Raw genomic sequence first — 144,179 nt, 5'->3', positions numbered from 1 at the left:
CCGGACCCATGACCAAAGTTTGACGTGACGTGACGTGACGTAACGAGGTTTTTTTTGTTTTATTTAGGGAAAATAAATAACTAACCCCCAAAAAACTCATTTGTCGCCATGCCTCCATTAAGGAAAACGAGGAAGCCTGATATTAAGATGGTCATTCTGGGGGACATGAATGTGGGGAAGACGTCTCTTCTCCACAGATACACGGAGAGGGGCTTTAAAGACACGCTGAGCACAGTCGGAGGAGCTTTCTTCCTCAAGCAATGGGGACCCTATAACATCTCCATTTGGGACACGGCAGGTGGGTTTGATGGGTTTTGTCCGTTTTTAACGTTTGGGTACATTTTCAGGATGTAAGTGTAGCTGTCACGCTCCTAGTCAAGTGTTTTGTGTCTGAGTTTGGACGGAAAACATTTCAGAATTCGAGTACTAATATGTAAAATATAAATTATTTATTGATTTATTGATTGATTGATTGATTGATTGATTGATTGGTATTTTCCAGTTCTTCGAGTGCACGTGATTCTGTTAAAACTTTGGAGTAGAAAATGAAATCTCAGTTTAATTCATTTGTCAAACAAACACATATTTCCTGGAATTTTCCTAGAAGTTACCAGCATGCTTTAAAACATTTCGAAAGCAATAAACAAACAAACAAATAATATTTTACTTTATTTTATATATATATATATATATATATATATATATATATATATATATATATATATATATATATATATATATATATTTTTTTTTTTCAAATGGGTCAGTTAGTCAGTGTATATTAAGATTGAGAAAGAAAATATCTTTTGATATTTTTTTCTATTTATCTGTCTGTCTTTCTATCTATCTGTCTATCTGTCTATCTATCTATCTAATTTGTAAGATAACCAGTAAAATAGGGCCTATTTGTTCATCCAAAAACCAAGAGAAACGCAAACATTTGCTCTCAATTGTTTGTCAGTTCTTCACTACCAAGTAACATATACAAATCTCAAAATCTTTTCTTCTAGTGGTGAAATATGTCCTTAAAACAATTGTTCGTATGTACAGTTGTGGACTTTATATAATATACGTTATACAATATAGTTTGATAATGTCATTGTGGACTCAAAAACACTTTATTATGACCTCCGGTCAATTCAGGGGGAAATTTCCAAAAATATCTTAGCCTATCCGACCATGTTTGTACTACTTTAACCTAATTATTCGATTACAATATCCTTAACTATGGTGCTGTAAAGAAATCACTTCATATCAGACACCTTGTCTTTTTTTTTTTTTTATTAGTGTAACTTTTCTAACCAAAAGTAAAACAAGGGTGTTGCTGCCTGTACTTTTATTTTTCTCCCTCCTTTACAGGCTACAAAACGAGAACAGAGGAAATTTTGCCTTTCACCAAAAGTATTTCCGTATGGTCATATAGCATGACTGAGCAAAATTATGCAATGACGGAATTCTCAATGTAGCTTTCACATGTCCATATGGGGAATTCACATTTAAATAAAATGAAGCCACTGACATCAGTTGCTTTAATAGTGAGTGTTAATACTTTAGTAAATATATAGCCTGAAGGCATAAACCACAGCAGTCAAGACCAGGTATGACATATGCAGTGTTTGTGATTATGTGAACACATGATATTTAGTCATTTGAAACATGTCTCAAAACAATGTATAAATAACCAAATTCTATTCTGATTTTTTATTTTTAATGCACAGATTCAAGCAAAGACTTGATAAATAAATACAGAACCTTTACAGCTGTGCTTTGTGTGTACGTGTTTCCATGAGAGCTTCACTGCTCGTATGTTCCTTATTTGGTATCTGATCAGTGTGTCCCGCACTGTCTTGTTTGTCTAGTCATCAATACTTTAATTTAGGCTTTGAATCCCTTTATTCTGTGCTTATATTTATTTTTAGCCGCTTTATTGATTGAGTTGTTTAACTATTGACGATAAGAGGCTCAAAGCAACCACTTTATTTTCCTTTGAATATAATTGTCACCCATTACCGTAGGCAGATTACTGAACTTCTGTAACCCATTACCATGTTTGTTGTTAGAAATATTGAAGTGAAGAGGTAGAACCTAAAGGTCAAGGGAGGGGCGGAAATGTTTGTTTATCTGGGCAGAGAATTTGATGGCCTCAGCATTCAAGCAAGCTTGAAGGACCTAAATTTCTGGTCATTACATGCACAGTGAATGTCCTTCATAATACATATTTTTTATGAAATCAAGTGCATATTTGTTTTGCTTGTCTAAACTCTGTATATCAGAGCTTGTTTAGGTTATTAAGCCATGGAAATGTCATTGAAATTTGTATTAACTGACTTTTATCTCACAAAACGTTCAGGTCGTGAGCAGTTCCATGGCCTGGGCTCCATGTACTGTCGTGGTGCGGCGGCCATCATCCTGACATATGATGTGACTAGCTGGCAGAGCTTGATGCAGCTTGAGGAACGGTTCCTGACGCTTACAGACTCTGCCAACAGTGACTGTGTTTTCGCCGTCGTAGGCAACAAGGCTGATCTGACCGACCCATGTGCCCAGGTCATAACCACTGAAGACACTCCAGCAGGCCTCACCCCCCCACACACACCTACTGTGTACAAGCAGGTGGCCCAGGAGGATGCTGTGGCGCTCTACAACCGCATAATTCATTACAAGGCGCTTGACTCACACACACTCCCGCCTCCTGAGGATATGTGCTTCGAGACAAGTGCAAAGACAGGCTACAACGTAGATGCAGTGTTTGAGACGCTGTTTGAGCTGCTGCTACCATCCTTCATCAAAAACCAGGCACTAACACAGACAGAGTCACCCACTGTGTGTTTGGAGGACTGTCAGGAAGAAGAGAAGAAGAAAAGTGAATGCTGTGTGTAAAGAACAGGACTAAAATCGGTGTTTATTTTCGGTCATCAAGGTTTCTATGAATAATTAATAGTAGTCAATCAAAGTGACAACATATAAATCTTGCCAGTGAAGAGTGACAAAAAGTCTGTTAAGATTATAACCAAACCCCAGCTGCCTTGACCTCATGCTGCTCTAGCTTGGCTAAAATTACATGAAAACCATGACAACTGACCTCAGTCCTGCACCTGTCGGTTTGTGTTTTTATCATGTGGATCACTTTTTCTGAGACCTACGCTTGAGACGTTGGAAGAGTTTTTGGGGAAGTTGAAGCCCTAAAGAGTGATGTCTGTGAGGAAGAGATTTTGGCCTCTCTACATTGATCGACATTATTACAATCCAAGAACTGCTGATCTTAGATCAGCCTTAAAAGGGCCACAATGTTACTCTGGTTTGTGTCAAGACAATTCTGTGTTCACATTAATATGTACTGATAAGTTTGTTCTTTACCCACTCAGCCTCAAGTGATTATACTCTGCAGCAGGTTCTACAGTGGCACTTACAGGCTTGGATGTGTGCAAAACACACTTAAGGTGGACACAAATCTGTTTTAGCACAGACTTATTTGGACCAAGTCCAAATACTCACGTGCTAACCCTTGAATTTTTCTGTTCTTTTTTTTTTTTATAATTTTTATTTCATGAACTATACTGTGAACATGATTGAAAAGGATTTTACACATTTGCAATGAATGTAATATAAATTAAAATAAAGGCTGGTTAAATTATTTTTTTACTTAAGTTGGAATTTGCTCGTCTGTTATGTTCTAATACATATCGCTTTCATTTAAACCAATTTATTTTTTGTTTAAATTGGGTCATGAATGTTTACAGACAGTTTGTCCTTTCTTTACTAGAGGAAAAAAAAGCCCATGCCTCTATGATCATCTATCTACATGTGGTTGCAGCTCAGTCCCAGAAAACCGCTTAAAAGGATTCCTGTGTGAAAGTGTACAGTAGACATCAGTGCACTACAGTGTATAGTGTACATCAGCAACTACTGACTGGTATCACTTCTCTCTTTTTCTTTCTAAAAGTCAACTTTTTTAGCTACCTCACCGAGAATAACCTCCAAGATCCCCTTGTTGCAATTTGGCAAGCTTCACACTGCCAGACCAGCCTTCACCTTTCAGCAGCCTTTCATACAGTCAATAACATGACTCACTTGTCTTTCCTAATGAATCTTGGCAAATTGATCAAAGCCATTGCAGAAGCATTGGGCAAAGCCAGTACAACAATTTGGAGTGTTTTGAAAAAGAGAGAAACCAGTGGTGTACCAATAACTAGACACCGACAAGGTCAGCCAAGGGAAACAAACAGCAGTTGATAGAACAACAGGTTCAGACTTGAGACAAATCTAAAGCAAAAAAAAAACATCATAAAGTGTAAGGTTTTGGTCAACCATAGATTGTCAATCCAGGTGATAGATAGATAGATAGATAGATAGATAGATAGATAGATAGATAGATAGATAGATAGATAGATAGATAGATAGATAGGTAGATAGGTAGGTAGATAGATAGATAGGTAGGTAGATAGGTAGGTAGATAGGTAGGTAGATAGGTAGATAGGTAGGTAATATAGCAGAAAAATACTAAAATACCCAAATTAGGGTACAAAAATATAACAAAAAATATCTCAAATAACAAAATATAACAAAAAATATATATCAAATAACAAAATATAAAATATTACAAAATATAGCAGAGTATAACAATATAACAAAATATAGCAGAAAAATACTAAATACAGAGATTTAGGAATAAATATGGAGAATGAGATGAAAAAACAAGATAAGTAATGTGCAAAACAAGTGATTAAGGTTACAGACCTAGTCGATGTGCAAAAACTGCGTGTTTATGAGTCCTGTGCAAATCTCGGTTTACTGAGAGTTCTGTATAAACTGGAGTGTATTGTGTGTAGTGTGTGTTTTACTGTACAGTCCAATACAGAGAGAAGAGTACTTTTTAGCACAAAGCAGAAGTCAGCCTGAACTCCAGCCTAAGTTGCAAAATAGTATGAACAAGATCCTTATATTATTTCTTGCTTACACTTCTCATGACCAGATTTCCACACTCACCAACCCCTGTATCCTTCCTTATATTCACTAACACTTACCCAGTACTGTTCAGTGGTGAGGCCTGACTGTTTAGTACAAAGCATAAGCTGGTCAGCCCTTTGCTATATTTCAGTTCTACAGTCATTCTCAGTTGAAGAAGTGGTCTGTTTTTGTAAAATCACCTTAAACAGCCAATTAATCATCCATGTGGATGTGCTTCATCAACTTTACACACTCCACAGCACTAGAAAATGTCCCATGAAGATAACGTATAGTTTAATCATAGTATTTATAAGAGATGTGTGAGTTATGTTTGTTAAAAATGAGAAAATATTCTGATTTATAATACTTCTCAGTAGGTGTATGAATAAATAATTTAAATATGATACAAATATATATGTTCTTGCCATCCATCGATGTTTTTACCTAAGGGTCTTTGAATTTGAGTCATATCCTCAAAGGCTCTTTGAACAACCGATGTAAGGAGAAAATTGGGACATAATTAATAACATGAATGTTGTGCTAATTTACCTGCATACACCCTTACATTTATTTTAAAAGAGAATGACAGTCCATTAGCTATAAAACTACAGTAGTAGTGTAATTTATTCATTTAGAGAAATGAATAAAATACATTTTGTGGTTTTCATCCATTTTCTGTACCTTCAAAAGGTTAACAGAGAAGATGGAACCTTCCCATTTATCTCTCCATTCATTTCTGAAATGTATTTTATTCAGGAGAGCCCGCAAACTCTGCAAACACAGGATAGAAGCCAGAATGAATTCCCCAAAAGGTGTGAGGCTGTTCACCACAAAGCCCCAGTTTTAGTAGTTAACAAGATAAAAATGTTCTCTGGTTTTTAATTTGTGTTCGTTTGTTTGTTTATTCGTGTATTTATTTTACATTTTTAAAATATGCCACTAATGTTTTTGTAACATAATTATGCATATACAGTAGATATCGTGTAATGTAGTGTAACAGAAGAACCACTTTGGGATGATTTAGAGCGGAGACTGCGAGCCAGGCCAAAAGTTTTGGGACATCTGCCTTTACATGCACATGAATGTAATATGGAGTTGTCCCGCCCTTTGTAGCTATAACAGATTCAACTCTTCTGGGAAGGATTTCCATAAGGTTTAGGAGTGTGACCATTCCACTAGAAGCACATTTGTGAGGTCAGGCACTGATGCTGGATGAGAAGGTCTGGCTCACAGTCTTGGCTCTAATTCATCTCAAAGGTGTTCTATCATTTTGAGGTCAGGACAGTTAAATTCCTCCACACCAAACTCACTCATCCATGTCTTTATGGACCTTGCTTTGTGCACTGGTGTGCAGTCATGCTGCATAATAATATAAAGGGATCATCGCCAAACTGTTCCCACAAAGTTGGGAGCATGAAATTGTCCAAAATGTCTTGGTATGCTGAAGCATTAAGAGTTCCTTTCACTGGTACTAAGGGGCCAAACCCAACCCCTGAAAAACAACACCTGAATTCAATGATTTGTAGGGGTGTCCCAAAACTTTTTGGTGATATAGTGTATTTAAAATTTCCTTCTGATGATATAATGTCATACCCCTAATCCTTCCAGGTTTGGTCGTATCTACAAAGACACTTTATTTCATTCAATTTTTGAGACGCTTCCACAAATGACCACTGGGTTGTACTGTCGGCCTTTGTTTCTCCCTTTTGGTCAGCACATTCTGTCTTCACTTTCCTCCTGAATCATATGAATCGCACATTCTGTCTTCACTTTCCTCCTGAATCATATGAATCGCACATTCTGTCTTCACTTTCCTCCTGAATCATATGAATCAGGATTAAATAATGACAGACTAACACAATGACACAGAAATTCACATGAAATCACTGTGAGTAGGAATTTCACCATAACCCATTTCAACCCTAATCATTTCAATAACAATACAAAGAGTTATTTTGTATATGTACATTTTTTTTTTTTTTACAGCATATGGGGTTGCCAAGTAATTACTGTGATTATTATTTACAACATTCCTACTTTACATTAATGCCTCAATTGTATTTTAAATAAATATAGATGATAGGTTTTCTCAGCAAATGGCCTTCAATTGACTGTCCATAACTGTGGACACTATGTGACAGGATTGATCAAAATCAGTGTGAACGACGGCAGGAAAATAATAAGAAATCGTAAAATATAAAAATAATGAGTTAAACACAGGGAATAATTATTTAACATTCATATATTTATTAAGAATAGCAGCAGTAATAATAGTAGTTATAGCAATAGTAGGCTAATTTAGGGGGAATGAATAAGCATAACATAACAAAACAGAATTATCTTATTTGGGTGTTGTGAGTAATGTTTCGAGAGTATTTATTTATTTAATAAGAAACCCAAGCCTGACCCAAGCAGCGCCCGGTATCTGTCGTGTGACGTGAGAGAAAGCAGTGATGACGCAAAGGCGCTTTCCGTTTCTAACGGTTTTAACGACAGTTTTACTTTGAATTTAAAATGTCATAGAAAGTCACAGCATCATAGCTAGGCTAAGGCACACGATCATCCTTCTCCAGACCGCATATTATCAACATTATTGCAGAGTTTAATGAGCTTTTCAGTTTTTACCGAGTAAAATATTGTTGTTTGGACCTAACTGAGTTAAGAAAAAAAGGTATACTGGTAACTACTGGGACAAGACTGGGAAACACCGTCTAGAGTGGTGGGTTTTCTCGCATAGGCAAAATAAGCTGGCTTTAAGCTGTCTATATTTATTTTAACAAATGGGCTCGTGCAGCGAGTTCCCTGCGTCTTATATGGCCATGCGGTGGCGTCATTTCCGTGTTATTATTATTATTATTATTATTATTATTATTATTATTATTATTATTTTAATGTGGTGGAATAATATAAAAAAAAACCCAAAAGACAAAATTCCGGGTGTTTCGTTTTGGGTGGATTAGACCAGGATGCCTATAAGCCTTGATGTTAATGCCACGTTAAATGTATTAAATGGCGCACAGAAAGCAGAGCTGTATGCTTCGAATAGATTTATTTTAATGACTCTGACTGCATTGCTTCGTGAGCGCTCCAGTGCTTGACATATAAATAAACGCAGCACAGGAAGTGCGCGGTCAAGCTTCTGGACACACGGATACCCGCGCGCGCGCGCGCGCGTAAAAATAGGCGTCGTGAGCTCTTGTTTACAAGTTAGAGAGCCCAGGCTGAGGGAAAAATAATAAGGATAACGCGCGCGGCGTCCAGACTTTTCCATAAGACTTCTCATTGCAAAGCCTTAGTTTAACAGAACATGGCGTGAAACGTGTTATTTTCCAAAGCGTAAAAACTAAAATACTGTCATATGGTGTAGTCAGAATATTAGGTATTATAAACTGCGTTATGGGTAATGTGAACTTTTCAAATGTACTTTGTTAGTGATGTCAAAACATGTCAGAATTTTGGTTCGGAAATAAAGGAAGGAATCAAGCCTATTTATGGTATTTTCGGTATTTTTAACCGTGCACATGTATTCTGACGAAGAAAACGCATCACAGTCGGTACAGTAAAACGTGTGTCATGTTCCCTATGTATTCAAATCAGGGCCGGAGGAGGGTCCGGTTTGCGTGCGGGGGATTCGCCGGTGCCTCTTTGCTGTGATTGGCTGATCCAAACGTGAATCTTTTTTAGTCGACCAATGAGTCCAATGAGGAGTCGTGTTTCTGAGATTGGCAGGTACGCCCCTGGACGGTTGCGCCGCCTTATATGACTGTGTATTTTCCTCACTGACCAAAGCTAGGATGTGTGTAAACGTCACGCGTTGTTTTTCTCTCTTATAGTTCAGTCATTCTGTAAGCGGTGTTATTTTGTAGCGAACCGGCGCCGGGAGCTCATTCACGCACCGGAACTCTTGTCCTGCGGTAGTTTTGTTTGATTTTTGTAGTTTTTGTTGCTGGTGGGGGAAAAAACAAACAAGTTGCAAGTTGAAAGTGAATCGGAATATTTTTTTGAAGCGCCAGGATGGCGAGTCCGCCACTAACGGGAGGGACCTCGTTATCAAACGTCAACATGTCTTCAAACAACGTCAAGAAAAGTGGATACCTTAAAAAACAGAAGCACGGGCACCGGAGATTTTTTGTTTTGAAAGAGCAGAGCGACTGCATGCCAGCCCGCCTGGAGTATTACGAGAGCGAGAAGAAATGGAAAAACAAATCAGCTGCGAAAAGAGTCATCTTTCTTGACTCCTGTTTGAGCATAAACAAGCGCGCAGACGCCAAACACAGGTACCTGATAGCTCTCTATACCAAGGACGAATATTTTGCTGTGGCTGCTGAAAACGAAAACGAGCAGGAAAGCTGGTACAGGGACCTGACCGATTTAATGACTGAGGGAAAAGTGTATGACAGCGCAGTGACCAACTCGGCGTCCTCTTTAATGGGCTTTGACGAGGGTAATTACGGTATGATCACTCCAGTAAACGCCGCTTATAAAGAGGTATGGCAAGTGAATGTGAAGTCCAAAGGACTTGGACAGACTAGAAACATCACGGGAGTTTACAGGTTGTGTTTATCAAGTCGGTCAATTAGCTTCGTGAAACTTAACACTGAAGTTCCATCTGTCAGTCTGCAGCTCATGAACATAAGGCGATGTGGACATTCTGACAGCTTTTTCTTCATCGAGGTGGGCAGATCAGCCTCTACAGGACCCGGTGAGCTTTGGATGCAGGCAGATGACTCTGTAGTGGCACAAAACATACACGAAACAATTTTAGAGGCTATGAAAGCAATGAAAGAGTCTTCAGAGTTCAGACCACGCAGCAAAAGCCAGTCTTCAGGCTCCAACCCCATATCTGTACCCACTCGACGGAACCTGAACAATTTGCCTCCCAGTCAGACGGGGTTGGTAAGGAGGTCAAGGACGGACAGCGTGGCAGCCACATCGCCTATCAACAAGTTTACGTCTTGTCGGATACGCACAGCCAGTGAGGGTGAAGGCACCATGGTAAGGCCAGTATCCATGTCGGTATCGGAAAACGGAAGCCCCATTGTCCGGAACCACATGAGCAGGTCCAACACCGTTTCTGTGGGATGCCGTACATTCGAAGCGTCGCTTCTACAGCACAACCGATCCATGTCCATGTCTGTGCCTGTATCTCGTTCACCCCCATCTCCCATAAGTCCACTAAGCCTTTCGTCTACTAGCATGAATGGCTCTACCTCCACCTCAGCATTACACAAGCCTTCGAGTTGCAGCGGCTCTGTGTCAGGGTCACCTAGTGACACTGGCTTCCTGTCATGTGATGATTATGGGTCCAGCCCAGGCGATGCAAAATACAACACATCCAACCGGAGCAATACACCCTCATCCTTTTCTGGGACGCCCCCTTCCCGTGATAGCACAGATCTCCACGGTTACATGATGATGGACAGTCCATCATATCACTCCTTGAATAAGATCCAGGCATCCAGCAGGGAGAAGTTGGACTTGGAGAGATTATACAGGAAAAGAACATACTCCCTTACAGCACCAAAACAACCTAGGGCTCCCTCTCAGCAGTCTTCAGCCTCACTTGATGAATATATGCTGATGTGGGCAGTGCATGCTAATGGCCACTCTGGGCAGAGCACACACTCTGTCTCTCCAAAGGTTTCATACCCTGAGGATTATGGGGACCTTGAAATTGGCTCCAGTAGGAGTTCTGTCAGTAACCAAGGTGATGATGGCTACATGCCCATGACACCAGGTGTGGGACTACAAGGCGGAAAAAATGACAGTTATGTGCCCATGAGCCCCATGTGTGTCTCTGCCCCCAAGCAGATAATCAATCCCAGGTCCCACCCTCAAGCCACAGGTAGTCATGGCACCACCAGTTCTCCTGGCACTGGTTCACTAGAGGATAATGGTTACATGAGGATGTGGTCTGGCTCCAAATCCTCATTGGAGACCACTGATGTCAAAGTGGCAAACGGGGAATATATGAACATGTCGCCCGTTGATCCATATGTCTCAGCAACTCCACCAGATTATTTCCTTGGAGGGTGTATGCCAGCACAGCGACCCACTTTTTTGCTAAATTCTAACAAACATGAAGGTTCTAAAAGAGGAGAGGACCAGTATGTTTTAATGTACAACCAGGGGCGTAAACGAGGAGAGGAGACAAACTGCAATGCCACGTCTGTGCCCAGCCCCACCACCCTTCTCCCACTCAGGCATAGCCGTAACGATGGACTGTTGCACAGAGCACGTGTCAGCAGGCAGAACAGATTATCTCTGGATACTCTAAGGATGCTCCCAAGAATGAATGAACATCCCATCCCCAGTGAGCCAAAAAGCCCAGGCGAGTATATCAATATAGACTTTAGTGACTCTGCACGGTACTCCGTACCATCTGGATCAGTAGAGAGCCAGACTTCATCACCCAGCCTTGGCAGCATAAGAAGATCCCCAATTTGTGACTACATGAACCTTGACCTGAACTCACATTCCCCCAAAACAGAAACCCTCGCTAGTTCCCTACATGATATCCCAGAGCTCACCAATTGTCCATGCTCATCTGATGAGGGAACGTATGTCTCTGACGAGCAGATCTCCTCCTCTTCACCTGGCATGAGGAACGATGATTATGCTGAGATGAAGTTTGATGATGCAAGCATGTCCCCCTCCATCACCACAGAGAACGGTGAAACCGATATGGCTAGCCCAACTAACAGGGTACAGAGGCTTACTCTTAGTGACAACAACATGCCAGGAATAGGGGCATTCCTCTTACCCAACTCCACAGTCCACCCTGATGGAGAGGCAAAAGTGATTCGAGCTGACCCACGCGGTCGAAGACGGCACAGCTCGGAGACCTTCTCGTCCACCACCACCGTAATGCCCGTCTTTCCCTCTTTTGCCCACAAGTCCAAGCGGCATAGTTCTGCCTCTGTCGAGAATGTCTCGGTCCGGAGCAGCGAGGGTTCCAATGAGGAATACGGCAGCCCCATGTGCAAAGAGACTTCTGCTGGGTTCCAGCATGGGCTGAATTATATAGCCTTAAACCTCATGGAAAATCGAGAGTTTGGGAACTGTGAAAATATGATGGGATTCAAGACTGTCAGTTGCTGCAAAGGAGGAATAAATGGTCTACATGACAGCCCATATGTTTCGCTGGGATTCAAAGAGACAGTGACCACTGTAAAAGGTGAGTACTTCTGACATGATCTTTTGTTATGGGTCACACTGGCAGTTCGGACACGTAGGATAGGGGTCCAGTGGCCACAGCAGTCCTTACTACATCATACAGATTCTTTCAAAGTTGACATTTATGCATGTAATACCTATGTTTATATTCTGAATTAGTTATTTCATTGCCATTCTTTTAGCTCATCATATTGATTGTACATTTAAAGCCTTAAATTGTACACTGTTATTTATCATACTTGGCTTAAGTATATAATAAGCTTTAATTACAGGTACACAATTTAGTTCTTGTGGAGAAATCACAACAGGGTTTCAGCTGAAGTGAAATTTTTTATTTTATGTGTTTTTTTATTCGTTTTATTTCGTTTTAAGGGAGAGTAAAAAGTGCTTGTCTCGTTAAAAAAAATCGCCTGGGAAAAAGAAGGCTAAAATGAACCCAACACGCTGCACGACAGTAAGGCGAGAGCATTCATCCGTGCCGTATTTGGTGTCGTTACGCAATGCATCGCGCATTCAGCATAACGTTTGTGTTTTTGCATTTTACTCCGGCTCTTGCAAGACGAGACCTTGTTATTGACTGAGAGAATGTGTTTTTCACTCCGAGGAATTCCCTGGAATTTCAGACGTGCTGAACGTGACGAAGCGCAGTGGCTCTGTGTGCACTGGTAAACAAAGTGCGTAGCACTGCAGGTTGGGGGGAGGTTGGGGGGGGGGGTGCGCTCATGTTTTGGTCTTGCTATTGCCGAAAGATGAAAAAGAATCGCGATATAATCACACACAAGTTTTTAGTGCTTGCATGAGAAGGCTTTGCCTCGTGCTGCATTATTTAAAAGTGCGCTATACTTAGACGGTGAAGGGAACGTGAGATTGTTGTTTTTGAAGCGCGAGCTCAAGTGAGTGTTGTTTTTGAAGCGCGAGCGCAACGTTAGATCGCTGTTTTTTTGCGTCGTCGGCACTGATTTTTTTGACAAAGTTTTATCACTCAGCTCGGAATGTCCCATGTTTTTAAAAAGCATCCACGACTTGCAAGAAGGGAAACTAGCGCCGATAATTTGCCTAATTGTGTGTGTGTGTGTGTGTGTGTGTGCCATGCAGTGTTATCGCATGCTGGAGCAATATGCTGTGATGACTAATGTAAGTCCCTGGGGCCATTTCACCGAGCATGCTGTTTTTGCATGTGGCTCCACACACTGCCCCGCGTGTTGTGCACCATGGCACGTACTTCAAATTGCTTCCATCCTCTACTGTGTTCATATTATAACACGTCCAATTGCAGCTGAGCAATGATCCGTGACGGTAAGGGTTTGTTAATGTCCAATGAATTCCCCTTTTCCCCCCACTACTTGTTAGGAATGCACTTAACAGTGAGAAGGTAAAATGGGGAAAAAAAGGAGGAAAAGTTTTGTCCACTTAATGGACAAATCAAACCTGTTAGAAGGTTCATGCAATGCAATTGATGATTTAAAAAAAGTTGCTGTGAGATGTGACTATATGGTAGATTTAGGGTCATTTTTAACACTTCCCTCTTATTATTATTATTATTATTTTTACTTTATTTCCCTGGGTTAAAAAGAAGGAAAACAGGAGCCTATTGGAACAGCAGTGGGGAGGGAGGAGAAGTGGAAGGACTTGCTTTCATGCTATTGGCTGAATAAAGACACAAGCTGTTTGTCACCCTATTTTCTTTTCCCCCGACGATCAAAGTGACCACAGTTTGACTTTTAGTCAGTGCCGTTGTTAAGGCTTTCAGATAAGGTGCAGATAAAGGGACAAAGTGCTTTATAAATAGAAGGAAATTGATTATGAATGATTTTTTTTTTTTTAAATCTCACAAATGCACCAGAACAGGCTTAAGGAAAGGTCACACTAGATTTATGTTCCGCAAACTTTTTGGCCAGGGTGAATAAAACAAGATTATGGCCATTACCAGAGTGATATTTCCTTTAAAGTAAAGTAAAGCTTAAGTAACCAGCTAACTTGTTTGTGAGATAATATTTTCTTGTGGAGACATGAGAGAATGTTTTACATCCAGATCAAGTTAAATTCTGTGTGAAAAAAGCTATATATATATATATATATGTGTAATACATAGTAAATACTGTAAATACTAGGTTAAGGGATTAACCAAGTAATGTTACGGTGCTTTATTCAGGGAAGGTAAACAAACATTCAAAAGCCCTTACAGACGAATTGGACCTTAACACTGGAGTGTGATACTGAGAGATCAGTTTTCTTATCATTCTATTTCTTGCATTACTGAAACTTCAAATTCAGGCGCTGTTGTTGTTATTAACCAAATCTTTGTCTACTTCCTAACCTCTCAGTTCCTTCTTTTGTCCAAACATCACTATGGTCACTTAATACACAACGAATGACCTCTCACCCCTTATGCGGCTCCATGTAACCTGCATGTTATTGTCAGTGACAATGCACGTGATGTAAACTACATTGTGTGTCTTTTGTTGTAGATGTGAAACGGATAGAGTAAAAGAGAGAGGTCCCAAGGGTAGAAATCCTAGAGGACTGAATAGGCAGTTAGTCAAACTCTCTCCGTGGCACCCTCTATCTTTCAGGGTTCTTAGGCCTCCTTAAAAGTGTGTGTGTGTGTGTGGCATGTGGCATGTGGCCAGGCAGGGAGAAGTGTGTGTGAAGCAGAAGTGCACCTGCTACTCCACTCACTTCGGCCTGTTATCAGGCATAGCAGCAGCACAGACAATACACTAATGACAGCACACCATCTGCTTCGGCCCCAGGACAGGGACTAGAAGGACTCGTCCCTTAGAGCATCAGAAAATCTGAGAGGAGCTGAGTGGGAGGGAATAATAATAATGATGATAAGTGTGATAGAGGTGTGTGTATATATATATATATATATATATATATATATACAGTAAGGGAAACAGTATAACAAGGAAATATGAAGAGGACACTGAAGAGAAACATATAATATAGTGTGCTTTGTACTGCATACATGCAGGCACACAGACACGTAGCCACTGGATCTGTTTTGATCAAGCTGGTCGGGTTTCAGCAGGGCACTCACTCACCCCTGGCCTGTGAGGCGAGGAGCCAGCTAGAGCTGTGAGCATGCTCAGTATACCAGCACCATCCCTCCTGTTACAGTCTCATTTTTTTCTCTCTCTGAAATCCACCGTACTTTCCTCAATCCACGTCCCTAAACCCATTCTGACCTGTTGTTTTTCTCTCTCATTTTCTTTCTCTTTCCCTCCTACACACACATTCTCCTCTCTCTCACACATACACTCTTTCACTCATGCACTTCCCCCTTCTCCCTCCCTCTCCTTGTTTTCTTCTTCATGCCATTCATTTCCATTAGTGTGGTTTGGCTGTGAGACTGACTGACAGTTCAGAACAGAGGGCATGATGGAGGGCTAATTTAGTTATTTCAAGAGATTTCTGTCAGATTAGACGTGTAGACCTCTAAATGAAAATTTGGGTAAGCATTCCTGTTCTGTCCTTGTTCTCACAAACCTAACATGAGACCTAAAAACACCACCTTTAACACAGCCAGACACCTGGTTATCTAATATGCATTCACCCATTCAGTACTTCAGACTCTCCCCACCCTGCAAAGCCTCAGTGGCTAAACTAGGCCGGGATGTTCCCAGCTAAGATAACCGCAGCAACACCGTCAACATTACCCACATTTAGCCTGGGACATGAGAAGGAGATTACGCTTGAGGGAAAGAAGGGATTAGACATTGTTCAGCAGCTTGTGGTGAAGGGAATAAGAGGCGTTTACACACACGGACACGCTCAAGCTCCTGCAGGTCCAAAACAAACCTGTCCTCAAATAGACCTCACATCCAATACAGCAGGGAGGTCAAGTTACACTTGCAGCTGATTTTTTTTTAAGGCTGGTAGAATGAAATGCAGTTTTATACCATCATCCAGTCATTCATCATAAATCTAGAGCTGTCATTAAGGCATGAACAGTATGATTTCTTGAGGAATCAAATTGCCTCATCTCAGCTGGAGACCTTTTAACATCTTCATCCAACAAGGCTTAAATTAGCGGGTATGCCATTTCAAGCCATATATATGCACTTTACATGGCTGTCCTTCACCCAAAGTCTCTACTAATATCTTTGGATTGTCCTGTTGGGGAGATTTAGTGGATCTGTGCCGAATTTCAGGAAGCTAAAACAGTGCCTTATAAATGTTCTAGTTTTACTTTCACTCCTTCATTCATTCTCAGTTTGTGTACACTGTGGGTGTACTTCCTAGCAAAACAAATGGGTTAATGTTAAATACCACACACTTAAGAGTCAGTATAAGCTCCTATTTTAGCATGCCAACAGATTTTCTAAACACTAGTCCTGTTTAGGGCTTTGATGCCCACTGAATTGTTTTTTTGGCAGGGGTTAAGATATGGTTGTTGTCCTGAAGAAGTTTCCATTTTAGTGGGCTGCTCAGTATTACTCTGTCCACACACTGCGGGCAAGGTAAACATTGAACAGTGGAATGCCTGGAATGTTGAGCATATGATTAATCTTATGCAGATTGATCTCTCTAGATTTGTAGCAAGATTTCTTTCTTTCTCGGATATAGCAGGTGGGCTTGCATTGTATCATGATCAGTGTTTGAATGCTGTACATTATGTACTCAGAGTAATTATAGCTAGAGAGAGGTGAATAGTTGTTGAGGACAAACATGTAACTGTGTAGGTTTGGTGGGGGACGAGAAATGAAAGCTTGAGGACAACCTAGTCATTATAGAGACATTGCCACACAACATTTTCTTCCAAGTGTCCATAACGGTGCCTTTATTTTACATAATTGGCTTTGAACAGCTTTGGTTTGGGGAAACTGCAGGTTATCGTTAAAGGATACCAGACCTTTCTTAATTGTCTCCCATACAATTGACTGATCTCCCAATTTTCTGTGAGAATAGCCTGAGAAATCGAGTCATGAGGTAAGGTTCGACTAGAGATTTTCACATCATTCCTGGCCTGTTTTCCTCCGTTCTGAATAATCAGCAGTTTTGCAAAAGAGAATGCTTCCTAAGGGGCTTGAACCAGCTTTATGTGCCAGCTTTAGGGCCATCGAGCCGCTTCATAGTGAACAGCACTACAATAGCTTGCACTGTGGATTAATGCCCGGGCTGCTGTGCGAGGACACATAAACTAAAATGGCCTCCAAAACATGCTGCATCAGCCTGTTATGATGGGCAAAGTCTCGACTGGAAGCAGAAAAAGACCGGGTAATGAAAAATAGGTATAAACCGCCATGTTCAAAAGGGACACCAGTAAGTAAATAAGCCACAGTAAAAATAGAAACGAAAGGTCAAAGCCAAGAGAGCAAAGCTGATGATTAATTGCATAAGTAAGGATGATGGATTATATTCTGGACAGCTCTTTCACATATTTCTAATAAGACTTGGATGCATACGTTCACCTTCTAGTCCATTTTCCCCAGTAAAATATTTACTTTTTGTGCTCATGCAGTATACTAAATAGTAACTAAATAGTTCTAACTAGTACAGGCTAATAATAATTATAGCTAGTATTAGATATCTAATATCTATATGTTTATATGTTTTTTCCACTTGCTCTGTGGCTAAAAGCACCCTAACCGTTCACTTGGGTGACTGTACATTTTATTTTGATTAGATTATGTATTTACCGCCCTCGGGGACCATCACTCAAAGTGCTGAGCCAGAGCCGGAGATTTTCCTTCATTCCTTTAGTCAGTGACTGTAATTCCAGTGGGATTATAATGGAATTGTATTGGGATTAGTCCATCGATGTTACACCGTAGCTGACTAGGTTGATGTGCATGTTCTCACTGCTGTCCCACCCTCATCCCCCATTTATCTGGGTGGGATTTTAAACGTGACTGTGCATGAAGAGTTAATCCCTGTCGTACACCATCTGTCCATAAGAGTAGTTAGTTGTAGACAGTGGAATGTTTACGTAAGAGGTTTTGGGGCCTCGCCTTTTATAAGGAGGGGCAAGTGTAGTCAAACATATTGCACCGCTTACACCTTGTTGCTGACTCTGCATTTAACTGCATGGTTTGTTAGGTTTAGTCATATTTCTAATATTATTACCCATAAACCTGATGATAAGATAGAAGAAGAAGAACATGCATCTTTTAACCACAGTGCTTTTTTCTTTCTATCTTTCTTTCTCTCCCTCAGATTGATCATCGCACGGATCTCTGTGGTAGTGTAGGTCCGTGACCAGACGCGGCGCCGCCGCAGCTGAACTTTGCTGCTGTAGATGAACTTTGACCTTCAACCCTCACTCTGCGTTCCTGACAGACTAAATGCTGACCCTGTCCAGGCTGGACACTTTTAAACATGGCCCTCTCTGCAAGCATGGAAACCACAATCTACTCTGTCCTTCAGGAACTGCAAATTGCTGCTCTGTAGGTGACAACTCTAGGTCACAAACCTTGTGTTATGTACGGATGTATGTTGTATAGGTTATTTTTATTGTTGTTAACACTTTAAGTATATTCGGTTGGCCCTGGCGGAATTAATAGAATTACAGCCACACCTCATCACTCACACCCTGCAAAAACCACACCCAGAATGTCTACTATTTACATACCATACACACAAACCTCAACAAAGGTACATATTTAATGATTTATTTATTTCTAGTTTAATGACTAATATACATGACATTTACTGATTAGCAACAAAGACCCAGGAGACGGCTACATGTCCTACCTCAGGAAGAGAGTCTGTTGTGGGTGTACAAAATTCAGACATAATGCCGATTTATGTTTTTATTCTTCTTCTTCTTTACCAATCCAAAGCCTTACTGTTTCACTGATATAGAATTTGCTGGAATATACTAAATTAGGACCTATTTAATAAGACAGATCTAAAATTATATCTAACATATTTTTTTATAGATGCTTATGTAATCTCACCTTGACCGAGGAGGCCACTTATAACGTCACTTGGAAATATGTCTGAAATATGCAAGTCGAACCACTAAATCACGTGGTTGTTGCACATGACAATTGCCTACCTTCACAAAGATTAACACAGGAATAAGTATTATTTTTTATGACCAACGACACACAAACACGTACATATGTGCGTACATCATTATATGTAAAGTATAGCTTGGTAAAGCGATGCATATGTGCCCTATTATATAACGTCTCCCTTTTTTGGACACTGCACCACAACTGGCACAATGTATACCTAGTGAAGGTGAACATGGCTGTGTTAAATTTATTGACAAAGTGGTGAAGTACATGGCGTGCTTAGTAACCGGTAGAAACACAGGCATTTCACAGTGGGTTGCCAGTTGTTGACAGCTGACACTGTGATAGCAAGCAGCTCCAGATTGTAATACATGACACTTTTGAATGTAGTGCATGTAACTCGTTTAAGATTTGTAAGAGGGAGAAATAAACCAAACTAACTGTAGAATTCCTTGTTTCCTTACCCCTGTTCAAACTGTACACTATGTTATTATCAGACAAGCAGTTTGCCGAGGAAACTTACAAGATCTTTTCTGTCGGAAAAGGATCAAGAACTAATCTCTAAAATAAATAAGCGAAGCAAAATAACTCGTGTTTGCAGTATATAAAATAATATAAAATAACAGTTTGCAAAGATGAAGTGCGTATTGTCACTTACCATACTTTAGTTTGTTTATTTTAAACTATAGGACTTCATAAAAAGAGACACAAAAAGGCACTTTATTAAGTAATTCTTTTAAAAACAGCTACTTGATTCTAGGGCAAATCCTTTTCGGTACCATCTGTTCACCCTCTTTATATGCAATATTTACAAATGAAAAAGCAAAATTAGTTTACAAAGTGGAACCAAATGTGTAAAGATTCTTAATGTTATTTGTCGAAAGCTTTTACACAGAGATTGACTATATTCTGTTTGTACATTTTCTTTCTGCCACCTTTTATTGAACTTAAAAAATTGAACAGTATTCCTGGAGTATATTATAGTGAAGCATTGATTGAACTTGCTGTGTCTTCCACTGTCCAAATGTCATATTCTATTTGTTGTGATGTTCTAATGCTATTAAAAACAAAGTATATTTAAAGTATCTTAGTAGAATTATATATATATATATATATATATATTTTATTTGTGTTCATAAAGGATAGGCACATGCAATAACTAAATAAATATTATCATTTAAGTCAAATGTAGTCTTGTGCTGTTTTTTTTTATCTGTATTCACTTACATTAAAATAGCCATTTTGTCAACTGAAAACAAATGAAAGGGACATATCAGTGAAATAAACTGAGACTGCTGGGCAAAACGGCACAATGTCAAAGCTTATTAAACGGACATAAACTAAGCTGACGCGCAGCACCGGATATTACCATGACTACACGCTCCGGGGCGAATAAAGGAAGGAACGCGATGTCCATTCGTAAACAAAGCGAAATGATTACTTCCGGTCGGCTGAGCAGATGAAAAAGGATGAAGGAGGGGGCCGGAACAGAGCGATTTCCAGGCACAGCGATAAAGAGCGGGATCGGGCATCCTGCCTAAAACTACTCGGGCTGCCCTTCGGCGACACACGTCTCTTTCTCTCTCCTTAAGAAACGGACACAGGAAACTAGTCGGCTGAGAAAGACCCCCATCGTGGAATTCCGCTGGATGTGGCGCCGTGACGGAGCGAGAGCCAGATGATTCCAGCTGCATAGAGCTCTATACTACTGCACTCATTATATAACTAAGTCTACTTGTTTTACTGTAATATTTTACCACTGTATGGAGGTTTGGCTGGAGCCCAATCCAGTACAATATATGGTAACTGACTTATAACGTTCAGATGACATATTTGAACCCACCCACTGGATTTACCTCAAATCAGGAACAAAATAAATAGATATTGTATATAGAATAAATAGATTTAATTCTATTCAATTCAGTTTATTTGCATAGCGCCTTTTACAGTGGACATGGTCTCAAAGCGGCTTTAGGAATGTAGAGAAACAGAAGGGAGAAAAAAAATATATAATTATATGTTACAGTTACAGTTTTATCACCTGCTGTGGCGGTAGCAAGGAAAAACTCCCTGTGATGATATAAGGAAGAAACCTTAAAAGGAACCAGGCTCAGAAGGGAACCTCATCCTCATTTGGGTGACACTGAACAGTAAATAATGTAAATGTAACTAAATGATGTCCTTTCTACATCAGCAACCATGAGGAACTATTAGGTCAGTGTAGTTTCTGAGTTTCTGATGTAATGACAGATCCGTGATGGTGTGAAAGTCCCCAAGTGGCTCGGTCCACGGCTATCTCCTGGTCACAGGCTGACCACACAGCATCCGTGAGCACCACCAAGCGATGAGAGTCCGACCAGGGGTAGAGCCAGTGGTCACACTGGAAACTCAGAACACTGGGAGCTCTGGAGTGAGATGTATAGTATGACAGAGAGAGACAGAGAGAGAGAGAGAGAGAGAGTTATATGATATAATGTCTGATAAAATTTTAACACAATTCCATTGAGTTCCTATGATCCAGAGCCTAACCTGGGATGCCAGTCCATTGCACTGCACCATGTACACACATATTCCCACCTATGGGTAATTTAGTAAAGCCAGTCTGCCAAAACCCAGCATGCCTTTGAATCGTAGGATAAATCTCACAATTACATTAGGGAGAACATGTGAAACTCTTCAGAGATTATAACATGGGCTTAGGATCAACCTGGGGATCCTGAAGCTGTGAGGTGGCACCACTCAATGCTTGCGTCACCATGCCACCCATTAACTGATGTGTAGAATTCAAATGACACAGGACTCCCTGGAGTTACCTTGGAGAAGAAGCCAAAAATGTAGCAGGAAGGAAACAACAATATAAGCTGAATACTGTAAAAACATAAGAAGTTGAGCCATTCGGGTGTGATGTCTTGTACTTAAGTCATACATGTAAATATGTGGCCGCAAAATGGATAAATACCTATTCAAATAATATAATCAGGAGTCAGTTGAAAGAAAATTGGTACAGCTTGAATTGATTTTCCACAATATATTACATGGAAAGAATGAAATCTTATCATGCTTTACATTAAGTAATAATGGTATTAAGCCAGAAAGGACTGTTGTAGGTTTTACTCAAAGGAAGACTTGTATGTCATTATCATAAACAAGAGAATGGCCTCCCCTTACTACCCAGCCCTGATAATGTATAAGACACAAGTACATATGAGTAGATTTCCAAGTATGAGTCTTTAAAGAATATTAGATTTTGAAGACTTTTCCTTTCTGTCTCATTAAACAGTCATAAACACAAGTGCAGTAGGGCCTCCATGAACAAGGACATTCTGTGAATTTCTAGGCTGGGCACAAATGTAGTCCCTGTGGGTCTCTCTTTTGAAATTTCAATCTCCTCAGTCCAGGCTAATTGCTGGTCCACTCCACCTAGGAGTACTGTGAAGTCATTTCCCTTTATTGTGACGTTTGTGTATGAGATTGTTTGAGGAGCAATGTTACACCATAGAAAATGCACAACATGTAGTGAAGGAACACACAGTCCCAAACTCAATACTGTTTGTTCTGCCAGTCTCAAAGGGGGGAAAGGGGGCGTCTAGAACATTTAGGCCTACAGTGACAAAAGAAAATAAAACATTTGACAATACTTAGGCTGTTGAAGCATGGGGAGAACTATATAAAGAATGTCTTAGATATTTCTTAGAACATGGTATAAATGAAGTGATTTTAACTGTGAATTGCATAAAAATATTTGGCCACATGCCCTGTAAGTGGTGGTTATGAGCTAGTACTATGGGGAGCTTTTAGAAATACAACCTTGTTACACATGTAAACCTCTGTGATCGTTTACCTGCTGGCTTTAAGCATCTGTGCATTTTCTCCCTTGTGCCTTTAGTGATCGATAACACAGTACAACTTCTGCCTCAGGCATAATCTCTCAGTTGAGACCAAATTAGGAACTAATTTTCTCCTGGTTTGTTATATGGTAAAATTTAGGACCTGGGCCTAATGACGTAGTAGATGTTCTGCAGATGTTCTGAAGTCGGATACCCTAAGAAGCAGACCTCAGGCAAGCCACAAAACCCAGCATCAATGAGTACAAATATAAAGGCATTATTTCAGACTACCTTAAAGAAAAATCCGGTAAAAAATAAATAAATAAAAGAATAGTAAACGCCTCATCCCAAAGCACCCAAAATTCCTGAATCACACAGGTACAATGGTACCTTCATGTGATAGCATCCACACAAACATCCCTACCAATTTCTTATCTACCTTTTCAAGCTAGATATTATTATTTAAAACCCCAAACCAATATATTTTCAATTCAATGCAGTTTTATTTGTATAGTGACTTTTAACAATGCACATAGTCACAAAGCAGCTTTACAGAAATTCCAGACATAAAAAGATGAAGAGGAAGAAACCTTTAGAGGAACCAGATTCAAGAGTGAACTCATCCTCTTCTGAGTGACCAAAGATAGTGTGATTTTAAATCATTTCAACTCTAATAATTTATGCTATGAAGTCCAGCAGTTTTTCATCACTAATTGTGTTAAAAGGATGTATCAGCATCATGAGAGGATTAAGTTGTTAAACTTTCTAGTATCAAACTTTTCATTGATGGAGATTTGAGTGGAAACTGTTCTTAGCACTTACTGTCTTAACACTATCCAAGAAAAAACATCCACAGCCATCTTTAGGGTGTCTATGTGGTACCATCCACAGTAAACCTATTGCTATATGCAGGCTATCAGTGTGGGGTCATCTTCGGTAGCAGGGGCTCCAAGCAGAAGTGAGTCCATAGAGATGGATTTGGCAGGTTCTGAGGGCTTCTACCTTTCTGATAGAAGACAAACAATTTGGTCTTTTCCTGAGCTACTTCTTAGTCTCTGAAGGGCAATAAGGATATTGGGGTTTTTCCATCCTGCCATAAACTGGCAAGCTATCACCTTTCAGACTGGGCCTGTGAGCCTATCATGTGTGTCATAAAGCTGTACACTAGTAGCTAGTTAAGGAGATTTGTGAGTTTTCAGAACAAGTTAAGGTTTAACTATTTTCCCAAAATGGAAATAAATTCCTATATTATGGGATTTGCATTAAGTAGACGGTAAGTGGAAGACACAGAAGAGATAAAAGCTGTAATAACTCAGCACTACTATGGAAGGCTGTGTTCGAATCCCATGACTACCTCAGAGCTACTGCTGGCCCTCAATCCTGGATGTTCTTCCTTAGCTGCATTGGACATAAGGATATGCCTAATGATTTTTATAAAAAAATTCTAAAGGCATATGGGAGAGGAGAGCACATATATGTGCATCTGCAGTGATATGCTGTTTGGGCAGGAATGCCGTGTGTGTTTAAGCAAATGGAGCTAACGCTCAAAACAATATTTATTGCACATTGACACAATCTATAGGCTAGCCCACTCTAACCACAATACCCTGTACTTGGTGATCGGCGCTTATCCACAGTGTGCAGTAACTCTATTATTGATAAGCTTGTATCGATTTTGCAGTACGCATTACTAAGCAGTTACAGTAAGCTCTCACTGGAGACCACTTAGATTTTTCTGGTAGATTGTCAAATGGCAAAAGCAATGGATGACTTATGAAGTACAGCGGTCAGCATCAGCAGAAAATCATGGTGTGCATGGTTTAGATGCAAGAACCACTGCTGGTGACTAAGGGCAAATAAGTACAAGGAAAACTGTATGGAAATCATCAATAACATGTCATTACCAAGAATGCCATGGATAAGAGTTTCCTTAAAACCTGCTTATAATGGAAGCCTCAGGACACTTGATAAGGAAGTCAATAATGAGAATTTATTAGAATTCTAATTCCCTAAAAGTGTAATTTCTTTAATATGTGCAAATTAAGATCTCAACCTGTGTGTAGACCAGCAGTGACTCTAGATAGAAATCATACATTTTTACTGAGAGCTGGTGATTTAGAACAATATCAGCACACGTGCACTGATGAGGAAAAGTATGTGAGGTGAGCAACAATCAAAAGCAATGTGTAATGTTACCTGTGCCATATAGTTCTAGCTAAAACTCCTAAACCAGCCAGTAACACCATTTACACTGGACAAGTGGAAACACTGACTTTGTGACTGACTTCATTCTGACACCAGAGGATATTTATGCAAATGTCTTCCAGATTCTTGCAACAGATTTGTGGTCAAATGGGTGAGTTGTGTATGTCCTGCATGCATGTTAAATACAGTCACAGGTGTGAACAAGGTGGATTATTTACTTCAGTAATGTACAAAGTTACACAAAAGGACAAATGACTAAAAAAAACTTTCGTTTTTTGACAGAATATGGTTACGTGTTTTCTATTTAGCATGTCTGGCATGTGGAAATAACATAGCAAACATCCCATAAAGACTTGGCAGACTATCAACCAGACTGTGTGGTATAGTGATAATAATTTCATAGGCTTGATCAAGGTACTGATAAATATGTGTTAAGTTTTGTCCTTCCATCTAACATCAGAACCAACCATCACTGATCCATAGTGATCACACATACAATACTGATGTAACTGATAGGGAATCGGCTGAAAAATGCCAGCGTATACTCCTTCAAGGAGATGATACACTGTCACGTGGATGTATACATGTATGCGCACAAACACCCACACACAGGAAGGAGGAGACTTTATCCCTCTAGACAGAACATTGCACCATCTCCAAGGATTCCATTAGTAGCCATGGTAGCGTACACACATGCATTATGCAAACGTGTGTGCACACATACATCAGTACACATCCGAATATGAGTGTTGTCTCAAAATCTCTGAGGGAACTGCAGTGCTCAGCAGAAACACATGATGTAAGTTTAAGGCTTGCTGAGTGTACAAAGTGTACACTCACACACACACACACACACACACCAAAAAACAGAAATACACTAGACATTCAAATGCACAAACAATTCAAACCCAATTCAATGCTGGGAAACAATATTGAAAAGTGAGGCTGAAGAGAGAACTATGAAAACACCGAAAACTCTGAAAAGACTCAGGAAAAGGTTAGAATGAGATTCAGAACAACTTTAGAAAAAGACTTCATTCTCACTGTAGTTAAAAGTTTGTTTTTCATCACCAATTTAACAGTTTTTGTCCAGCTGTTGACATTTACTGAATAGCAGGTATCTTTAGATAGGAAAATGATTCCAAGTCTGCACCGCAAGTACTGAATAATGAGGTTATGGAAAATGGAAAATTATGCATCAAGAGAACAGAAAGACTGTGTGAAATCCCCCCTCAAAAAAAGCCTACACACTAAACAAAACGGTGTTTGTTGTTGAAAACTGATATCCAAGTTGCAGAGCACTTCTCATTCCATGCTATTCTACACCAAATAAACCACACATTTTGTAAACCTTTTTGCTATGCACATGAACATAACAAGGCATGAGGACACTGGGGTCTGGACTTCTGTAGTTTCATAACTTTTTTTTTTTTTTTTACCCCCACGTAATATCTCAAGTTACCACATTCAAAATTAAAACAGCAAAGTCCTGATATTGTATTGGTGGAATGTACACTATGATGTTTACAACCTTTCCAAGACGACCTGATAATCAGCGATGATTGGTTCTGACCTCAGTGTCTTGTCTTGCATTGTTGAGAGACATCTGAAATAGATATAAAATACATGAACTGAAGGGCAGAATGGTGGCTTAGTGGTTAGCACTGTTGCCTCACAGCAAGAAGGTCCTGGGTTTGAACAGACAGGGCCCTGTGCTTGCGTAGGGTACTCCGGTTTCTGCCTGTGGTTGTCTGCCTATATGTGGCCCTGTGATGCACTGGTGACCTGTCCAGGGTGTACCCCTGCCTTTCGCCCAATGTGTGCTGGGATAGGCTCCAGCAGATCCCCGTGACCCTAATTAGGAAATAAAGTGGGTATAGAAAATGGATGGATGGATAAATGAATTGAATTTAAGTGAGAAAACATTATATACACTCACTGGCCACTTGCATACACCTGAACATTCATAGAATTATGGCAACACATATCAGTTACACATTGTATATACTATAAATGTGCAACAGATGCATATATTCAGCATATACATATATTTAGCACTGTAAGAGCATTGCATAACAGACACAGTGAAATACCAACTGATGTACACTGCTGAATTAACACCTACAGTGTTAATGAAAGTCCATCTGGACTGCAAAAACAAAACTAACACTGCAGCTGTCAATTCAGCATTCAGGATTTTGCTGTGCACTACAGATTAGATAAATGTCGGAGGATGTTTTGATGTGAGCACAAATCATATTCTTCCACTTGCAGAAGACACCAGCCACTTTTTTACTGCTGTGTTTTAACCTGCGTGATGCATTGGCTCTGGGCCTCTCTGAGCACTTATGAAAGATTACCGCAGGAAGCCATAATCCCCAGAGGCCAGCGGAAATGGGTGCCTCAGTTTCACAGTGTGCTAATCTAATAGCTGATGATGTTGCTGAGTTGGAGAACATTAAAGCTCTTAAATAAGGCAGGAGAGATGGATACAAGCAGGTGATGGGCTTGGATCATGGACGCATCAGTTTCCAAAAGGGTTTGGAGTCCATCAGAGCAGGTGATAATTCTGGACATGCGTCATCTTTAGGGACAAAAATGATGTTTTTTTGTGTACTAATATGGACTTTAGTCCCCAGAAGGTTCATTGCATTTCATACAGATGACACAAACAGCACATATTGGTTGGACCTGTACAGATTTTCAAAATAATCTAATCTAATCTTAATGCAACAAGGCCTATTACTGGTTGAGTGGAACGGTTCATAACCCCAAGTTGTTTTCAATGATGAGTGTAACAATGATTTATAAATTGTTTTTCAATAACATACAAATAAGATATTATATCTGAGAGGATCGTGTAGCTATAAATCACATTTGGATTTTTTTGCTAATCTGTGAAATTTTTCACTTGACATGTATACAAGCCTCCAGTTCACATGCTTAAATTAGCATATTTATTGTTAAGTTAAGGTTATGTTCAAGTTCTGACAAGCTGAAAATGTAAAAAAAAAAAGTCTGTTTATGTTTATGTTTATTTATTCATTGCTCGTAAGTCATTGGTCGGGCGAACCAGCAAGCAGACCACGTGCAGCTCTGCAGCTCACGTGCGCAGAATAAACAGCAGCTCACGTGCACGAAAGCTGTCAAGGAGCTCCTGGGTTCAGATGCAGCAGCTCCCACAAACCGCCGTTTTCTCGTCTCCCTAATTCACACATAAAACACGTTATTTCAATAAAATAAATCAATATGAAATGATTACCACGTTATTACAAAATATCGCGTTTTTACGAGAAAAAACAATCGCGTCACTTCGCCGAAATAGCGCGAGACCTGGACACAGCGTTTATACTGACCAAAAAAAAAACCCAGTCAGACCTCTTAAAGGTTATTTCTAGCTGAAAGACATGGAAAACGTCATGATTACAAATTAGAGCAGATTAAATGTCTACAGGCTGGGTATTTTATGCAAAAGGCTGCCCGTTTTCTTTTTTATGTTGGCTCGAAAAGCCAACATTCTGTTTTTTATATTTGTTTTCCTCCAAGCAACGCGATGTTTTATGTCGGCTCGAAAAGCCAACATTCTGTTTTTTATATTTGTTTTCCTCCAAGCAACGCGATGTTTTATTTTCTCGTAATAACGCACTCTTTGCTCGTATTAACGTCATATAAAAATTGTTCTTTCACACAGTTTCCGTACATGCACACTGCGCAGGAAAACACCAAAAAAACTCTGCAACAGCGGACCTGTGTTGCGCAATCTCATGCTATGCGCGCGCAGGGGTGTGTGGTGGGGGCGGGGCTGGTCGGGAGACAGGGAATTGGAGCTCGCGCTGGGAAGTAAACAAGTCCACGTGCTCAGAGCCCCGCCCCCACACCCTTTTAACTTCAAATCGCCATTAGTCTCTATGAGGAAGCAAACAGAGCTGTGACAAGTCGTTGTCTTCAAAAGCTCACGACAAACACTGAAATAATCCATTATGTAGACTCAACAATTTGACAGTCGAATGCAAAAAAAACATACACACCCTTATGACAAAATCAATCCTGTGCATTAATAGTAAAAAACTGGAATGTTGAATAAATGTACTTAATTTGCATTCCATTTAGTGACCGCTGAAATATCTCAACAGTGATGTGTGCTATGTGTGCTTAGTCTTAATCCACTTTTATTTTTCTTTATCTCCAAAGAACATTTAGGAAAAATAAAGGATGATAGAGTAAACAGTCCACCCTGTTCGCACACATTACACCCATGACTATATTTCAAATATAACCTTTCATTGAATGCTCTCGATATGTTATGAACATCAGATCTAGGAGGGGTTTCAGTCTAATCACCTGACCCGAACTGTCACAGACCGGCTGCACCTGGGTTAGAAAGAATGTAGGCCTAGTCTGGCTTTTCACAGCATGCTATGTATTGTCCTTAGGACCATTTTTGGTGCTGTTGTGCACGGTTCCACAAAATAATATGCATTCCAGCATTCATTAATTGGAAATAGTCTGATGTGGTGGCCAAAAATAAAACCTTGTAGGTGTGTATTTGTCACCACCAGCTGCCATATTAACTTTTTTCCTTACGCTTCAATAATATAAGCGCTCTCATGACCTCTGTCACATAGTCTTGGGCAAAAATCCAACAAAGTTATTGCCATAAAGTTCATTCTGACCTCGAAGCTTGAGGCTTTCTAGGAACCCGGTCTTTCTAGGAACCCATTCAACATTCTGCTGACATTTTCCACTGTCTCTGCTCTATTTTACTTGTCAGTTCATCTGCTTAAACTCTTGGCTTATTTAGTCACGAGGGCCTATTATGTAGTAACTACAATGAATTATTAATTAACTACAGTAAAGGTAAGCGCAAATGTATATCGTGACAAGAGGGATGTAAGTATGGACGTCTGACTCTGCATGAGGTTAAAAGGTTGTGAAATACACACTATTTCTAAAAATAATCTCAGCACCTCAAGTATGTTGAACAACATAAAATACCTATCTTACAGGCAAATTCTTTTAGAAAAAGAAGGTAAAATTTGAACCTGTTCTTTATTAAATATTCTTTGTTTGTCTTTAACACAGCCATAAACACCCACAGTATTTGCACAGTGGCTAAACTGTTACTGCATTCCTCTAACATACTCTACATTCTCCATTTGTACAAGAGAGCTCAGGTGCATGTGACAACTTGTGCCGTTATGCGGTGACCGTCTTTAGTCTGGGCTGTGAAGTAAAATACTACTGTGATTCTTTGCTTCACATGGCAACATATCCAGATGTCTGCACTGTTTTGACATTTATTCGAGCATGTTTAATTATACCATCATTTGGCATCATCTTCTCACATTGCATTGTATAAAGTGGAATTCTCTCTTTATGAAACATTTAAACTAATGCTGGACTCCTAAATCATTATAAGAGATTATACTGGATTAAAACAAAAAAAGTGATATGTCTAGGCAGGCAGATTTTCAGTGAGATAGCTATAGGAAGTGTGAGTGCTGTATGCCCTCCAAAGGAATGCATATACTACAACTGTTAAGACTCTTTAGCGCCAAGGTTGTATACTGCGCTCTCAATTTAGTCCTAACTACTGAAGGGTACATCCTATGCAGTGTGTTTTCTACTAAAGCATGTACATTAGTCAAACAACTGGCTAAGTCAATCTATGGAAACAGGTACAGCATCGTACAACGGCCAAATAACTATCCAACAGTCTTTTATAGCTGTGCTTTAGGTTCCACTGAATTTTTCTCATGTGGCTGCTCTTATACTTCTTCTAGAAGACACAGTTTCATGTGTTTAGGTTTGTGGAACCTTGAGAAGCAAACTCATCAGCCCTGCTCTCTATGTAGACAACAGAGAATAGAGGGGAAGCAGTTTCCATGGAAACACACTCATTTCAGATCTCTGTAATGACAATAAAATATTTTTTTTATTCATAAGAGAAAATACATGGTTAGACTGAACTATATTTGTACTTTTATACAGAACGTGGGTGCATGTAGCTATTAAGCTTTCTTTTTATCACATGCATGTATATTTTTGAAATCTATTTAGGCAGGGTTATATTTATGTGTAGGGTTTTTATTGTCATGATATTTGTGTTATTGTGACAATATTAAGAACCATTCAAGAGTTTGCATTCAGGGCATGTAGCAAGCAAGGAGTCTTGTTGATAAGTATCGTGCCCTTATGCTCACATTGCTCACAGGTGTTTGTGTACTGGCAAGTCCATGTGATTGTTGCTGAGTGCATAAACAAGTTTGCTGATAAGAAGCTGGATGTGGAATTTAGCACTAGTTGCAAAACACAACTTACATACAGTCTCTCTGCTCTACAGCTGACTTTGTATTCGATGCACAAAATATTTCTTTGATATTAAGTGAGAACTAAATCATGACATGCAAGGCATGCTGTTATAGAAAAATAATCAACAATATGGTGATGTAACGCCACTGTGTAGATTATTTACTTATAACAGCACATCCTAAAGTATTAATATTTAAGTATTTATGGCAGAGCAATTTGCACAAGATTAAAATTTTATTTTTATTAATAAATGAAACAAACGTTATAACTATAGCTCGGTTTATAGAACATTCAAAAAATCTATCTTTTTGTTATTACATCTCTCTATTTCTCTCTACTTCTGCCTATTTTTCTCTGGCTTGAAGTTAATAAGACACAAAAACAAGTTACAAAGTGCTGTCAATGGAGAAATAAATATCTCCTTAGATATGGTTTATGCTGTTCTCGGTTACAGCACATTTTCAGTCACCTGTTTATTACAGAAACAACAACATTCAAGTCTTAGCAATCAGATTTGAGAATTGAACACTGCTGTGGTATGATGGTTATTATACACCGACCAGGCATAACATTGCCTGATTGGTGTATATGACTATTGAAAACAATATTATATTATATCTAATCTGTGCTATCATTTTCTCCTTTCAGGACGTTTGAAATAAAATAGAATTAGTTACTGACACATGAGCAATTGACATTTTTCTGTACCGCTGATCCTATCTATCCTCGGGTCACGGGGAGCCTGTGCCTATCGTTGGCGAGCAATTGACATCTATTATCATAATCTCATATTTTCAGATAAGCCATATTTTCCTAACTTTTTCATATAATTGTCTTGAGGAAGTTTTCCCCATTCAGTATACACTAGACTGAAATCTGCTAACATGAGGACATCTGTGATTAGCTGAGATTAAGTGCAACCACATCATTCGTCTTCTAGTCCATTTATAAATGTTATAAATTTGGATCAAGGTCCTTTCTTTAACTATATTGTTTTGTGGCCTGAAAACTGTTTGTGACAATTATCTTTGTTTTCTTACCATGACTAAACATTCTGGTACTGAAGGTCAGATCATTTCCTCCTGATTAAGTCTCTGGAGGTCACATGTTGTTTTCACTTAATCAGTATGTAGGGCATGAAGACTTCACTTGTAAACACTTCTGCTATTAACCTAATAAGCAAAGAACATGGACTGTACTTTTCCATGTGCATTGTCAAATAATGACTAGTAATCTATTCCTGTTTACAGTGTCATGAGCAGTGAAAATACGCATGATTAAATTACAATAATGCATTTCCATATGTAAGTGAAGTGTGTTATATTTTACATACTATATTTTATATGGTCTATATATTTATCCATGTAAAGCATAATCGTCTCTCATGCATATCTAGTTATATGCTCTAAAATATGTAAAATATGCAATATGAATATGCAAGCTGCATTAGAGCCTGAACATTAGAACCTATAATCTAGAAACAGAAATATGTTCTTAAATATATATCTTGTTTTCATTTTATATTTTGTTTTGTTAAGTGCTATATATTGTGATGGACCACAATATATTAGACTGGCTTATACAATATTGTTTATTTTAGATTAATTCATAGTTGGCAGGCAATGCCAATATTTCATATGCTGGGATAAGATACAATCATGTTTTTATGACCTTTGCAACAACAACATGCCAATTATCTCCCACACACCCACCGCTGCTAGAAACAACATGTCTGCGAGTGTTTATGAGTTTCGGTGCAGTAAGTCAGGTAAACAATAGTGGCATAGATTGTGTTGCCTAAGGTGAATTATGTAATGTTACATGAGAATGTCATATCATTGCTTCATCCATAATTTTCCTTCCCTGCGAGGGAGTGGCTTGTGGGTGTACGTGTGTGTGAGTGTGTGTGTTTCCTCTTGGTACAAATCTACAATCAACTCCCACTTTGCTTATCCTGGCCTTTGTCACTACATGCTGTGAAAGTAAACTGATCTGCAGCTTGAACACCGAGATGGTGAACCGCACCCATGTAGTAAACAAGTCATTAATTTTTCTCACACCTAGTCTTCGGCAACACCTGCTAAATGTTGTGTATAAAATGAAGAAACAACTCAGTACCATGCATTCCATAAATCCCATATTTGTTTGTGAAAAATGATTGTGAGCAAGCCAACTCATATGTCATAAATGGTTCAGGTTGGAGAGGGTTTGGGGCTTAAGAGTTTACTTAATTCTTGATTATTTTTTGCTTTGGAAATCCATTATAATTGCTCCCCTTTGCTACAAAACGTAAGCATTTTTCAGGTCATTATTTTACATTTACAACGCAACCATAAAGCTACGTAGTTAAATGTGAACGGCCTTGCTTAATGGCCAGACTGCAGCTTCAGATGTAATATGCTGATGTTTTGAATAAGAGAGTTTTCAAAGATATGATTTTCTGCTTTCCATAACAAATCCATACAAACTTACATACATACATACATACATACATACATGCACACAACCTCTTTAATAGGAACCTCTGCTCATTTATGCAGTTATCCACTGGTTCCAGGTGCTTGGAAGGATGTAATAGGTCATATAATCACTCTTTAACTTATTTTGCCCAAAACATTGAACCTTAAGGTGAATGCGCAACAGCAGCAGACCACACCATGTTCCACATCTGTGGCTTTAATGGGTACAGACTCACCCAAACTGGACAGAGAAAAACATTAGAAAAAAATGTCCTTTCCCAGTCTTTAACAACAACATAATAGGTTAACCTACTGTCCTCACTCTAAAGATACTTTTCTGCCACCATTATTGTAAAACATGCAGCTAAGTATTTGCACCTTGATTAAACAGTCATTAATAACTCATCTATATACTTTATAAATAGATGGAAATTAGAAAAAGCAAACACTACAAACTTTTTAATGAACCTGATTATCCTGGATTAACAGCAACAACAACAAAAAACACCTCCTCTCAAATGTTTTTCCAAAGTTCATGGGCAAAAATATTCCACTAGCGGGTTGATTACTAGTGACATTATTTTTAGTTTTCAGCCAAATCTGATTAAAATAGCAAGTTTGGTGATCAAATCCATTAAATTGTTGATCTGATCAGATTTTACCACCGCCTGTCTTTAAGTATCCCGAGGTGAATATTCTTGTTAAACATGGTTCTAATGCCTTTCTTTCAGGAACCAAAACACAAGTTCCTGTCATCTTGAATGAACTATCTTGCCTTCCACCCCAAAATAAGAATGTGGTCCTCAGTATAATTTAAAGTCTGTAGAAATGGCTGAGTAAATATATCCTCCCTGCTGGTAAATAATCATGATTAATCTCTTATCTTGAGGATGTGCTCTATCAGGTGTAGAATCTGAGTTCCTTATTTATCATGCTCAGCCAATCTGTAAATGTACTTTTGAAATTTTGACACGTTATCATGACATATGATCCTTTTTAAAATGCAGCGCACAACTGTATGGCGTAGGTTTTTAATAAATTAGGTTGTGTGAGTGTGTGGCCCAGCTTTAGTGTATTTGAAGAATTTTGCAGTGAGGGTGGAGAGATGTGCAGAGGTGCCTCAGCATCATCCCTCTGCTCTGTACTGACTGAACCATTTCATCCATAATTTACATTTCTCTCTCCCCTCTCACCCCCCCGCCTCTCTCTGTCAGTCTATTCTGAGCCTAAAGAGGACAGGAACAAGGCTGGGGAACACAGTGTACCACGGCTCTGCGCAACATAATCAGCCTCTCTCTCTTTCACACATCCCTCTCTCTCTCTCTTCCACCACACACGTTTGCATTTTAGGCTCAGACACACACACACACCATCTCATACCCCCAGTGACACGACTATTACTTAATAAGTATGCGTATATATTTATAACACACATTTATCACGTAGATCAGTGATGCATCATCTCGCTTATGTATACACATAACCTCCAGGCTCAGTGATATATATTTATTATTGGTTATAGCAGTTACATACCACTGCTGTCATCTATTCCCAGAGTCATAAAAAAGGCAGGTCTGAATGTGATATATATTAAATCACAGACTTGTTTACCTCAGAGGTTTTTAATGTTCTGACTTCGTGAAGGTGAATCATCGTTTGATACAATTGGCTCAGGGTATCAAAGATAAGTGAATCATATTATTCTTACAAGCCCATACACCACAAAATGACAAAAAGACCTCACCGTTTTCTGATCACAGCTCTGTGGAATGTCGTTCCTGATCTTCCATCCACAAGAAGGAATAAGACATAAAGCCTAGAAGCCATAAAGATCTCCTCCAGCTATAACCAGTTGCATCATGCTAAATGGTGGCCATTCAAATGGTAGCATGTCTCACTGAGCCAGTCCTTTTAGCTTGGTCATGATAAGAGAAAGCTAAAACAACATTATAGCATGTGAAGTGTGTTATAGCAGATCACCATCAAAGTTGGAGGGAAGATCTATATCTAGAGATGGAAATGAAAGGAACAACCTGATGGCTCTGTAATGCTGTATTTGTGTGAGGGGGGATTTATGTCTCATTTATGAGAAAAATGAGAACATAAATTGGAAGTCTATGATCTGTTACTTTGTTTTGTTGTAAAAATGTGAATGTTTTGTTGCATGTTCTCCCCATGCTTCAGGGGTTTCCTTCAGGTACTCCAGTTTTTCCCCCAGTCACTTGTAGGCTGATTGGTATCTCTACATTGACTGTACATGTAAGTGTGTGTGATTGTGCCCTGCATTGTGTTTGTGGACACCTGACCATCTCACCCATATGTGATTCTTCACCAAGCTCTTGCCACAAACTTGAAAGCACACAAATAGAATGTAGCATTATAATAATTTCTCTTTACTGGAGCTAATAGGCTCATTTTTACGGTATGACAATGTTCCTGTGCACAAATTGAGGTCAATGAAGACATGGTTTTCCAAAATTATTAATTCCAAAACTTTTTCCACAAGATAGAAAAAATATGCTGTTGGTTTATACCAGGGATCCTCAAAATTGGCCCACGAGAGCCACTTTCCTGCAGAGTTTAGCTCTAACCTTAATCAGCATCTAATCTAATCTGTGTCTTCAGGATCATTAGAAAATCACAGGTAGAGGAGTTTGATCAGGGTTGGAGCTAAACTCTGGAGCAGATTGACCCTCCGGGGCAAGATTTGAGGAACCCTGGTTTATACGTTTAGTTTTAGTGCAGCGAGATGTGTCTGTGTGTGTGTTTTGGTATTGACACCACTGGGGATAAAAAAAAAGCGCATTCAAAATGCCGTACATACATATACAGATCAGTCTGTTCACTCCAGTCATGAAGTTCTGTTGGAGAATTAGAGCTATGAATTCCTGAAGAAATAACTCATAATATGTCTCCAGTGTTGTTTTATCCCCATTTAGCTCATACCAACTTGACTCTGCCAAGTGGATCTAAATGCACTTGTACATTTATTTCTAGAAACACATTACAGGACCTGCATAGTGTAGATTGTATTCCCCAGTAAAACAAGTGCTGGATATGGTAATCAGGCAAGATTGCACCCTTAGGTGATGATGGAGCTCCTTCATTTCATCATTCAGCTTCACTGTGGACTCACTGTGCCATGTTTGCTTCCTTTCTTTAACACTTAGCCTTGGTTGCTCTTTTTTTGGATATTAAAGGCAGGAAGTTGTGTTCTAAAAGCAGAAGCAGTCGGTCTGCATAATTGTGCCAACTAAGCAAAGACATTTCTTGGTTTCAAAATGACTAATATGCCGCCAAAGACAACCACCCACATTTGTGGTTATTTTTGCCGAACAGGTCTTGTTTTGCATGCCGTGTATGTTTGCATGTGCGTGACTGGATAGAATGTATTGGAGGAAAAAAGCAGAGGTACCGGGAAGGTATTAGAATTAAGATCTTAACACTGCTCATTCCTGGCCCTCAGGTTATTATCTTTAAAACTAGGTATAAACCTTTGAAACTTCTACTGGCAGTAAACGCATTTAATCTACGCATTCTTCAATCTGGTTGTCTAATAAATTCATGTGAATTGACAAGAGAGTGAAATGTTGACTCAATAAATAAATAGATGTCTCCTTGCCGACCTGGAGAAAAAAAAAAACACATTCATAACCTTCCCTATTGTGCCCCAAGCCAACAGCTGAACCTGAACTGAACTGTTTAATGTAATGCATTTAGATGGGAAGATAATAGGCCTGGAAGGTCTCAGACAACTTGATAAAACTTGACACAGGCCTAAAGATCCATAAAACCCCATAATGGCTCTCATCTTTTAACATAGTAGTTAGCCACTATGCTAGTCATTCTAGTTACACATAGCAGCACTCCACTCCATGGGAATGACTTGTGAATGATTCAGTCTCAAGTTATTCTTTAAGCATCTCATCACACCATTCTCATACCATTCTTTATTAACAGTGTTTCACAATATGGCATGACATTGCTGTGTATTAACATTCCCACAGTCATTAGAACCTTACATAATTAATTGTTTTTCAAGCCACTGCTCTATATAGTGGACTCTGGTGTGGAGATACTGTACATGTATTTAAGTAAAAGGAGAACAGAGGTGCAAACAGAGCTGACACTGCTGTTGGCTTTAACAATAACACAATTCCTACTCAAAGACTGAATGTTTTGTGTTGTGCACTGTAGTGGTTTTGTGTACTGACCTGGATTCAGGAACAATGAAAGAGACTGAGACAGAGAGAGAAAGAGAGGCCATGTGATTTATGACCCTATGTACTGTAGTTGCTCTGTTTTTATCACTACTCTTTGGCCATGTGCAGTACCTGGTAGCTGCAGGGCACAGTAGCAGAGATGATTCAGGTTCTTTTAATGAAGCAAAGCACATTTTCAACCTCCTCCACAGTGCTCATGTAGTCGAAGAGTACTTCCAAGTTGTCTACTCTGTGACCGGGCCTGTGTGCTGGAAAATAAATGTTGTTGATCAAGATTTATTAATTCATTTATCTAGTGCTTGCTTCATTCTAATCAGGGTCTTTGTGGATCTAGACCAAGAAATGGGAATACATGCTGGTTTGGATGGCAGTTCATTGCAGGGGACCTTCTACCACTTACTGTAGCCAGAACCTGGAGAACCTGGAGGAAACACGGAGAGAACGTGAAACTCCAGACAGACAGCTTGGGATTGAACCAAGGACTGGGGAGTTGTAAGGCACTGGGCCACTGAGCTACCTTTTGACCCAGTTATCTTGATCAAGTATATCATGTCAGTAGATCATGTCAAGTAGATCATGTTACACTCCACCTCATCCACATCTGAGACAACTTCCCAGCTACAACCAGCTACTCTGTGATGAAACTTTGTGCAAGAGGGAAGAGTTCAGATTGTTCTGAACTGAGAAAAAAACTGAAATTAGCTTGAGCTTCAGTGAGAAGATCCTAATATTCAATAGTAAATGTTTGTATAATGTCACTAATAGGAATTACAAACTAAGCAACACCCTGACTATGGCTGGTTACAGCAATGGCAATGTTCTCAGAAGAATTCTCAGAAAAAAAACAACAGTACGTTAAATAACGAGTGATAAAGGTCCAGATTAAAGCAAAGAGGATATGATTAGGCAACAGGTGTACTATAGGACAATCCTGAGCTTGGGTCATTGTCTGTCTGGAAGTTTGCACGTTCTTTCCATATTTACATGGATTGTTTCTTGGTCTCTTAATTACCGAGTAAGTACCTGTGATGTCCTGTGATGGACTGACATCTCATCCAGAATATTCCCACTTTGCTCCCAGTGTTCCCAGGATAGGCTCCACATCCATCATGACCCTGACCAGTATAAATGAAAAGAGGTTTCTTTTGGAGATCAGGCAAACCTAGACTCTGGCCAAAATATTATATTTGGGACACATTATTTAAAAGAGGAATTGCTGTTATGACTATCCTGCATGGTAGCTGTATTTAGTGTTTGGAGCTTTCCTATCAAGATTATCTCTGATGTAATAGCAAAAGGCTCAACACCGAGATGGGTCAGAAAAGGGCCATGACCTCATTGCTCAGTTGCTCAAGTTGTTTTTATGACTAGAAATGGCTGATGACTCCATATTCATCCTAAATGGTGCCTATGATCAGCTATACCAGATGACTGAATTATCATATTAATGATATTAGTGTGTCAAGGTCAACTACATCTGTCTTTGTCTCTCTGCCTAGATTAATTTAGATGTACAGCCAACAGGAATATAGTTGCACTTTCAAATTGTGTATATAATTAAATATAAAGATTTATCTTTTTGAGGAATTAATAATAGGAGAATTTTATGTTTTCACCATTAGATAATGCATACACACACTCAAATCCTAGAGGAGTTCCAAGCCTGCAGCAGTTCTGCCGTTACTCTGTGTTGTTTATCAGGCCCAGAAGGGCAGCCAGTGAGAAGTCATATTAAATTTAGAAGGGAAGGTATACATGCATGTGTTTATAGTCAAACGAGTGTTACGTGAGCACAGATGGTGTTACAATGTTTACTTGACTAAAGTACCCCAAAGAGTACCTCAAATATGACAGCTGACTGTATTGGTCTGTAAAGTTTTTTCTTCATTCCAGGTCTGTCTACTGTCAAACGGGTGATTGAGTATGGGTTGCTTCCTGCAACTAATGCATATGAAGCCTGACACTGAAATGAAAAACCAATAACTTTACTAACAAGCTTGTCCAATAATTCTGTCATAGACCACCACTCATGGAAACCTTATCTTTATGATCAGCCATGTGTGTATATGAAGACATTATATGTTGGTTCCATAGTTATGAAGTCAAAATAATAAAAAGTCTAACCCAGTTATCAGAAATTATTATCAGACCATTCAGTAGGTATTTAACAAACTAATGCTCTAACATGTAAGGAATAAAAAGCTAATTAGCAACAATAACAGAAAGTCCCATTAACTGCAAGTGTCCTGAAGTGATTTATTCCTCTTATACCAGATCAGTTTACAGGCATGTCTTTACTTACCAGCAGTCATCAATCCCCACCACATGATCTCTGCCTTGAAGTCTCTGCTTTAGCTATAAATGTACTTCGGTGATGGCTACAAAGCACTGACACTGGTGACTCCTTTCAGAAATGAAAAATAAATGTCTCCAGATGGATGCCAATGACTGGACATTTTTCTTTGTTAAATAACAACACTTTATTTTAAAAATCTGTTTATGTCTCTAATTGTGTAAAGAGTTTGCTGTAGTCCTGAATGATCTGTTACTATAGAAACTTTTACATATTAATATGAACACATTGATAAAAATGTTGTGGCCAGAACTACGGTCAGAACTGGTGCTGTAAAAAAATGAAGCCACACCTTCCAGTCAATCACATTCAAGAATTCAGTAACACTGTTTTATGATACAGAAATAAACAATATCCATCCATCCATGGTCATGGTCATGTGTGAGGTCACAGGAATCTGCTGGAGCCTATCCCAGCACACATTGGGCAAAAGGCAGGGGTACACCCTGGACAGGTCCCCAGTCCATCACAGGGTCACATATAGACAGACAACCACACACACTCACTCCTATGGGCAATTTAGAATTACCAATCAAGCTAGTATACATGTTTTTGGACTGTGGGAGGAAACTGGAGTAAACCCACACAGCAACGGGGAGAACATGCAAAGTCCACACAGAAAGGCCACTGCCTGTTTGAACCCAGGACCTTCTAACTGTGAGGCAACAGTGCTAACCACTAAGCCACCATGCTGCCCAAAACAACACCCACTGGTGTGGAAACATAAAAATGTACTCAGAACACCCAGAAAACTTGTCAGATTTGCTGAATCGTAATGCTCAGCAAATGCTCTGCTTACAAATGTAAGCTGGAAAGGAAAACACGGTACAAGGGGGCCCCAAACTTAGGTTCAAATTTACATTCAAGAGGTTTAAGCAGAATTGGATCATAGGCACCAGATGCTCTTCTACTCTGAAACAAGACTACTTTCTTTATGACATAGGTACATAAATATAGGTTTAGGGTCAGGAAATGTAATCAGAGATTACCAGTAATTCCTGATAGCATGAATCAGCAGCAGCACATATGCGAGTAAACATATTGTATCTCGGACTTGTTTTCATCCAAACACTGAGGTCAGGTTTGTTTTTGCCCTTATTGGCAGGTTGATGACTCCATCACTCACGTCACTCCTGGACATTTCCCAGTGTGTTTGTTCAGAGTGATCTCACAGTGCACAAGCAAACAGCACACGGATGCTGGGAAGTGCTGCGGCCTTTTTGGTCAATAATAATGATATCACATGAATCATAAAACAGTAAGTAATCCTGTGAAGATTATGACAGCGATAACTCTGGGAAAGTGTAGCTCACGTGTGTGAATATGTGTGTTAGGTTATTAGGGTGAACTGCAGGCCTCACTGACCCTGTGTATCACACAAGAGAGCTGTGCCATACACAATCCCTGCTTTTAAATCCTTTCAAACATGGTTTGCTTCCGTTAGAAAGCTGACTTCACAATGCTGATGTCATTTGTTTACCATCTTCCAGGTCAGAGCTCATTCTTTTTCTCAGTTCGGAACAGCTCACACACAAACTCACAAAACATGGAGGTTATAGAAACCTTTTAGCTGTAATAATGCTGGGATGGAGGGAAGGGCTTGGGGCTGTAGAGAGAGACTGCACATCCTGAGGTTCCTCATCTGCTGCTGCAGAAGATCTGGTGTAAACAAGTCATGCTTGTGATGGATCCTGCTGTGTTGCTCTCTCTCTCTCTCTCTCTCTCTCTCTCTCACCCACATTCTCTCTGCATGGTTTCTTGTGCATTGGGGCTCACTCTAGTGGTAAAAACACAAAATTCTAAAGGAATACTTCATTCCAAAACCCCAATGTGGTTAGTAATGAACAGGAGTAGGAGTAATTGTACTTTATTACTATACTTAAGTATTATTTTTTTTGCATATTTATACTTTAATTTTGTATATTATCACAATTAAATACTTGTACACTTACTTATTTTTATTTTAAGAATTTCCCCCCCAAAAGAATAGTTGCTGTTTTTACTCCTTGTATTTTTATTTCAAATCTCAAAGTACTCCTTACAACCAAAAAAGACTCTTCTCTCCTCTGTTCTCTTCTCTCATTAAGCCTATGAAGCATTAAGCAGCAAGTAAACACTCAGTTCAGGGAAAATGAGCATCTCCAAATCAGCAGATTTTGTGGGGTGTTCCTGGTATGCAGTGCCGAACAAAAGCGGTCCAAGGAAGGACAAACAGTGAACCTGTGATATTGCTATGGGTGTTCAAGGCTGATTAATGTGTGTGGGGATCGAGGGCTAGCCTGTCTGGTCCGATCTCATAAAAGAGCTACTGGTAGCACAAGTTGCTGAAATAGTTAATGCTGGCTGTGACAGAAAGGTGTCAAATCACACAGTGCATCACAGCTTGCTGTGTAGCTGTAGAATGCCCATGTTGATTCTTGTCCACCAGTAAAAGCTCTTACAATGGGCATGTGTGCATCAGAATTGGAGCAATGGAAGAAGGTGGCCTGGTCTGATGAATCACATTTTCTTTTACATCGTGTGTGTGTGTGTATGTGTCACTTACCTGGGGAAGAGATGGCACCAGGATGCCTTATGGAAAGAAGGGAAGCCAGCTGAGCGAGTGTGATTTTCCAGGCAATGTTCTGCTGAGAAACCTTGGGTCCTGGCATTCATGTAGATGTTACTTTGACAGGTTCTACCAACATAAACATTGTTGTAACCCAAGTACGCCACTTCATGGCAACAGTATTCTCTACTGGCAGTGGTCTCTTTTAGCAGGATAATACTCCCTGCCACACTGCAAGAAATGTTCAAGGTGTTGACTTGGCTGCCAAATTTCCCAGACCTCAGTCAGATCGAATATCTGTGGGATATGCTGGACAAACAAATCCAATCCATGGAGGCCCTACCTCACAGCTAACAGGATCTGCTGCTAACATCTTGACGCCAGATACCACAAATTATGGATAATATACAGTGTGGATATTCTAACCATATTATTTAGTATTATTATTAGTATTTGAAGGCTACTGACACTTTTAATAGTTCATATCAGAAGAAGCACACCCATGAGTAAATACAGTCACATAAGCCTTAATAAAGACTGGACTAGCCGAACCCTAGATGAGTAACTAAAAAGTGTGTGTGTGTGTCTGTCTGTGCACGCACACCATTCACCCAAGTGAGAAACACAAAACTTTACTTGATTTTACAAATCCTTTTCTAATAGAAGCCTTAATGTTGACATAAAACAAGAAATATTAAAAACAACCCACCCATATCGCTCAAAATAAAGTTCTGTGAACTCCTTGTAAATCATCTCCCATTTCAGTAGGTTTAAATAAACATCACTTTGGTCTAGTTTCATGAGCACTTGCAAAATAATAATAAATTTGCCCCAGTAAAGTAAGTAAAATATGCACTTTGGGTTTAAGGCAAATATTTACATGCACTAATTTAGCACAGAATTTAAGTAATCTACAAAACATTTAATTCTAATATATTTTTATTTAATAAATTATGCAATCCCCCTGCCTTTCACCCAATGTGTGTTGGGATAGGCTCCAGCAGATCCCCGTGACCCTAAATAGAAATAAAGCGGGTAGAGAAAATGGATGGGAATTATGAAATCATTTAATAATACTAGTAATAACGATGATGCAGTGTAGATTCATGGTTATTTCCTTTCAAAATTTGTAAAGTGTCTTCCTTCGTCCAGTTCTTAATCTCTGCATATTTACATTTATCATTAAACGAATGGTTTAAATGGTTTGTCTGTGTGGGCTTCCTCTGGGTTCTCTGGTTTCCTCCCACCTTCCAGAACATTCCAGTAAGTGGATAGTAGATAGTTTATGTATTTGGTGCCCAGTGAAGGACTGTTTAAGGAGTTTGCTATTAATTGATTACTAAAAGCCTCCTGGTGGTTCTGCGGCATGGCCCGGGTTTGATTCCTGTTCAGGAAGCTCAACCATCCACTGAAGAGTTCACTCTCAGTGCCGGTCCCAAGCCCGGATAAAATGGGAGGGGTGTGTCAGGAAAGGCATCTGGCAAAAAACCTGTGCCAAAAAGACATGTGGACCAAATGATCTGCTCTGGTGACCCTGAACATGGAGCAACTGAAAGAACAACAACAACAACAACAATTAATTGATTACTATGATTCCATCCATCCATTCATTTATTCATTCTCTACACCGATTATCCTACAGAGTCGCCGAGAACCTAGAGTCTATCCCAGAGGACTTTGGGTACAAGGCGGTGTACACTCGGGACATGATGTCAGTCCATTGCAGGGCACAATCGCAAACACCAGACAATTTAGAGTTGCCCATCAGTCTATAACACATGTCTTTGGACTGGGGGAGGAAACCAGAGTACATTGAGGAAACCCCCAGGAGAACATGCAGGCTTCACAAACACAGGAATCAATCCTGCCACCCCTGGAGGTGTAAGCAAACGTACTATGATTTGATTTCACATGCAATCGTAGATTTTTTCCCCAACATCTGATTAAATATATAATGTATTCATGTAAGAAACAAACTATATGAAGGTGCATTTCACTGTGTTCACTTAGTGAAATTGCATGTGAACATACTAATGTCAGCAATGGGAACACAAATGAAAGCAAATGTGAAAATAACCATGTGAGAAATTACATGTAAAAAAAAAAAATCAAACCACAAGCCCTACATGAAAAAACTTTGCGAAAACAAACGAATTGTGTATTAATTACATGAGAAAAGAAAGTCCAGTATACGCAAAGAAAAATGTCTGAAACCTTACTTCTGAAGTGTTTAAAAGCCACAAGAGTACATTTCACCAGATGAATCATGAAAACCATGAATAATACTTATTGTACTGCCTGGCGTAGTGTATTTGGCATAATGACACGCACACCCCAAAGTCATGATGAAGAATACCTGACCCATGAGCAAGAGATCTCTGATAAATTCCTGCGCTGTCAGAAAAGCTTTGTACTGGTTCCACATTCATCCACACAGGCTCTTAAAACATGTCTGAATCTGTGACATGGAGTCAGGAATTCATACACCGCTCCAAAGAATCACACCGGTGTCGTGTCATGATTATTTTTACACACACACACACACATGCTTTGTTTTTCACTTTCACTGGCTGAACTGTAATATCCTAAAGGAAACATTTTTGGTTTTAAAATAAAAGCTGGAAAAATAATAGAAGTTTTTCCTGGCACATTTTCACCCCAAAAGGTCAAAACTGTCAGATATCATACATTTTTATCCTCGTGGGGACATTTAGTCCCGATCAAGATATAAAAACATGTCCCCACACACACACACACACACACACACACACTGAATAAATCACATATCAGGATGAAATGTGGCAGGCGCAATCCGTACATTCCTTTCTATAAAATTGCAGTACACCGCAGATTGACCTGATTAAAACTACCAAACACACCTGATTAATGAAAATACCACACAGAGAAGTGTTTATGTGCTGCTTTTGAACACAATGTTCCCAACACTATGACAGTGATTTTTTAGAAAGTATGCTGGCTCGAAACATTCAAAACATGACTGAAGTAAATAGCATTACCACCGGTTGCTTCAAAAATAAATAAATAAATAAATAAGTGTGTATGTGTGTGTGTGTGTGTGTGCATATAAAGACATCTGTCAAGGCTAAAATGGAGACAAGACCAATGCCTGTCTAGCTTTCTGGCTTTTGTGGAGGCCGTATACAGTAACTTGCATAAGTATTCACCCCCTTGAACTTTTTTCATCTAGCAGAAATTGCTCATTATATTGAAGTTTGGGAAAATAAATGTTACTTATTAAATGTACTAAGAAAATACACATTTTGTCGCACCCTGTTGCTGTAAAATCACTAAATTAGTTCATGTTTAAGAAGTAAGGGTGGGATGGTAGTGCAGAGGGGGTAGTGCTGCTGCATTACAGCTCCAGGGTCCTGGGATTAATCCTGAGCTCAGGTTACTGTCTGTGTAGAGTTTCTGTGCATGTTTTCTCCATATCCACATGGGTTTCCTGTTGCTGAAAACATGTCAATGGGTGAATGTGTGTGTGTGTGCTGCTGAGGATGGTCCACATTGACAGCCTGGAGATACATGAGATTGCTGTGGAAAACAAGAAGATGGCTTTGGACCTTAATTGATGCGAACAGTTTTGTACTCCATCAGTGAACAGTTGATAACTTGACCATACAGTACACAGTTACAAAAAGGAAAAGATTTCATGATAATCGTGTTCTCTGGTGTCACCCAGATGAGGATGGATTCCCTTTTGAGTGTTTCCTCTCAAATTAATTCCTCATATCATCTTAGAGAGTTTGCCCCTCATCCCTGTCACCTGTGTGTGTGCCCTCTGATGGAGTCTTGTGTGTACTCCTTCCTTGCACCCAGTATTCCCAGGAAAGGGTCCAGATCCATCACAGGCCTGACCAGAATAAAGGTCTTAGAACTAATCACCATTGTGTTATGTGCTGCTCCAGAGGAATAATGTCCCTAATAATAAAGTCCTATAGTGCATCTCCGCTTCCTGTTTTCATAAATGATCATGTTGACAGATTCCTGTTGTGTTCTATCATCTCTTTCTGCTATGTTTGCTGACATAGTAATACTTTCCCTTATGTCTTTGGTGCATGGCATCAACCCCCACACGTTACTGAGTACAAGTGAAACAAAGCAATCATTTTCTTCATTCATGACACCTCTCTTGATTTTCTAGAGTTCTCTTTAACCCTGTTAGACGTTTTATATTTAATTACAACACCCATATAGTCAATATTTTTTCATGGAAACTGGAAAAATATTAGATGAAAATAAATCACACCACAACAGGGAGGTTCTGTGTGAAGCTGATAGAAGTAGAAAGATCAACAGAGCCATGTTGTTGTACAGGGGAAAAGGAGCCAGCAGAATATTTCTATTTGAGTAGCTTGTCGGCTTATTAAAAAAAATATCAATTCTAAAAGACATTACAGATGTTTATATTGAAATACACTATATTGCCAAAAGTTTTGGGACACCCTTCTCCAAATCATTGAATTCAGGCGTTGTTTTTCAGGGGTTGGGCTTGGCGCCTTAGTTCCAGTGAAAGGAATTCGTAATGCTTCAGCATACCAAGACATTTTGGACAATTTCATGCTCCCAACTTTGTGGGAACAGATTGGGGATGACCCCTTCCTGTTCCAAAAAGACATGGATGAGCGAGTTTAGTGTGGAGGAACTTCAGAGAGTCCTGATCTCAAGAGATGAGATGTCTCATCTACATGCACATGAATGTAATATGGAGTTGGCCTGCCCTTTGCAGCTATAACAGCTTCAACTCTTCTGGGAAGGCTTTCCACAAGGTTTAGGAGTGTGTTTATGGGAATTTTTTTGACCATTCCTCTAGAAGTGTGTTTGTGAGGTCAGGCACTGATGCTGGATGAGAAGGGCTGGCTCACAGTCTTGGCTCTGGACCCGCAGTCAGGCCAGTCAAGTTCCTCCACACCAAACTCGCTCATCCATGTCTTTATGGACCTTGCTTTGTGCACTGGTGTGCAGTCATGTTGGAACAGGAAGGGGTCGTCCCCAAACTGTTCTCACAAAGTTGTGAGCATGAAATTGTCCAAAATGTCTTGGTATGCTGAAGCATTAAGAGTTCATTTCACTGGAACTAACCCAACCCCTGAAAAACAACACCTGAATTCAATTATTTGGAGGGGTGTCCCAAAACCTTTGGCAATATAGTGTACTTGTGATGGATTAATGATACTGGTGTTAATTTGTTGCAAGACCTTCTGAATTAATAGTGGTATTATTACCCATAGAAATATTAGGGCAGAAAATTGGCTCAGCAGGATAGAAAGCTGCAGGATGATAAACACCATGGCACTGAAAGCATTTCTAGCATCTGTTTGAGCAGAATGTGCAGGTGAGAAGGTCACAATAGGTAATGATGTATGAAGCCTTGAACTTATGAAAATAGACTAACAGGTCAATGTTTCAACTAAAAATAAAGACTCCTTTCCTTTCAAAAATACAATCTGGGCACTATCGAGGATCACTTGTAACTTGTAAAAAAATTATATGAAATAAACTCAGGGAGGATTTTTCTTTTTAGTTTATATATATTTAAATAATCATTAAGGTTTTTAAACTCTTCAACTCCGACATAAACAAAACATTGTCTTTATAAAATCATAAAAAAGGGAATTGGCGCCCTCTGCTGGACATCAGGTGTAGAAACACGAGATAAAGGAGCGGTTATTTCTAGGGCTATTGAGAAAAAGGTGTACATAAACCAAACAAAGTAACTCACTAACTAATAAATATAACTAATTAATTAATAAACGTATTGTCTTATCTTTATCCAAAAACACACTATTAAAAAACATTCAAAATATCTAGAAACATCTGCGCAGGTCAAGAAATAAATGTACTCGGCACAGGCATAAAGCCAATGTGCGCATGCGCTTGAAACCTGTAGCATTCGAACACGCCACATTTCGTCGCGTCTTTGTTAGAAACGGAAATGACGTTGTTTTAGTACCTACATAGTTTGTATTTTGTCTTTTAAAATATACATTTAATAGCTATCCAAACTTACAAAAATATATATATAAAAGAGATTTTACTTGTTTTAAATTAAACGCGCCAATTCTTTACAAACGACAGTTTCCGCGAAACCGTTTAGTGTTGACTTCCATGGTAACCCGGAAAAGACGTCCAGAAACAAGGAAGTGTTCAGACATCCAGCCGTGTAACATCTGGCCAGTTCGTTTCTTCGTGCAAACGCAGGTTCGCTGTTTACTGTTTTGTTTTGTTTCGATTTATTTGTTTATTTTAAATGCATTTAATTAAAATATTCTTTTTGCTTTGTATTATGGCGCCCTTTTGAGACAGAGAAGCTGTCTATTTAGTTTGGTGTCTATCTATCTATCTATCTATCTATCTATCTATCTATCTATCTATCTATCTCTCTGTCTGCCACTCTCTCTGTCTATCTATCTATCTGCCTCTCACTCTCTCTGTCTGTCTCTCACTCTCTCTGTCTGTCTGTCTGTCTGCCTGTCAGTCACTCTCTCTGTCTGTCTCTCACTCTCTCTGTCTGCCTGTCTGTCTCTCACTCTCTCTGTCTGTCTCTCACTCTGTCTGTCTGCCTGCCGGTCTGTCTCTCACTCTGTCTGTCTGTCTGTCTGCCTGCCTGTCTCTCACTCTCTCTGTCTGCCTGCCTGTCTGTCTCTCACTCTCTCTCTCTGTCTCTCTGCCTGCCTGCCTGCCTGTCTGCCTGTCTATCACTCTCTCTGTCTGTCTCTCTGCCTGCCTGCCTGACTGTCTCTCTGCCTGCCTGTCTCTCTGTCTGCTTGTTTGTTTGTTTGTTTGTTTGTTAATGGCTTTTTGTTTTTCTTCCAAAGACATCACCAATGGAGGGCCCGTCCAAAGACGAGAGAACAGAGGAAACATCCAGTAGTGCTGCTACACCTAAAACATCTGTGGCTGCACAAGTGCCATTTCTTGACCTGTGTACTGTTCTTGAGAATATCCAGAAAGCCAAACATCGACCAGACAAGGCCAAAAGCTTAAAGGATTTCATAGATTCATGGAGAAAGTTTCATGCAGCTCTTCACAAAGATAACCCCAGCACTACAGATTCATTTTACCCAGCCCTGCGTCTTATTGTGCCTCCTTTTGAAAGGGAGAGAATGGCCTATGGTATTAAAGAAAACATGTTAGCCAAGCTCTACATTGAAGTCTTAGGTCTTCCAAAATCTGGGCCAGAGGCAAACAAACTTCTCAATTACAGAGCCCCTACTACATCCAAAGGAGAATCTGGAGACTTTGCCCTTACTGCTTACTTTGTCCTCAAAAAGAGATGCACAAGCCAGGGTAAGCTGACTATCAAAGAGGTCAATGACTTCTTGGATTCAGTAGCTATGAATAATGCCAGCAAACAGAAAGACCTTGTGAAGAAAAGCCTTCTACATTTGATTACTCAAAGCTCAGCACTAGAACAGAAGTGGCTTATTCGGATGATCCTGAAAGACATGAAACTTGGGATTAGCAAGGAGACTGTTCTCCAGGTTTTTCACTCAGATGCTCCAGAGCTCTATAATGTCACTACAGACTTGGACAAGGTGTGCAGACAGCTACACGACCCCTCTGTTTCCTTGAACGAGGTGTCCATCGGCCTGTTTTCTGCCTTCAAACCCATGCTTGCGGGTATCGCAAACATCCGCCAAGTGGAGAAACAGATGGGGAACCAGGTTTTCTATATTGAGACCAAGCTGGATGGTGAGCGCATTCAACTTCATAAGGATGGAGATGTATACAAGTACTACAGTCGTAACTCATTCGAATACACGCAGCAGTTTGGGGCCTCACCACTAGAGGGTTCCATCACACCGTATATCCACAATATCTTCAAATCCCATGTTGTCAGTTGCATCTTGGATGGAGAGATGATGGCTTATAACCCTACCACAGAGACCTTCATGCAAAAAGGCAGCAAATTTGATGTCAAGCGCCTAATGGATGACTCTGATTTACAGCCATGCTTTTGTGTGTTTGACGTTTTGCTTGTCAATGACCAGAAGTTTGGAAACGAGCCTCTCAAGAAGCGTTACGACACTCTGCAGACAGTTTTCACACCCGTCAAAGGCCGGATCCAGCTGGTACAAAACACTGAAGCCAAAACCAGGCAGGAAGTGATAAATGCCCTCAATGAAGCTATTGACAATCGCGAAGAAGGCATCATGGTCAAAGACCCCATGTCCATTTATAAGCCAGATAAACGTGGTGAAGGCTGGCTGAAGATCAAACCTGAATATGTTGATGGCCTGATGGATGAATTGGATTTGTTAATAGTGGGGGGCTACTGGGGGAAAGGCAGACGGAGTGGAATGTTGTCCCACTTTCTCTGTGCTGTTGCAGAAACTCCATGTCCTGGAGAGAAGCCAACAGTGTTCCATACACTCTGTCGAATTGGATCAGGCTACACCATGAAGGAGCTCTATGAGCTTGGCCTGAAACTGGCCAAACACTGGAAAGTTTATCGCAAGAATAGCCCTCCGGCTGGCATTTTGTGTGGAACAGAGAAGCCAGAGGTTTACATCGAGCCAAGAAACTCTGTGATCATTCAAGTCAAAGCAGCAGAGATTGTTACCAGTGACATGTACAAAACTAACTGCACTCTGCGCTTCCCCAGAATCGAGAGGATCCGAGAGGACAAAGAATGGAATGAGTGTATGACCTTGGATGAGCTAAATCAGTTCCGTGATAAAGCCTCTGGTAAGCTGGCATCCAGGCACCTTCACCTTCAGGAAGACGACTTGGAGAAGAAGAAACGCAAACTCACATCCAAGCCCAAAAAGACCATTGGCATTGTTGACCACTTCAAATCTCAAGACCTGTCCGCAGTCACCAAAGAGACCGACATGTTCGAAGACGTGGAATTCTGTGTGATGAGTGGAAGTGGCACGCATTCCAAAGCCGATCTTGAGAAGGCTGTGGCCCGTTGCGGAGGCATCGTAGTCCAGAACCCTGGAAAGGACACATACTGTGTGATTGCAGGAGTTGAGAACGTGCGGGTGAAGAACCTCATCAGTTCAAACCAACATGACGTAGTATGGGCTTCCTGGCTCCTGGAATGTCTGGACAGGAAACAGGTGCTACCATGGCAACCACGACACATGATCCACATGTCCCCTTCAACAAAGGAACACTTTGCGAAAGAGTATGATCACTATGGAGACAGTTACTACGTCGACACAGATGAGCAGCAGCTGAGGGATGTCTTCAGCAGAATGGGGCCGGATGAAGTGGATGCAGTGTCCATAGCTTCAATCGAGCAGACGTACGGCTTGGATGACCTGTCCACTAGTATGTTCAGACCTTACCGTGCCTACTTTGATGGATGTACTGAGATCGGAAATCCAGAAACTCTTAGTGTGGATACGTGTCTGGATTTTCGGGCTCTGGAATTTCGCTTTCATGGGGGCACGGTGGTAGGAGAACTAGAAGAAGGCATCTCACATGTAGTCGTGGAGGGTGAAGAGAGATTACCGGAGATAAAGACACACAGACGCCTCTTTACTAAGAAGTTTAAAATCGTTCGAGAAACATGGGTGACCGATTCTATTAATGCAGGACACATACTTAATGACAACGATTACCTTGTATAAGGCAGAGATGACTGCACAATGTGAAACATCACTTAAAGACTTCATTATCTCGAACAATCTTCATCCCAGCTATTATTGATGCTAAAATGATGTCAGATCTGGTTGTCTTTCTGCCTGAACTGTGAACGTTTTTAATGAATAGAAAAATCATTGTTTAACTATTGTATTTTAACTATAGTTTTATTTTGTAAACGATGGCAGATTTTAAATGATGCTATTTATTTAGACAGAAATGTTCTAATCCACTCAAGTCTATTTGAACAACACTAGGATAACAAAAAGATTTTATTTTTCCCGGTAGATTCTTAAAGAATAAGGACAAATTAACGTGTTTTATCTATAAAAACTATTGTTGTGAATAAAGATCAGGAAGATGGTATAAGAAAATAATTGTGTTTTGTTGTTAATATAGCGCTTTCGTGTCATATAAATATTGTCAAATTATATTTTTTTGTTTTAAAAGCGTGAAGGTCTTCATTTATGTTCATTAATCATACACAGTTTGACCTCCTGATTGTTTAATGTGTTCTCCACGTGTCTGCTTGGTTCTCCAGGTTCTCTGGTTTAATGCCAAAAACATACCAGTATGGACCGACTACTCTACATTACATTAACCCGAGGTGTGAATGTGTGTGAATGTGCCCTGTGATCTCCCACCTAGGGTTCTCCAGCCTTATGCCGCAGTGTTCCCCAGAGAAGCTCCGGATCCACCACGACCCTGACTGGAAGATTAATGTGGTTATTGAACATCAATGAATGAATGCAAAGGAAGGAAATTGATTCATTATATTCAGTCATTACTGTGAAGTTAAAGCAAGTATATCAATCAGTATAATGTAAAAGTAGCAGTTTATCTATGTATATTTATTATTATGCTTGTAAAAGTCTGACTTTTGTCTCAATACAATCATTATGTTACATTTAAAAACACTTAATGACATTCATCTTCTAAAAGCATCATTTCAATGATGGCGCTCTCTCTCTCTCTCTCTCTCTCTCTCTCTGTCTCTCTCACTCTCTCTCTCTCTGTCTCTCTGTCTCTCTCTCTCTCTCTCACACACACACACGCACACTCTCTCTCTCACATACAGCCCTGAGGGGGATGAGAGGAGCTTAAGAGCCCTTTATAAAGGTAATCCAGGGGGAATGAGGAAATCCTGAGGCCAGAGGGTTTGAACAGGAAAGTGAGGACACTGCTGCTAGGTAGGAGGACAACAGGGGTCTGAGCTGAAATGGCTCCCTGAGTGCTTGCTGGAAGGGATCACAAAAAATTCTGAAAGGTTCCTGTATAGAAAAGGTCAGTGGAGTATCATGGGATTGCATCAGTCTTCACTGCCATTTCCACTCCACTGCTACATGCTGCCTTTGGCTGTTCTGTGACCTGTATAATGTTTTGTCTTATCAGAAATAAGATTAGGGTCTGGGAAATAAATACAGATCCTAGATCAGGACAAAAAAGATCTTTTACAGTTTCAGAAAGCAAATTAGTGATTGAGGATCTGGATTAAGATCTGTAGAGGGAATCCTTTGCTGGATGTTTCATACTGAGGATGGATTTTTTAATTAACAACAAGAAAAGAAATGCTTAACATATGGTTTTAAGGAATACAGTTACCAGAAATATCATTAAAATTGTAAATAAATACACATTTCTATGAAACGCTGGTTCCTCATAAGAGTTTAGTATGGAAAGACAATTTCAAGCTTCTGACTAATTTCTGTCAATCATGGAAGTCTTAATCAGTTAGCAGTTATAATTGGACATATCTCCTAAGCAGACAGAGATGTTCTATCGCTCCGGGCCTCACCAGGAATTAATTGCTGGGAAATGGCAGCATGCCTCTGACAGCAATGAGGCACCCCACGTGGATGCATTTACTAATAATGACTGGATTTGCCTTGCAAATGAACATTTATTTACTCGAGATGAGTCCACCTACTGCTTTTGTTCAATTAACTCCCTGTTCCTATGTTTTGAGGTTCATTCATGTGCAAAAGCTTCAAGTAAAAAGCTCACAATTTTGAAGATGTTTTTTATTTTATTTTATTGGTCATGGTTCAACCACTGGTTTAGGATTCTTTGAGAAATTTAAGTACCAACCATTTTCAAAACAGTCCATTAGGAAAAGTGAATTAAAATTGTAATATCTACATGCACACATAGTGTAGAAGATAATTGAAGCTACAGCACCTGACTGGCATCAGATAGTCATTATGTCGCATTTCAGATCCTTGTGGGATTACTGCAGAGTAAAGCAGTGTACATGTCATGCAGATCTACATCACAGCACCGGTCCAACTGGCTCCTCACAGTTCTGCCTTCTGCCAAATACAGCTTTTATTGCTATTATTGCATCAGGCCATTGGACGTCCATTCAGTGACAGATTTGTAATGGCTCTGTTATCGTTTATGGAGTTGGTGGTTCCCTGGTGGCAGACACCTGGTCTGCTTAATACAACGTATGAATGTAATAGGATGGTTTTATAAATTGAGATCAGTTCTTATTACTTCCTGCTGGAGTACTGGGATGGGATCAAAGCTAGGAAAGGCTCTTAGCAGGTACAAGTGAGTCGTATTACATTACAAGAGCTGTAAGAGAAATATTATGCCATCTACTGCTAAGATCTTCACAAATATAAGGATATAAAGGTAATTCTATTGGAGTGTTGGAAGCACATGTTATTCATATACATCAAGATATATCAAAACGCGCACAACCAGACTCTTGAATAGTTTCTTTCCAAAAGCTATTCAGTCCTTAAGATAAAGTGTTATACTGTTGTCTGTGCAATAATGTGTGTTTTACATGTGCGTATGTATTGAAGTACCGCTGGGAGAGGCACCTGAAATTCACTGTATTTGTTGCAATGGCAGCTTGTCTTGTCTTGTCTTGTCTTATCCTATCTTATCTTATCTCATCCGTTTACGTTAGACAGTGACATCACATCATTTGGAGTTTTTTCAGCATTTTCTTCTGTTTATATACAAACACACACTGTAGGGGTGTGTGTGTGTGTGTGTCTGAAGATCTTACATGCCTTCATGTTTCTTGCTTCACTCTGCCAATGAACGATGACTCTCTTTTTCCTGCCTAGAGATTTGTAGCTATGACCAATTTCAATTTCAATTTTATTTATTTGTGTAGCGCCTTTTACAATGAACATTGGTCTCAAAGCAGCTTTACAAAAGAAGATAAACAGAGAAAGGAGAGGGGGGAAAAAAATAATAAATAAATAAATAAATAACTGGAAATAAAAATAAATTATTAAATTAAATTATTAAACTATTTTATCCTTATTTTATTTTATCCCTATATTTTATTTTTATTTGACCCCATTCCAAGTCTGAATATACACTTATAGCCTGAACAATTAAGGCTCAACTCTGACCTTTTTCCAATCTTCTTCATCCACTGGAAGTAACAATGCTTAAATAATAATAATAATAATAATAATAATAATAATAATAATAATAATCATCATCATCATCATCACCATCATCATCATCATCACCATCATCATCATCATCATCATCATCATCATCATCATATCTCTGGAGTGGGGTCCAAAATAACTGGACAAGGACATACACTCACCAACTTCTTTACTAGTAAATCCTATACACCTGCATATTCATCACATGGCAGCATCACAAAGCATAAAATCATACAAATATAGGTCAAGGGCTCCTGTTAATATTCAGATCAAATAACAGCATAGGGTGAAAAGGTCATCTCAGTGACTTTTACAACAGCATGTTGTTAGCGTATCACTGGATATTTATCCACTCTTCAGCTATCAGGATTCTGTGAGCTTGTGCCAAGTGTAGCCCTTAGATTCCTGTTCTTGGCTGACAGGAGTAAAACTCAGCGCAGTCATCTGCTGTAGCTCGTCTGCCTCAAGGTTTGTAGTGTTGTTTGTTGTGTAGAATGTAGAACTTTCCTTTCAGCTTGAAACAGTCTGGCCATTCTCCTCTCACCTCTTTCATCAACGTTTCTGCCTGCAGTTTTGCAGTTTCTCAGTAGATTTTTTTTTGTTTTTCACCATCCCAACCCCACAAATTTTATGTTTGTCATGAAAACTGAGTCAAGCTCTTGATCTGCATCTAAATGACTTTGTATATTGTGCCACATGACTGGGTCCTAATTGTTCCTAATAGTGGGCAGTGAGTGAATTTTGACTATTTGGGTGACTTCACTAAAATGAACAAATATTACATTTATTTAGAAGGATTTGTGCGAAAGGCCATCAATCTAATAGCTTTATTTTTTAAATTGCACCAGCTCCTGGAGGTCTGTGTCACAGATTTCTTGATCGCCCCATTTGTTTGGCTTGACTCTCCCCGTTCAAGCGCCCATTCTAATCAATGTAAGAAAAATCTACCTCGAGATTTATGGTTAGACATTACAGTGTATTGATCTACATTAAGCTTCTACATCCGTCTATTTCTTATGGCTTTTTCAGTGTGGGTTTATTACTACATGCTGCATGTGCTGTAACCACACATACTTACCAATAACCAATAAACATACTTCATATTTATTCGGCAAAATAGGATTTGGTGAACTTTCACAGCTTTAGAATAATTGTGTTGATTGTTCAGTGTTGTTTAAAATACAGTGGAATATTTCAATAAATATTTATTACACGGACATAATATATTAATGCACACACATTAATATCCACTACATTGTTTTGGTTGCCCAGAAACCGACAAAATGTAGAGCCTGCTTGTGTCCATAATCCTTATCCTCTTCTTAAAATGAATAAATAAATAAAAAGCTTATAATGTAGCACATTGTGTTTGTGGCCTCGATAAAAAGTCATCTAGTTGTTGCCCAGAATTTCAGCTATGAGCTGCAGTGTTCTCACTTTTTATTTTCTCTCCATATGTACTAGCAGAAGAGTTATTTGACAGCTTTTTTTTTTTTTTGCGACACTGCATTTTATTTTGCTCGGTTTCATCAGTCCTTTCACATACCTGTGTGTTCCCGATTCAGAACAAAATAATCTGTCATCTACAACTACATTTCAAATACCGCACAGAAATACAGATCTGGAACTAGCCCAAAAAATCATGGGCATTGAAAAAGGAGGCTCATTTTTCTTGTTATTTTTCTTAGCCTTTTTTTGTGGAAAACAAGATCACCATGGTGCACATACATATCTAATGTACAGACATTAACTCAGGGGTGTCCAGAAAGGGCTGATGTCAGTTTTGCTTTCATTCCAACCAAACAGAATCCCCACCTGAGTCTTCTTGAAAGCCAAGAACAACTATTTAAACAGGTGGAAGCAGGTGTGGCTCCTGCTTGATTGGGATGAAAATCTATGCCCACAACGGCCCTTTGCAGGTAAGATTGGACACCCCTGCGTTAACCGCTCCATCACTGCACTTACATTTTACAAGATCTTGGAGGAGTACTTTCAAATGGACAGAGTTTGTAAGAAAAAATAGCAACCTTGGCAACCCTGTGACTAACTGTCCTGCCCTCCTCCTCTCCTGAAAATGTTCATCTAGTCAGGATGGAGCAGTGTCATTCAGGATCAAGTATTAGCACTTGTTGCGGTTGCCATTTTTTTTAAACCACTAGGTGCAAGAATATCCCCATGGAAGTAAAGTGAGTATGCTGCCCTCTGATTCCAAAGCAAGCCGCTCAAGGGAATGTCACCTTATATCTGTGAAATAACATTTTCTAAATCATTGGTCAATCAAAAAAAGGGAAATTAGTATTTCAATGGAAATTAAAATGTATGGAGTATGGAGTGAATGTGGACTTCATCCTCCACTGTAGCCCAAGCACATAATTTGATTATTCCGGGCATGCGAGCTAGTGTTTTTTCACCCCTGCTCTGTCGGCATATTTTGGATGATGGAAGTGATATGGCCTGTAATGGAAGTGCCGTGGCCTTTGGAACAAGATCATCATGAACAGATGACCCACTTTCATCTGCACATTTGCTCTCAGGCCTGTTTTTATTCTCCATCTTCCCATAGTCTGCCACTGTAGTTGTTTAAATGTGATTTCTTAAAATGGACATACAATTTAGCAGCCTGAATGGGTTTTCTATATGGTTATATGCTGGATTGTACTAGCCCTGTGGGCTGTGGCATCAGACTGCTGGCTGCTTCAGTACAAGTTAGACAAGAAAAGAAAAACATATATTTATCGAATTGAAATACTAACACAACAGCTTCTAGAGTATACATTTGCCAGGATGGATATAGTAGCTCACTCTTTACAGTTGTGGTGAGCAGAAAAGCATCTCCTAATGCGCAAAACATCAAACCTCGTGGTGGATGAGATACAACAGCGGAAGTCCACATTAAGTTCCACTCCTGTCAGTCAAAACAAGGAATCTGGGGCTATCATGAGCAAAGTTTCACCCGAAGCTAAAGATTAGAAATAAATCACCTAATCTTTTTCCATTCTTCATCTGTAGACTAAGTCTCTTACTAAAGACTAGCCCATCTGGCACCAACAGCTATGCCACAAGCTAATCACAGGGATCACCCATTCCCATGTTTGATGTGAATGTTAACTGGAGCACTTGACCTGTTACCGGCATTATTTTATGCATTGCCATGCTGCAACCTGATTGGCGGATTAGATTTGAATGATGTGTGCATACTGGAATAATTTACTAATCTAATTGTCTTGGAAATACAATCTTTCATATGAGCACATACATCTGTATTCTTTTGTAATAAAAAAAATTTCATATAAACTTATTACATTGGTATAGACAAATAATTTTACACATCCAAAACCCTTGGCCTGCATACACAATGCTAAAGCAGTATAAATAAATCATCTATTTTGTAGATTGAATTAAGTAGTGAATACGTATGAATATGTACATGATACTTTCTTTTAAAAAAAAACATGGCAACAGTCTAAATAAATGCAATAGGAGATATATTGTGACCTTAGCGTTTATAACATACAGTATAAGATTTCTATTTTCCTTTCATTCTTAACCCAGATAGGACCTTATTATAAGATATTTTACATTATAATGTAGGCAACACCATCCTAGGTATACTCTTGGCAGCACAATTATGTGTGTGAGTAGATTAGATTGGATTTGCTGTTGCATTTGAACTGTCTACCTAAAATGAACAGCTAAAATATGTATGCAGTATGCTCTCCAATAATCCTGTTTGGTATGCTTGACCAAAAAAGTTACAGGTCACCTTTATGACATGAATTTTTCAGTGACCCTCAGGTTATAATATCCTGCTCTTTATCATTTCACACCGGAATAAGGCACGTCCCCAAGATGTCCTCAGACGCAACCCCAGATTCCTGACTGAGTGATGGAATAAGGTCTACCATCTTGTGAAAAAAAGCCCGGTGAAATGTATTTCAGCTGTATAGTATAGTAATCAAATAATGTTCAGTCTGAATTGCCAAGAGTATTTTCCTGTAATAAATGTAGTAATGATATTTCCTGTAATAATAATAATAATAATAATAATAATAATAATAATAATAATAATAATAATAATAATAATAAAAAAACATTTGATCATCATTTGATTACCTGATTGGGAAGGTCAATAATTTATATATAACTAATCGGTTAAACCACAATAGTTAATGCATGAGGACTTTAAAACACATAGATCCCCTGACCTTCACAAATGTTCTCGAAGATATGTGAGATCTCATGAGGACATGATGAAAGAGTCATGCAATATCAAGAATGCAATGTCCCTGTGTCTTTCTTTTGATCAGCTCTTTTCAGTCTTTAATAAAGTTCGGGGGTTGCATACACACACACACACACACACACACACATACTGTTTTACAGATCTAGGCCAAAATCTACATGCCAATTTCAAAGGCACTGCATCATTCAACAGGAAACTCTGAGGTTTTATTTCTCTCTCTCTCTCTCTCTCTCTCTCTCTCTTTCTTTCTCTCACTCTCTCTCTCTCTCTCTCTTTCTTTCTCTCTCTCTCACTCTCTCTCTCTCCCTTCCTCAAATGTCATGCAACTCTCTAGGATCTTCTAAAACCACAGTATGCCAGGTATATTATGTAATAGTACAAACAGATATTCAGTACAACATGCAAATACAATGAACACACAGATTAATTAATTACACCACACATAGGATCAATGTGCACATATATATATATATATATATATATATATATATATATATATATATATATATATATATATATATATATATATATATATATATATATATATATTCCAAGTCCACACTGACATTTCAAGCCAGTCGTAAACAATTCTCTGACTTGTTCATGGGGGCATGATCAGTGACCTTAAAAAGGTAAGACGTAAGATGGTGTAGAGTTATAAAATTCAGGTTGTGGTTTAGATTTTGGGTAATGGCTTTGTTAGGTTTTGTTTTAGCCCAGTTGCATTAAGCTGAGTTCTCAGAAGCTTCACTGCCATGGGGGAGGAAGCTGTTACAGAGGATGAGAAACACAACTATTGATTTTGTACTGGTAATACAAAAAAAAAGTAGATGACTAGTTGTCTTTTCCATCGATTAAACAAAAAAAAAATCTGATTCAAGACACCGCTGCTATAATTAGTGTAATGACAAAAACACTAAGGAATCTGTCACTTTAATTACCAGCAATACACAGGCTACAAATTACATTTCCACCATCTGTGTTTTGGTAGGTTATAGGTTTTAGTCTTCTCTGGAAGCATCTAATAAAACAGTCTAGATTACATGTAAACTAGTAGAGAGGCTTTGGATAGTGACATTCAGCCCATGGTTCTAAATGCCTTCTCTCACTCAGCATTTTAATGATGATGATGGAATTCACAATGCCTCAGTGCAAAGATTTTATTTAGCCTTAAAAAACCATCCCTCATATGGAGTGATATCAAGTTTATTAACACTGTTAAAGATTAATATCACTGTGTACAAGCAGTTGTTCAAAGTGGACAAAATGTCTACTTGCAGTTGCTTTTCCTTGACCTTACTGCAACAAGCCAAACAGGGAAGGTAAATAAAGGGCTGACAGAAAGCTTCTTACATTATTTATGCATGTGCACAATGAATATGAGCAATTTTCAAGCGTTTGAAAACGGAAATGCAGTTTTCAGATATGTGGATGAATGAGGACGTAGCCTAAGCAACTCCTAATACAGATGTTGCAATAAATTCTTCCTCAGAGCTATTGCTTTTATACATGCATCGTTAAAAACAAGTGTACTCAGTTTGACTATCATAATAAAAAATGCCATATAGCAGAATAAGGATATAACCTGGAATGGCAAATAAGGTCTGTGTTTCAGGGGCATTCGGGTATTGAGAAGCCTGTTTGCCTCAGGAAAGAGGATTGAAAGAAACCTTGATTGTGTTTATGTTGTGTTGTTCTTCTGTTCTGAAAAAGCAAGCTTGATTATGTGATTTGACCTACGCTCAGAGGCGCCCAGAACACAAAAAGCAGTGGACCGAGCGCACGGCTTTGGCGAACACCGAAGATCAGAACGGTGGTGCTGCAAGAAGTGTTGCCAATTTGTTATGCACTGATTGCATTGTGATTGCTGAATTGAAGTCATTGAACAGCACTCTCCCTCTCTTTCATAATTATGTCCATTTAGAAGGTAATGGTATAGATTACCACCTGCACATGCTGTATCAGCATTAGTCAACCTGTCATGCAGCTAGAAAATGGTGTATGTCAAGCTTGTTTCCCCCAGCTGTCATAATAAATGGTACAAATCTGATTGACTTTGGAATGAATAAAAGTGATTTTTATCCAAATGCAGTTCAGAACCATCTTTACAATCTCAATATTAAAGTTCAGAGGGTAGATTTCAGTTTACTGTATGTGTGGAGTTTTGTGTGTTCTCCCATATTCGTGTCGGTCTCCTCTGGATTCCTGCCTCCCAAAAGCATGCCAGTAGGTAGATTTAATACTCTGTGAATGATTGCATGAACATGTGTATGCATGGTGCTTTGTGATAGACTGCCATCCTATGCCAAGTGTTCTCCCAGCGTTCCCGGGGTAGGCTCTGGATTCACCTCAAGTCTCATCAGGATAAAACAATTACTGAACATGAATACATTATTGAATATTAAGAAATGGGGTTTAATGTTTTAGCTCTAATTGCCTAAATCAATTTATGAGTGTTAGGGTTTCTACAGTGTAATTAGCTTATTTTCAATCAGCAAGAAAATAGATACAGTGTAATTTACTGTACTGTATATATAATTCAATTTAGTGTGTGATCATTTTACTAGTTCAGTTTTTTTTTTTACAGGCAAACATGCTTCAAGCTGTTAATATGCTGAGATTTGGCAAAAGACATCTGAGCAAAGGACACATATGCTGTTGATTACCCACCTCTCATGTGTCAGGCTTCAGGTCAGAATATGGTATATGTGTGTGTGTGTGTGTGTGCAGGTGTGTCTGTGTGAGTGTGTGCAGTGTGAGTGTGAGAGAAGTTTCACACTATACCATATGGCTGTCCACTGTGAGACAAAATAGAAAAACAGGAGCTCACAGCAGAGTATCTGCCCAGTGCTTTGGCTCGACCTTCCTAAGACTTCATGAGTGACAAAGTAGACTTTATTTTAACACTGAGATCTTGTATATGGTAATTATATAAAACAATTACGTATGAATACTAAATAAAAATCTGTCTTATCTTAGACCAATTAAATCAAAGATTAAGTCAATTATATGCATGATCCTCCTCAGAAATATACCCTGTATACCTGAGTGGTAATGAAACACTCAAAGCCTACACTAAACACTGAGTTTGTAAAACAAGAGTTCTTTTATACTGTAAGCTGCAGATGATTAAGGTTTCGCAATGCTGGGATGAATTGCCCAGCTTTATTTTGTTTGGAGATTTCTCAAGAAATATCTTAGCATTTGAACATTGATACTAAGACACCAACTAATTACCCTCTGACTGTGCATGCAGTATGTGTAAAAAATGTGATCTCTGAGACTTTGACTTGGCGTGGTTGGTGCCAGACGAGTAGGTTCGAGTATTTCAGAACCTCTTGATCTCCTGGGAGGAGATCCCGGTTTACAAAAGTGCAAAAAAAAAACCCCAAAACAAATCCTACCTTAAAAATGTAGAGGTAATCAGATGTAGGCAATGTTTTAGTGCACAAAATGTCAGTACTGAATGCAACACAATGTTGAACAAATGGCCCAAAGTGCTGAATGGAAATGCACAGTGTATAATAAATACCAAAGTTGCTGAATTAATGTGTACAGTGTTGAATAAACACCCAAAGTGTTGAATGAAGACCTGAAGTACTGATTGATCATGTAGAGTTGAATGAACACATACAATGTTGAATGAACACCCAAAAAGGTTGAATGTACCTCCAGTGTTGTATGAACACCTAAAGTGTTGAATGAATATGTGCTGAATGAACACCTCCAGTGTTGAATAAACATGTATGGTGTTACATGTATACCTAGTGCTGAATGAACACCTCCAGTGTTGAATAAACATGTGCTGAATGAACACCAATGCTGAATGAACACCTAGAGTCTTGAATGAACATGTACTGAATGAACACCTGAATAAACACCTAATGTGCTGAATGAACCCTCAGTGGTGAGTGAACCTGTAAAGTGTTTTTTGGGTCAGCCTGTACTAATACAAACGCTAAGGTGTTGATTCAACACTGTGGATATGTTAAATCGACGCCCGGTTTTTCAGCTGTGCTCGTACCAGCGCAGAGCTCTGCGGATGACGTAAAACGCTCGCGCTCTCTAGAAGCATTCGAAAGCGCGCGGCGACGGCGGCGCGCGACGTAAACGTCAGAGCAAGATGAGCGCGGCGGACGTCGAGGGGGAAGAGGCCACCTCGTGCAGACGCGGAAGCGCCGGATCGAGTCCCTGCGCTTCCAGCCAGAAACCCCGGAACCGGAGCCAGCGGCCCGAGCGCACCGCGGCGGCTCTGCGCCAAGCGCGAGAGCGGAGCGCGTGACGAACAACGAAGAACGAGGAGACCATGTTGCTGCGCACGCGACCGCCTCTTCTTCCTCTTCTTCTTCTACTTCTTGTTCTTTCTCGCCCTCTCGAGCGGGCCTTCGACGATGCACGCAGTAATAATAATCCCATCGTCCCCCAAATGGACTAAGTGATTATCGCAGATCATCGCGGAGGGAAGCCGCCGTTCAGTGTCACGGAGGGGAAGTGAAGGTATCGAAAGGGGAAAAAACGGACGCGCGAGGCGGACCTCAACGTCAAATGACCATAGTGGCAGAAAAGAAGCCGCCACGGTGGAGTCGGCCGGTGCTGCGCTTGTCCGAAATATGACCAGCGGCGCTCGCAAGCCTCGGCAGAGAGATGACGGCTTAACGCACCGGCTTGCACCGCGCGAAAACGAGCAGCAGTCCGCAGACTCAGAGCGGGCGCAACGATGGCGGCTCTCCTTGGCGTCGCTCGTCGTCTTTGCCGCGCTGCTGTCTGACCGGCCGCGCTTCTGCGCCGAGGCCAAGCTCACAAGAAGCCGAGACGAGGAGCCGGCCCGGGTCGCTTCGCCTCGAGACGCCATTTCCCTTGGAAACACTAGTCAACCGGCGTGGAGACTGGAAACGTGCCGCGCGAACGGCGCGTATAGGAGCTGCTTCACGTTCGCCGACGCGGACCACCTGTGTGAGGGCCTCTCGGGGCCAGACGTGAACCCGAACGACTTGTACCTCTCGTTTTGCAACGCCTATTCGCTAATGGATTTGCTGTACGGCTCGACGAACCCGGACAACTTAAACTGCAGCGTGGATGCGCTCGCGAGCGGCGACCCGTCCAGGTGTAGCCTGTGCGTACAGGCGTACCAGCGCTATGACCTGCACGCTCAGGAGAAATACGAGGAGTTCGAGAGCATGACCGAGCGCTTCGAGACGGACGCGTACTCGGTGCGAACGTGCATGGATGAGTGCAAGGTAGGGGCGCCGCGAATGGTACAATTTCTTCGTTTTTAGTCGGGTTTTCGCCTGGTCGTCATGGTAACTGACGACGGTTTCATCGGGATGCCTTTTGGCAGGCAAAAAAGTACCGGTGATAATGATTTGCTTATCTAAATCAATGCACTAATGTGGTGTCTATGCGCAATACCTTCATAGGATAGAAGAAGAGCTGCATGTTGTACAGGCCTACCCTGCATCGAGCATTTATGTATTTTAGTTCTCTTTGCCTGTTGCATGCACAGTGTACAAAGCACGGCAGAAACACAGTGTTCTAGCGCATCAGGTTGCAGCTGGCCAAGGTTACTGTGTCAGTGCACCAGCAGCTTCAAACAGATCTTTTAGTTTGTGTGTGTGTGTGTGTGCTCTTCCAGCCTGTGCGGAAAGGATAAGGGCTTTTTTACAGGCCAGGTGTTCGCTCACATCCGCACCACTCCACGTTTGAGTACATTTCAGTAACACTAAATAGGGCACCGTTGCTTCCCCGCGGCTAATCTGCTAGAAGAGCTTCCCCTCCCCATTTGGCCTTTGTTTGCACATCACTTACTCCACATGCGCGCCTCTTAACCGCACATAAAACTCAAAGTTATGGTTAAATAGCTAACATTGCCACCATAACCAGGGAGTTAAAAACCAAGGACGAAGATGGCTGCGCTGATAAGGGAATGAATCTGTGTTCTCGGTGTTGCTGCTGAGTATCATTACTAAATGGCCAAACATTTACTGCTACTGAGAGACGCAGCGCGAGGCGCCTTTTAAATTAAGTAGGTAAACTGCTGAATGAGTGGCTGACGTGCTGCGCTCTGTCATTGGACCGTTTGATGAGGAAGAAATTCTTGGGCAAGTGTGTGTGTGTGTGTGTGTGGGTGTGTGTGTTTGTGAGAGAGAGAGAAAGAGAGAGAGAGAGAGAGAGAGAGAGAGAGAGTGAGAGAGAGATTCTCTGTCCATGGTCCTGAAAACTACTAAATTACACCATCGTATGTGTGCATATAATGGAGCGTAAACATTTAATCTATGTTTACTATTAGCTCGCGACTAAAGACTTCATTAGCTTAATAGAAACAACTTAGCCTAATTGTAGGCTATCATCATGGGTCTAGAAGCAGTATTGCCTTTTAATGAACACAAGACGGCCTCCATGTACATACAGAGTGCGTGAGTGTGTTTTGGCAAGTTTTTATATTTTTGGTGGGGACCAAATGTCCCCACAAGGCCAGAAATCTTTTGACAGTTTTGACCTTGTGGAGATATTTGGCTCGTCCCCATAAGAAAAAACATTTTTTATTCATTTAAAATAAAATCAAACACTAATAGCCAAAATGCCAATTTTCTTTTAGTTACTGAGGTCAAGGTTAGGGTTAGATTTAGGTCTAGGCATAGCACTGATTAAAACTGTTACCTCAAAAGTTGGAAGCATACAGTTGTCTAGGATGTCTTTGTAAGCTGTAACATTATGATTTCACTTCACTTGAGCTAAGGGACCCAAACCTGTTCCAGCATGACAATGCCTCTGTGCACACATGAGTGCGATGCCTTGCCAAGGCTGGTGTGGAAGAACTCAAGTGATCTGCACAGAGCCCTGACCTAAACCCCACTGAACACCTTCAGGATAAATTGGAACACTGTTTGCATGTTAAGCCTTCTCATTTAACATCATTGCGTAAGCTTTCCTGTGGCTGAATGGGCAAATCCCCACAGCCATGCTCCAAAATCTATTGGAGAACCTTCCAAGAATACTGGAGACTGTTATAACAGAAAAGGGAAGACTAACTCCATGTAAATGTACATGGATTTGGAACAATGGATTTGGACAATTATGTTAGTAGGGTCATTGGAAAGATTTTTGCATTAGTCTGTGGACTCCTACAACCATTCGATTCTGCAGGACTCTAGTATGCAAAACAGAATAAGATTTGGCATGCTGGAAATATTCATGGACTAGCATCCAATCTGGGGTGTCTTCCCACCTTACATCATACCCAGTGTTCCTCATATAGGCTCTGGATCCACTGTGACACTGACCACATTGAAGCAGTTGCTGAAGATGGATTAATGCATGCATTTCAGGGGGTTTAAAAGGGTAACCTGAACTTATCCTATTAAGTGGAATATTGGGGTTACACTAAATTTCTGAACACTTATATGGATTCAGAGCTTTGTGTGCTCATGTGGGTGAGTTATGCCAGTTATGCCCACTGCCAATGCAAGCCTAGCTGCCTGCTACTGAAACATCCACACATGAATATGGCAGTTGGCCTAGGCTAATCTTTAGAATCCTAACTCTTGTATAATGCTCTGCCATGTAAAATGAGAGACAGGAAAGCCTCTTGACAAACTGTCATAAACTGGTGGTCAGGCTATAGTTTTCATAGTTTTCAAATTTCTTATAGGGCCCACACAATTGTTTCCCCAAGTCATGGCATTTTGCCAAACCATAAGCCATTTAAAAAGGACAGCTCAGTGTTCTACTGGAAAACCTTGCCATAATTTTATATTAATTCATATTCTTGGATTCAGTCTGGCATTGCTCCAGTTAGAAGTGGAGCTTTAATTGGACCAGTCAGCTACTTTTCAAAAAGTGCTAATGAAAATCTTTTAAATGTGCACATGAACCAGACAAAAGAAATGTTACTGCTCATTGATATGCAGAGAAAAATGGTTTTACCTTATTGTGCAAATGTATAGAGATATTAAACAACAATGCCTTCTACATAAGGTAATGCCTTTTTTTAAGGCCAATACATACATTAATCATATCATTCTGCTTTAATGAGCACTTTGTTGCTGTATTCCACACAATGTTACTGGTTACATTTTCAATATTGGCACGCCATTGTATTTTTTTCAGTGGGACACTGAGATGCTTAGTTGTCTCCCAAAAAACAAAACAAAACCAGCACTTATTTGTGCAATTCCTTGTCAGTTGTGTCTGTGTTGTGTGTATCCCCTAGTGTTTAGTACTATATGTATCTTATACCTAGAAGGGGGCATATAATGTACCTTAAAGACTTTATTCTAGAAGGTAATTATGGTCCAATTATATACTTAAAGTCTTTTTAAAAGGTACACCATGTCCACATTTTAAGGGAAATATACAGATTAACAATATTTAAAAGAAAAAAAAAGGTACAAGGTGACAAGGAACATTTAGTACCCCCTTTTTCCTGAAAATGTATAATACAGCGTTAAATGTCAGCAGGAATGCATGTAGCATTCAATTAATGACACTGATTAATAGGAAACAAAAACTCATCAACAGTGTTAAAGATCTTGATATTGACATTGATGGTAAATGCTACTCACAGATATGTTTGGTGGGGGAGAACACCAAGGTGAGTTGATCAAGGTGAACAGTAGGGGTGTTTCTCCTTATCAAGTTGTTTCCTCAAATAATGGCAAGAATGCCAAGTTCATTTTCCACACCCTTGTATAACATTTCTGTTTAATGAATTTCAATAGAGTCAGTGATATGGATGAAGGTGGCAGGAGTCAATCTGAGCTTCTGGCAGGAAGCTGCAAGAGATAGCCAGTCACAGCTGTGATTAAGCGGACGACAGAGAAAGAGAGTGAGAAAGAGAGATACAGAGAGAATGGGTAATCACTGTGACAGCGGATCAGCCCTCAGGTTGATTTAATCTGCCACTGTCTCAGCTCCATGACTAGCTACTGGCAGGAACTGTCGCTTTGTGTGTTGTGTGTAGTGTGTGTGTATGTCTGTGTGTGTGTGTGTGTGTTTGCTGGCTGTGACTGGGTAGGGGGTTAAAAATAGTGAACAGACACTTGAACGTGCACTCCACCAGGGACAACTGCTTACAGGGAAAAAAAACTCAGATGAGCAGAGTATACAAACAGACATGTTTTCACTTAATAGTGTGCCATTTTTGGCTAACACTTGATTTTTAGGGTTTCTCTGACTTCACTAAATGCTTTGTTGAAGAGCTCCACATAAGTCGGGATGCTTTATACCAAATTGAAATGCAAATTGTTCTTCAGCTTTTGTTCCAGATATCTGTTTTCTTCCAATTATCCAATTAATACTGGACAGCTGCCCACTCACTTTCAGTAACTGCTTTATTTACATTTATATATATGGTATTTGGCAGACACCTATTATCCAGGTCACATTTTAAGAGTACTATCAGTTAGAAGACATTATCCTGGTCAGGGTCATGGAAGCCTATCCCAGGATCACTAGGCATGAGGTGTGAATATACCCAGGATGGTATGCCAGTCCATTGCAGGGCACCACAAATACACAGTCACAAACTCATTCGCACATGTATATGGGGCAATTTATCATACTGGCAAGTTCTTGAGATCTGGGAAAAACCTGTAGAATCTGAAGGAAATCCATGTGGATATGAGAAGCACATACATAGAAACTCAAGACAGAGGGGAGCTCAGGCCCAGGATCAAGCTCTGGAGCTGTAAGTCTGCAGTGCTACCTGCTACTACTACCACAACTGTGCCTCTCTTTAAACTCATAACTTAAAATTGCCCCAAGTGGCGTCCCAGTGTTCTAGTTATACTTGTAGACTAAGGTAATTTTAGGTTGTCTAAAAGTTCAAGTTGGAAAACTCTCCTCACTACAGTATGATTGTTCTGTATAACCATTTAAACCATTAAATATTGTATTGTCTGTTTCTCTTCCTTCTTTCTTTTTGAAATGTTTGTTCTCCATCTCCCACCTTGTTATTTCAACATAAGGTATTTTAAGCCTTTCAGAAGATGACACAACGTTTTTACCCACAGGCTACACCAATGTGATTAAAAAAACAAACTTAAGGTCAGAACCTTGGCCAGAGCTGTAATTTAATAACGCCAAGTCTTTACATAACTGTGTCCTTATGATGGCATCCATACCAACTATTATATAAAGTGCAGAGTGGGTTCTGAAAAACAAAATTAAGTGGCTGAGAGTGGCAGAAATAAGAAATACATTTACATTTATTTAGACGTCAGATGATTTAATTCAAAGTGAATAACAACTTAGGCCAAATACAATCCAAAACATATAGCGATTAAAGGTAAACAGTATTGTCACAGTTTGTATAAATCATACTGTCAAATATCCTCAGTTTTGCATAGATAGTCTCTTGCTTCATTCAGAATCCCCTTACAATCCTGCACTACATGACTGAGGCTCACTTGTGCTATTTTCCATCTTCAGGACAGGTAAATGCTTTCTACGCCCAGTGTTTACTGTGCTAGCAGTCAAACATTACATCATTTCGTTGAGGTTTCATATTAAGGCTTTGCAGTAAAAGCCTCAGGCTCATCCAACATACTGGGATGAAACTATCATAAGACACCAGCACTCAATAATTCAGACCCTGCAAAGCCACATTAACCCAAACTGGCTTGAAATACAGTTTATCTTTTGTCTTCTTTGATCTAATGTTAAGAAACCAAATTTTTTCAGAGATGATTTCAGAGTTCATTATCAGATATCAAATGCTTAATCATAGCAAAAATTAAAAGCCAACCTTTGAAGCCAAATAAATCAGGTGAAAATGTTACAAGTAAAGGTGCTTTCACACCTATTTGTCTGAGTTCTGAATCATTAATGTTTAGTTTGTTTGCTGTTTTGGATGGGTTTAGTTTCACACCACCTTTAATTAAATGAACTAAAAAGATTGAGAGGTGAATATGCTTGAAAACATACTGGTAAACCTCATTCATTAGACATAAATATGTCAAATAAAAGAACAAACAAAGCATGCATAACCAGGAGCCAGCACCCATTAAATGATAATTATTTAAACAACTAAGCTATAAAATGTAGTGCATAATATCTAGAGTTTATTTTTTTACCATGCAGTTTATCCTCTACTTGAAAATGCTGCAACCCATAACACAGAATATGTTGCATTTTGTAAAACCCTACAACAGAGGGCTTTACTTTTAGCAAACATTCCAAGCAGGACTGTCCAAATTAGCCTAAAGGATACTTCCTAAACATTTTCCCTAAACATTGCGTCATTTTCATGGTTTAGTATTGTATGCGTATCGAATAATGGAATTTGTTCATCTGTTATTCTTAAAACAGAGTCTGTAAAGTCCAGCTTGGATGTACTTGGATACACAGTTCTGACACAAAATATGGAAAAAGTTAAGTAAAGAGGCATATACATGGGATGTTTGATAGATCTAGACTCTAGAGAGAATGCCTGTTTTGCCTGGTATTGAAATGAGGGAAAATTCAGCAACAGTACTGACAAACTGACAAACAACAGAGTGATGGTATAATCTGATGACTTTTTAATCATTCTAATGATGCACACTGCATCCAGCTAAGCCGGGGCAGGTTCAGGAAGGGGTTGTTATTGGATACTTGTCTTTCGATGGCTAAATCGAGAGCTCACAGAGTTCATAAAGAACTAACGTGACTTGAACAATGGTTGTTCGACCGATTGTTTCATTAATCTCTGCCTTATATTTCAAAGCATGCTTGCACACATTACCGCTTACATTACGGCAATTAAATGTAGAAGTAACAGATACAGGTGTTGCGCTATTATAGCAGCTAAATCACTACATCATGCTTGTAGTAATGGTCACTTGTGCCTTGTATACTATAATGTGAGGTTGGGTATGATGACTGGTAAAACGATTTTTTGTTACATATAGAAGTGAGATATATTCACATTGTACTGTTTAAATAAATCAAACATCCTGTGATTTAGAATTTGCACTTCTAATGTTATTAAACCCATCCAGAGTGATGTAAATGTAGTGCTGATTGTAATTACAATAGACATACCAATTGGGAAGTGTTACACAACTGTGTATGTGTGTCTGCACACTTACATGCTATCTATCTATGAATCTATGAATCTATCTATCTATCTATCTATCTATCTATCTATCTATCTATCTATCTATCTATCTATCTATCTATCTATCTATCTATCTATCTATCTATCTATCTATCTATCTATTCATTTTTACCATACACGTGCATTCCAGTTTCTAGATAAGACAAGCCAGCCATTACCACCTTTATTACAGGCTGACAACCTGATTGGCTGGGTCGTGCACTAGGGGGTGGGCCATTTCACAGTCCTTTATCTCCTTTATTAAGACAAGGGAGTAGGAGGAGCTCTGTTCTGTGGCTGAGGCTTGGGTCAGGTCTCCGTGGCAGCATTAAAATGCAGAGCGTGTTTGCTCATTCATAAAAAAAAAAAACAAAAAAAAAACAACACAAAAAAACGCCACCATGGGCTGCAGCAGCCTTCCAGTGAGGAACACACAGGCACACCAAGGTCAATATCTCAGAGCCTGCCTGCTGCTGCAGAGAGGATCTGCAACAAAACGCATACACATAGATCCACACTCAGATGTCAGTGGAGACAGGTAGACACACATACATACACACACCAGTGCAGAACTATATAAGCACTGCCACATACATTATTTACTTCGGAGACAAGGCATGAAGCACTATGCCAAGGCAACTTGACTTACTGCTATCAGACATTAGAAATGAACCTGGATGATTTGACACAACACATAAAGTGATCTGCTGCTATTGAATCCAAGTAGCATTATTTCATTAGCTGAAGATGAAGGTCGGCACACAGAGGTATGGAATAACATTTCCTTTGAGTGTGTGTCACCAAGGAGACAGTTAGAAGGAGAAGTCTGGCCTGCATTATGACATTATGACATTATTTCAAAGGTATATCCCAGTATCTGGCCATGTGACTAAAATTATAACACTTCACTTTAAATTTGCTTCATTTTATTAATCCTAGGATAAACATCAGTAAAAGTTCAGTAGCATTTGAGCAGGCACTGTTCATAAGGCTACAGGGTACCTACATAAGCACTGCATGACAAACGACCAACCTATATAGACATCTTTAAAAGACATATTCCTACAAGCATTTCAGCATTTCATTGATTTTAACACAAGTTGATGTAACATCTGAGTCTGTTGACAACATGAAGTTGACACTTTCCAGTGTTCTCTTAAAAGTGTCCTTATGCACATAATGATGATATTGTGTCTCATGCTAATATCGACATATAACCTTTTTGTGACATAGCAGTGACAATATTAACATTAAGATTCCATTCCAGATTGATATGGCGAGACATATAGCATCGGCTGAGGTATATTGAAGCTGTTCTGGCAGCCAGTAATGGCCTAACACCTTACTTCATGTTGCTTTTTCTTTCATTTGTCACCTGTCTGCAGGTGTTATGTCAACCTGACATCAAAATTGACAAATGCGGTTTTCATGACAGCCGATGCCTGTCGCTTTTAAACGTATGTTTATGAAAGTTTATGCGATTCTTCATGAAGGGCTGAGGTAGTCCTTTATGGGAAACATCAGCAAGGATAGTTCTGAAAGATCACTCTATATCATGGCTTGTTTACGAAGACTGTTGAGGCTAAGTCAAGCTCAAAATTACTCATAAACCCGAGTTGTGTCTCATCTGGTTTATTTATGCAGTGTATCTAGGATAGGCTCCAGTACCATGGTGACCTTGACCAGCATAAAGTATTTAATAAAAATAAATATTCCGTCTTCTCTTTTTTTTTTTGTAGTCCACTCTTCTGTGGTGCAGTGAACAGACTTTGCTTTTTGGATTTATCTTTTTTTGGATTTAGCTATTTTGAGCTCGATCATTAGCACTCTTGGTGCACATGATAGCAGACAGACGGCATATGTACTTCCCTGCCCTCTTTAAAACACCTTCATTCTTAGCTTAAGGCAATCAGAAAGACACCATCTAGCTGTACTTACAGACAGGCAGTGATTTTGCTGAAATTCTCTAAATCTTGAGGACCTTTTCCCCATGTGGAGCACAGCCACTTAAACCCTGGTAAGCCTGTGCATTAAAACAGGCTTGAGTACAGAAAATTAATCAGCCACAGTGAGTTTGACGTCAATCTCAAGTCACCTTCACCCGCATCCAACAAAGGAGCATGACACACCAGGGTTTAGCAGTCAAATTTGCAGTGAATTTCCCAGTCTGTGTGAATGACATAACTTATTTTGGTGTTTTGAGCCTTTAAATATGTCCAGATCATATGATCTGCTCAGAAGTCTACTAATGCAGTAATGCGTTAAATACATAAAAACTCAAATGTATTTACTTGGTTGAACAACAAGGAAATCAGCAATGTTTTAATAAATAGGTTAAACAAATGAAGTTTACCTTGTAAAGTTACTATTTAAAACAACTTTAAATTAGTTGTAACACATTTGAAGTAATTCTCTGGAATGTAGGGATGGAAAGGATGAATGAAAGGATGAAGAAAGGATGTGTGAAATTCAAGATTTGATATAGAATATAAACCAAATTAATGGACTGGTCATGCATTGTTCACAACTATGATATCCATTGACATTGAAACAGGTTGAATTACCCAAATAAGTTGGATTTGTGTGTTTTCTTTTATTGAAACAACCTAAAATTTATTCTTAACTAGAAAAGAATAATAGAAAGTGGTAAAAACTGCATCCTGACTACACACCTGAGCTTCAGGTGTACAAGCCTTTTAGGAAAATTTAAAAGAATCTCTTTAACCAAATATCATGCCTAATATTTAACATCATTTACTGTATTACAAGCTTCTAGTTCAGCTTTTAAGTCTGCAGATATTTCGCTAGCTGCCAGGCATTCAGCAGGAGACTCGCTTCTTGGGTAAAGAAAGATTTCACACCTTACATCAATTCCACACTGCTTAACAAGGTTACTCATGTTCCTAACTGCACAGTCATCCAACCACAGCATAGCTATGGGCAAATACAACACTGACGAACTGACTTGAAAATCTGTTGCATATTTATGTGTGCTATGTGTATTGGAACACTTCCTTATGTATGGTGGCTAGCGGTCAGCATGATTCCTGCCTCTGCCCTGTGTACACAGAGTTTGCATCTTCCTGTGCTTTGGGGGATTCCTCTGGGAACTCCGGTTTCCTCTTCCAGTTCAAAGACATGTATAGTAGGCTGAGTGTCATCGCTAAATTGTTTGAAGTGTGTGAATGGGTGTGTGAGTGTGGAAGATTGTGGGGTACCCCATCCAGGGGGTCTTCCACTTTGTATCCAGAATCCCCTGTGATAGACTATGTGTAAGAGGTACAGAAAATAGATGATTATATATTTATTTACTGACTGAAATGAAATTGGAAAAAATGATATGAAAAATGATATCAGATTAAATCTGCTACAATATTTCTAAGGAATTGTTACATACAGAATATGGATTTTCTGAAATTAAGTTGAAAGATTTCAGAAGAAGAAGAAGAAGAAAAAACGAATGTGACTACATTTTCTCACTGTAGCTTTTTTTGCCATTAAAATTGTATTACCAGTAATCTACTAACGACTAAGCTACTAAAAATATTAAGCTAAAATGCAATGTAGTATATCTAACTTGATCTAGGTAAGATTGGCCTATAAACAACTCTCCAATTACTGCAGGTATTTAAGTATACTTATATAAAATCCATTATTATAAAATCCCCAGCTTATGGATACCTGATTAAGCAACTATCTTGATGGAATGGTGACAATTATCATTTAATGCTTAGCCATTTTTTGATGCTTTCTATGTTTCATATATGTTTCCCTTATTTTTTATCAGACCCTTATTTTTTGTTGGCTACTTATTTTTGTAGACAGTTCACCGAGTAGAGACTATAAATACAATTGACAAAAGTCTGTGAACTATCTTCTGAAAAATGACTCTAGCCCTGTAGCAAGTCTCTGCTCCAATGATCTGTCTTCACCTGAATAATAATATAACTGTATGTGATTGGCTGAAACAAGTGCCAACAGAGGATCTGCTACAGAATCTGACTGGCTCATGTATAGTACTCTCAAATTATTCAGTTTCTTTTTATATGTTTATCTGCCCTACTACAGCATTTTAGTACCTCACATTCTTGGCTCAGTTAGTTAAATGGGTTCTGGGGTCTATGACTGAGTTCTGCCAGCTGATGACCCTTGTTTTGTAATAGTATGTCCAGTGGAATCACAACAAAGAGGGGAAAGATCTTTAGGAAAAGGTAGACACTTGAAATTGAATACAACTTCTTAGATTTTCAATTTTATTTCATATATGTTATAAATTCTGCCATAAAAACATTAGCTGTCTTGGTTCTGGTGTGCAATAAGTAACCTAAAGCACAGAGCTCAGAGTGTGTATGTGTGTGAGTATGTGTGTGTGAGAGAGAGAGAGAGAGAGAGAGAGAGAGCGAGAGTGCAGGAAGCACAGTTTGAGATGAAGCTAATTCACCTGTCTATAACATGTCTGGTAAGTGGTGTTAATGATGGTGATCACATCCCCAACGGCGATGATGGCCGGTTTGGCAAACTGCACACGATCATACCCGCTGAGAAGACTACTGCAGGGCTCTGTGTTGTAGAAAACTAAGGTGGGTAATTCCAACCCAGTTCATGTGAGTCAAATATGTCTGTATTATAATGGGTGTGAGGCTACAAAGCTAGTGTGAAGTAATGCTAGAGAAAAACTTTGTCAACTTAAACGAGCACTGAAATACTTTCGTTTTTTTTCCCCTCATGCCATAAAGTAGAAGTGTATATCACTTATATCACACCAGAGATTGTGAAGCCGTTGAGCTGATCTTTCACTCAGAGCACACTTGCCTTTGGCGGTGAGCACGATGTTAGGTAAAGTGATTTGCAACATAGCAAATGAAAGTACATTTGAACATACCAAATCATGTTACATTACTGAAATAGTTGCCTCTTTTGCCCTTTGATAAAAGCAAATTACATTAGATCATAATGCTTTCTAGCAAGGATCTAGATCTTATTTCAATTTGCCACAGTACTCTGCACTGACACATGGACATTGTGCTTCTGCTTTTCTTTTGGACAGGCATATTTTCATGGATGTAGGTTTATTTTGAAATTTGGTAGGGACACCTGAAAGAAAGGTTACCCTAAGCCTATACGGAAAACTGTGAAATGCATGTGCAATGAATATGTGCAACCAGACTTAATTTGTAGATGTTTACATTTATCAGACAGCCTTATCCAGAGTGACTTATAATTTTCTCATTTATATAACTGAGGGATGAATGCCTTGCTCAAGGGCTTGCCAGTGGCAGTTTGGCAAATTATTGAACAACACACATGCACACAATCCTTCTATCATTTTTTTTTTCCATTGTCTATACCGCTTATCCGACCTATCATCAGGGAGCATGTGCCCATCTCAGGCGACACCGGGCATCAAGGCAGGATACACCCTGGATGGAGTGCCAACCCATCGTAGGGCACACACACACTGATTCACTCACGCAATCACACACTACGGGCAATTTAGAGACTCCAATCAGCCTAGTAGCATGTCTTTGGACTGTGGGAGGAAACTGGAGCACCCGGAGGAAACCCACCAAGCACGGGGAGAATATGCAAACTCCACACACACAGTGAGCGGGAGCGAGACTCGAACCCAGGACGCTGGAGGTGTGAGCCGCCCCATCTATCATTTCATTCAGCAAATTGTTGATGTATTCCTTTTAAGATGTTTTTTTTTCCCATCTATATTCAGCGCCTGTTAGCCCTTCCCCTCTTCCGCTATGCAAGCAAAGTTGTGACCGTTGAGTGCATGAAGTGTCCAACATTCAATACTTTGCTTTTCCGGTTGAATAAGGCATCATCCGAGTACATGAAGTGCACTTGTTGGAATTTTCAGTATGAATACATGACTCACACTATTTATACAGTAAAATAGCGTATAAGTATCCCGTTTAGGATGCACCTGCTTAGTATGCCCAGCTACACATTATAGCTAATATGAAAGCTTTGTTATAATTTTGAGATTTTTACATGTATGACCCACTTCTTCAGATGCAGGAAAACACAGACTATTTATACCACTCATAGACTGATTGTTTTTGGTCCACCTACTTTGTGGCTGCACTCCAGGGAACCATAGATAAGATCAATGGGAGATCAGTTTCGCAGTGTCTTTGTTTCGTTGTTGAGAGGATCACGCATCTAGCCTTCAGTTTGCTTTGAACCTGGATGTGTGAGAGAGAGACTCCAGCTCTACTTTGTAACAGTGTAAGACAGTTATTATAGAACTTAGCTCCTTGCCAGTAAAGTACTGAATGTACTATACTGTAACATTTACAGTAATTGACTGGTAGAATTTGCCATTAATACTTGAAGATATAATTCAGTATTACAGTTTATAAATGAATTATAAATTATAATCCACTAGAACCCACCCATGGTGGCTTGGACGTGCTGAAATTTGAACTCACAACCTTGTCAACCGTAGCTCAAAGCCTTAACCAATGAGCCACCACTAGCTTAAACTGATTTAAGACGAATTTCAGCGCTTTACTTTAAACTACATAAACTTAACATGGATTTGTGTACAGCTAAAACGGTTGTGAGAACTGAATTATTACAGAGACTGAATTATTGCAAAGTGTCAGAAGTTCCACCACAATATTCTCTGCGCCAAAAATCAGCCTTAAAATATATTTCTGTGTCATTTAAGAGTTTGAATTCATCATTCACATGACTCTTGGTCCATAGCACTCTGGTCCAGTGGGACCATTTCTCATAGGATTTTGACTGCCATCCAGACGCTTGCAGCCAGGCACCCCCTATCGTGGCTCGTATGGCACAGTGGAGCAATGTTTTATGCCCCCCACTGGCACAGTGGGAGCATCTGACATGCTCTTTTCCTCCATCTATCCTCCAGAGGTTTATTTTGTGTGAAAGCCTGTGGCGCTTTTAGCAAGGGCTTTACAAAGTACACTAAAATCCCAGAGATTTACATCATCTGCAAGTATGCACTCTGTGGCTCTGTTCACTGTTATATATGAATTTTTGCGTTTAAGTTTCACCTTAGATAAGAAAGACATCATTCCACAGAATTTTAGTAGGAAGTGTTAAACAGGAAAAGATTCTAACACACTGTACATATATTTGCATTCATTTTAGAGCCCTAAGCCTTTCTTTCTGATCAGTGCACCGAAATATCGTATGAATAATCGTAGTACCTGCAGATGAAACTGTTCCATCAGTGCACAAGTGACCTCTCATCCTTTCCTGTTCAACCAGCTGGAGCACGTTCAGGGTACACAATGTTCCCTCAGGTGCTCTATATCGGCTCTAAAAAAATCTGCAGTGCACTGGATGTGCTTTTGTGTGGATTATGGAAGTGTAGGACATGTTTTGGCTCATCTGAACCCATGCAAGGACCAAGAACTTCAGTCTTGTGATTAGGAGCCTGTGTAAATCCAATGCAGCTGAGCAAGACTTATCCACTACTGCAGAAATCCTTAGTGATAAAGCAGCTATCCTAATCCAATGGGCTTGTATTGTGCTACATGTTGTATTGAAAATGAAAATGATATCTGTGAAGACGGAGATGGAAGTGCTCTCTAATCCCGAGGATTTTCCCCCAGCATGTTGAGTTGAACTAAATCAAAATGCAAGAATGGTTCACTCACATCATAATGTGATATTGATTAAAAAAATGGACGAAAGCTGTCTTTCTGCATGTCTTTTCCCAGCTGTTACTTTTAAGGATGAAGTTAATAAGGTAATGTTTACTGTATTGGTGTTAAATCATGTTTGGTGATCTGCTTGTTGTTTTTCTGTAGCGGGTTACTGGGGGTCTAGTGTTGCTCTTCGTGTGGCTCACATAGTGTGACACAATACAGTGTTACAGTATAATTTACTAGACTTACTCATCGTCATACACTCACTGAGCACTTTATTAGGAACACCTACACACCTTCTCATTCATGCAATTACCTAAGCAGCCAATTGTATGGCACAGTGTATATATACACAATCATACAGATAGAGGTCAAGTGCTTCACATCAAACATCAGATGATCTCAGCGACTTTTACCGTAGTATGGGGTGTTGACGCCAGGCATGCTGGTTTGAGTATTTCAGAAACTGCTGATCTCCAGTCTGATCTATAGTCTCTAGAATTTATATGAAATGGTGCAAGAAGACAAAAAAAAACACACACCAAGTGAGTGATAGTTCTGTTGGTGGATACGCCTTGTTGATACGAGAGGCAAGAAGATAATGGTCAGATTGGTTCAAGCCAATATATATATATATATATATATATATATATATATATATATATATATTATCTCAAATAATCAAAACTGTGGTGAGCAGAACAGCACATCTTTAGGTTATACAGAGACATTCTTCCAAGACCACAAACCCTTTTACGCACCTTTTGAGTTTAGTCCTTACAATTTGTAACTTTAAATTGCTATTATACTATATAACACATCATCAGTAAACAATATATGATTACAAGCCTCCATTTTGGATCCGCTGATCTGTAATGTTTTGTCTTAACACATACATATCTGTTTTGTTGTTGGCTTCTGGCATTAATCCATGTGTCAGAGCTAACTCTGGCTGCAGGAAATTTCACACGTGAAAGTCAATGGTATTGAATGTCTGGGATGCAAACTGCCTCACACAAAATAATATGCTTTCACTGCTAGACCTAATAATATTGTGATCTGTGATTAGGCTGGTTGATTGCAATTTGCTGTTGGCTGTGTTATGTGCCTTTATCTTCGTAAAGTTTATAAGGGCTTTGGATAAGTGAACGTGTTTTCACATACAGAAATGAATTGGGGTTGCAATGTACTATTTACTTCAAAACCCCATAATACACTCTAAAAAAGGTTCCTCAAGGTTTTTTTTTATAGTTTCGATAGTTACAGTTCTAGCTTCATAATTGATTTAGATTGGAAGCTTTTAGAAAAGAGTTTGGGGTTCTCCGTTGAAACGTTTTATTTTTCTTGCCACTGTTATTGAATAAACAAAAATTGAGCTGCATGCATCAGTACTGTAGTTATATATTGTTGCCAATCCATTTACTTCAATTCAAACCAGCATCATTTTGATACCTTCATAATTGATTCAGATTGGAAGCTTTTAGAAAAGAGTTTGGGGTTCTCCATTGAAACTTTTTTTATTTTTCTTGCCACTGTTATTGAATAGACAAAAATTGAGAATATAAGTTGACCAGTCTTTTGGTTTTAAAAAGGTAGAGAACAAACTGATTGCATATTTTATACAACAAACAAGCCACATGGACCTGATGAGTGATGACTGAAAAAAGTACAAATTTATGACCTACAATTCCAGTGTTTGTCCTAATAAACCTCGTGCTCAGCTGCATGCATCAGTACTGTAGTTATATTTTTGCCAATCCATTTACTTCAATTCAAACCAGCATCACTTTGATACCTTCATCTCCACTGTAATCAGCCATTAGTCCTCATGCAGAAGTTGTTTTTTTTTTTGTATATCCTGAAAGAGGAGACAATCAATTCTGCATCAGACAAACCAACAGGAGATTGGCTCATGTTTCTTTTTTCTTACCATCAGATACCTTCAATTTTTTTTACGCACAAAGAGAAGATTATTGTTCTGAAGTTTGGAGAGGGCTTTTGAACATTTGGATCTAAAAAAAAAAGGGATTTTGATTCAGTTTTAGTTTCCTCCTGGAAATTCAGATGTAGTTTGGCATTCATCTGTGTTCATTACTCATTTCTTTGAAATGAATGAGAATGTAAATAAATAGGTATGTAGAAGAAATAAAGAAATAGATACAGGAGGTAGTAGACTGAGGCATGGCAGAGACAGGTCTAATTGATTCATAAGGCCATCCCTGGTCACTTCAGTTCACCTCAGTGTGAGTGTGTGTGAAGTGAAGAAAAAGAGCCTTCTAGAAATTGAGTAAAATCCTGTAGACTTCAAAAGCCTTTGCTTTCGCTGTGCTTCTGGATAGGAATCATGATTTTCCTCTCTTCTAGGTTCAGCTACCCCTAATATCATTCTTGCCGTAAGCATTACAGCTTTGGAGCAGTTTATAACAGACCCTGTTCATCAGAAAAGACAAGGAACTACATTATTAAAAATATTGCAGAAAAATGGGGAAAAGTTTGGGTGCAGGTATACTGAAAAATGGCAGTCATTTATCATGTGCAAAACAAATAACTGTGCAAAATTGCTTTTATTTTATATGTTGTATTTTGTATATAAATTGCTTTTATCTATGTATATGATCATTTTTTTAAATAATATTTTAACCTATATGTTAATCTATATATAACCAGTTATAATATTTTATAATATTTCAAGCAAAGTTGTTTATATTATTTATCATTACAATTATTAATTATTACAATGAAAAAACACTTCTAATACTGTTGTAGTAAACTGTTCTATGGAAGTAATATTACTATGAGACTGTTTTGATATAAATAGTGTGTATTCTGTTATAAATATTATGTATTGTGTATTTTACTACCCTGAATCAGTTTCTTTAAACACAGTGAATATGTTAAATTGTGAAATTTTTCTCCACCTTGTGTATGTAGTTTTAACAGTTTACGATTGGCTGGAGCCAGTGTTTACGGTGCTGGGGGAAATTGAATCAGGAAGGTCTGGTTCTGCTAAAGCAGAGCAGGGTATTGCCCTGATTGATGGATTGATATGGTGATCACAGTACACAGGAGAGAGCAGGGAAGCTGCCTGCTGCATAGAGAAAATCCCATTTCTCCATTTTAGATGGAAATGGAGGAAATGTATTCTGTGCAATTGTGTGATGTATAAACTCTGTATTTTTTTTTTCTCTCTAAAGGAAGGAAGTCATTGGATGACATAACAATAAGTCTAAGTGATTCTGCATTGGTCACAAAGCCATCTCAGATGGTAAATAAGTGATGGGTCAAACTTACCACTCTCATCTGGCCTGTATACGAGCACGGAGTGAGGCGAGGAACCCGTCTGTGGAACTAAATTCAATTTGCCAGATCCTAAATTAATTATGTCTGAATAGAAAACCATGTACAGTTTGAGGTTATTGAATTTTTATGACTGTCAGTCTTCAGTATTTGGACATATTACATCTTAATTAACTTTAAGTAAGTGCCTCAGTCATGAAGTCTTAATTCATGAGTTTTAATATTCAAGTCTTACAGAACATTATGTTCACATGTTTGTATAAAAGCACGAAGCAGAAATACATATTGAAAGAAATTCAGGCTGTGGAATGTAAGCAAAACGTTCAGAGCATGTGGAAAGACGAAGCGAACCTGAATCTTGACCTAAACCCTGGATTTTTCACAGTGATTCGGCTTTATTGCCATTGTGTACTGTACATGTACAAAGCCAATGAAATGCAGATAGCCACTGAACTGAGGTGTAAACACTGAGAATACAAATATAACAGTGAGTTAAATAGGTTAAAGTATTAAACTAAAGCACAAGGTTATGGACAACAGGAAACTGTAACAGTTAAGCTGAATAAAATGTGTATTTTTACATTATATTAAATTAATATTTATCCTATAAGACCTCCTACTAGATGGATAAAGATTAATAAAATATAAAATAACTTTATATTATATGTTATGAAATATGTTTCAGACTGCTAACTCAGGATAAGTCGTTATCTCAGGTTTGGATAACGGGCGCTACGTGGTCCAGTCTTGGAGTGGGGCTGAGGAAAAGTGCAAAATGTCTTCAGCAGGAAGTCAGCTCTACTTGTTCTTGACATGAAATCACTCCATGTCTAATCAGCAGTCCAGCTATGAGGACTTGCTAAGCCCATGTGACTTCTTCCAATCAACAGTTAATTAGTTCATCACATCACCCGTAGGCAGTGCCATTAGGCGAGTATTTTATATACTTGTTGAAAATAAAAGTTTTTCCCATGACCCCGGAGGGCATATAATTAGCATGGCATTGTGTTTACTCTCTCCTTGTTACATGTGTTATAACCTGAGAAAAAAATATCCTGTATACTGACAACCGTCAATATACACTCGGCCATTTTCTCAAGCAAAAACAATATGTGGCGCTGTAACTGAAATGTAACTGCGCATACACATACTGGCCACTTTAATAGGAACAATGTTATGTAGCCCTGCACATTCAAGCAATGATCTAATCAGCTAATCATGTTTTAGAGTAGTCTATAAGGCTCTCAGACTTTTTTTTGTGTGTGTGTGTGTTTGTGTTTCCAAATGAACTATTGCGCTTTTGGGTTTGATGAATTTCCTAGAATGTTTTTGGCTGCAGTGGCATGTGTTTTGGATTCGTTGTCATGTTTCCCTCTTAGCTGTCATGTTTCTGGTTTTGCTGTTGTGTTCACATCTTGGCTTTGCTGTCATGTTTTTGTTGTGTTTTCTGATTTGCTGCTTGCTTTCGTTAATGTGGTTTGAGGGAGAGAGAGAGAGAGAGAGCGAGCATGTATTGTTTGATAATATTTGAAGTTAATTTTGCTGCATCGCCGCAATTTTAATGCGGACAAGTACTATAAGAGAGAGTAAACTTGTGTAAGCTCTGCTGGTCCTTCATTACTTAACAGCTGTGGTGGTTTCATTTACAACAACACAATCATTAAAATACTTCTGCAATCGATGTACTATATTTTCACAAGTTGTTGTCATTAAATTGATCAAAACACATGAACTTGCCTGCCCCATTAAAGTGCCTGTAGCAGCCATTAGGACTGTTTGAGATTTAGGCTTTGCGAGTTTTATGGCAAATCCACTTAACCACTCAAACCCGAGATCCTACAAAAGCATTACATATTGTTGGTTGCATTTAGGTCAATCTTGGTCCATAGTCAAAATGCAATAAAATCTTTAATGTAAATGCTCATAGTTTTGGCCCATGTTACATTTCTCATTGCCGTAACATACCCTTACGTACTCAAGCTCACGTATATTTCTCTGAGATCATCTAGTTTCTGGGCAGACGCACAAACTAATTGCCAGTTTCCAGCTTTCAGAGTCAAGTTGCTTTTAGTTGCAATTTGCTTGACCTCACACACACACACACACACACACAAACACACACCAACAAACAAGCATTTCCACATCTCTTAATTTCCTGGGTACTTGCGTCAAAGTCTTAACGAAGGAGCCTGGGCTAAGCAAATGGGCTTCAGCACTAGGTTTGATCTGATATCTTTTGTCAATGCAGAATAAAAGAGGCACAGCAAGTGAGTTGCTAAGCCTCTCTGGATCACTAGGCATCTCATTTGAATCTGAAATAAATGAATAGTATTTAGAAATAAAAAAAAAAAAAGTGAGAGAGAGACTAACAGGGAAAAGGAGAAGAGTGAAATTTCCATAGTCATTGAAAAATCTGGGTTTATGAAGTGTGTGAATTAAGTGTGTTTGTTACTATATGTGATGATATGGCTGCTTGTGTCAGAAGGAAGCATGATATATTGCAATATTGTCTATGTGAGGAACAGCAGATTAGTAACATTAGCACACGTTGACCTGAACTGACACCATGTTTTTGAAACATAACAGCCGTCTGATTTCCTCTGAGCTGGATGAACAGAATAATATTTTCGGATCAGATTTAAGCCACGTTTATATGTGGGTACGTATTAAGATTAAGGATGTAACTCAGTACGAATACATTACTTGGATTGAACAGATACTACGTTCTAATACAAATACAAAAAAACAGATCTGTATCATTTTTTTTTTTTAGAAAGCTTGCCCGAAATATTCATCGGGATTGGGATCCAGCGGGACACAGCGAGGAAGTCATGCAAGCAGAAAGATTTTATTTTCATGCTGGCATGAGCGAGTGGGACAAAGAATAAAATGCATTCGTTAATGTGAGTGTGAATCCCAGTGCGATGCATTTATAGCATTCATTTATTCAACCTTTAATAACTTCTCGGCCTATTTTGGGGAAAAAAGCCCCGAGTAAAATTTGTGAGAAACTGACCTGGTGCCAAACAAAATCAAAATAATAATTGTGCGTGCATAAATAAAAACAAACAAACAAACAGCTTATAGTTGAGATCAATTATAAACATGAGGTTGAATACACAAACCATGATGAGTAGCCTAACAATTCTCTGGTTGTTTTTTTCCCCTATTGTTTTCTAGTGTTTCTGGCCTGATTCATGTTACCAAAAACACCCCCTTTCCATTTAGGCCACGCCCACTCCAGGTTTAAATTGGAATATACGTACAGATATGAACAGATACAGTATGTTGAGCACTTAACAGATACTGGTAGTGATGTGATACTGATACAGCTTGTATTATGTTTATCGTCATCATCTACTCATCGTCCTACAGTGTCAGCAATGTGTTAGCCTTCGTTAAAGTGGGTAAAGATGTTGGACTAGTGATTGGAAGGTTGTGAGTTCGATTCCAAGGTCCACCAAGTTGCCACTGCCGCTCATCTGAGCAAGACCCTTAGCCCTTATAAGTGTAAGCCACTCTGAATAAGGGCGTCTGCCAAATGCCAGAAATGTAAACGTTAACAAGGAGAACAGTTCTAGTAGGAACGTTAACCTTGCTTTCCTATTTCTCACTCTGACAAGCTGTCAGCTGATCTCTCCAGAAAATAATCTGTCGATTGATGTCTCTAGTTATTTTGTGTTTGGGTTTTTTTAATCTCTGCAGTGATGCAATGTTGCTGATTATAATGCAAGCCATGCATGCTGATGCTTCAGGTTAAGGTCTGAAGGAAAAATATAAATGAGTGTGTAGAATGCAGTTTTTATCCAGTATGTATGTTAGTACTGTATTGAGATTATTGTTATAAAATTGCCATCAGGTCTTTCTTGATCCTCCCCAATCCTCCATGGAAGATTTATATATCAAAATGGAGAGTCACATTTATCAAGGCTCAGTCTATTGTACCAGCATGTTAGGCTGGTATTAATAACAAATGCAAAATGTCATCAGTTGACTTAGAGCTGACATTAGGGCTCTAACCCAGAGCATCGCTCGAGTAGCTTGTTCAAATGCCATTGTTTTGTTCTCCTTTACCAATTCTTATCGAATACGAAAACATGCGTCTGCGTGTGAGCGCCTGATGCTACACATGAGGGACTCTTTTTACTTAGGCTTACATTCATCTCTTATCAGATCATTTCTCTCAGCAGCCATCAGATCGTACAACTCAGCACTCGAATCTGTCTTTTTCATCCATGCATCATTTTATCCACCGCACTCGACGCAATACGGCTACTGTAACTACCTCGTCTGTGGATAACTGCCTCAGTTGTGAATAATACTGTATACATATTGTAACCATTATACTGTATAGAACTATGTCACAATATACTATACTTGACTATTGATCTATATGCTAACATACTAAATATTTACCTCTATATTTCATTTTATTTTTCAATATTTTGTATTCTTGTTTAACTTTATTTTATTTTATTTTTGGTTTCTTTTTTAGTTTATCTTATGCTATCAATATGCTGTCTTTTTGGTTGCTTTGGAATTATAGCCTTCTGCTGATGCAAATAAATACATCCTTCTCCTCTAACGTACAAGGAATATATGAATTCTACACACGCCTGCTGAAATGGCAGGTTTTGGCGATGTGAAATATACACTATATTGCCAAAAGTATTCACTCACCTGCCTTGACTCGCAAATGAACTTAAGTGACATCCCATTCCTAATCCATAGGGTTCGATATGACGTCGGTCCACCCTTTGCAGCTATAACAGCTTCAACTCTTCTGGGAAGGCTGTCCACAAGGTTTAGGAATGTGTTTATGGGAATTTTTGACCATTCTTCCTGAAGCGCATTTGTGAGGTCACACACTGATGTTGGACGAGAAGGCCTGGCTCTCAGTCTCTGCTCTAATTCATCCCAAAGGTGTTCTATCGGGTTGAGGTCAGGACTCTGTGCAGGCCAGTCAAGTTCATCCACACCAGACTCTGTCATCCATGTCTTTATGGACCTTGCTTTGTGCACTGGTGCACAGTCATGTTGGAAGAGGAAGGGGCCAGCTCCAAACTGTTCCCACAAAGTTGGGAGCATGGAATTGTCCGAAATGTCTTGGTATGCTGAAGCATTCAGAGTTCCTTTCACTGGAACTAAGGGGCCAAGCCCAGCTCCTGAAAAACAACCCCACACCATAATCCCCCCTCCACCAAACTTTACACTTGGGACAATGCAGTCAGACAAGTACCGTTCTCCTGGCCACCGCCAAACCCAGACTCGTCCATCAGATTGCCAGATGGAGAAGCGCGATTCGTCACTCCAGAGAACGCGTCTCCACTGCTCTAGAGTCCAGTGGCGGCGTGCTTTACACCACTGCATCCGACGCTTTGCATTGCACTTGGTGATGTATGGCTTGGATGCAGCTGCTCGGCCATGGAAACCCATTCCATGAAGCTCTCTGCGCACTGTTCTTGAGCTAATCTGAAGGCCACATGAAGTTTGGAGGTCTGTAGCGATTGACTCTGCAGAAAGTTGGCGACCTCTTCGCACTATGCGCCTCAGCATCCGCTGACCCCGCTCCGTCAGTTTACGTGGCCTACCACTTCGTGGCTGAGTTGCTGTCGTTCCCAAACACTTCCACGTTCTTATAATACAGCTGACAGTTGACTGTGGAATATTTAGGAGCGAGGAAATTTCACGACTGGATTTGTTGCCCAGGTGGCATCCTATCACAGTTCCACGCTGGAATTCACTGAGCTCCTGAGAGCGACCCATTCTTTCACAAATGTTTGTAAAAACAGTCTGCATGTCTTTTATACACCTGTGGCCATGGAAGTGATTGGAACACCTGATTCTGATTATTTAGATGGGTGAGCGAATACTTTTGGCAATATAGTGTATGAACCTTGACAAATCACGTCAGGACTTTTTCTACCTTCAATGTGAAATTACAGAATGTAAACATTAAGTGAAAATCAAAAAAGTTGCATGGTTGCACACTCATAAAAACTTATAAATCATGTTCTTAAGTAATTATCATACCATCAATGAAATCATTCCAATTAACTCCTAATAAAGGTCAAGTGTTTTTGTAGGAATTATGTAAGAACATCTTCTTGCTTTCACCAGACTGCTGAAGCTAGGATCCTCAAATAGATTATGAAGCATGCATGATTTCTCACTTGTTGAAATGTATTGATCAGGAGAGGGGTATAAAAGAAGTTTCCAAAGCATTTGATGTACTATGGAACACTGTCATGGCTATCATCAACAAATAGAGAAAATGGAGCACCAGAGAGACATCCAACAAGAACAGGACGTCCCTCCAATATTTATAAAAAGGACAAAACGAAAACTTACCTGGGAGGCTGCCAAGAGCAATAGTAAAGGAGCTGCAGGAATATCTGACAAGTACTGATTACTCTCTGCATGTCAGAACAATCTCTCATTCTTCATATGTCTGGGCTATGGGGTAGGGTAGCTAGAGAGAAGTCTTTTCTCACATCCAAAAATCAGACTGAAAAAATGTGGCAAAAAGTTTGATGAGATAATTTCATCATTCCAAAAGGTATTTTTGGTACAAAAAAGCGGTAAAATTGCACTATAGCCGCAGTGCAGCATAGTGGTGGCAGCATCATGCTTCAGAGCCGATTTTCTTCAGCTGGAACTAGGGCTTTTATAAAAGTGGAGTGAATCATGAATAGCTACAAAATACCAGTCGATTTTATTGCAAAACCTTCAGGTATCTGCTAGTAAGCTGAAGATAAAAAGGAATTTCACCTTTCAGCATAACAATGACCCAAAGCATACATCCACATCAACAAAGAAATAGCTTAACCAAAAGAAGATCAATATTTTTGATTGTCAGAGTCAAAGCCCAGACCTGAATCTAACTAAAAATGTGTGGGGTGACCTGGAGTGGGCTGTGTACAGGAGACGCACAGACAATTTGATGGATATTGAATGTTTTTCAAGAGACATTTTATAAAGTCAAGACCTGCTAAGCTGAGAGACTCTTACTCAAAAACACTGAGAGGTTTTGGGGTGTGTATACTTATGCTAGATTAGATACTAGACTAGAATAAGTGTTTTATTTTTCCCTTTTTCCCTAAAATGTTTCTGATTGTTGTTCACTTTATTTGTATACTTTGCAGTTTCACATCGAAGGTAGCGAATATTCTGACATGATTTATCTTGGTTTCATTTTTATAGCCATAAATGTATAAGATCTACTTGATGATTATTTGTATGTGTGCTGCACTATAAAATAACAGTACTGCCTGAAACCTTTTCCTATAATCATTCAAGCTGAAGATTTTAAATATACCGACCAGGCATAACAATATGACCACCTGCGTAATATTGTGTTGGTCCCCCTTTTGCTGCCAAATCAGCCCTGACCCATCATGCACTGTGTATTCTGACACCTTTCTATCAGAACCAGCATTAACTTCTTCAGTAATTTGAGCAACAGTAGGTCGTCTGCTGGATCGGATCACGTGCATCAATGAGCCTTGGCCACCCATGACCCTGTCACCGGTTCACCACTGTTTCTTCCTTGAACCACTTTTGCTAGATACTGACCACTGCAGACCGGGAACACCCCACAAGAGCTGCAGTTTTGGAGATGCTCTGATCCAGTGGTCTAGCCATCACAATTTGATCCTTCGTCAAACTCGCTCAAATCCTTACGCTTGCCCATTTTTCCTGCTTCTAACACATCAACTTTGAGGACAAAATGTTCCCTTGCTGCCTAATATATCCCACCCACTAACAGGTGCCATGATGAGGGGATCATCAGTTTTATTCACTTCACCTGTCGGTGTAGAATGTTTTAAGTATTTTACGCAAGAAAATTTCAATTGGAAAACCATTAACATTTTTTTTAATTGCTGAAAGATTTATTTAAAATAATAATTCATCTTAAAATGAATTGAATAAAATGAAAAAATAGAAATAAGAGAGACACCACATAAAGTTTAATAATAAAACTATATGTAGCGTCAGACAGCAGTGCTGATTAAAACTTTGTTATTTAAAGTTCTATATTTACAATTGAACTTGAATATAAAAGTGTTTTGTATTAGAAAATCAGAAAACCAAATCATTTGAACTGAATTTACAGACATAATTAAAAGTGATTATTTATTCTTATTGTTATCGGTATATTTCTATATTTCTGATTTGAAAAAGCTGCCAGTTTAGAGAAAAAATACAAATAAATATCGGACATAATAAAGTTCAACTCAAAGGGGGATTTATGTTGAAAATGTTCCCATTACACATGACCTATACCATTTATACCAGACCTTTTACCAATTTCCCTTTAAACCACTTCTAAAATAGAACTTTGAAGAAATGAGAAAGAATAAAATACCACAAAACATATTTAAAGCACTGGGATTCAACACTTATTCAAAATATTAAAATCACAAGAAATGTCAGAAAGAACTTTGTAATTCCAATGTCCTTTGTTCGGTATTGTAGATTAGACTTATAAAACGTGTGGAAATTTTTTTTTATTGGCTCAGTGATTCATTTTTTCCCTAGACATTGTCTTTTTTAAGTATATCTGAGAGAGCTTCGGGTATTTTACAACAATGTACTGTTAAAGAGTGATGATGAAATCTCAGAATAGAAGCTTCTAAATGTGTGTTCACACTGGATAGACTAGCAGGTGGAGAGGTGAAATCTGTCTCCTACTGTGGAAGTGTGTGTGTGTGTGTGAGAGAGAGAGAGAGAGAGAGAGAGAGTCCTGTGATTAAATATACGTGCTCTCGACAAACATGGTGACACTGACTCATCTGCCTCTTTTTTCTTTTTTTTTAGAAACCAGTAGCTTGCTTTTTTCATTTTTTTTCCCTTTATAAAGCATGGCTTGAACTGGCTGCCAAATGAAATTAAAATCATTGTTTCACTAGAAAACTTAAAAAGGCAGCTTGAAAATTGGATCGAAAGCAAAACACATGATGAGATTTTTCCTGAAGAATGACCTTATTTGGCTTTGTTGCCAGCGCTGCAGTGGAGGATACTTTAACTCATATATACATAGAGTTACACTGAACAGGCATAACATTATGACCACCTGCCTTGGTTCCCCTTTCTGTTGCCAAAACACAGCTACTATGCACTGTGTATTCTCACATCTTTCTATCAGAACCAGCATTAACTTCCATCGTCTGTCTGGATCGGATCACACGGACCAGCCTTCTCTCCCAGTCCAGTCGTCTAGCCATCACGATTTGGCCCTTGTCAAACTCGCTCAAATCCTTACATTTGTCCATTTTTCCTGCTTCTAACACATCAACTTTGAGGACAAAATGTTCACTTGCTGCCTAATATATCCCACCCACTAACAGGTGCCATGATGAGGAGATAATCAGTCTTATTCACGGCACCTCTCAGTGGTCATAATGTTGTGCCTGATGGGTGTACATACTCTGTTGTCAGGAACAGGGTGTGATGGTGTTCTATGATAATGAAACTGGAATTCATTATGAATCTGGATTCGAATGAGAATCATGGCGCAGTTTCAGCGCAACTCACACCACGTCCTTCAGGTAACCTCAGGATCGATACCATGCTGCGATTCCTGATCCCTTAACAGCATCGCAGAAACATCTTTCATCAGCTGATCACCCCTTGGTATTTGAACATGATTTTTATTTTTAAAAACATCCTAATGTTAAACCAACTCTTTAACTCATGCCATGTTAACACTGTGAAAGATAGACTGTTTATGTAACACAAATTGTTTATTCAAAATGGCCTTTTCACACTGCTTTTAAAAATGTTTTTCCTCACACATCATTGTGAAATTTGGATCATTACCCAGTTGTGAAGTTGTTCCGCTCACTCATGTTAGCTGACTACTGAATAATAAGAGGTGTTAGCGTTTTATCCTTAGTATTTTTTGCATTTTAAATGTGGTCTTATGGGGCATGAGTGAAGCATCTAACATTTCTGACATACACAGGTTACATAATAAAATACACATGGAACACAGATTGTGCAATAAACACACACACACACACTGGAAACAAGCAGAGGTGATAGTTTTGTTCACGTCTATCATCCTCTGCACGAAGCCAGCACTTACAGTGATTACAGTGGAGTAACTGAGACATTGTGGTGTTTCACCTGGTACTAAATAACTTTGACATACAATGTAAGCAGGCCATTATTTTCTCACTGTTATAAATATTTGGGCACAATCCCATGCTGCCTCTTATCATACTTAGTAGTTCCTGTTGCGTTACTGTTTAGACATGCTACTCAATGGACATTATGTGGATTGGGATTCAGCTCTCTGAACGTGTATTAACTTGGCATCTCCTGCCGTGAGAGCAAACTGAACAGTGGAGAAGAGGAGCAGCATAACCCATATAATGAAATGTTCTTCCTTAAATAGCTTGCAATAGCATTTCTCTCTCTACCAGAGGGGATTAAATCTTACAGCTAATAATATTAAAGGATGACTTGCATATTGATATTATAGTCAATACGTGTTCTTTAATTAAATCAATGTATTTGTATTGTGCTTTTAACAATGGACGCTGGCACAAAGCAGCTTTACAGGACTATGAAAATTCTGAATAAAAATGATAAAAGTTTATCATTTTAATTTATATTTATCCCTAATGAGCAAGCCAGAGGTGATGGTGGTGAGGAAAAACTCCCGATATCATAGAGGAACCAGATTCGACAGGGAACCCATCCTCATCAGGGTGGCAGTGTAATAATTTCATTAATTAGTCAAAAGATTTCTCTCATGGTTCAATCCCATTTTGACTTTTTGGTTTCAACCTCCGTCGTTGGTCTTTTATCACATTGGCTAACGATCTCCAGCATTACCCACAATGGCTACTCACTGATGCTGGCAGAACCCAGCCAATTATATCAACCATTCAACAAGAATATATTTTTAGAAAGACCTTGTTCACAACTCCATACATCTTAAATTCCACTGAAATACTAATGACCTTCTTTGAGCGATCAGATTTAACAAAAGGTTGCTGTTTGACAGATATAAGTGCCTTTTATAGATATTGCTCACTGCCTCGCTTAGCTTCCAGCTTATTAGTAATAATGGGAAATGCACCAAGTGCTAATCCATTGGTCCACTGGGCAGGAAGCACGCTTCATGCTTGGGGGAGGAACCACAGATAGAATAGTTAATGCGGTTGCCAGATTGCTCTCATCTTTTTTTTAGTGCTAATAATTATAAATGGATGTAATAAAGTGCAGACAGTGTGTCAGTAATGTACAAAACCATTTCTACTGTAAATTATACAACAGTTAATTCTGGTCCGCTAATTTTATTGGTCGAGTGGCATTCCACGAGCGACTGTAACTTCCTATAACAGCACTGGGACGTTTCAGTGTGTGCATCACTCCGATCGTTTGTGTTCACTATTTAAAATATCACTAGCCTTATGGCACAGTTGTGTTAGTGTCATCAACATCAGAGACATAATGATACTTTTTAAAATATGAATGTTTGTTAGAAGGAGATGAAAAAGAAGAAAGGTTGCCAAAAGCACCTTAAATAGGGACGTACAAATCAATATGTCCTAGCTAGCAAGCTAGCCGATGTAATATAAAGCAAGTGTGGCTCCTTTAGGATCTATTCCTGCTAACAGAGCAAAAATAAACAGAACATTTACTTGATATTCACTTCTTTTTTTATAGAAATGTTTTATGAAAGCAATATCACCCAAGCAAGTGTGGGGAATTACAGAATATCTCCATGATTAGCTACAGTCAGATGTTCAGTGTATCCACATTCTTGCTTTTTAAATTGCAAAGACTGAGAAAGGGAAAGGGATGATTTTAGAGTTGATAATATCCATAATTTGGAAATGCATGTGCAAAACTGTAGCCTTTTCTTCACCCACACAAAGAATTTGTCAGAGACTTTTTCGGTACTCATTTTCTTTTCTTTTCTTTTTTTTTTTTTGCCTAATTTCGGGTCTATTGTGTTGATGTTGAGATGTAGTTAGGCTGGAAATTTGATGAAACCTGGCATCTCATAGAATTAGATATTTTATGTAATTATATATTAGCACTACTGTGTTGGCCTTGCACATGGGAAACACACTCGCTGTATTAAACCCAGATGAACAATGGTACATCCAATCCCATTCAAAACAAGCTGCTAGACTGTATGCATAGTATCATGTATGAATGCCTCCTGACTTAATTTTGTTTGAGGCTACGTCGTTATTAATGTAATTCTGCCCAACAGGAATTGATGGTCTCGAGCCGCTGCTGGTGGCACCAGTGGGAATTAATCTCACTTAAAGGGAGCAATGCAGCAGAGCTTTGGATCTGTAGTCTGTCCTGTTCTCTTATCTCCTAATTTACACACTATGCTCTCATAAGTTTCATTCAAATCTTCATTGTTATTAATGCTGTCAGTCATCATGTTTGTCATCTCATACTAAGCTAGAGCATGGTGCAGCTGCATTGTATTGCTATATTGCATTCTGGGACTTTGCTGTATCCACTACTTCTACACTGTATGTTTAGAACATGAGATTGAATGTTAGGACATAATAAGCTAATGGCATCATCATAAATTCCTCACTTTTGTTTGCTTTTTCTTCTATTAAATGATATTATAACTACACAAGAGATGTCCCCTTGTGACATCAGTATGACAAACAACCACTAACTTCTCACAGGACTCCTGAAACACTACACTAATCAACAAATTATCCACATGTCACAGTGTTATACAGCATACCACTGTCACCACCAAGTGAGAGATCAGGGGACACTTTCACAGAGCATCTTTTGCAAGTACTGACCTTTGTTCAATTTTCCAGTTAACCTCATTTGGCAAGCTATAAAACATCATCATCATTATGTGACTCTGACATACCAAAAGTAACTGAGCTACAAGGTCATGATGTTGTAACATGACTGATGGATCTTATGACAACAAAACTCAGATGTTCCACTTTATGGAAGCTGATAAACAAACCTTTATAGATGTCAGTCAGTTCTCATGATGGGCTCCTGTAGATGCTCTAGCCCGATGAACATCTTTATTTAGTATTAAACTCTTTAAAAAAATGGCAATACCTTCACAGACTTTGACTTTAAAACTGATTATCTTATAGTCTAGAGGTGAGTTCTTAAGACAAACATTTGTATTGTGAAACAAATTTTCACATAAGAAATAATGTAAATGCAGATAATCCGTTCCAGCCACTAAAAATATTACCAATAAAATCAATACGGAGCGCATATAAACTGTATGGCTGCTTACAAAGAACTGACCCAAGCCAAGCATTCCATGTCAAGGCTCCTCACAGGAAGTTGTGCCACCAAGCTTGGGCTAAAAAATAAAACAGACCACGCGCAAAAAATCATGTAGCATGCAACGTTGGTATCATGGGTTGACTCTTTCGAAACAGCTTTCGCCCACTGAAATAAAAATTATAAAATTCATAAATAATTCAGTTGGCTTTCCACTGACGCAAACAAGTATTGAACGGCTCCCAGACATACGTGAAACTTGGTACATGTTCAGTTCGGTTCTTTTGTATGGCGAAAATGCTTCGTATGCTGATGCAAATTTCTTGCAAAATTTCAATTCTTAAGCTGAAAATTAGTAGGGGAGGGCATTCGTATGTTATATATACACGTCTTTGTACTGGGGAGGACACAGGAGGACCCAGAGTAAACCTGAAGCTGGAGAAAACACCTCTTTATTTAACAGTTTACATTTCAGATGTAATTTCCTATGGGCAACACTGCCAAGAGCTAGATAAATCAATTTTAGAGGTGTGAGCTATAGAAAAAGGCTCATTGCCAGGCTTAGGTGCAATTAATTCACATTATTTACCCGTTGAGTAGAGAATCTGGCCTACACCCAGGCAAATCAGGTTATAAGGTTTACAGTAGAAAAGCCAACAATACGTATTTTTTTGTGCAAGTTTGCACAAAGGTTCCTATTTTCTGTTTGGGATATCAGATCCCTTTATTAAGCAAAGACACAGCAATCTGCTGCAAGCATTAAACTCTGCCATTTGTCTCGCAGCAGATTCAATCCACTGAATAATTAAACAACTTTCTTATTACCCTCCCTTTGCTTAAGAAATTAGAGTGGTGGAGAAAATCCAGCATGTAGACATGCTGTTCAATTCTTTATTTCCTTTGATTAAGAATATATTATGCATTGCTATGATTCGAGCCCAGTTGTTTCAGGAAATGAGTCTTATCACCCTCCGCCTCTCACCAACTGCTGTCACGTCTGCTTTTCTCTCCATGTTTCTGCTCGGCATGAGACAGGTGTGCATGAGACAAGGGGGAGAATACGAGACTAAGACGAAAAGAGACATGACAAATAACCGTGCGAATTAGAATCGGAAAGAAATTCTTTTTGTACGTCTGTGAAGAAAGGTTTAGAGCTCGAGGCTGTCAAATACGTTGACAGCAGAGACCCTGGTCTGATATTTTAGTTCAAATGCAGGCGGTGTGTCAGTCAATAGGCCCTCTAGCACTAGTCCTGTATGAGTATGTACTTATAAATAAAAATATATACGCACTATAGGCACATACAGTATATGTACAGTGATGTCCTCAAATCATTCCCTCAGCTGTTTAATAATGGGGGAATGCTAAACTGGGTTAAAAACCTAATTAATCCAAAGGAAGTGATTTACTCCTAATCATACATAAACATGATTAAACAGGCTCACTTCGATGGTATGAAGCAGACATTTCAAAGAACAAGTGGATTTATGAGGAATTTATGCAGGTAGAGCATCTTTATCATCTTGCCAAGGAAATTAGAAATGCATGACATGTTTCTACCAAATGCCTCCAGTTTAGTAACAGATGTCCCTATAGTTTATTAATAAATAAGGTAAAAGCATAAAAAGCCATATAATCAGATATAATCAGAAGCCATTTTGTCCACAATCGCATCTGCATGCATAAGCACGGATGTGCAATTGTTTTACGTATTCTTAAAAATGAAAAAGCTTTCAGAATGAGATTTATTTCGAGATCTTGGTGTAGGGTTTTGAAAAAAAAAAGTTAAATAATGCGTTACACAAGCGTAAGTACAGACAGGGCACATCTGTCTAGTGATTTTCCGCCTGCATAATCCAAGGTGGCTGAGCAAGTCTAAAAAATAAATACTTTTTTCATCTCCACTGGTATGTACTGTATGTTCTATTAGGTTTTCTATACTTTTGACTAAAAGGGGAACTTTTCAACAGACGCTCCACGTTACTGTCAGAGTTAAACACATAGCTAAACACACAAGGAGATTTGGAATTCAGACGATTCCCTTTAAAATTTCATTCATTTATTTTCAGGGTTGTGCAAATGCTGTGTAAATTATTCACAGTTCATTTAGAATCCAAGCAGAAAGAAAAACTGTGGGACGAAAAAAATGTATCACCACTGTACACTTTCACTATTCACTATTGAAGTATTACTCCTACTATTTTATTTAATTAATGATGTCTCCATCCTTCATGATAAAACACTATACATAAAACACACAGGATTGTAGAAGTGAAGATACTTGAAATGTAAAACAGACCAAACTGCTCGAGATGTTTTCTTTTTACGAAGACATTAACATTAGGTAGCTTTCTCTTTACACTGATATTAGAATTTTAGCCTGATCTAATTCAATTCATTTCAATTCTACTTTTATTTGTATAGCGCTTTTAACAATGAACATTGTCTCAAAACAGCTTTACAGAACAAAGGAAACAAAAAAAACATAGCATAAAAAGTCCTAGATGTTAGACAAAATCATCCCTAGTGAGAAAGCCTATGGCGACTGTGGCAAGGAAAAACTCCCTTAGATGGTATGAGGAAGAAACCTTGAGAGGAACCAGAATCTAGTCTAATTCGAATCAGATAGCAGTTCCCTTTCTATCAAACGTATGAAAATAAAAAATGCAGTGTTTACTTTTAGGAGTCTGATGTCACTAGCAATTTTCAATGCTTATAGCAGGAGATTTATGCTGACATCTGCTGCTGTTGTTAGTTGCAAATTTTGCAAATTGCAAAATGTCATGCTTATTTTCTAAATTATAACTTTATAAATATTAATTAAAGAGAAAATAGACAAAAAGTTTTTGAAGTAAGTTATTAAATTAAACTCCATTACAATGAGTGATTATATACAAATGTATATATATATATATATATATATGCAATAGATTGGGATTTATTTGGTTTAAGGTTTTATTTTGGAGCTTGCTATACGAATTTGTCAATATATAACCAAGGTAAACTTTAGATAAGCTTAGTACCAAAGTTCTGTCATTTTGAGGCTGCTGGACAAAGCTGTCTGGGCTGCTGGGTGATTTCTGTAACATTCTATGCTCTGGCTATTTTGTTCACTTCCTTTCATTCCTTTCTCAAGGCCCTCTTTTTCTGCTCACTGGCTTTAATGATTTAATCGTCGTTTTGCCTTGACTATCTCTCATATTCTGAAACTATTTCTTCCTCTTTTCAGGATTAAGATCTTAGCCTCTACCTCAGCGGCATCATTATAAACAGTACATATCCACAGAACAACAAAATACCAAATTGAACAGTACATTCTTTCATTTGATATTTCGATGTCTATAAATTGTTTTGCACAACTGGATTGATTTTCACAATAGAAACGAGGAATTGTTGCATGCCATTCAGCCTGTTGTGTTATGTGTGGTTACTGTCTCTCTAATAAAGATGCGTTTTGATCATATCCTGAAACTGACATCACTTTTCAGTATTACTCTGCAAGCTCAGAGTTTAGCTTCACTTTTTACGTCTACTTTTTTCCATTTTATTGTAGTTGTCTAATATGGCCGACCGTATCATGTCTGCCTTTTAAATCGAAATGCAAGAATAAAGGTTATTATAAAAAATATTATTAAATATGTATTAGCCTAGTATTGTTCACCTCTTGTGTAATGACTACATTTATTTCAAAATGCCCACTCTTTTAGGTCCTGTAAGATAATAAGGTGGACATTCTGACATCGGAAGTATCCAACAGTATTTTTATTTATTGTATTGAACATGCAATTAAGTATTAATAGTTTTAGTCACTTCAGGAATAGATTTTGTGATATTAGAAATATTTTGAGCTTTACTGGACACATATTAAGCCTAAGAAGCAAGGTGAGCACTTTGAAAGATCCAGACAATTTTTTGGTTGCAGTCAAAATACAAAATCATGTCGTGGGTCTACCAAATGATGACCATAAAGCTACTCTTGGCTGCTTATTTTTATTTTCATATAGACTACAGCATAGTAACAACATGAATATGAACAAAACCAGTATATCTAAATCAAGGGTATTCTCATTCGATCATGATTTTTGCCACTGCACACAAAATATATAATATAAAATTGGTCACATCCTTATGAGAAATTTCCAAAGAAGCATTAACTGTGACCTCTAGACCTAAGCATCCCAGATGAACCTTGACATTAACAGAACAATAAAAAGGTACTTCTCACAGACACTGGCGGTTAAGTACGATATTTATATAATGGATAGCGTAAGCACTATGCCGGACAATATGGTTGAGTTTTATCGTGATGAAAGAGAAAAAACTTGCTACAACACATAAATGAACAAGTTCTCAAAATATTCAGAGCACCACACATCATTTGTGGCATTAGTGTATCTATCTCTGTATTTACACTCATGCTTGCAGTACTCAAGCAAGAAGCAAAACAAGTACCTGTACCTGAGGTGAATCAGCAGATGAAGAAGAGCTGAGGTAAAAAAAAAAATCTTGAGATAAATTATTTATTCATTCATTCATCTTCAGGAACCACTTCATCTTGTTCAGGGTTGCAGTGGTCCAGGGCCTATGCCAGGAACACTGGGTATGACACAGGAATACACCTTGATTGGGATGCCAGTCCTATCACAATACACACACATTCTTTCACTTAGCATAGTCAATAAACCTATTGGTATATTTTTGAGACCTTTTTGTCCCCCGATAGAGATATGGAAAGCGCTTCTAATGTTTTTGTGTAGGTCTTGTATGGTAAACTCACCTGTTCTGTGTACATCCCCTAATCAATGCCTGTGTCATTAGATGGTCCAGCATTTAATGATCTTATCTCTTCTGAACAATTATGAACAAGTGGTGGTGTGTGTTGCAGATGAAATTAGATTAAGATTTATGCAGTAAATTGTTGTACACAGTAAAAAGATTTGAGTGCTTGCTGTCTGAAGGATATCTGAGTATGACCAACTAGCTCCATGATTTGATAAATTACGATGCATCGCAATGAATTTACAATAAACCGAGGTCAAAACAAAAGGACATCTTTATTAAACAGGCTGGAATGAATACACTGATGAGACTGACAGTAATGTTTCAATCTTTGCAAATGAAACATTTATTATTATTATTATTATTATTATTACATTCAGAACCAGGGTTTAATTTGTCACCATGCACTTTGTTGAGTCTTAGATCGATGCCTTCTGTGGCCTGTATGAATACCTCAAGATCGATTTGTTGTGTTTCTGTAATATTTTATTCTGGCCTGGTGCTGCTCACAAACCATGCCACTCATATGTAATTCATGAGACATGAGGCTTCTGAGTAAAGCCAAAGTGCGTCCACACACAGCCGATCCTTTCCCTGTAAGATTTACTGACTGTACATAGAGGCATTTATAGGTAGTAACAATTGATTTAAGTATTAAGTAAGACTTCTTTTTTCAGCCCTTACACTACAGCTTATATTTGACATATCTGTTAAAATTTTCCTCGATATTATAATACTCTATTTGTCTTTTCTTAAGAACACTGAACTTCAATAGAACTTAGTTAAGAACATAGATAATTACTCAATTATCCATGTGTTATTTGTCACTATGAATTGAATAGCATGGCTACCTCTTCCTGGACTTTCCTGCGTGGTCGCTTTAAATTACTCGGCCACTGCATCTTCATTCATCTCTATCAGAAAACAAGAAAAAATTATACTAATAAAAAAAAGAAAGAAAAGAAAGACACTAGCAGATATCTTTTTAAATTGAGTGTGGTTGAAGTTAATGGTTTCTAGGAAGGACAGTCTTAGAAGAATCAGTGAACTTGAGCTCCAGCTCATTGATTCAGTATTCAACATTCATAAATTGCAGCCAAATTAAAATGCTCTATAAATAAAGCTGTCTAGAGCCAATGGTGAAGCTCGAAGACAATCTAGCGTGATGAGGAGTGCAGTAGGGGTGTGGTTTGATATGCCTCTGATGTGATGTTTTTCTGGTTTTATCCATGACTGTCACAGCGGTGTATGTATGAATGGGTTTAAGTGTGTGTGTGTGTGTGTTCTGTCACTTCATTAAAAGAAGCAGTGACTCAACTCAGGGCTCCAGGGGGCGGAGAAGTCATTTGCGATCTCCTTGTTTTCCCCAACCCTTTAATTAGTGTTTGTGTGTGCAGCTGAGTGTGTGTATTCTGTTTTTGTTTAGGGATGCTGCCCTCCAAAACTCATAATCGCAACCGGCTTTAGAGATCACTGGCTCTGAAAATGTAACTAACATTGTGTGAGTTGTGCACCCCCCAGATCTGTTCTTTACATTTCGTGCCACTGGTTAATAAAGGCTTCATCTTTATAGAAGAATTTAAAGAAATTCTTATTAGTCATGTAGGGAACTATTTTTGGAGGTAGTACACAGTGTTTCTAACTGAACACTATGTTGTAATCACTATTGTAGCAGTGCTTTAGTTTCCCATTAACTGAGACAGTTGAGTGCTGATGGAGAATTGGTGATTCCTTCAATTATAGCTGATTCCCACAAGGTGGCTATTGATTTAATATTTTAGATGTGAAGCACCTCCTGGATCCAAGGCTGTATTCACAAAGAACCTTCAGTCTAACCCCAGACTTAAGTTATTATGTAATTAATTGGCTGGAGATGCCAAAATTAAGATTTATTGCTGTCTATGACTAATTCCCAAAGCATTTTAGATTCATTGGTTTGTCCCCTCCAGGTTGGAGGGGTGTTCCTTCCTCAAGTGGAGGAGTTTAAGTATCTCAGGGTCTTGTTTACGGGGGAAGGATGGACCGTGAGATTGACAGACGGATTGGTGCAATGGCAGCAGCAATGCGGTCTATGTACCAGTTTGTTGTGGTAAAGAAGGAGCTGAGCTGAAAGGTGAAGCTCTCGATTTACCAGTCAATTTACGTTCCTACTTTCACCTATGGTCATGAGCTTTGGGTCATGACCGAAAGGACGAGATCCCGGCTACAAGCGGCCGAAATGAGTTTCCTTCGTAGGGTGGCGGGGAGTTCTTTTAGAGATACGGTAAGGAGCTCTGTCAACCGGGAGGAGCTCGGAATAGAGCTGCTGCTCCTCCACATCGAAAGGGGCCAGTTGAGGTGGCTCGGGCGCCTGTTTCGGATGCCTCTGGGACGTCTCCCAGGGGAGGTGTTCTGGGCATGCCCCACCAGAAAGAGACCCTGGGGAAGACCCAGGACACGCTGGAGGGACTATGTCTCTGACCTGGGAACGCCTTGGAATTCCCCCGGAAGAGTTGGAGGAAGTGTCTAGGGAGAGGGAAGTCTGGGCATCCCTGCTTAGAGTGCTGCCCCCCACGACCCGGCTCCAGATAAGTGGGAGATAATGAATGAATGAATGGTTTTAAGACAGCAAGCTTTAAAAAAGGTATTGTGTTGATTGCAGGAGTATGTTAATGTTTGTGGAGTTGGCAAGGAAATCACCTCACCTGATAAATAATGCAGTACTACTGGAGACCAAAGTTTACACAACTCCCCAGTACTTAACCTCATGAAAAATGCTGTTCCTTATACTGCAAGAGCTGCAATAAGAACTACTATCAGTACTTATAGACCAGTTTATGACTAAGGAGTTTTTCACACTGTTAGTTTAGTCAGAAACAGAGCATGGTTTGCATGAAAGAAAAGCTTTCATGCTCAGGAAGTAAAGTAACCTGCGTATGTGTTTTAGCCTTTTCACAACACGTGAGTTTCATAAGTGTCAGGGGAACATTGTGGGATACAGAAGAGGTCAGATGCCCTACTGTTTATAATAGCACTAAAAGAATAGTAATAAACAAAATATGGTGAGTCACATAGTGTTCTCCCATGTGCTTTCGTGATGACGTAAAATGCACAGGGGTTCACGAGAATAAAGTGTGTCTGAACCAGAGCCATACTGCAGGAAGTGCTGGGAACAAAAGCACTCAGGTTTGGACCACAGCAAAAATTCCCAGTGTGAAAACCACCCATGAGACAATGCAGCACTGGCCAGTACAGTTCTCTGTATCTGACCTGACTAACATTTTTTTGAGTTATATTACTATAATAATCATAACAACCGCATGCATTAACTTTCTCTCCATTCCAAAAGCAGCATAACTAACTTTCTAATGTGACAACTCAATATTATGACAATAGCCTAGAGGAGGTATGCTGTATTCTGGATTACCTACATGAATTTGTGAAAACAGAGTAGGCTACACGTAAGCTCCTTATTGCACCAGCTTAGACCTCGATTGAGATGATTACTTGTGAACCGAAATGGAAATAAACACCAGATTAGCAAAATGTCAGGGGAACTAGCTACTGAGGTAAACCTAAACGATCTCCATTAGCCATATACATATAATTTATGGACACTCACATGCTCAAAAGTGCACATATGATACAGTATGTATATTGCAGAAAGCCATATGATGGAGGGTTGGTGTATAGCCCTGCTTTTAAGAAGAAATACATGTGTAATGTTTATTCTATCAGGCTTAGTAAAAACAGCTGATATAAGCAATATGAACTAAATTACAGACTATAAAATCAGTCATCATTCCATGATTGCCTTATGTGTTTAAAATGGGTTTGGAGTTCATCTCTGGTTCAAACAGAAATATCTTGATGCAAGCTTGATCATGCAAGTTTTCTTTTTTCCCTTTTGTCATCATTTCTGTTGTTACGCCTGAGCGAAAGATACTTTAGGACCCTGTCATTGGTGTTAATATTGCTGCATCCATCTTGTTATTCTCTGCTCTCAACAAACCCATTGACTATGATTTGGCCTCACTAGAAATTGCAAGGTGTTTTGGGTAAGACACTTCTGCTGAGTTTACTATATACTATATACTATATACTATATACTATATACTATGATATAAGTGTGCCAAAGAGCACTTTTTTGAACCTTATACCTCAAAGCCATGATCAAGCAAAGTCACAAGGCTACAAGTGCTCCATTTGGGAAGAGGCAACAGTAAAAAAGATTGTCCTTGTTAAATGGCAGTATAATTATATACTTGAGAGAAAGAAAGTTTTGTGTGTGTAAGGGTAAGGTAGTGGTGGCTCAGCAGTTTAAAGTATTAGGCTATATCTCAAAAGGTTGAAATCCTGTTGCTGCACAGTTCCCACTGTTGGTCAAGTGTTTAGTTTGTTTCTCAGTTGTATAACACTGGGTCAAAGCATCAGCCAAAAGAGGTTACTCTTCACTGGTCTTATTTTTAGGGAGAAAAAACATGTATTTGTTTTACTCTACTAGCTTGCCCCTACCATAATTGGCCATTTGATCAGGTTTCTACCATCTACTGTTTATAGGTCACTTTGTAGCCCAATAGATGGCCTCTGCAATTTGTAAGCCCTATTTTCTCTTTTCCTTTAGTGAGCATACAGCACAACAGAGACACCAATAAGTCTAATATTATTTAAATGTTTAGCTCCTTGACAAATGTATGTGCCATTTATTTGCATAATAAATATAATATTTTTGTTTAAATATACAAAATTGTATGTTTGATGCAGGTCACATGACTATAAGCCATTTTCTGGCCAAATACTAGTCCTCCATTTGAGTCTGGACAAGATCAGCCTTGTTTATAGTGTGAATAATTAGCTCCCTGTAATTACTTCTTTGGCCTAGTGCAACACACTTACTGAGCAAGCAAGTTCTCATCTTAGTTGGAGGTCTAAATCTAATTCTCCTCGCACCAGGTCTTCCTAGATTAAAAAAAAAAGGTTGAATATAGTGAATATTGAGCATTTGAGACCAATTAACAGCATCTGATCCACCGATGTTCCTCTTTGAAGCCTGAAAGGTTGCTTGCTTTCATGACCATCAACAATGATGAGGTTAGAACTACATGTATTCATGAAATTACATTATGTATGAGGTTTGGTATTCATTGCCAATGTAATACCTGCAGAACAAGAACACAAAGTGGGATTAAGGATTTTTGTTCCTTTTTTTACAGAAACCTCATTTAACATTTCTGTAACATTGGGACCTAATGCATAGTTATACCTTGAACCATCCATTACATACAATAGGACTTTTAAATAGGGTGAATGTTTTCCAAGTGTGTTATTATTCACACTTGATTCAAGCTATTGGCTAATGAAAACAATGATTTATGCATGTTGGATCTAATTCCTTTTTTTTTAGTGCTAGCCTTCACCCAAAATAAAAAATATAACCATCAATACATCTGTTGTAAACATGTAGAATTATGCCTGGTCTTACTGTTTTGACGCAGTAGCCTCTGGAGTAGGAGTCAGAAAAAATTAACCAGAGCACTGTTTACTTTTCTACTTTATTTCATACACCTAATTCAGCTCATCAGCTAATTGCTAAGGCTTTTCTATGTATTCAAGTCTTGGGGAGTTCAGGATTTATGAGTCTTTGATCTAGAGTGAGATTTCCTGTTTGAATTCTGGTTTAAAAACCCTCTTGAACATCTTCAGGGTAGAAGGTAGGAGAGCATGTTTTTTTTGATAACAACGTTACTATGCAAAGAAAGCCACAGATCAGTGCGAAAGAAAACTAATATTAAGAAGCATATGCACCAATGGTTCTATATTTAAGGTGAGGGCTTCTATTCAGCTGAGATTTCTTTCTGAGAATCAGTTGTCACCTTGTGACTGGGATTGTGACCCAACGTGGGTAGCCTATAAAAGGTCCCTGCTACATCAGGTTCATCTTCTGGTCTTAACAACCCAAGTATACAGATGCATACATTTGTTTTTTTATATACAGTGTCTTCTATTCTACATCATTTTGAACCATGGGGGTGGATCAAGCGGAGGTCATCACAAGTTTTGTAACATGTGCCGATCCTGTATTGTGGATTAGAATCACTCACCCTCAACATTCTGATGCAGACTCATGCAATTGGGTCTGTAAAATCTGGCAAAGGAAGAGGATGAGCTCCATTTTGCTACGGCACAATTGTCAGCAAGTGAAAAAAGACCAGTGTTCAAATTTGTTTTTTCTTTACCCAATGGGCTAACCTGTCTTTAGATCCAAATCCAGAAAGACAAGCTTCTAGAATTGTTTATTGTGCAAGCTGGGGGGGGGGGGGTTATTTCTAATTATTATTAATATCAATTATTATGCCTAATTAGAAAAATGTCCTCTTCCATGAATAAAAATTTCACATAGATACACATGTATGCACGTAGCATGTAGCAAGATCTCTGATCAAGTGCATGATCTATTTTGCACAGAAGGTCTGGTTTGATGTTTGGTTAGCACAGAGGGCCTGAAACCATGGTCTAGAGTGAAGAACACATTCAACACGATGAATAAACTGCAGTCGAAAGACATACAGCCATGGAGTTGGCCAACTGTGCATTCTAGTTCCTTTAAAAAGTCAAATCTTAAAACTTAATATGATCATACTGTATATTTCTGTACAATGAAATTAGTACTTTCCATAAATAAAGAATTATTATAAGACAGGATGTGGTCAATAGTGGAGAAGTCTCTAAAACGATCAAATTAAGTGAGGAAGATATGCAGTCTTGATTATAACTCTGTGACTATAACCTATAGTGACTATATAAACACCTGTCTGATTCTACTGTATAAATATCCACTGTTGCACAGATATGGTCTGACCTAAATAGATTATGCTTTGTCATGAGTTGAAGGCATCTTCATCAAATGGGTATTCTTTAAATAAATATTTTATTCCTATCTGACAAAACTGTCTCATTCTACAAATCTTTTTGTCAGGTCACTCAGGATCTCTGTCCCAATACACTCCATACAACCGTGGTGCTGCATACATAATTAATAGACATTATTTGAGAGATCTGGTAAAAAGAAAAATCCTACCCTGATTCACGATTTGAAAGAAACACTGGAGCACAGATTTGTTCAGATATGTAATGACAAAATACCCATCCTCCTTCTGGGCTCTCAGAAAGGTTCAAAATTGAATGTAATGGCTTCGTAGTGTAAGCCAGTATCTTTCAGTTCAGCACAAGGGCCAAAGGTGACATGCTATGTTCCTGGTGGAGTTTCATGAGGAAGAATTCTTTGTATATCTGTGACGTATGTGTTCTCTGTTTTGAGAGGTCTCAGTTAGGGCATCCTTCAGTCTCCGTAACAGCAGTCATCTAACATTCCTCAATCACATGTAGACCATTGCTGGTTCTTTAAGCGTCAGGCCATATTTTCATCATGGAAAAGCCGCCAACGCATCCACTTACTTCAATGTCATATTGTTTTAATTTACCATAAATATTGACGCGCCAGATGTAATTGGGACTCTGGCTGTTGCATATTTGCTGACACAGTCGATTCCAGGCCCTCACTTTGACACTCTCAGCATCTAGCAATCATAAAATCATGCAAATTGTTTCTCTGTCAGTATTCACTCCTTTAAGTAAACATTTCTGGTGCATCTATCGATAGCTGTGTGATTGCAAGGCAAGTTTGAAACTGTTTTTGAATGCAGGCAGCTACATCAGTGGCTTGTGTTGTTTTTTCTTCTCCCTTGCTGATGTTTGCTCAAAATTAGCTCAAGGGTGTGATTGCTTATCCTGAGTCTGTAACAGGCAGGTCGTGAAAGCAGGGCACATGTGCATAAACTCAGCGTGTCTTTCACTGTAAGTATTCCAAGAATCATTGTACTCGTTCCTAGCATGGGTCAATACATAATCAGGTAGGAAAATGTAGGGATAATCCATATTCATAAACCGGAAAGTGTTAAGACCGGGAATCATAGAAACAATGCCTCACAAACAAGGGAAGTAGTAGTTCAGTGGTTAAGGCATTGGATTCATTCCTGGAGGGTTGTATGATCAAATCCCAGGACCACCATTCAGCCACTGCTGAGCCTGTGAACCAGGCCCTTAACTCTCAACTACTCAGGTGTATAAATGAGATAAATGTTAGTTGCTCTATATAAGGATGCCCTAAATGTAACAACTACATAATGCTTTATAGACTATATGTCTATTATGCTTTATAGACACAATGCAGTATAAATTTTCAAACTAATAATGAACCAACACAAACATGTGCACATACTTCAATGATTCATACCAATGATTTAACAGGGGCAGAGACAAAGTTAGAATCTGTGATACATGTGCACCTCTTTTGACAATAAAAATATATCATGGCTGACCCTGCACTCTGACCCCAACCTCCAAGGCTGGGATATGCGAAGAAAGAATTTCACTGTGCTGTAATGTATATGTGACAAATAAAGGCTATTTCTATTATTTGCAAAAATGGTAGAAGGTATTGCTCAATGTGCTTAAAAACCATAAAAGCTCACTTAATGTCCTATCAGAAATCTTACTTTATTATTTTGAGAAATTACAGTATGTCATAATGAGGAATACAAGGAAAAAATACTATTATGAAACAAAGGTTATTATGTTTAACTGGTGTGTATGGGCTTATATACCATTAAACATGGAAAAAATAGACAGAAATGGAAAGAGAGTAAGAGAAATAATAAAAAAAGACAAACAAGAATCTAGAACCAGACAAAACAAGCTGAAATACTCAGGATCAATTGGGGACAGGGTTCATAATCACAGATTTGCTTAGACTTTATAAAGTTTCTTTGGAACCGTCGATCAGTTCCACAACCTAATGTGTCACTTTTGTAAAGGAAAGCAAAATGGTAGGGATAAAATTTGCTGTTTTAAAATGATTTTCAAGCTGTGCTAACATTCAAGTGATAATGAACAGTGCTTTTTGGATACATGTCATCATTTAGGAATACCTGCAAATGGTATTGCAAATGAGCTGATCTTGTATAAGATCTAACTAGGTTTTTAGTCATGCAGCACAGCAAGAGACCACAAGCACACACCATTTAATGTTTTTTGAATTACATTTATCTCAGTTATACAATTTATACAGCAGTTGAGGGTTAGGGGCCTTGCTCAAGGGCCCAACAGTGACAATTTGGAACTGCAGGGACTTGAATTCACTACGTTCCGATCAGTAGTCCACTGACTAACACCAAAAATGTGGACTAATTACACTGTTCCAGTCTTATAAGTCTATATGTATAACCTAGTAAACCTTTTCCTTGGCTCAGGAAAGGAAGTCATAATACTTGGCATGTGGAGCCCCAAGCACGATGCTTCACTGCATCATGGATCAGTTGATGTTCCATGTTTTCAAAAGAAGCAGACATTGGACTGCTCCTGGGCTCAGAGGTAGTCGTCACACTATACCCATTGTTCTAGACTCTGGGTTTTAAGTCCAAAAAAGCATGAAAAGGAGGTTGTAAGAAGTCTAATAACTATCAGCAGATATCTTTAGTGACACAACCTCATTTGGTTCACTTTTCATGGTATATGATGAGTCAGTGTTTGCCGCTTTAAGATAAATGACCCTTGTGGTGTTTCTGTTGTGAATTTAAGCCTCACATAATTTAACCTACTATACCAGCTAGCACTGTTGATCTGTAAAGATCATAAAGGTGACATATTATACAAGACCGCACACATAAATACAGACACTTTCTTTAGCATTCCACTGCAGAAATATTACTATTTTCCTGATGTTTGTACTTATTGTTTAACCCCAGGTTTAAACTCTAGAGTCGTCGATGTATATGAGGCGGTACTAAAACTCCTCTGATTTCTGCACTTCATTGTGCTGTTGCATTGCCACTAACAGCTCTTGCATTTATCTCAAGCCTGCTGTGAACTCCTTCACTCTTTATTCCACTGCTCATTCTTCCTGTTCAGGGGGCTGAGATTATGTTGCAGCAAAGGATAACTTACCTTTTGCTTCCTAGGAGGCTCCACAGCTTTGTCTGTTGTTTGCCCTCTGCTGCGACCGCCAACTCTCAAGTTAGAGACAGAGAATAGAGAAGAACTGCTGCACAGAGGAAAGCAGTCAGAGGCAAGAGCAGTGCAAATTTAAACTACTCCAGGCTTAACAACCAGCAGGTAATAAACATAAAATAAAGCTTTGGGATTACGACCTGAGCTAGGGTTGTCTGAGATTTTTTCAGATACAAAGAGATTTTTACCAACTGTTCTTTATAATGTAGTTCTGTGCATATACATTTTAATTTATGCCATATATAAATGTAATTAAAACTGTCAGATTATTATTATTCAGTTCATTTAGCTTCATTTGGAGTGTCTATTTTATAGCAGATCTCGTGGTAGAAATTTTGATTTTGGACACTGGCAGCATACATCCACAGATATATATATATTTATTTATATATTTTTATATATATATATATTAAAATATAAATAATTTTGTGAGGGACAATTAGAAATAAATAAATTGCCTTTATTTGTCACATATACATTATAGCACAGTGAAATTCTTGCTTTGCATTTCCCATCGTTGGAGGTTAGAGTGCAGGGTCAGCCATGATACAGCACCCCTGGAGCGGAAAAGGTTAAGGGCCTTACTCAAGGGCCCAACAGTGGCAACTTGGCATTGCTGGGGCTTGAGCCCCCAATCTTCTGGTCAACGACCCAGAGCCTTAACCACTTGAGCTGCCACCACCCCACTGCATAAATTATGGCCTCTGCTTGTGAACATCACACAGATCATATTTCATATTTTACACGTACATTTCTGGCACTTGGCAGATGCCTTTATCCAGAGCGACTTACATTTGATCTCATTTTATACAACTGAGCAATTAAGGGCCTTGCTCAGGGACCCAGCAGTGGCATCTTGGTAAACCTGGGATTCAAACTACAACCTTCCGATCAGTAGTCCAACACCGTTCCCATTCTGGGGTCAATTAATACAAATACAACTGTCACAGGTTGCAGAGGTGAAAATGTCATTGAAGTAATAAACCATATGTGAACATATACAGATGTAATGCAATACTTATAGCATTTACAAACACATGAGATGGAAAGTAAAACTCTGGCTAATATAATCTGGGGGGTTTTCACGCATATATATGCATCGCCTGGTGGCCATTCTTCACCTTCAGAGTCTGGATGATGAATTAGCAGAGCAGTAGCACATTATATTTTTACCACATTATAATACGTGCATTACATTTTTCATTAAATATGTAATAAATAATTAAATAAATAAATAAATAAATAAATAAATAAATAAATAAATAAATAAATAAATAAATAAATAAATGTGTATAATCGTTGATGTGTAGATGTAACGTCTTTATGCTCATGAAAATATTACACCAAAATGGGGCTTGTGAAACTTTTGTGCCCTTAAAATAGAAGACAAAAAGACTAAAAAGACAAAGACCGAGAACCTGATGTACTAAACATGTTTTGCAAAGCTGTGAGTCAGTAGAAAACAGTTTCTTTAACTTTTGTACAACATTAACTGTATATTTATACATAATGCATGCTGGATATTTTACTGACTAATGATTAATGGATGTAGCTACAACAATAATATTTTTCTTTTCCAAAGCACAGAGGTTACTACATAGTATACTGTGCTAACAAATACATCATGACAAAAAGTAATTTATGTAAGAATTCCTCTTATACTGTAGATAGGTATTTTTTGTTGAAACCCTCTAGCAGAAAGCAATGTGTATTTGAAGTGGTTTCATTGGAACTGTGTACACAGCTAGCATCCAAGCATTTGAAATGTATTTGATTACTCATTATTCTTAAAAAACACACACAAAACAAACCTTGAATTTGAAATATTTAATGGAATATTCTCAATTCCTCAATAGTCCTCAATTCTCAATGGCTCTAGCTCCAGTTCTACTCATTGTGTCAATCGTTACTGTGGAAATATTGGTTCATTTAAGCTCAGAGAATTTTGTGGTGGCCCTTAAAATTTCCACCAAGAGAAAATAGTCAGAGAAATGTAACAACAGCACATGGTTCTAGCATCAATACTGAAAGTCAGAGGCAAAATGTGCGGTACAGCAGTACTTCAAGACCATAAATGGGAAATAGCTATAGGTTTTTCCTGCAATTTGTTCTTTGTCGAGCTGGATTGATCTGCTCCTTTTCATTTTCATTTATATAGCTTCTTTCCAAGGCCCAAAAGTAATACAAATAACCCAATACAAATATAATACATTACCATGGCTGCACACAGGAATCTATATCCTGATATTACTGCACCACTGTAACATTTATACACTCTGTTTATAACACAGGTCTCTTTTTCCTTCTGACAAATTATTCCTTGAAAAATGCAGTATATGTGTCGAAGATACTCAAATCTCAAAGTGGACATGACAGAGAACACATTACAGATGAACGTGCTTAATGAAAAAGTTAAATGAAGTGTTGCTTATTTGTCTGAGTAAAAAAAAAACTCTGTGTAGAGTTTCATATGTTCTCCCACATGGGTTTCCTCTGGGTTCTTCATTTCCATCTTACAAAAACATGCTGGTACTCGATTTAGCTGCTCTAAATTATTCCTAGGTGTGAATGAGTGTGAATGTGTGTTTGTATCTGCACCATGATGGACTGGTATCCCTTACAGGATACACTGTATTCCTGCTTCATGGCCAGCGTTCCCAGGATAGGCTCTGGATAGACTGCAACTCAGACCGTAAAGAAGTGGTTACTGAATATGAATGAATGAATGAAGGAATTGCAGAAATGCAGTTTGTCTTTAAACATACCATCCATACAATAGTGGCTACTTCGGTAACTGTCAAGCCGCTAGCCCCTTGTTAAATGACTCATACTGCATGTGTTACAGCAGGGAAAAAGTACAAAAATAGTGTAAAAATATTACAAGTCACTGATACCAACTTTACAGACAGAAAGTAATAGTAATAGCTATCATTAATACCATATCTGCATATATGAAGCATAATATGACTGTCAGATCCCTTAAACATAAGTAAACAGGAGAAAGAGCTATATAAAATGAAACATATTTAAAAATATTCACTCCTGAAGGGTTCTGCTTGGTACCTTCTATGAAGAAAAGACTCTGTTTAAAGGTTTCCCCAGAGGAACACCCCAAAAGAACCTTTTAGGTTATTGACGTCTTTTAGATTTCCAATATAAATAGTTATGTTAATAAATGGCTTTAGGGAAGGAGTTGGTTGGAAAAGCGTAAAAAGTGCATGGCAGGGGACCCAGGGACTGGAGTTAAGAAGACCTTCTTTAGGAATTTAGAACATTTATTATAAAGATATATGTTTATATCATGTACATTTTTAATGTAAACTATGAAATATTGCTGGACTGTTGAACAAAAGCTAATGTGAAATAAATATGTGAAGGTTTCTTAATGGCTCTGTCTAATGGTTTGCGTTGTTGAGAGCTAAAGGAAGATGTTCTGAACTTCTGTGTATGTGACTAGAAGTTGTTTGTGACCAGAGATTGTTTGTGCAAATTGTTAGATGGTGAGAATGCGCTAGAGATAAGATGCCGAGACTCAAGGCTAACAATCAGCTTAGGCAGACCTTGGTAAGGTTGTCCTGATCAGGCTTTGTATTGTAGCCATGTGTATGTATTTCCTTCCTTGTTTCTGTGTTTGAATCATGTTTATAAAAACTCAGTGTGAGGAATTATCTGGGCCCTTCCTCTTTGAGATTTCTCAGAGAACGTTGGATCCTGTTGCGCAGCAGTACAAATAAATTGGGAACCTTTTACTCTTGCCCATGCCTACCAGTGTGCTATTTTCTCCAAAATTCCACAAAACACGTTGGAATATCCTGATGATTTTATTCATTCAAGAAGAAGAAGCCTTTATTTTTTTCACATGTATGTTATAGCACTGTGAAAGTTTTCTATGTATATCCCAGATTTGGGAGGTTGGGGTCAGAGTGCAGTTTCAGCCATGATGCAGTGCCCCTGGAGCAGAGAGGGTTAGGAGTCTTGCTCAAGGCTCCAACAGAGGCAGCTTGGTGGTGCTGGGGCCCACTTGAGCTACCTCTGTCTATTCATCATTGAACATTCATTCATCTTCAGCATCTGGGGGAATGGCAGTTTAGGGGTTAATTTGCCTCGTGCCTCTGGGGTTGTCAATTCAACTCCCACCTCCACACTGTTATAATGTGAGGGGTATGCATGTTCTCCCCATGATTTAAGAGCGTTTTCTCTAGCAAGTTGTCCATAGTGTGTGACTGTGTGTGTTTGTTTATGTGTGTGAGATTGTTGGCACCCCATCCAGGGTGTTCCTTGTTCCCTTGTTTAGTGCCCAGAGTCCCCTGGGATAGACTACAGATTCCCTGTTCTACCACATCAGTTACCCATGATCGGAAATGCAAGACTCACAAAACATGGAAACTCTGAGGAGGAAATGATAACAGCAGGGATGTATGACAGTAACAGTATAACATAACTGAATGGCTACATCATCTCAAATGTCCTAATCACAGTATATCTATAAACCATCACACACCTATTTGCATTAATTGTGTTGACATTGTGTGGAGCTGATCAAGAAAACAGCCGCAACTGATCCACCATTGGGATCCAGTCTCATTTGGCTTCCTCCCAATGATTCAGCCATTTCCAGTTCCGCTTTCTCCTCCCAAGACATTTGTTCCTTTCCTCTGCTCCATCTTTCTCTGTGCCTTGTTTGGGAGGATAAACGGAGCTGCCACCACAGACGATACGCTCTCGCATAACTGGGATTTAATTACCGGTTCCTCATGCTCTGCCAAAACCAGATATTTGCTAAATCTGATGCCAGCTATAGCAGGGAAGAGAACTTTTCCCTTATTTCAGAGAAATATCTACTGGCCTACCACGGATATTCATTTTAATAAGCAGTGTTGTGCAGTTCTGCTAAAGCCTATAACCCCATATTGTAATGTCAACCTTATTAGGAAGAGAGCCAAACTATACTGAATCCACTTAACTAGGAATTTAGGAACAGTATTGCTAAAGTCTGTCACAGTTATTACATAATTGCTTAATTACAGCATGCTGATCAGGATTATTTGAAAATATTGTAAATAATTGCTAGATTTTACATTCAGATGGTTCCATATAATTATATGTAGGCAGTAAAGACAACACTGATCCTCAGTATATTTTTTGGTATAATCAAACAGCTTCAGAAATCATATTTTAATAATTATTCTTAGTCACCAGCTTTGATATACGATATAAGATGTTTGTAATTATAATTCTTTTTCCTGGAACACAGTACATTTTAAGGTAATTATTATGAATTCAAACTAGCTAATACTTTTAAGAGACATTCAGAAGATTTGAGATTCAGTACATTAATACATCTATTTATCTATTCATCTTCAGTGCTGGCTTTATCCCTGTCAGGGTCATGATGAACCCTGAAATTGTTTCTTTACATACTTTTTAATTCTAATTCGTAATTATTGCTCAAATTGCGCATTTCATTAATAAGGCTTTTTTGAAGCTATTATTTGTTCCACCTCTTTTTACATACAGAAGTGTAATGATCCTGGTTGATCCTGGTTTTTTAATGTGTATTGTCACACTAGCATTGACCTTTTAGAATAAAAGTGGCATAAAGTTAACAACTGACAATTCACTTTGGTGTAAAAAGCCAATTTTAGTGGCTTAGTAATGTTTAGACATCATTAATGTTGAATTAATGTTAAAACTTTTGAATCATTCTTCAGAAGTAACACCCGAAACAGTGTGCTAGTGCTGTTGAATGCTTGATTCTGGTTGGTCAGAAGATTTTTATTGGTACAGCAGACAAATCGTAAATGAATGCATTCATTTTAATATTTTATTGTTATTGTCTATAGTAACTACACAGAGATGCCTGGTGTAAAAATGTGTGTAATTGTTGATATGTTGAGGAAATATTTCTCCTCATTTCCTCTAGAAATTTAGTCATGACCAATTCCCATCCATCATGCATCTCTCCCCTATCACACAACAGTGACCAGCTGGGGAGGGCAAAGGCTATCACTTGCATCCTCTGAGGCACATGAAGCCAGCCGACTGCTACATCGTGATGGAGTTCAGTTCAGGATAAGTGGTTCAGAATTTGGATGGATGGATGGATGGATGAATGGATGGAAGCCAAATAGAGCTTGAAATGCATTCAGATAGATGTACTGTCTACTTTTTTTGAGGAGACGCTTTGCTTTAAATAATAAATGTCAGCTGAGTAAAATGTTGCATTAGGGTTTTTCCTCAGATTTCTGTGCAGTGTTTTTATCTCATACAGACTCATACATAGATACAGTTACTCCTTATTTTAAAAAAAGCTCTTTCAGCCATCTCAAACAAAGGGTGTTTGAAAATATTTTCCTTAATATATGGCTTTTGGCAGGGTTCATTGGATGGGTAGCAGCTTTACCTGAGTGGCTTCTGCCTTGTTGTAGGGATCTACATAGAAGCTGTAATGTTTCCTCCATCGGTACAAGATCACTTTCAATTACCAGCTGGAACCTTAGGAGCATTTACTGGATATGACTGTACTAGCTCAATAATAGAATAAATTGATTAAATATAATCTAATTCATTTAGATTTAGAACCTCTGAGTTGAATTAAAATCAATTGTAAATTCCTTGATTGTGTTTCTTCATTTTAACGTAAGAGTTCAGGTGAACTGAATGCAATTACTATAACAGCAGCAATAAGTAAGCGGCAATCCCCAGTGAATGTTTCATTGATGATAAACCCAAAATATAATTGAAAAAAAAAAATTGGCTATATTTTGCTAAATAGGCTCATTACTAATTTCCTTGTTTTTGTTTCTATGATCTTTAATAATTATTCAAAAGCTATGTGGTTTGATTTTTCTTTCTAAAAAGCATTTCACGTACTACCTTTAAGCAAAAAAACAACAAAGTCCTGCTGTACTTGTCCTGCTGTCCGTCATGTTTGTGTGTCACAGTGCACAGGCAGTCCATACAACAGTAATCTATAAAAGAACAGGAAGTAAAGCACTAGTTTGACAGAGTGAGATATAAACCCAGGATTACAGCAGATTTATTGATATATCTTCAGGAGGTCATGGCAGAGATGGCTGATGTTTACAGAAAAGGTCCAGAGATGAAGCATGCAGCATTACAAAAAGCTCTTAGAAAGGAATGAGACTAAACATGAGGCAAGAACAAAGTGAACTGTTAACGTGGCTTTTCTGAGATGGAGCGACCTGAGGGATTTAAATAGCTGCACTCGGCATGCTTGCTTCGTTCTTAAAGAGATATACAAACTAAACTGACTGGACTTTAACATGTTAATGGGGAAGTCCCATAAGCTGAAGTTACAAGCACTTAACAATGAACAATAAACATAAGTCTAATGAATTTTGCCTGCAAAGCGATATGAAGGCAATATCAAATTAACTGGAGCCAATATAATACTTAACTCAGAGCTAATTTTTTTAATATAATAAATAAAACAGCAACACAGAATTGGACAAGAACCTTGCCCTTGTCTGTCCTTGCTGCTCAAACTATCATCAGACTGGATACAGGAAATAAACATGATGGGGCTATGCTGTTATAGGAAAGTAATCAGTAATCGTGTGCTGTGATGCAGTCTGACACATAGCAGAGTTTTCATTAATACTCCATACCCCAAAGTTCCATCAGTTTGCTAAAAATGGCATTTTAAATTTTATTGTTACATAAAAATGTACTTTTAAATATTTATTGTTATATTTAATGTTGTGGTACAATGTTAACATGGTTAAGTACAGTTTGCTTCACGCTTCCAGGGTTGGGGGTTTGAGTCCTACCTCCACAGTCTGCTTGTGGAGTTTGCATGTTCTTCCCCCATGTTGTCCTTTCCCAGTCCAGAGACATGCATTGTAGGCTGATTGGCATCTCTAAACTATTTGTAGTGTGTGTGTGTGTGTGATTGTTCCCTGTGATTGGTTGGAACCCTGTCTAGAGTGACCCCCCCACCCCGACTCTTGTTTAGTGACCCTGTGTAGAAAAATCACTACAGAAACTGGATGGATGGAAAATCCATAAGACAAAATAGGTTGTGTCATCGCTTATCTCTAACTAGTATACACAGTCATCCCACCACATCAGTTTTTTCTCTCTGCGGCAGAAAATATACTGATTTTTCATAAAGAGCTGACACTGGAGACTCCTTCCATGAATGTTAAATAAACATCTGCTTACTGAAAGCCTCATCATCGTGAGAATACATTTCTCTTTGTTAAATAACAACTTATTTTACTGTTAAATCTGTTTATTTTTAGTCTTATATAAGTTCCTGTGAATAAATAGTTACTCTGTTGACAATGACGTATTAGACAGAGTGCATTAATATTATCGTTATAAACCTGTGATTTGATTTGCAGCCAGTGCTACTGTCAAAGTTCTAGAAAATTCATCAATGCCTTCTGAACGTCTGATTTGAGAATTGTACAGTGCTGTAAAACAAGTAGAATGATTATTAAGTTTATTAAAAATGAAGGCACAGTAAGTGTGTCATCTGTGTATAGAATTTTATCGTAAGGGATTTGTGTTCTCCGTGTATCAACACTGTTTCAAAAAATTTGTTTTGTTTTTGTTTATCACCCGTGTTTTCTCAGTTATGACATGTCCACAGAGCCTGCTGCATATTCATAACAATTTCATTCTCAGCCTGAATGGCCTACGGTGTCTTTAATCTGACATTCTCTCCCATTGATTTTAGGCTTTATTTCCTGTTGTGGCTTTGAGAGCTTGGCTCTTTGCTGGTGAAGTTCGGCAAATTTTTATTCCTTTCTGGTTCATGTCCTTCCAGGGTTTTATCCTACAAATCAGTCGTGACTTTCCAGTGTACTTTCCAGTGTACTTTCCAGTGTACTTGTACAGTATGCAAATAACAAGAGTATTTTATAATGGATTAATTAGATAAAGATACAGCTTGCTCCTTACTGGAAAACATTGATGAGTCTTCTGCCCTTTCAGCTACTTCAATCACATGTTTTCCAATAATATATCAACTTTTGGACACAGAAAAATTAGCTGAATGAATCAATTGGGGCAGCATGGTGGCTTAGTGGTTAGCACTGTTGCCTCACAGCAAGAAGGTCCTGGGTTTGAATCCTGGGTTCAAACTGGCAGGGCCCTTTCATGTGGAGTTTGCATGTTCTCCCCGTGCCTGCATGGGTTTACTCTGGGTACTCTGGTTTCTTCCCGCAGTCCAAAAACATGTACATTAGGTTGACTGGTAGTTCGAAATTGCTCATAGGTGTGAGTGTGTGGTTTTTGTGGCCCTGTGATGGACTGGTGTACCCCTGCCTTTCACCCTATGTGTGCTGGGATAGGCTCCAGCAGACCCCTGTGACCCTAATTAGGAATAAAGTGGGTATAGACGATGGATGAATCAATCAAATCAGGACTTTCTAAATCTCATTTGTTTCAAGTGAATCTCTTCCTTACATGAAAGTGAGTGGACCACCAAGGTACGTAGTCAGTTACACTAAAACGGCCAGGTTTTGCCAGAAAACGGGCCTTTTTTGTTGTGCCCATGTTTAGCATTGAATTTCTTTGTCATGTTACACTCCACAGTGGCGGTTAATGGAACAGAGACACACAGGGCTTTCCATAGCTGTCGACCACTAAAACTTAATGTAAGGTTATCCCAACAGAGATAAAAGCATCTCACACTGAAAGCCAACAGTGTCCTGACTCATTTTTATATCGGACCTACAGAGATCAAATAATTCATTTATTTATACTGACAATGTCTGATTCCATAAAGGAATTAAACAGTGATTAAATGAATTTAACAAAATTCTTGTGATAATTGTTAGGTGAAAAGCCACAAAACTAAAATCATGAGAGAGAGAGAGAGAGAGAGAGGGAGAGAGAGAGAGAGAAAGCAATTGAAAGCAAACTCCAGCAAAGTAAAGATTACCTCTTTATTTTCACTCTTTTGTCAAAAGTCTTCATTCAGCATTTGAGTAATGTTAGATGTCATGCCAAGTAATAAAATGGGTTAGGTGCTGGGAAGATGGGTAATAAATAGCACGCTTTTTGAAATGGTGCACAAATGAAGATTTATAGGACAGAATTGATAGGATTTCTATTAGTGAGGGAAATTTTATTACATTATATAGTATGCATATCCAGAAAAACCATGACTGCTCTGGAACATCCTTTGATGCAAAAGTTGACAAAAAGCATAATTAGAATAGAACATAAGAAAATGTAATATATATATATATATATATATATATATATATATATATATATATATATATATATATATATATATAAATATTTGCATAATATTAAATTATAGATGGGAGCTTTAGAGTTTTGCAAGCTGATGTTTTTTTTTTTTTTTTGAAAGTCGTCCTTATACGGTTTACCTCCTGTCTCAGATATTAAATAAAGCATTAGTGAAGAAATGAAGGAATTATTTTAAACCATTTCAGTGTCATAAATACAGCAGGGAATTCATAGGATTTTAGCAGCCACTCATTAATTAATCATGGATCAGTGCGTCTTAAATTTTTAATAATTACTGGATTCTTCAAATGATGAATTATTGCCCTCTACTCATTGACAGAGAGTGTGTTTACTTCCGGTTCCCTCTGGATATGAGGAAGAGACAGAGAAAAAGACAGAGAGAGAGAGAGGGAGAGGAGGCTTTGTGATTCGCACCACATGAGCTCATTGCTGGAAGAAGGCTCTCAAGGGAAACAACAGCTCTGAGCATGCCTGGGACATTCTCTCTCTCTCTCTCTCTCTCTCTCTCTCTTCATACACTCGCAAACACACTCGCACATACAAACACATAGAAACACGTGCATGAGTGAGAAAGGGAAACTATTGGCTATGATTTTCAATCTAAATGCAAATGCATGGAACGGGAGCTCATGAACAAAAGAGGAGACACAACAAAGAGAAGGAAAACAAAAGGGGCAAGATCAGAAAAGACCTGTATCATGTATGTTGAAGTGCTTGCATGGTACACTATATGTGGGTGTAAAAGTAATTTAAACATGAGGTTTGAATATGTCGGGCAATATTGTGTCAGGCTGCGCTGTTCCATGGCAAAACACCTTTGAGCTCATGGATTCTGACCATTTTTTTCCCCACAATGAGATAGTCGGTGTGATGTGTAGGCGTTTCTGTGCGCGTGATTAGCCACAGCCATGGTGATGAGGTAATCTACAGTCGGCATGACCATCATCAGGATTGTGAAGTGTATAATGATGCTTTTACGGAATTACACACATGAAATGCAGCGATAAGTATAGAAAATGGTCTTAGTACTGAATGAAAAGACATCGTTTTGTTCCATTAATGGTTTTATTTACGTCTTGAAACTCACCCCCTTTTTGAGCATACCCATTAGATTAGTGGTTTAGTGAACACAAAAACAGTTTAATGGTTTTGTTTTGTTGTTTTTTTTTTATGCTAATTAGAATGTGGAAAGATTCAATGAAAGTGAGTGTTAATGGAATATTATTCTTGGAATGTTAGAAGGAAGTGAACAATACAATTCTATTTATCAAATGCAGTAACATTATAATAATGTTGTCACAGCAAGCAGCAAGAGAATTACGTGGTTCTGTAAGAATTTTAGCGCAAGTCTTTATACTGGGAAAGTTCACCTATATAGACTCTCTTGCTTGACACTAAACCAAACTAAGTAAAAAAAGTTGGCTAGAAGTTTTATATACACTATATTACCAACTATATGTGGAAACCTGACCATCTCCAGCACCATATTATGTCAGCCTTTGCTGTTACCACTCTTCTGGAAAGGCTTTCCACTAGATGTTGGAGTGTGGTTGTGGGGATTTGTGTTAATTCAGCTACAAGAGCAGTAGTGAGTTCAGGCATTGACATTGGGTGTGAATGATTTGGGTGGGGGGCAGTAGTGATGTCATTGCAAAGGTGTTCAGTGGGGTCCTTCACAGGCCAGGGCCTTGTGAAGGACACTTGAGTTCTACCACTCCAACCTTGACAAAACATGGAGCTTAGTTTATGCACAGAGGTGTTGTCATGCTATAACAGGTTTGGGTCTCTTGGTTTCAGTGAAAGGAAATTATTAATGTAATAGACATTCTATACAACTGTGTGCTTCAAACATTGTGGCAACAGCTTGTGGAAGACTCGTAAAATATATAAGAGGCTATTCAGAGGGCTATCCTTTATATACAGTCTATGACAGATGCAAGATTCAAGATTCAAGAAGCTTTTATTGTCATTTCAACCACATATAGCTGGCGCAGTACATAGTGAAATGAAACAACGTTTCTCCAGGATCTGGTGCTACATAAACATACAACAACAAGTTCAACACAAAACAACAAACAACACCACAGAGCTAGAACAGAAGTTTGTCTTAGCCACGTAAAGTGCACCAGAAGAGAGACAGTTTTAATGCAGCTAGATTAGCCACGGTAAGCTTGAACACCAGCTGCAAAACTAGCAATGACCAACAGAAGCTTGTAGACCAGCTAAATAATAAAAGCGAAGACTACTTAGACTAAAGCTTGGGAATTAATGAGTATCTTGTACTTTTATGTGGATTACTTAAATGTATATTATAGCCATGTTTCAAGTTGGAAGATATACACTAAAGGTATAGAAAATGAACCTGTGATGGTACCATGAAGTGCAATTTTGAATAATATCATTAGCATGTCTAGCTAGAGTAGCCATTATAAACTGGTAAACAGCTAATCCCTCTAAATAATAACCAGTACAACCAGCTGGACAAAATATCATAAACTGGTGTACCAGCTAAATCACTGAATGTGAAGAGAAAGATATCGTATTTCTAATCTCTTTTAACTGACCTAGCTGTTATTTATTTATTTATTTATTTATTTACATTTTTAGTATGGGTTGAAAGAAGTCTTCAAGCAAAAGTTACAGATGGCTAAGGAAAGAGCTGCTGACAGCCAAATTAGCAACTGATTAATCGCCACCAAATTAATACTGAAATGCAGCAGTTGTTTACAGAGAAATTGTGGAGCTACAAATTGAGGTATTAAGCATCAGTACAAAACAGCATGTGCTTTTATCTTGTTAAAAGCCCATGAGGAACACTTGTCTCAGCTGTTTCATGTAATGTAATATTATGCATAGGCTATACTCTGAAGAAACTGTTGCTATTATGCTAACAGGTAGTGGGTTATCAGCTATATTTAACACTGGTTAACTCCCTGTGAGTCTACAGATGCCATGCAAGTAAAAAATGCCAGCTTAAAACCATGATGTATGCATGTTTATAATGTAAAAGCAATGAGTCTGTAAAAGCAACACAAGATTTTCTTTGCTTTTTAACACGTGGTGAAGTGAAACTTAGTGTTGGTATGGAAACCGATGTAAAATTTATTCAGTCCCCAAAACGTGACATGATCTAAAAATGGGTTTCATTAATGGCTATTAATATCATGGCTATAACTTGCTAGGTCCAAACCTCAGTAGTTTCAGTAGGTTTTTTGCCTCCCATGTAGCATCTCCGGTTGTCAAATTCAATCTAGAAACAGTGACATCCTGATAATGGGGTGACAGAATGGACTCCACTGTGCAGAAAAACACTACTCAATCACCAATAATGACTGTTTCTGAGCTGACCTCAGAACAGCTGAGGAGGATGCTGTAGGTTTGCCCTTAGACTTCAATACACTACTAGACTTCTACTTGGTCATTAATTTGTGCGAAAATATGCTAGTCATTGGTGGTTTACAAAATGCTACTTGTAATGTTGCTAGCCAAATCAGCTTGCTAGCTGTAGCAACATTAGCTATACACATCATTATAGCTATGCTTGCTGATGGCCTTTTTGCGTTTTTAACTAATCACCGAATAGAAGTATGACTGTCACAGTATCAGTAAGAGTGTTACGGTACCTTTGCTAGGCTGTTGTAGTAATATTTTAAAGGATAAATATTGCAGTAGTTCTAATTAGAACTAGCCGAATATGATGCATAAATATAAAAAGTGTGAGCTCCAATTCTCTGCATGTACTGTAACGTGCTTTAATGATTCTCTCAGAGGAGCCAATATATTTGGGAAATATTAAGCATGCCTCTCTTGCTCGAGCACATTTCTTGCTTGAATAGGATATTGACTGCAGTCCTTCAAAGCCCCAAATATTAAACCCAATATTGAGTACCAGTATATATATATATATATATACATTGAAAGGCAAGAAAACCCACAGCCTTTAAAGAGCTGACATTTATCTCATTATCTTTTTTCTCTGACGCAAACACCGAACAGCAATATTCTGCACTTAAGGGCTGGGGAAACAAAAGCTGTCTCCTCTATGGCCTTTCACTTTCTTTTTTTCTGTACTAATAAGGCATTCTTGAGTGCTTTTGTAAGTCAAACAGTTGCAGTGAAAAGCCACAAGTGCCATGAAGTCCACTTGAATCCAATTAATGAGGGTAGGCTGGTGGAATGACTTGAAGGAATACCTCAGCGTGAAATGCTAATGTCGCTAACATTTATGACTGAAAGCCAGGGAACCCTGATAGTTACGGTTATATTAATGTGTATCATAATGTATAGCTGTTTTTACTGTTTTAGGGTAAAATATACTGTGTTACATATAATCTATTACAATTTATATGTATTTTTTGTATTATTACACTTGTTTTTGAGGGCTGTTACTAATATGATAATTAGTATCTAACTGTATTTTGGTGTAACTATGCACAACCTTTGAATAATATTTACAACAATTATGTCTATTATATATTAATAGTTGTGATGAAAGGATAGGTTAATGACATTTATATGCATAGCATTAGCATATATTATTAGTGCATTCTGTGTATTGTTTTTGCCCCTTTGGTTTCCAGTGTTATTGGGCTGTATTAGCACAATATGTAGCCTTGTACTTTATCTTTTATCCTTGTAGGGTAGGGTATCTGTAGGGTATTCATTATTTTAGCATTATGTCGACAATGTGTCTTGCCATGTGAGTTTCAGGAGGAAGATGAGGGTTGCAGGTGGGATATTTTAACATTTATTCAATCCACCATTTTTTTTAGCTCACTTTCACAAAACGAAGGCATTTAAAGGAAAACGGAATTGCACACCCGTGTGTGTGTCCATGCGTGTGTGTGTGTGTGTCACATACATAATACATAATCCACCAGCTTGGCCACGCCCTCTCTTTCATTATAGGAGTCACTGAAAGCACAAAGAGACACAAATAAATAAACTTACAGAAATAAGACACAGGAGAGACTTATCTCGTGTTACTTGCAGGTTCGATCCGCCTCCTCTCCGCCCCCCAGCCTACGCTTGACCACGCCCCTGCTGCCACAATGTCGTTGAGAATTTTTGTCAAGTGCATGATATTTTTTCTAAGAGTCACATGATCCAAAATATAAAAGTATTCCATATTTATATTCCTTCGTGATAAACAGGCAAGAAATAAAAGGATATTTATTTATTTATTTATTTATAACATTCACCATACCTTAATTATTTGAACGTTTTCAATTTTTGAGCTTGCAAAAGTCAGTTCTGCTGTGTTTCATAAACATACAGTGTAAACACCCATCATCACTGCAGAAGCAAATTTATATTGAGGTTGACAAAAATCTCCGTGCATCTACTGACTGCCACAATGACTTTGCCCATAATGCTATAAATATCGAGCGAATATCCCAGCACTGTTTGCATTTGAGGCTTGCTGGCCAGCCCGCTGATCTCCGACAGTGCTGTTTTCAGTAATGAAAGTTCATGATCAAAGCTTGGAGCAACTGTTGCGCCCTCATGAAAAAGCTGTACTTTTTTTCCCCCCCGTCCTGCTTTGTTTGAACAAAAATCCACTTAAATGTACCACTGACTGTGTGCCTGCAACAGCTCTTTTTACCCTTGACAAATATTTGACAGCATTATGCAGCTCCAGAAATGCAATTAGAATTTCGATTATTACAGCATTATTCAAACTGTTGAATATTGAAGAGCGAGATAGACAGATAGAACGGGGAGTAATACCATCTTCCTCTGCTTAAGTGACGTGTTGAAACATGGGAGGGAAGGCTGCTTTGATCTTCCGTATTAATTACGGCCTAATTGAGGGAATTCTCTGTTGCACACCTCTCTAAGCTCTTTGAAGCCTGCCACCATTCAGTTACTTGTATACCCACCATGTATTATCAACCCCCCCCACACACACCACACACACACACACACACACACATATTGACAGGTCCAACAGCAAGTCGCCCTTTTTCTTCAACACAAGAAGCTGTGACATTTTGCCAACCTCTGTGGCCGTCTGACATGCGGCTGCTCATGTGGAGTAGGCATGGGCACTTGCTCGCTAACAATCACTATTTTGAGAGCCTAAACCTGAAATCTCGAGGCAGTGACTACGCAGCAGGAGGAGAGAGGTGTGCGTATTAGCAGGCGAGTTTTTGGACATCCTCCAGAACTGACAAGTGAGTCTGTAGTGTCGTGCATGCTGCTTGCTCGGCTCCCATCTGGACAGGCGACAAGCAAGTGTGATCAACATGTGGCTCTGAGGAGGATTGGGAAGAGAAAAACAACGGGCATGTTCAAACAACTGAGGAGTATGATCAAATTATTTGAAGTGAAAATGTATTGTCAATTTAGATTCCGGTGCCTCTGATTAACTGGAGGATTTCATCAGATTACACCAGATTTTCATGCTCCTATTTATAGGTTTTTTTTGGCAGCATTGTGACGCAGCGGATGGTTTTTCCGCATCAAATCTCCAGGGCTGCTGCTTCTGAGCTTGGCTTTATGCTTGTGTAGGTTTCCTCTACATTCTCTGGTTTCCTCCCTACTTCCAAAACACGTCAGTCAAATACACATTGGACAGGTCTTCTGTTCAGTGTGTATTCCAGTCTTCATAGATAGAACCCCCGAAACCTTAAGGAAAATTCTGAAGATGAATGAATGAATTAATTAATATTTAGATTTTTTTTTTCCATCTAGACAAAATGAGACATTATCACAACACATCTTTATAGTAAGCCAGCACTTAATCCATCCTAATGCCATACATCTGCTTAGAGTTCTCATGATTTGGATGCTATTCACTGCTGCTGAGGATGGCCCACATGGACAGCCTGAAGGTTCATGAGATTGCTGTAAAGGGTTACCACTTTGGATTACAATTTTGCACTCGAGTCTTCATCATTGAACAGTTGAAAATGTTAACAAGATAGACTTAATGTTAAAACTAGAATGAACTTCCTGAATATGCACTGTAATTACACTTTTTGTCCACATAGTACACAGTAAAAGAAGGGAAATGATTAATAATCGCACTCTCCGGTGTCACCCAGATGAAGATGAGGTTCCTTTTTGAGTCTGTTACCTTTCAAGGTTTCTTCCTCATATCGTCTCAGGGAGTTTTGCCTTGCCACCATCGCCTCAGGCTTGCTCATTAGGGATAAATATAAAACATTTTTACAACAATTTTTATCCTGAATTTATATATTTCTGTAAAGCTGCTTATGATAGTGACCATGGTTAAAAGCACTGAACAGAATGAAATGGAATTAAATTGAGCAAATCTAGCGCCATAATTAAGCAGGACAGCAGTGGGAGTGGGAACAAACTCACTTCCGTAAACAGAATAAGGAGGAAGCAGGACTCAGTAAAGGGAATCTTTTCCTTCCTGTGGGACACCAGATTACCTGATTAATTGTCTAAACACATTCTCGTTAGTATTGCAGTTTATTCTTGCTGATTAGCTGAGTCATTTTTCCATGTAAACTAGTGTGTTTAGAAGTAGGTGACCGTGACAGAGAAAAGCGGCTCAGCCATAAATCATCGTCCATTAGCCACAGGCCTCAGAGCACAGAGAACGTCTCATTTCCTTATAAAATCTCTAGCTCGGCTTTGAATAATATTACGCCCTCACACACCCTGTAGTTGATAGTTGTCTTAATCCCGGTTGCTCTCTAACGCAGCGTTTGTTTCTGGTGCATGCAGTCGCCGGCTCACAATTACAGTCATGCTGCAAAAACTCAAGGTTTCTTAATCTAATCATGTTTCGTAATAATGTGGTAAGTCTTTTTTTTTCATGTAATTAGTTACCATTGATGCATTGTAATGATTCTCGGAAGCAGTCTAATTAGATTTGAATCATTAATGAGAAACTTATGGTTAATGAAGTTTCATTGAGCATGTGAGATATGTTCACACACGCACACACACACACACACACACACAGACACACTACACACAGGCTGAGAGAAACTACCAATCTTGACCCATCTTGTAAAGGAGGAGATCTATGTCTTGCAGATGTGTGTGTTTGTGTGTGTGTTTCTTTTAAACACCTCTAACTACATGAGTATTCTTGGCAGATCTCCAGAGTTTTCTTTTCACAGAATTTCAACCTAAACTGTCCATCTGTAAGCTGCTCATGGGTGGGTGAGCTATTGAGTGAGAACTTCTTGAAACATCTTAAGACATCATCAATGTCATGTCTTTTATTGATGAGTGATTCCTTCCTTCTGATTCCTTCTCGTCGATATTTCAACAAGGAACCCAGCCAACTTTTCATAAGAACGGTATACCCCAGCAAAAAGGCATTCAACTTCTTTGAAATCTGGCAGGAGACTGGTTATTATTACATGCTAGAAGAATCTTTTGTAGCTCACTATGAGTTCAGAAAGGTTTCACCAGCTCAGATACATAGGGTAAGTAGGTCTGGTATATGTAGGAGAAAAGGAGGAGGGAAGAAAGATAAAGAAAGGATGGCTAATGGGTTTGGGAGTGCTAGCATTCATCAAACTATAGCACAGATTTAGAAGGTTAAAGACATGAATAAACATAAACATAATCCTCAGAAGGTGATAAAGGTGTCTGCATGATCACTTGGATTGTTTTCTTAAAGCAACCACAACGAGTTAAAGTCCTGTATCACCCTGATAAGGATAGCTTTCCTTTTGAGTTTGGTTCCTCTCAATTTTTCTCTCTCATATCATTGCAGGGAGGTTTTTTTTTTCTCCTTGCCATTGCCCCTGGCTTGCTCATTAGGGATAAATATAAATGAAAATTTTAAACTTTATTATTTTTACTCTGAATTTTTATATTCCCATAGAGTTGCTTTATAGAGAATACCCATACTCTGGAATTGATTTGAATTGATCTGTAAAGGGGCTACGAAAAGGAAAGTTTGTCCTTTTGTAATTATACAGGAAACAAACAGGACACACTTTTCACTGCATTCATCTCTATGAATTCATCTCTGTCTCGGCTAATTAGTGCTTATCTGGACACACCCACCCTCAGAGCATGCTGTTCATATCATACAGTAACAACCAGGGTGAGACGTGTTTTTCCAACGTGATAAATGCGCCATCGATGCACTAAAAATGACATCAAGCTTCATCCATTGACTTTCTGTCACGTTTGAACGATTGCACGTGAGGAAGCTCTCCAGATGGTCAATAATAATAGAGTCAAAAGGAAAAAGAATTAAAAATAAATCATTATAACAAATATTTCCTTCATATCCCCCAGTATGGACTTATATAAATGACTAAATAAGAAGGGCGTATACATAAGAATTTCCAATTGACAGTTTATGCTAACATTCATTCATTTTCAGTAGCTGCTTTATCCTAGTCAAGGTCAGTGGATCCTGAGAGATTTCCCAGGAATGCTGGGAGCTAGGAGGGGATACACCGTGGATGTGAAACCAGTCCAGACTTTTACATACTCGGGGCAATATAGATTAGCCAGACCACCTACTGGTATAATTTTGGACAGTTTGGGGAAAGTGGGGACCCCGGAGGAAACCCATGCAGAAATGCGGAGCTCAGAATCAAACCAGGGACACTAGATGATCACAGCTAGGAGCTATTAGTATAGAGAATGAGTATACACTGAGAGAGAGAGCGAGAGAGAGAGAGAGAGGGAATTAGAGACAGAGACAGAGATACATACACACACACATACACACACAGTTCCCTAATATTCTCCTTGCCCACAGGTCAGCTTAATTTGCATTATCAGCCATGGTCATGCTTGTTAAGTGTTGCCCAATTGTGTTCCTCGATAGCCCTGAATCTCCGTCTTCTCTCTCCTTCGTTTTTTCTTCATATCTGATTTATACTATGGACGTCATGCGTGATGGTCCTCCGAGCCAAAAGAAATGCCTCTCTGACCTCTGACCTCAGCTTTGGGCATAGCAATGGCAGAAGAACACACGGTGGATAATTACAGTGCTCTCTGGCATTACTCCGCTTCATTTGCACTCCTGAATCCCAGAAGGCACTGCATGAGGATTAACCTTTTGACCTGGGTCTACCACTGGGTATCATGTTGGCTGGAGTTGGGTTTATACAGTATGTAGTTCTGGAACTTGCAGAACTTTTCAAGACTTGGTTTTGTGATAGTTTGAGGGTTTCTTGAGCAGTGTCAATATTTAGTCTTCCACTTTATTGTAATCCTACAACACTGTATTGCAACGGAATCAGCTGAAATAACATTTAGAAATGGGTGTAAAGTAAAGATAAAAGTATCAAACGAAGAGGCAACAACCTCTCTGCGTACTTTAGATAAATGACTTCAAATATTACTAAAAGTTTTTACTCAAAACTTTTACATCTACAGCACCTGAAATATAGTCATTAAAATACTTTACATAGCCTTTTTAATTGTGCATTAATGTATGAATCCATTTAACTTCAATCTCTTGACTAAAACATCCTTCTCCATTAGATATCCATTATAAGCCATGAAAAATGTGTATTTTAGTCGTGTATCACAACTTCCTTCTATCCATATTCTGTAGCGCTTATCCTACACAGGGTCACAGGGAATCTGGACAAGGAATGTTCTCTCATTCCTTATATTTCTTTATTTCCTCTGATATGGAAAGACTGATAAGGTCAACCCTTTTACCTAAATTATAGACTGAATATAAATAATAAAGATTATATTTAAAGTAAATTTCCACCAAAAATCCTTCTGCTCGCTTAAAAAAGCCCAAAATAACCTTCTCCTCCCACACACATAACCACCCCAAAACTTTAGGCTCTCCTCGTCTTATCTGTTTACTGTTCCTTCATCCAAACTTCACAGCTTCGGTAACCGAACCTCCGAAATTGCACCCTGTCTCTAGAAATCCCTGCTTCAATCCGTCGACCAATCCCACTCTCACTCCATATCTGGACAAATCCTGTCTCAAAACCTGCCTGTTTCCCCAAACATTCAGTATTTCTGTGAGTTCATACTGGCCTACACTTCTTGTTTTTCTTGCTTTTTATCATTAATTGTTTCCTTTTCTTTGTTTAAGTTAATCTGTGTTTAATGTCTAAGCAAAAAATTTAAGAGTCATTGTCTTTGGGTCACTGAAAGCACATTCTTCTTTTTCTTCTTCTTCTTCTTCTTTCTAAAATCCCCTTAACATCCTCAAGTGATCAGCGACTACTTATCTACATTTTGTCTGTTTGCTAATTCCATCATGAAAAGAATCTCACTCCCGAGCAGCTCAACAGAAAAGAGTTCACACTACCATCAGGAAATCACGAGTGCCATGCCTCAGCCATCTGTGGCTGGACATCCAAGGGAGCACAATTGGACGCAGATATGTAGAAGAGGGAAGATAAAGCTTTCAGCAGACAGTGTGACATTGCTCTGTGACAAACCGGTGGATTTTCAGACTACAGGGTCAACTTCTAGAGTGTGTCAAGAACATCAGGTACCCATCTGTCAACAGACACACTCCTGTCAACCTCACTGACTTGAAATCTCAATCTTCTGCTCCCATACATAAGTCTTTATCCTCTGAGTCCCTGCAGCCCCAAAGGACACATGACCTCTGTGATGTGCATGAAACAGACACAAGCCAAACTCATAAGTTTCCTTCTGGGAGGCGATTTAAAGATGCCAGCACACTCCCCTTCTGGCGAGCCATTTCTTGTTCCAGGCTTGTGGCAGCGTGTTTCCTGAGGTATTCAGAGCAAAATGTGTGTGTGAGTGAGAGAGAGAGAGAGAGAGAGAGAGAGAGAGAGAAATTGAGAGAGTGAGAAAAAAGCAAGTGAAACCAAGCCTCACAAATCAGACCATATCTCAGTATTCTCTGACAGCCAGACAGTGCTAATGATGACCTGCTTTTCTGCTTCTACTGTTCTCCTTTTCTTTCCGCACACACTCCAATTTGTGGATGCGCTGCCTTCTGCGCTGCCTTCTTTCCCTTTCCTTAACAGCAGCTTGCGCTGGGTGCACTATGTAGGGCAAAATAAATGAGCTGGAGCTATTCTTACAGTGCTGTCACCCCATGCACTGCCCACTCGACTCCCCTCCCCTTTCGCTCTCCTCTTACTTGCAGCCCTGGTGCAAAAAAAAAAAGGACCACGTGAAGTAATATGTGTAATTCAAAGTGCAATATACGTGTGTGTGTGTGGTGGGCAGAATGATTACAGACCTAATGTCACAATGACGCACAAACGGGATGATTTTTTTTGTGCCATGACGACCTCAGTAACCTGATGTGACTCTCATTGAGGTGACAAAATCAACAGAGCTGTTTTGGGTGCAATTCATGTGATGAGAAAAAGAGCCTTGTGTATCATCGTATATTTTATACCACTGCTCCATCTTCTGTTCATTCTGAATACTGCATGTCGGCTGAGCTGTGAGTGGGATTGTGTAGCCTTACAGAGAAAGCAGTTATACACCTCCGAGATTCTGATTGGTCAGAAGGTGTGGATTAATTCATTTTAGTGTTAATACATAACTACCACAGTAAAGACGCTGAGATGGATGCAAGCGGAGGATAGTGAGTTTTAATGACAGTTGGAAACAGATATGAGAGAGAGCGAGAGAGAGCGAGAGAGAGAGAGCATGTGAGGATAATCAGTAGTCTCCTGACTTTTCTTTGCATATCCCAGCTTGTTAGGAAGCTGGGGTCAGAGCACATGGTCAGACATGATACAGCACATGTGAAGCAGAGAGGGTTAAGGGCCTTGCTCAAGGGCCCAGCAGTGGCAGCTTGGCAGCACTGGGGCTCGAACCGAATTGGATTAATATCATTATTGATATTTTCTGTTAGGAGATTTTTATATGACATTTATGGAAGGAGTGTCCAGACAGTAATAAAGTCTTCAGGACAGAGAGTGTTTTTTATTTTCAGCTCCTTAAATAAAACAAAACCATGACAGGCTGCAGGTTTTAAAAGAGGACAAAAGAGAGTTTAGCAAGGAAACAGCTGTTTACAGGTGTTTTAATAGTAAAAGTGATAACTGGCTTTGTGTTCCATAACATTAAATATATGGGCAAATGGATCAAAAAGTCATGTTTCATTCTTTAATGAACTAAACATGGCTAGTGTTGGCAATTTACTGTGTATAAGAGGAATAAAACACATCCTTCCATGCTGGTATTGGATCATCCATCACTCTGCTGTTGATTATTTTCCTAAAACAGCATGCATTTTTGTGATGTATTCCTTACATTGAGGTAAAGTTTGTAAAACAGTGCGTACACTCAGTAACAAATGATATGTACTTGTTGTAGGACTTTTGTAAGAACTTTCACGTGAACAGAAAGTGAGATGATCTTCACACGTTTAGTCCAGAGTTGTTCTAACACTGTCTGTGTCTGTTCGCAGGTGGTGTACAAGCCTTGGCTCTGCGCTCAGTTTTTCCAGAGCAATCAGTCCAGCTGTAGCCGCAAGATCCCTTGTGAGCAGTACTGTCTCGAGGTCCAGCAGAGGTGTCCCTTCATATTGCCTGACAATGATGACCTTATACACGGAGGCACTCCCAGTTTTATATGTTCAGGTACATATTGCTTCCGATGGCTTAAACATCAACAAGAAAAATCAGACCATTGTCTTGTTTCTGATGGAAAGCCTGCTTTAAATGTGTGAGACCTTACAACAAATGTTTGTATCAGTGATGCATTAGACAACATTTATATAGAAATAATACGAATATTTAATAATCTGTGTCGTTCTGGGCTTATTCTTGACCAAACAGCCAATGCTAAGCTCTACTCAACCTCTAACAGCTTCTCAACCAACCATTATGAAACAACAGAAAACTCTAGAACAACCGCTGACACACAGTAAATCTGTGGCTTGTGTATCATCAGGGAAGAAGAATCTATCTATCTATCTATCTATCTATCTATCTATCTATCTATCTATCTATCTATCTATCTATCTATCTATCTATCTATCTATCTATCTATCTATCTCAAGACATATTGTACAAGATGTATAATCCATATCAGAGTAAGGTTAAGGCTCAGCAGTGGCTGTGACACAGGCCTGACATCTCAACCTTCCACTAGCACACTACCTTAACTCCTTGTGACACTTCAGCTGGCTCTGTGAAGTTAATGGAATAAGATGAAGTTCTCAGAAAAAGAGACAGGTAGCAAGGCACAGAGGACCACACTCAGCCCACTGAGCTTGACAACAGTCACTGATGCAGAGGCACTACTATTGCCCAGGGGCCCTGAGGCAGCACCGGAGTTCACTTGGCATTGTAGATCTTGTTGCTGATTCTCAAAGATGGAGTAGATCCTAGTGACAAATAAGGAGAGTTTGCCATCAAACTGTCATCGTCTTCCCTCTGGATGGGTTATTGCTCTTCCTGACTGAGGTCAGTTGCGGTTCTTTAGTATGTACGTGCTACACTTTTATTCTCATTCGGCATGAGAGGGTTGTAACATCCCCAGATCATTACGATAAGGCAGGTTCTAAAATATGATTGGCTAACACTATGCACACTTTTGACCGCATGGCAGCATTAATGCACCAGGTTTTAAATCAATAAATCTGTTACACAGAAGCCATTGCTCTGTCCAGAGAAGCCCCTAGATAATTGTTTAATGCAAATATTATTAATAATAAATTAAAATTATTTATGAAATCCTGGATGGCCTAGCGTTTTATCGTCATTTTATAAAATCAATAAGCCACTCAAGGATGTGTACAGTGATTTTATGGATTTAGGGTAAGTGGATTTTAGGCACTCTGATTTACGTTGTGCCTAAGAACACACTTACTCTTGATAAAATGACTGTAACACGCAGCCATGAGTGGTTTATTGCTTTAGTTTATTTCGGTCAAGGGAAATTTAACAACAGTCCTCCAGCAGTGATTTAGGAGAGTTGGGTGTCGAGTCGACTGGCCATGAGAGGGGCAAACATTCATAAGGAACTGACAAGTTGCCACTGTGGTTTGCTGGATTGTAGGAATAATCCTGGAGTAGCTTGTGGTCAAGTAGATAGAGTAGATAGTCAGAGGTAGATGGACAGACTGCAAATGCAAAGAAACTCCAAACTTGACTCACATTTTCACCATAGAAAGTTAAATGTAAAGATGTAAATATATCAGTTAAACAAGCTGTAGGTAAAAATGATCAAATCTGATTATGACACTTGGTGGCTATTGTAGAAAGGACATAATCGACAGTTACAATATTTACTGTCCAGTGGCACCCAACTGAGGATGTGTTACCTTCTGAGTTGGTTCCTCTCAAGGTTTCTTCCTCATATCATCTGAGGGAGATTTTCCTTGCCACCGTTGCCTCATGCTTGCTCATTAGGGATAAATAGTAACTTAACTTCAATATTTATAATTTTTTTCTATGTTTCTATACTTCTGTAAAGCTGCTTTAAGACAGTGTTCATTGTTAATGCTATACAAGTAAATTGAATTGAATTGAATTGAATTATGAAACAGTGTATCCCTCTGGTGGCAGGCCAAGGCACAGACTAAAAGAAGAACACGTCTGTATTCTATATTTAACTCTTATTGCTTCTCATGTACAGTATGATCTCATGTATAGTATATTCCTTAACTTGTATAATAAATCTAATAGGTAGATGCATTAGAGAATTATTCATCCTGATACATTTTAATACTCTCAGAAATAAAGGTATGACGCAGACAAACCCTACTATTTCACGTGTCTGTGGTTTAGGGGATGATTCATCCGACATGTTATGTCTTTGGCACAGTCTTCTGTTTTGCATAGCGGTGCTGTTGAATGTGTCTGAACTGATTAGTATAACTGAGCGTAGTCAGTGTGGACAGTGTAAAAGCTAACAATGAATCCAAGGGGCTGGGTATAATGTGAAGTAATGGGTCTTTAACATTCATCGCAGGAATCAATAAATTCCAAACTACCCCAGGGACGTCTACAGCAGATGAGGTCTTCTATCTGTGATGTAAAACTTCTGGGTCAAGCAAGATGACTGACTCACCCCAAAAAAATTGAATTTATTACAGACAGCACTGTTATCTTTGTTATGCTAATTAGATCCTACAGACTAAAAAGGATGACATGGTGTTGATTTGCTGATCATCAGTATGTTTCTTTTCTTTTCTTTTCATTTATCTTCAGAGCTTTTGGAGAATGCAGACAACACCAAGCATGAGCCACAGTGCTGTGATGTGCGGTGGGAGCTAAAATTCAACGAATGTTCTCACAGCACATTCAAAAGGACTCATCCCTCACGCCAGCATACGTCTGCTACGACCTCAGGAGCTCCGAGGCTGAATCAAGGCAGACTGAAGCTCTGCTTGCTAGTCCTGGTCCTCTTGCACACGGTAGCGACCATGACAGCTGTCCAGAACTCCACCTGCCTTGCCACCATCTTCCCACTGGAGGACAATGCCCCCAGAGAAGAGTGACTGGATGCGGGAAAGGGGGGTTAGCTCTAGCCAATCAGCATGCTCCAAAAAGTGAAACATGGCGAGCAAGGAACTGGGCCGAACCGAGTCGAACCAAGCACGCCAGGCACGCCGGCAGATCCCTAGCTGCGCTTTACATGTTCAGTGCTCTTTATGCCCCAGGTAGAAGAAATGACAAGAGAGAATTCAAGAGAAGGGCAAGAGGAGACGAAGGAAGAGGAAGACCAAGGCTGTGTCCTTTTGAGATGTCAGTTCTCACACTGTTCTGAAAAGTATACATTTTGTTTTTTTTTGTTGTATCAGATGATGGTCAGACTTTTTCCCTTTTTAGCTTCTGCTGTCAAAATGGGTTTCTGTTTGTCAACCACTTCAGATTAAAATGGAATGAGGGAAGAAACCTGAGTTATATGTATCCATGTCTCAGTCAAACCACTCTGTGTCATAAATATTGTTTTCACATTTCACAGCTAGCATGAATAGAAGTATGCTGTAGCTAGAAAGATAGCAAGCAGGAGGCTGGTTGTTGATCCAAATTCTGTTAACTACCTGCAACCTCCATTCTTCATTGACCAGATTCAGATCTTTTGCCTTGCAATCAAGATGTAGACAGGGCCATGTCAACACAGCCTTAAAAACAGACCCCCATAGCAATCATTTGGTGTACTATACCATTTCACATGTTTAGCTTTCAGCCTCTATATATATTCTTGCTGCTTAGCAGACTACATTACAACCCTGTTGTTATCCTGATACCTACTGGGAGAGCCGATATCTTAAAGTGCAGTGAAAAGTATGGTGATACACCACCATGATTCTTACAAAATATGGAAGGAAACCAGCCTGGATGCCAAGATTGAGGACTTGGTAGACATTTCAAAGATTAAAATCAGCCAGATATATTTTATGTAACTAATGTAATGGGCTCTTTAGTATTCCATCCAAAGGGGCTCAATCAAAACAGTTTGTTTTTTAATCAAATGAGCCATTATAGCCATTGTCCCAAGTTTCCTCTTCCAGTATAGTTTAAGGTTAACTTCACCAGGCTGCAATAACATAACTGGAGTGCCTGGTTTAGCTTAAAAACACATTCAAATGGAACAACAGCTACTCCATCAAGTTTTATTTAGAATGGATGTTAAATGATTTTCTTTGGGTTGTGCAGAGATGGTTGAAAATAATAACATGTCTTGACAATTTTATCAATGCTTGTTCTTATTTCCACACTTTTATGCCCTCAGTACGGTAACTGAGCTGCTGAAAAAAGAGTTGCATAGTGATCAGTTGTAATTGCGCTGTAATTTGTTTTTTGCCATTTGTTTCGTTCTCAAAAATGTCCTACACCGTCGTGTAAAGGGCTTAGCAGATAGCATGGAAGGGAAGGAGTTCTCAAGGGCTCATTCTATAAACCTCCTTCTGTGTGTAGGACTGTACGTGTTTGGTGTCTGACTGTATGGGCCTCTGGTTGCTGATATACTGTTTTGCGGTCTGTTTTACTTGGTGTTACATCACTAACCTATGTTAAAAGGCGTATTTTTTATGCTTAACATTTACTGTGTCTTTGTAATTGGCTGGAGCACATCCTGGGCACATTTGTCTCGCATAGCTACGTCTTATAATAATGTTGCAACGTCCCTCAATCTGAAAGGCCCAAGTGCCTCCACTGTCCAGTTGTCTAGTGCTATTTCTTTAACACAGCAGTATATATAGAAATGGCAGCAGGTACAGCGACAGTTGATTAACAGTGTTTCCCACACATAGGTGATGCTCGGCTGTGGCGCTGAAGTTATTGATATTGACGTGGAGCCTGAGTACAGTTACATTGTGTTTAGAATACATTTACAGGAAACAGCTTGCATTCGTTTTCAATTTGGCTCTGACACACATACACACAGCTCTGGAGAGACAAGAGCCAGCAGAGCTTTTCATATTTATTCCTATTGGAGTCAGTCTGTGCAAGCTCACATTATACACTTAGATTCTCAGAGCAGCTCCTAATATTTGCACACTTTGGTTGCACTTTGCCTGGTTCACGTTTATTGAGCACATAACATTTCTGGCTCCCTACTTAACCACTCAGAACAAACCACTTTACTGTAGTGTCAAGTGACAGAAAACAGCAGATATACAGTTTACAGGTCAATAAGGTATACAGGAAACTCAATATACAGGTAATTTAATTGATTTTAGTTAAACATATTTTCAGCCAGATTCTAACCGATCTGCGATAGAACAATTAGAATGGGGTTTCTCTCGCGTTTTTCTTTGTCAACATTGATTTACAGCGACAGGTTATTGACAGCATCAGTTTTACTCTCTTAGTGGTTTTTATCCACGTAAGAGCTAGGATTTCATGCTGTAATACGGGTATATTTAGACTTTCACGTAGAAATGACATGGTTGAGACACTTTGTGCGTATATATATTTCAGCATCCACAACCACCTATTTCGACTCTGCTCTGTGATCAAAAAGGAAATCATGATGATAAACTGTCGCTAGGTCCAAGGAGTACGACATACGTGAGGCTCGACCCTGTGGGAAACACTGATTACATTACAGTATATAATAAAGACCAGGCTAGTGCTGTACAGTACTGTAGTTTTGTGATGACGGCTTTAATAAGTGAACTTAAAAGACATGCTTTAACCCATAGTCTTGTTGTATGTTCTATTAGCTGTTTAAAGCAGCTGGCCAAGGTCTTACAGTTCAGAGGTGACAATCATTCCTCATTCCATCAAACATTCAATTATTATTATATAAAAAAAAAATACGACCCAGCCTTACAAGCAAACAACAGGATTTGTGGATATTGGGGATGCCCTATAAATATATTATATACGTATATATCTTTTCTTATAGTAAAAATAATTGTAAGAAAGGATATTCAAGAACAAAAGCAGAGTTTTCCGGGGGTTTGCAGTATCGAGTTGCGCACATCGTCTTCTTTAAACAAGCTCTGCCGTTACGTTTTACCCTGACAGCTTATATTATGCCTTGTGGTAACTACAGTGTCTAGAGGAAGGAAGTCAGAGAAATGTTATAACGTTGACGTTTTGACAAGAAGGCACAGCAATCGTTGTCATTCAGCCTGTCAGCCATTTTGATTTCCCATTGTGACACATAGGAAGTATTTAGAACTGGCCTCCACGCTGTTATTAGAAACACAAGGCAGATCCTACACAATCTGTATAACCTTGCCCTGAGAAATTACACGTTTATCCTCTTCACCACCTGTTTGAACCACTTATCTTCGAAAATCCTGTTGATCTATGCAGATGTGCCTCTGTCATTATATTGTACTATATTTGTGCTAAGGTAAATTTGTGCTAATTTGTCTCACTGTTGCCTGTCTTTATTTGAGATTTTTTGGTGTGTTTTTTTTCCCCCTCTCCCACAATCCTTTCTTTTTTTCTACTCTGTTACCCTTTCATTGGTCACATGTCAGTTGTTTTGGCACTGCATTTTCTTAGTCACGTCTCAAAAAGTGCAAGCTGCTTAAGTGAATGTTTTCCTCTTCTGGGCTGGGCAAATTGTGGTTCCGTGGAATTTCAAAACGCTGACATGGAATCAGACAGACATATATAGATATTACAATTATTATTACAGTGTCATATTGTCATACAATAGATGCTTTAGTTCTCTGTTTCTCTTTTCATTTTTTTTACACAAAGACTTTGATTAAATATTTATAATTCGGTCTCACAGGTCATGACCTTTTTTGAACGTAAGATGAAAAATACAGATATGTTTATGAGAGTTCTGTTCTAAGGAAAAATAAATAGAGATATGTTAACTATTATGGGAGTCGTGTCTGGCTTTTTCTTGTCTGTTAAAAGTGTCATGTATTATAATGACAGAAGGAGGTACTGAGTACAAACTGCAGGTCAAATGCACTGGATATCACCACGAAGCTACATAGAGATACGAATATCAGGTATCGCTGTAAACAATGAGACTCACTTAATATGAATGTTCTAGGCCCATTGGGTATTAGAGCATGTATAGAAAGTGTATCTAGAAAGTATAAAAGCCTCACATTTTCTTCTTCACAGTGCTTCATTCCCTGAACAAAGAGAAAATGCCAGGGTTTGTTTTCTAATATGGTATTTAACACAACCCTCATCCACTGGCCATAACCTTTACGGGCGTCAGGCTTGGCCTCCTTACTTGTAATATAAAAGAGAAATCAGTTTCTTGTGTTTGTTCAAAAAACCAGTGTTTACTTGAAATTTCATTATGTTTGTAATGGACTGACTAACAAACAAGAATGATATTATAGTAGATTACATTCTACCCACATATAGAGGCTTATACAGCTCCTGGGATGATACTTGACACCTTGAATCTGAGTGATTTTACTCCACAATATCAGCACCTGGGTGATTCTTATCATCAATAGGAGATATAGTATCAACACAGTGAATGATCATCCTCATTATGGTACGTTATCACCACTATCCATGAGTGCTGTCTGGTATTGTCTGGCACTATCAGGACGTGTTATAAACTCTTGTGATGACTTTGAGATAGAGTCTTCACTTGTTTCACTCTTTCACTCCTCTGAGAATGGTCAGAGGATGAGGATGAATAGAAATAGTTACACACGTATCAGCTGTAAGCCTTCAGCAGTGTGCTCATTGGAGATGTTTATATTTAAGTAATTAGTTCCATTTGAGCGAAACATGCCTGGATGTCATTCTTTAAGAGATGTACACTATATTGGCAAACGTTTTGGGACACCCCTACAAAGCATTGAGTTTGGGTGTTGTTGTTCAGGGGTTGGGCTTGGCCCCTTAGTTCCATTTAAAGGAACTCTTAATGCTTCAGCATACCAAGACATTTTGGACAATTTCATGCTCCCAACTTTGTGGGAACAGTTTGGAGATGACCCCTTCCTGTTCCAACATGACCGCACACCAGTGCACAAAGCAAGGTCCATAAAGACATGGATGAGCGAGTTTGGTGTGGAGGAACTTCACAGATTCCTGACCTCAACCCAACAGAACACCTTTTGGATGAATTAGAGTGGAGACTGCAAGCTGGACCTTCTTGTCCAACATCAGTGCCTGACCTCACCAATGTGCTTCTTGTGGAATGGTCAAAAATTCCCATAAACACACACCTAAACCTTGTGGAAAGCCTTCCCAGAAGAGTCGAAGCTATTATAGCTGCAAAGGGCGGGCCAACTCCATATTACATTCATGTGCATGTAAAGGCAGACATCCCAGTTTTGGCCTGGCTCACAGTCTCCTCTCCAATTCATCCCAAAGGTGTTCTATCAGGTCCTAAGTTGTTCTAATAGAGTGCAGTGATAGATATCAGCCTAACAAACACTGGGTAACTCTAAACATGAAATTGTCCTAAAGAGTGATAAAAAATTCTTTATATGGACAAAAGTATGTAGACAACTGACCAGAACACTGAGATTTGGAACAAAATATATTCTAGTAATTTCCCTTATATATTTCATACCGATTCTTCCTTTTGATTGTATTGTATTATGTTTGGAATGGCAAAGGATATAGTAAAACACCCAAGACATAGGTATTGGGACTTCAGTCAGCTGGATCAGATTTGCTGATGACTGAAAGGTAAAACTGCAAACATAGATCTTCTAGAATAAGGCTGTACAAGTCTAACATAACCATGTTGCACTTCAGCTTTCATCCACCAGGTGATAGTGCAAACACATTTATACACACTGACTCCTGACTCCTCCATAAAGACTAAAACTAAAAACTACAACTTTCTGACTTTCCAATGTACCAGTGTCCCATATAGCTGAACACAGGCGGTGATAGATGAGAAATTAAATCATAATTACATTAGCAAAGATCCTTTGAACTGGTAACATATGTGCATATCTGTATAAAGCTCATATGTACATTGTTACAGGTAAAAATGATGAAAACAAAATTTTACACAATAGGCAGCGTGTAAACAGTCAGGTGTTTTAAGTAGGGAAGCAGGAAAAATGGCCAAACGTTGATGTAGACTAAGTCCACCCCTTTACAGTGAAAGTATTCCCTAATGCCAGTGGCCAGGATAATGCTCCCTTCCCCACTGCAAAAATTCTTCATGAACGGTTTAAAGAGCATGACAAATAGTTCAAGGTGATGATTTTCCAAACATCAATCTGATTGCACATCTGTGGGAGGTG

General features: G+C 38.9%; 4 protein-coding genes across 5 annotated transcripts in view; all 4 read left to right on the top strand.

Annotated features, from left to right (window-relative positions):
* LOC131346761 (ras-related protein Rab-20-like) overlaps positions 1-3,647 on the top strand; it is a 3,793-nt gene extending 146 nt beyond the window's left edge. Inside the window, exons 1-2 of the mRNA XM_058380369.1 lie at positions 1-298; positions 2,351-3,647. The exon at positions 1-298 is cut by the window's left edge and continues 146 nt beyond it. Of these exons, the coding sequence (XP_058236352.1) occupies positions 109-298; positions 2,351-2,880 (720 nt within the window). The 5' untranslated portion in view covers positions 1-108 and the 3' untranslated portion in view covers positions 2,881-3,647. The remainder of the gene's footprint in view (positions 299-2,350) is intronic.
* A 4,987-nt stretch (positions 3,648-8,634) lies between these two features.
* Positions 8,635-20,278, top strand: irs2a (insulin receptor substrate 2a). 2 transcript variants are annotated; one of them, XM_058380146.1, is made up of 3 exons: positions 8,635-12,124; positions 13,219-13,257; positions 18,286-20,278. In XM_058380146.1, the coding sequence occupies exons 1-2, from the start codon at positions 8,962-8,964 to the stop codon at positions 13,254-13,256; spliced, it is 3,201 nt and encodes a 1,066-aa protein (XP_058236129.1). In that variant the 5' UTR covers positions 8,635-8,961; the 3' UTR covers position 13,257; positions 18,286-20,278. The 2 variants fall into 2 exon arrangements, with proteins under 2 accessions (XP_058236129.1, XP_058236130.1); XM_058380147.1 differs by lacking the exon at positions 13,219-13,257 and having other exon boundaries at positions 8,663-12,124.
* Positions 20,279-49,027: 28,749 nt separating this feature from the next.
* lig4 (ligase IV, DNA, ATP-dependent) lies at positions 49,028-53,024 on the top strand. The gene is made up of 2 exons (XM_058380969.1): positions 49,028-49,240; positions 49,858-53,024. Exons 1-2 carry the CDS (start codon positions 49,148-49,150, stop codon positions 52,621-52,623), a joined length of 2,859 nt encoding a protein of 952 aa, XP_058236952.1. The 5' UTR covers positions 49,028-49,147; the 3' UTR covers positions 52,624-53,024.
* Positions 53,025-64,407: 11,383 nt separating this feature from the next.
* On the top strand, positions 64,408-141,784 carry nalf1a (NALCN channel auxiliary factor 1a). The gene is made up of 3 exons (XM_058379906.1): positions 64,408-65,538; positions 134,982-135,153; positions 137,731-141,784. Exons 1-3 carry the CDS (start codon positions 64,912-64,914, stop codon positions 138,018-138,020), a joined length of 1,089 nt encoding a protein of 362 aa, XP_058235889.1. The 5' UTR covers positions 64,408-64,911; the 3' UTR covers positions 138,021-141,784.
* The last annotated feature ends 2,395 nt before the right edge of the window (positions 141,785-144,179 follow it).

This window comes from Hemibagrus wyckioides, linkage group LG26 (assembly GCF_019097595.1).
Source record: "Hemibagrus wyckioides isolate EC202008001 linkage group LG26, SWU_Hwy_1.0, whole genome shotgun sequence".
Taxonomy (NCBI): Eukaryota; Metazoa; Chordata; class Actinopteri; order Siluriformes; family Bagridae; genus Hemibagrus; species Hemibagrus wyckioides.
This window is presented reverse-complemented; position numbering and strand designations above follow the sequence as displayed.

Bases quoted from the DNA above. Each gene is read 5' to 3' on its own strand.
- irs2a (XM_058380146.1), top strand. From the start codon at position 8,962: ATGGCGAGTCCGCCACTAACGGGAGGGACCTCGTTATCAAACGTCAAC. The intron at 12,125-13,218 runs GTGAGTACTTCT...TGTGCCATGCAG, and splicing joins GACAGTGACCACTGTAAAAG to TGTTATCGCATGCTGGAGCA.
- lig4 (XM_058380969.1), top strand. From the start codon at position 49,148: ATGGTAACCCGGAAAAGACGTCCAGAAACAAGGAAGTGTTCAGACATC. The intron at 49,241-49,857 runs GTTCGCTGTTTA...TTTCTTCCAAAG, and splicing joins GTTTCTTCGTGCAAACGCAG to ACATCACCAATGGAGGGCCC.
- nalf1a (XM_058379906.1), top strand. From the start codon at position 64,912: ATGACCAGCGGCGCTCGCAAGCCTCGGCAGAGAGATGACGGCTTAACG. The intron at 65,539-134,981 runs GTAGGGGCGCCG...GTCTGTTCGCAG, and splicing joins CGTGCATGGATGAGTGCAAG to GTGGTGTACAAGCCTTGGCT. The intron at 135,154-137,730 runs GTACATATTGCT...ATTTATCTTCAG, and splicing joins TCCCAGTTTTATATGTTCAG to AGCTTTTGGAGAATGCAGAC.